General features: G+C 40.9%; 11 protein-coding genes across 23 annotated transcripts; 5 read left to right on the top strand and 6 right to left on the bottom strand.

Moving 5' to 3' along the window:
- The first annotated feature begins 23456 nt into the window (after positions 1-23456).
- On the top strand, positions 23457-61248 carry LOC107218440. Of its 2 annotated transcripts, none has more exons than XM_015656317.2 (10): positions 23457-23914; positions 44858-45094; positions 45216-45331; positions 46004-46113; positions 46582-46660; positions 47386-47525; positions 48429-48578; positions 56087-56309; positions 59430-59624; positions 60292-61248. In XM_015656317.2, the coding sequence occupies exons 1-10, from the start codon at positions 23825-23827 to the stop codon at positions 60293-60295; spliced, it is 1344 nt and encodes a 447-aa protein (XP_015511803.1). In that variant the 5' UTR covers positions 23457-23824; the 3' UTR covers positions 60296-61248. The 2 variants fall into 2 exon arrangements, with proteins under 2 accessions (XP_015511803.1, XP_046593412.1); XM_046737456.1 differs by lacking the exon at positions 23457-23914 and adding an exon at positions 44579-44747.
- Positions 61249-65903: 4655 nt separating this feature from the next.
- Positions 65904-75650, bottom strand: LOC107218438. 4 transcript variants are annotated; one of them, XM_046737453.1, is made up of 21 exons: positions 75516-75650; positions 75265-75430; positions 73509-73977; positions 72854-73314; positions 72513-72697; positions 72022-72422; positions 71716-71893; positions 71422-71633; positions 71124-71317; positions 70921-71048; positions 70705-70839; positions 70399-70536; positions 70206-70332; positions 69499-70064; positions 68977-69375; positions 68505-68877; positions 68098-68432; positions 66985-67931; positions 66682-66815; positions 66386-66564; positions 65904-66221 (listed from the first exon to the last, which is right to left on the bottom strand). In XM_046737453.1, exons 3-21 carry the CDS (start codon positions 73931-73933, stop codon positions 65955-65957), a joined length of 5784 nt encoding a protein of 1927 aa, XP_046593409.1. In that variant the 5' UTR covers positions 73934-73977; positions 75265-75430; positions 75516-75650; the 3' UTR covers positions 65904-65954. The 4 variants fall into 4 exon arrangements, with proteins under 4 accessions (XP_046593409.1, XP_046593407.1, XP_015511801.2 ...); XM_046737451.1 differs by lacking the exons at positions 75265-75430; positions 75516-75650 and adding an exon at positions 74483-74705; XM_015656315.2 differs by lacking the exons at positions 75265-75430; positions 75516-75650 and adding an exon at positions 74487-74705.
- Positions 75651-76366: 716 nt separating this feature from the next.
- Positions 76367-80596, top strand: LOC107218441 (transmembrane protein 115). Its single transcript, XM_015656319.2, has 5 exons — positions 76367-77012; positions 77150-77735; positions 77987-78242; positions 78408-78584; positions 78777-80596. The coding sequence occupies exons 2-5, from the start codon at positions 77195-77197 to the stop codon at positions 78979-78981; spliced, it is 1179 nt and encodes a 392-aa protein (XP_015511805.1). The 5' UTR covers positions 76367-77012; positions 77150-77194; the 3' UTR covers positions 78982-80596.
- On the bottom strand, positions 80390-82979 carry LOC107218431 (E3 ubiquitin-protein ligase Hakai). 3 transcript variants are annotated; one of them, XM_015656304.2, is made up of 5 exons: positions 82726-82979; positions 82538-82641; positions 82149-82460; positions 81836-82024; positions 80390-81740 (listed from the first exon to the last, which is right to left on the bottom strand). In XM_015656304.2, exons 2-5 carry the CDS (start codon positions 82637-82639, stop codon positions 81057-81059), a joined length of 1287 nt encoding a protein of 428 aa, XP_015511790.1. In that variant the 5' UTR covers positions 82640-82641; positions 82726-82979; the 3' UTR covers positions 80390-81056. The 3 variants fall into 3 exon arrangements, with proteins under 3 accessions (XP_015511790.1, XP_015511791.1, XP_015511792.1); XM_015656305.2 differs by having other exon boundaries at positions 82844-82979; XM_015656306.2 differs by having other exon boundaries at positions 82936-82960.
- Positions 82980-83156: 177 nt separating this feature from the next.
- LOC107218439 (choline transporter-like 1) lies at positions 83157-90086 on the top strand. 2 transcript variants are annotated; one of them, XM_015656316.2, is made up of 12 exons: positions 83157-83428; positions 84045-84190; positions 84826-85217; positions 85317-85406; positions 85625-85764; positions 86163-86349; positions 86476-86580; positions 86724-86868; positions 87061-87201; positions 87278-87437; positions 87588-87809; positions 87925-90086. In XM_015656316.2, the coding sequence occupies exons 1-12, from the start codon at positions 83318-83320 to the stop codon at positions 88078-88080; spliced, it is 1995 nt and encodes a 664-aa protein (XP_015511802.1). In that variant the 5' UTR covers positions 83157-83317; the 3' UTR covers positions 88081-90086. The 2 variants fall into 2 exon arrangements, with proteins under 2 accessions (XP_015511802.1, XP_046593410.1); XM_046737454.1 differs by having other exon boundaries at positions 86685-86868.
- LOC107218429 (ribosome biogenesis protein BRX1 homolog) lies at positions 90014-92181 on the bottom strand. Its single transcript, XM_015656301.2, has 4 exons — positions 91916-92181; positions 91018-91294; positions 90471-90826; positions 90014-90387 (listed from the first exon to the last, which is right to left on the bottom strand). Exons 1-4 carry the CDS (start codon positions 92036-92038, stop codon positions 90076-90078), a joined length of 1068 nt encoding a protein of 355 aa, XP_015511787.2. The 5' UTR covers positions 92039-92181; the 3' UTR covers positions 90014-90075.
- Positions 92182-92963: 782 nt separating this feature from the next.
- On the top strand, positions 92964-96505 carry LOC107218442 (succinate--CoA ligase [ADP/GDP-forming] subunit alpha, mitochondrial). Of its 3 annotated transcripts, none has more exons than XM_015656320.2 (7): positions 92970-93127; positions 94138-94373; positions 94620-94841; positions 94952-95056; positions 95190-95369; positions 95731-95865; positions 96218-96505. In XM_015656320.2, exons 1-7 carry the CDS (start codon positions 93091-93093, stop codon positions 96302-96304), a joined length of 1002 nt encoding a protein of 333 aa, XP_015511806.1. In that variant the 5' UTR covers positions 92970-93090; the 3' UTR covers positions 96305-96505. The 3 variants fall into 3 exon arrangements, with proteins under 3 accessions (XP_046593414.1, XP_015511806.1, XP_046593413.1); XM_046737457.1 differs by having other exon boundaries at positions 92979-93127; positions 95190-95393; XM_046737458.1 differs by lacking the exon at positions 96218-96505 and having other exon boundaries at positions 92964-93127; positions 95190-95393; positions 95710-95838.
- A 177-nt stretch (positions 96506-96682) lies between these two features.
- LOC107218436 (UDP-N-acetylglucosamine transferase subunit ALG13 homolog) lies at positions 96683-98198 on the bottom strand. The gene is made up of 2 exons (XM_015656312.2): positions 98058-98198; positions 96683-97863 (listed from the first exon to the last, which is right to left on the bottom strand). Exons 1-2 carry the CDS (start codon positions 98142-98144, stop codon positions 97450-97452), a joined length of 501 nt encoding a protein of 166 aa, XP_015511798.1. The 5' UTR covers positions 98145-98198; the 3' UTR covers positions 96683-97449.
- Positions 98199-98339: 141 nt separating this feature from the next.
- Positions 98340-107333, top strand: LOC107218433 (exocyst complex component 6). Of its 4 annotated transcripts, none has more exons than XR_001525569.2 (14): positions 98613-98794; positions 99007-99172; positions 99242-99528; positions 99852-99954; positions 100044-100295; positions 100400-100567; positions 100708-100779; positions 100845-100979; positions 101075-101445; positions 101551-101785; positions 101866-102007; positions 102092-102278; positions 102354-102577; positions 106631-107333. XR_001525569.2 is itself a non-coding variant. In XM_015656310.2 (13 exons), the coding sequence occupies exons 1-13, from the start codon at positions 98411-98413 to the stop codon at positions 102475-102477; spliced, it is 2310 nt and encodes a 769-aa protein (XP_015511796.1). In that variant the 5' UTR covers positions 98340-98410; the 3' UTR covers positions 102478-103423. The 4 variants fall into 4 exon arrangements, 2 of the variants coding, with proteins under 2 accessions (XP_015511796.1, XP_015511795.1); XR_006903909.1 differs by lacking the exon at positions 106631-107333 and adding an exon at positions 103505-104822 and having other exon boundaries at positions 98676-98794; XM_015656310.2 differs by lacking the exons at positions 98613-98794; positions 106631-107333 and adding an exon at positions 98340-98478 and having other exon boundaries at positions 102354-103423.
- LOC107218435 (N-acetylneuraminate lyase) lies at positions 102897-105669 on the bottom strand. The gene is made up of 8 exons (XM_015656311.2): positions 105531-105669; positions 105010-105071; positions 104849-104925; positions 104456-104601; positions 104109-104277; positions 103600-103745; positions 103246-103417; positions 102897-103163 (listed from the first exon to the last, which is right to left on the bottom strand). Exons 1-8 carry the CDS (start codon positions 105534-105536, stop codon positions 103012-103014), a joined length of 930 nt encoding a protein of 309 aa, XP_015511797.1. The 5' UTR covers positions 105537-105669; the 3' UTR covers positions 102897-103011.
- Positions 107334-108130: 797 nt separating the features above from the next.
- On the bottom strand, positions 108131-136180 carry LOC107218437 (1-phosphatidylinositol 4,5-bisphosphate phosphodiesterase epsilon-1). Its single transcript, XM_015656313.2, has 13 exons — positions 135862-136180; positions 134647-134792; positions 129595-129790; positions 126478-126930; positions 124562-125016; positions 122935-123220; positions 118976-119184; positions 116936-117234; positions 115401-115627; positions 114098-114325; positions 112795-113019; positions 111938-112244; positions 108131-111807 (listed from the first exon to the last, which is right to left on the bottom strand). Exons 2-13 carry the CDS (start codon positions 134667-134669, stop codon positions 109628-109630), a joined length of 5088 nt encoding a protein of 1695 aa, XP_015511799.1. The 5' UTR covers positions 134670-134792; positions 135862-136180; the 3' UTR covers positions 108131-109627.
- Positions 136181-142191: the final 6011 nt, after the last annotated feature.

Raw genomic sequence — 142191 nt, 5'->3', positions numbered from 1 at the left:
TAGGACGAGACAAAACTTGAGCCTTATTCCTCTGGCGAAAAATAGAGAAATTTCAGATCTCAGAAGACGACTTCCCCATCCGTTTGAACATCGAAACGCTGCGTGGGCAATGACGTCGAAATTTAACAACGACCCGGATCTAAGTTTGCGATAAAATCCCTCGCAGAGTTTACGGCGCTTGATCAGCATTGAGGATGGTGTTCGAAGGCGTGTAGGTATCCCCATTGCATATCGTTGGTTCGTTATGGGTAACGCAACGCGGGCGATAAAGTTCCGAATCGTATAAGTTCCAGAGTGACGAGACCCATCAGCCCGAATTATACAACGGTGTAAACCTAGTTCGAAAAGTTTCGCAGTCACAGAACCGAAATAACACGCAGGGACATAAACTTGATATTGCTAATGTAGTCGACACCGACCTAGATTCGTAGATAAATGTGAACGAAGACACCGGCGTGCACGAATTGTCGGTCATAAGGCCATGCGTCAACGTACGAAATTCCGTTAAGTTATTCCTGCAGCTGCAGCGAGCAACGAGCTTTGTCGAACACGCGCGACTGTCCGCGTTTCTGATAACGCACGGCACAAGTTTCCGAAACTTTTTATTCACGGAACGGGGTGAAATGACGAGGCAGCGGATAACATAGATGAATGAGGAAAAAGCGAGCGATAAAAAGTTCCCTGCAGGAGTCGTCGATCGCTTAACGGCTCCCTGAATAAGTTATACGTCATCTCCGCAGGGTGGCCGAAAACGACGGGATATGGATTCCACTAAGCGAATCTATTAGGGGTTTCACCCCCCGCATCAAACCGGGAATGCGATTAGCAATACCTGCCGGACAGCTGCGCGGGGGTTACAAATTCTGTTACGATATTCGGGGCGACGCTACTCGGTGTATGATACATGGATGCAAGTGTCGGATTGCGATGCGTCTCGTGGAAAACGGTGAACTTCATTAACGCGACCTGCGCCGAATAATCCCATCACAAGAATAATCGCGTTCACGCTGTGAGGACGCCACGCATGGTTTTGAGGCGAGGCGACACGAGCTTTGAATAATGTGGGGCTTTGGACACCGTTGATTGCTTTCAAGCTTTCCAGACATTGATCGCTGATTGATTATCCACGGCGTAATCCCGCCGAGGCGTTTTTCATCCTTCTTCCAGAGTCAAATACGTCCTCTGAAGGAATAAAAATTATTACATAACCGACGGTTCAGCTAATTAGTCGTAATTAGTCGTAATTAGCCGTCAGACCACGTATATAGCAGGAGCCACAATACCAGTAACAATTCATCGAATTGCACGTGTCGTTTGATGGCGCAGTGAAGCCGGTCTCAAAGTGTATCGAACTATAGCGTGCCCTGTGATGTATAAGGCCAATTGTCTCGGAGAGAATTTTCTATCTACCCACATCACATCCTTATTTTACTAATATTCTATCAGAGTGAGACGTATTCACTCCTCGTTGTACTTTCCTAACTCGACGCTGATTGTCCCGACCGCAAGTTGATTGCAGGAATTTTATTGAACTATTTCGAAAGTAGAGCGAGCTGCGATAGCTAGAAATAATGAGGTATATTCTTTGGGAATTTGCGAAGGGATGAATAATTGGCAATTCCAGCTGGCGTTCGAAAGAAAGCTCAGCGTTTACACTCGTATACCGCTGTTCGACGATTCGACGCGGTAAGAATGCTCCCAAATCGGCTGGAATACGCAATACGCGTGTTTCTGCGTGAAATAACAGGTGGCTTTGACAAATTAAACGCGCAGCATTCGCTCCAGAATATTCGAGCACTTCGAAATATTTGAAAAAATGTGTAAATTACTTTCGGAGAAGAATTCGTTCGTCGAGAATGACAGTTGAACCGCAAGACTGCGTAATATTTGGAATATTTGAATACGCGAAATTGCCGAGATGAAATTGAATTCCAGCGAAAAGAAAGATATGTGCTCGGATGCGAAAAAAACTTAGCCGAGATCAATATTGGCCCTGAAAATATCCTGTTCAGACGGCTGTGCGAGAGAGCGTGAATATAGTATGCAGGTGTCGATATAAATTAGATTCTAAGGAACAGCTTTATCTTGAAGACGTAAAGGAGTCGTGGGTAGGTAAAAAGCCCATAATAGGATACATTCGGTCTATTCGATATGGCTTTGAGGTGTGACTCGATCAAAGAAGACGCAAGAAACCGGTCTTGGATGAAATTCGGTTTCATCAATCCCCCGCAGTTTGTTGACCGGCACAATCGGTTTATCGTTAGAAATAACGGCCGCTCGTGAGAGCAAACGAAGTCAGGGTGCAGCTTACGACGCAATTTCTTAAAATTTCCCCCCCTTAATGTATATAGCTAGAATTGTTAGCTTCGATTTTGGCTCGTGTTCAAGACTCGATGGCAAGCAAACCGCCGGGACGAAATTTAGGCGCTTTCTCTCCGCCTCTTTCCTCTTTCTCCCTCTCTCAGCTGCAGGCAGCTACTTTGGGTGGAGGCGCGTTGTTTGGCAGGTAAGTCAGTCCTAAGCAGAAATTGAAGTGTGAAACTGCACCGCGCAGGGAGATTCAATTTAAGCAAACAATTCGCAGAATTCAATTCTGCCAAAGTTTGCGCCACTTTTCTCGTTAACTGGTAATAGGATTTTCCAGTTGGTTTCTTATATTATCCGTTCATCGGCACGCTGCTAGGGCAATTCGAGGGGCAAGTAATCCCATTACCGCGAATTTAGGAACCACATCGAGAAGCCGCTTTGCTCGTCTGGCTCATCCTCGAACACCCGATTTTCCTATTTCTCACTCGTTTACTCTGGCGCCAACCTTAGAAATAAAAAAAAAAAAAAAAAAAAAAAAAAAAACGACGGTTTTTGTGGAGCCGGACGGAATCCAGAGAGCGATCCTTTTGTCAACATTACATCAACGCAACGCTGCGGCTGACCGAGAAAATGTAAATATTTTCTGCACAATCTATAACGCAAATTCGATATAATGTTATACTGGAGGTGAGTTAAACTAACGAATAAAAAAACAGGACGGCTCATCGAGGAAAATCCGTTACTTTATTTATCCGTATCGCGAAAAATGTCAAAAAAAACATATCATTCAAATATCGTTATATACCACGCATCGTCGATACGCCGATAAATGTAATGTCCGCCCTGCACACGCTGGATGTGATGGACGATTGTGAGGCTAGAAAAACGGGCAGTCATTTGACGACCGTGACCGTATCCTCTGACCTTTTCCATTTTCGGGTCACTACCAATTCGTACATTATTCCCGAGAAACGACGATCTTAAATTTTGAACGACACCTTAACTCAACCGATTGACACCGATTTGCCTATAACCGATATACCTACACACCCAACAGAGTATTGGAATAAAAAAATAATAGACGGTTGAAAGCGAACCGAAGCGATAGAGTTTTCGAATAAAAGAGAGTAAGAGTGGAGAGGCTTAGCATGAAAAAGGCGAAATATCAGTGAACCGGCACGATTCCCTAATTTGTCTTTTGACCTCTGCATCACCTGCTCGGGGGATAGCAAGTTAAATCGAATTTGCGAATGGTTGGGCGTAATGCCGAGTTCTGCGAATACTGTCGCTGCTTCGGAAAAGCGGGACGTTCGTAAATCGCCGCTAATTGGATTAATCCTGAACAAACTCTTTCGTAATGCTATTTACTTATTACGCAAGTATGAACCTCGCGTAAACACGCGGTGCGTTTTGCAGATAGATATCGCTGTTTCGAGCAGGCGGAGAGGTTCTAATTGAATGGCGTAAGTAACGATGTACAATATCATATTTATACGACAAAAATTTGCAACCGTCGGGAAATCTCTGTTAAAAATAAAAAAATTCCCAGGTTCTTAAAATTTTGACCGTCTTCGCAGAGCCTTCACCTCCCCCGAGAAGACGCTCCGCAACAACTTCACCGGCAGACTGAAAATTCCGTGCAAAAGTCGAGACCTGTTTGTTATTCGCCTCGCGAACGGCGTGGGGAAAGCTCCGGGCTTTTCGGTTAACCCGACGGCGGTTGATTATGCGAAAAAGCCAATACAGCGACAAGCGCGGTTGAAAAGTACAGAAATACGAGTGAGAAATGCATTTAATATCAGAGAAGGTAGCGGATCGAAGCAACTGCAGAAGAAAGAACACCGCATACTTTTTCGTCGAGTAAGACGAGACGAGATAATACAATCTGCAAATTATTGTACAGGGGAGGAACTGATTCTCGCACGAGGTACGGAATTTTTTTCCTTCACGGGTCACGTAATTCCCATAAATATAATAAGACAGGAAAAAAATATTGGAAGCAAGGAGGAACCGCGAGTAGCGAATTGCGGGGAGTAAAGGAAGGGAAAAAAGAGTTACGAGGAAGACAAGATGGACGCAGCTAGGGCAGGCAGGTAGTTGTATAGCCAACGTGGCCCCGTATAATAACGGCGCGATCTGAAAATTGAATTCCTGATAGCGAAACGGAGTTATTTGCCCCGTATATCCTATGCAAATTTTAACGAGATAAGACGGATTTTCGAATACAAAATCCCCCGAGCGCATGCACAGAGTTGACTCCGTCGGGGAGAAACGACTATTGCGCCGATCATATGCATCGCATATAGGCACTCACGATATATGACGTAAAATACGGCTTATCCAAAATGCGGGGAATGTAAATATTCGCACCCCCAGATCATACGTCTATATACTATTTCGCGAAGAGCGAACGAGACGATAATGTACGCATACCGGGGTCTCCGGATCGCTACGAAACATTCCCTGATTCGGACACCCAAAATCGCTAATACCGCGTGACGCGGCGATCCGAATTTGATTGCGAGTCTTCGACCGGGGGCCGGAAAAGGTGTTGATAAAATACTCGTTAGTCACCTTCGCGTTATACGTGTAGAACGGAAACTTTGCAGCCGGCAGCCGCGGGAGTGGAATCGGGGTTGAGTTACATAGAAACAGCGGAAGACAACCGGTGTTAGAAATTGGATAAAGGGACTCATGATTCATTGCCACTACCGCACCAAACTTTCCCATATTATACGGGTTCTAACTGCGAATCAAGTAGCGAATCACGCGTCGTCGATGATTTTCCGCTCGTGTCCGTATGTGGATTATGTGTGTTTTTTCTCTTCCGCATGATTCGAAGACTCCGGTTTCAAGAATTACGTCACCGACAATCAGCTTGCACGCTCAATTTTCAATCAGCAGGGTGAAGTGTACATCACTGGTAGATGAAAACTTTCCCCCGATATTAATTACATTCAATTAGAAAGTTCCGACCTGGTTCGAATCACCTTCCTATACCACCTGCAAAGATCTTATCGTAATAGATGAATTTAATTTGCGAACATATAATTGCTCGTCCCGGAAAATTCGATCAGAATTGTCGTAAAAATATGCTGTTAGCAAATTGTAAGATCTTCGTAACGCGCGAACGATCGTAACTAAACTAAGAGCTTTTGAATCTACGAGAACGATGGAACTTGAATTTTTTTTTTTTTTTTTTTTTTTTTGCAGGAAGAAAGGATTCACTCACCGATCAAAGCTTTTCGTCACGCGTATTCATCGGAAAAGCAATATCCGCTTTCCCTTCCAGCTGGAAATGAAAATAACGGCGTATTCTGCGAAGCTGAAAGCTAAGGGAGAAATGATCCCAAGATATTCACACGTAGTCACGCATCTTCAACCTGTTACCCATCGTGAGAGATCAGCGACGAAATTTAATCACGATCATTACCGGGTTCTCTGGCCCGCGAAAAGAGCGACGATCTTATGTAACGATCTGACGCAGCCTCGAGTGGTCCTCGTATTCTAATCGTTATTGCATGTTAGTCGTATTACGGCTGGTGGAATATTGCACGCCGAGACGCGCGGATATTACGCCGGCTAGATTTCGCGGGAGGCAAATATATATATTGCTACGCGACGAAGAACGTACGGTATAACGTTGACGTAACGTTGGCAATTTGGCAAATAAATTGTCAAGGATAGCCTGCGTGCGTTCTACGACGAAGCTTTCGTATGTCTGAGGTAGCAGCTACCTATTACGGGATATGTGCGAGAGGCAATGCTTTATTTCCTGCCACGGAACGTTAAATTTTCCACCTTTATCACCCCGAGGCCAAATGTTCGTGGAAATCTTGTAGCTGACAAATGTTTCCATTTCGTACGAGTTTTGCACGCGAAGAAAGGCACTGGAAAAATTGCCTTGCTCCGTTTCTCGACGTTCTCCACTTTTCGATTAAACTGCAAAATTCATGGCGCCGCGTGAAGAGAAAAATTATGCGAGCCATGATTTGCAGCTTGTTTCTACACTGAAATTTTCGAAAACAAGAAGCGAACCGATTCCGTCTCACTTCCTTATTCATCGATTTCATTTACCGTTGTAACATGCATTTTCATTTCTCGATGCAAGCCCTGCTTTCCTACATACGTCACAATTTTTGAATTGTCAGATGAAATTTTCGTTCCTATGAATTTATCTTTTCCAGCAATTCACGATAGTGAAGCATGTGAATAATAATATTCACAAGTTCTTAGGTTGCAGTGACGACAAACGGAAGATACGAATAAGCCGCTTTACAGATAATCTAGTTTGAGCGAAACTTTTCATACCTATCACGATGATCCGCAAACTTGAAACACGATAGAATCTGGAGTATGGAGATAGAATCGTGCATCTCGTGCACAGGATATTAACCGCTAAACACATCTTACGCGGACCCTTTAGGACGAGTTGATAACCTCGTGCACACAGAGAAAGAATTTATCGGATTTACCGGAGATGGCAATAGAAATGTTCCCTCGGTTGAAAGAAATGTTATTTGATTTGAAAAAGTGGTCAGAATAATAAGTTGTGTCACCAAGTGAAACTGCTGAAAAGTTTATTTGAATTAACAAAACATTTCGTTCAACGTATTTCATCGTCATACTTGGCGAAGCCCACAAATTTTTATCTCGTGTTTAAAAGCTGTAAATTTAATTCTGAACTTCCGACGGATTTTCATACAATATAATGCAGAAAACTGAGAACAAAAAAGCCGGTGTCGCTCAGTTTCTTTCTAGCCATTTCAATTTTCAAACGTACCTCGATTAATCAAAGGAAACTTATAATCCTTATATCTCCCAAATGATACAACCTGTAGACTTTTAAGTGATTTGTTGTGCGTATTTTTTAAGGCTTCTTTGATAACAGTGATTTAATTTGGAGACAAATTCAAGACTTTGATAGTTCCGTGTAAATAGATCTATACAGCTTTCGCCGCCTCCCAATGTTTTTTGAAAAAACTGGGGATCTAAAAAATTGATTAAAAAAAATCGATTCTACTTTTTTCCCCTTTGACCTCCAGTTTTGCTGCACGCACTGGAACCTGACTCAGACTAACGAAATAGCGTTCTAGCTACTTTCAGAAAACCGTAGAACCCAGAAATTTGCCTGAATACTGAATTACTAAATATTTTGCAAACCGTCTTAAGCTGTACGTACATTAAATTATGTAGTTAATCGTAAGTGATCGACACTAATGGATCTAAATATTATGAGACGATTATTCAAAATATTATGAAATTGTATCAACCGTTATTTGAGATACATACGTGTAGAAATGGAGTGAGTATCGTATCACAGAAAATAAATATTAGTACAACCATGCTGAGATGACTTGAATGGATAAGTGTAACGTGATTATAATTGCAGTGAAATTATTCTTAGAACTAGTTTACACTGTATAATAAAAGTTTGAGAAAAACTTGATGCGAAACATCGTGAGACCGGTATAAGTGGAATATGAGGTTGTCAATTATATAATTTTTCAAATTTTGTTTGTAAAAATCTTTACAACGTCTGACGGTAAGGTGTGGGAGCTTAACTTTGTTGAAAACTCACTTGATTCCATAGAGTATAAACCGGAAAGTGCAAATGGTCTCACGAGTTTCACACAGAGAAGAGGACACCCTGAGAGCTATTTGCCGTTCGTTTCCATGCTCGAGAAGTGACCAAATCCACGATAATTCCAAATCTCGCGAAAGGAAAACTGATTTGACACGTGGGAATTGTTTCTTTTTGTTTTTTTTTTTTTTTTCTCAATAATACCGATGACAAGGAGTAACGTGCTCAGTGATATTGTCGTTTTGGCGAGATCGAACTTCGATTATCCACCATACGAGCCACAAGTAAAGGCGTATCACCGAGCTTCGTGATACAGAAAATACGAAAAAATTGTCGAATTATCGACGGATAAAAATTTGACCAGACACTCGACCGGAGCGTGTTTTGAATTGAGACTTGAAGCGTATATCGGGCCGAGTTCAATCTCGGTCTTAGGATTGGATTCGGTGCCAGAATCGGCCATTTCTCAGAAAGGTCGCCGTGGCGAAACTGCAGACGGTGTATTTGGACACTTTTCACTGTTTCGACAATGCACGGAGGGTTGAAAAGACCGCGTAGACCGAGTCACGTTTTACTTACGTATCGAAGGTCGCACACTTGGCAATTCTTTGCGGTCAATATTCGCCGGTTATAAATTTTTCAAAAATACTCGGCTTGCAGATCGAAGAAAAGACGGCGTTGCCCCGAGGATAAGATCACGTGAATTCGTTCGTCCAGCGTGCCACGGCTGCGTAGTGACGGCGGCGGTCGCCTGCGCACTCGAAACACTGTTTTGTGCGGCCGCCGCCGCCGCCACCGTTGAACAAGACCTGCACCCTCGGACTTACACCGTCAAATATCCGTCCCGCAAGCCTCGGTCCGACTTCTCCGTACGTTCAAATAGCCCTCAGGTTCTACCAGGTGCTCCTGGACAGTGGAGAGATGCTTTCGGTTCGACTTACCTATGTCGTGTGTGTGTACTACCCACTAGTCGCACGGTGAAGCAGTGAGCTACGGCCAAGAACCGTGAGGGAGTCGCCCCGGGCCCCAGGTCGATACCCCCGCGCCTGCGCCGCCCCCGGAACATCCCCGTCGGCCCTCCTCCGCCGCTCCCTCGTCCGAGTCGGGAGGTGGAGGCGGCGATCTACGGGGTGGGCCGAAAAAGGGATCCGAACCGATGCGTCCGCGGACTGCGTCGTTGAATACCGGTTAGCGATGAAATTTTGCAGAATATCGACGATTCTGATCATCGATTGACAATCGTTATCGTAACACTGGTCGACATCGATTTTGTTGCCTTTGGTATTTGAGCGGTCTTAGGAAGATTTCAAGTCAGCGACCTCACAAGTAAGCGTAGTTTTTCGAAATTGGCTCCAGTTATTTATTTTATGAACATTTTCATACCTGACTCAAAACAGCGTTATTTAATTAATACTTCAAGTTTATCGAAAACTGACTCGGTAAAATTTTCCGAACCCTCTCCTCCTCCTCCTCCCCCCACCCCTCCCTTACAATAATATATTTTTGAACTATGTAATGGGTTTAAACGATGTTTGAACCCTTGTTCATGTTTTTCGCAAAGTAATGAGAGAACGGTAGACAAAAGAACAAATTTTGTGTAAACTTTTGTAGAGTACCGGTTACTCGATGCCCTTAGGAGGTTACGTTATTATTATAGACATTTGGTTATACTTTTTCCTGGTGAATACACCGAGTCAATAATTGACCGTTGAAAATTCCCGATAGGGTTATTTGCTATCGGCTGACTAGAAGCTGTTAACATTCTGTATGTAATCTGTTTCAACTTTATTTTGCAGTAAATATTTTGTAACTATAATACTTTAGCAAATGTTTTTGCAGTACTAACGAAGCGATGAAATCGTGATTGACGTTAAACTAAACGAAGAATTTCAAGGATTCCGGTGACAGGGTCAAAGTAACTATAATCAAGCAACGTATTTTACAATTTAAAAATTCATCGATATAACAAAGTGGTGAATTTGCCAGTTTGATCCATTGATTGACTCGCTGAAAGTTTGATGATAGTTGAAATTTAGTCTCACGATTGGCATGGGGATAGAAAATCGCACTCGGTAATGTCGACGGCTTCTGAAGAGTGAAACTGAATAAATAAACATTGGATTACACAAATTCCACAACAATCGGATTCCGCAAGCTGATGTGCAAATTGACAATTTTCCGTTTCTACAGCCGCGCGCCAACGATGAAAAAGGAAAATATATCCGATGTAAGATGTACAAAAAAGTTCTTCTCTCACAGCTTTCGTTTACTCTGGTGAAAGTTCTCAAGATCTTGTCGAAATGTTGGGCCAGGATCGGTAATTTATCTGAATTAAATATAATTTTATTTTTGGTAATTTGCAACAGTAATATTCCGCGTGGAAAATTTTTCGACTACGAATGTGTCAAAAGTACAACAATAGACAAATTTCAGTTATCGTTATTATATACCCTGACAATTGTCTGTAGACTCTCATCCATTCGCACGCGACGTCCGGCACGAAACTTACCGGTCTGTAATTGGCAAGATAAAAAATAAATAAAGACACAAAGACCCTGACGAAATTAGACCGTCCGGAGGTCGAGATGACCGCGACAGGATCGCCGCTCCGAAGCTTTTCCCAGGGTTCATACGCGTGTCAGTGGACTCTCAGGAACTCGGTACGAGGGTCTTGCCGAGGTACAAGGCAACATAGTTTCCGGGTCTGGCTGTTTCCCGCTAATTCCGGTGGTCTGCGTCCTCGAAATCCTCCGCAGGAAACGTGCGCACGTGAACGTCGCTGTGGCTCGAGATAAAATATTTCAAGTGCAGGCAATTAATTCGCCGAAGGAGCGACGATTCCACCTTCTTGAAAATTCCCCGTTATAGCTGTGACTCGGGGAGCAGCGGAGAATGTAATGATCTGTGTTCGGTAATTCTCTGTTTGAGGGAGGCGAACCGTGTGCGGAGCTACGAGATATAAATCAGAAGGTGCTAGAAAAATACGGTTCCCTTTTAATCAAGATTTTTCATCGTAAAAGTTAGAGTTTCGAGGCGATGGTTGCGGGAATGGGGAGGAGGGAAAGAATCGGGGCACGGAGAGGTTCTCCGCAAGTTTTCTTCCTCTCTTTCATCTCTTTGGGAAGCAGCTGCTGCCCTCCACCGCGAAACTTTTCATCGTCAGTCAACAGAGGGCTTCGGTTATATACGCGTGTTGAATTTTTGGGTCTTCCCGCGGCATCCAGCCCCGGTATTTCGGTCAGTATATCAAAACCCCTGAGTGCGTAACCGCCAGGCTGCAAGAGATGGACGCCGCCCGAAACTTTGCTCAAAGTACTTCTTCGAATTCCGTACGGTGTACAAATAGCGATGTACACACGCACCGGGAATCGCGACTTATACAAGTACTGCGAATTTGAATAAATTTGCATTAGAAACGCGGGCGTAACACCGCCGGAGAAATCTTTCCAGCTCAATTTCGCCTCCAGTTCCGGAAATTGTTATACCGACGCTTCGGTGTTCCGGGCGTAAATATACCTTCGTGTTATAGATATTCGGCAGTTTCGCGAGTCGTATCTATATCAGCGATAGGCTGCAGCTGTTCGATAAAGCACAAACTTCGCTCTCTTTCCGCTCCTTCCCTCTCTTCACCTACTAAAGTAAAGGAAAACTGCGGAAAGAGGCGGAGAAAAACGTATATAAGCCAAAGAACCAAAACAGCGCTTTTTTCCTTGCTGCGGCGTATTCCTAACGGGAATTCGATGCAGGGATCTCAGAAAGAATACCCCTAAAGGACCGCAAGCCAGGGTTCGAGATAACCGTAAACGACGCCCCGGTATAGACGAGTAGTAGTTTATTTCTTTCGTCGAGCCGTCGAGGAGCGAAGACAACACGTCGGCCTGGTTATTTGCGGGGAGGGGGGGGGACGGTGGAAACTCATATTATATATACGTAGGTATACTGGACAGTATAAAAAAATGGACGATTTTTTTTCGAAACTCAAGTTGAAAATATTGTTCCGAATGACGACAGAAGGATGCTGTCAAAGTTCGAGCTCTTAATGTGAATGTTTAGAGGTGCTTCATCGCGATTTTCTATTTCCCATTTAAATAATAGGGGAAAATTGTTTTTTGAACTTTGGAATTTAATAATTCGACAACCCATTAGTGTATTGATAAGACCAGAACGTATTTTTGTGGGGAATTAAACTCTCTGGAAAAAAGGTCTGTTCTCATTTTATCATCTTTCAATCTAGTCTTTCAAAAGTTATTTAAGATTGACCTTTGACTTTAAATTACTTTTGAAAGAGTAGGCTCATCATTATGAAATGATAAGAGACCTTTTTGCAAAGAGCTCAATTCCCTACAAAAATACATTCTAGTCTTATCAATACCCTGATGCGTTGATGAGCTATATAATTCCAAAATTAAAAAAAAAATTCCCCGTGTTATTTAAATGAGAAATAGAAAGTCACGATGATGGACAACTAAATATTAATATTAAGAGGTCAAACTTTGACATCATTCTTTCTTCGTCATTTGGAACAATATTTTCAACGTGAATTTTGAAAAAACAACAGTCTAACATACACATATACGCATATATATACATACCTGCAGAAGAAAAAGCGAGGCCTGTTTATTCCTATCGTCTTTCCATATCCATCCACCCGAGGAGTTCAAGTGTACTTCAAAAGTTGAGTCCATTCCCTCGGCAGGTCCTTCGAGGGTCAGATACGCGCGAGGATTCACATCAAGGTTCGAATTCCCAACCCTCTCGACCGGCAGGACGAGGCTCACTCTTTCTTCGTCCGTCCATCCCTCCGTCTGCGAAATGTCCGTCCGAATGATTCGCCATAGAACAACCGACACCGACCTGCAGCATCCTGTTAACTGTCCGTTGCAAGCCTTCTCCGTCAGACCATGGTGATACATATCTCTGGCAGGACACCGCCGAATTCTGGCTGCGGCTTTTCAATCCTAGATCCATTGTCCCGGAAACGACGCTCTGCGCCTGGAAATTTCCACATTTTATACATTTCCATTCATCGTATTCTGAGGCATGCTGCTTGTGTACGCCGTTCGGCTTCTCCGGACTTTAATCTGTTCCCAGATACTTTCATTGCGAAGTTATAGAAATTCATTATATCAATGTTTTTTACAGCTTTTCGGCCTCAACAGTCTCTAGACTTAATGACGCACAATTTATTCGAATCGTTTATTTGTGAACTTAAGAAAGTAAAACTTTCGCACACACCTTGCACTCGTGTATGTGCAGCTTTCGAAATTGGCGATATTCACAATTTTCCTTACTTAGGTACTCGTAACGACAAATCGATGTTGTTCAAATTTCGTGCAATTTTTTTAATTCAAAACACAAAAGAATTTAAAGGTTTCTTCTCACTCTTGTGAAGACTAAATTATGATAAAAATGACCGTACACCGTTTAATTATAAGCCGAAACCTAAGAAAATGTCACACGATTCCCCCACGCAGTGACGCGAGTCAACGTGGGAGCCGACGCACAGCAAGTAGTAATTTCGCGGATAGTCAGACGGGTGGAACGATTTGGCGTCCGACTAAACGCGGGAGAAATTCCCTGCCGGCAAGTCCGACGCGTTGGTTGTTCTACTGCGAAACGTTTAACATTAAGCGATTTCTTTTTTTCCCTTTTATCGCTCTTGCTTTACACACGTACCGTGTTAGTGAATCTAGCTAATTGAGATCTCAAATTTTATGACACAGGCGAATGCGAATAAATCGTTCAGCAACTCCAGTCGCCGTTTCATTTGATTTGAATTAGCTAACGAGCGCTAAAATGATATTACAAATTTTGTCTCAGAGTTGGAATTTGTTCGTTGAATATTTTTAAGATAATGTTTTCCCTGAATTCATCCAAGCCTGAAAGATTTCTGTAAAAGTTTCTGAATACATACATTTTCATTTTCAAATATCCAATTCGTTGGATTCAGTTGTACAACCGCGACCTAACATGCGTAGTTACATTTACTCTAGTTAAAACGACGGGGCAATTTCATGGAGAAATTGTTGCGTGATGAAACGTCAAACGTAACGACTCGTCTCTGCTTTTGCTCGACGAATATGGTATATCAAATTACGGCTGAAAACAACCGTGCAGACAGGAAACAAAGGCACGTTTCAGCGGCAGAGAAAAGCTTATGAATTGTTGGAAATTATAAATCGTAAAACAGAGCCGAAATGTAAATGCTCGCAAGTATAAGTGAATAAACAAGAGTTCGCGCCAGCTTTCCAAATCTCCCTCCTCACTTTATCCTGAAATTTCCATTTCTCCCTCGATCCAACAAATCTCCTCTGGTCCGTAACGACGATCACGAAAAATGAACTGAAGGTTCTCTTTCACCGTTCGCCTTCTATAAAAAAAAAAAGAAGAAACTCTACGACCTTGAAAGAGATTTGAACCGACCCAACTTTGATATAAATTGAAAGAACAGAAGAAAAGAACGTTTTCAAACATTTTCCTACACGCAGTCCGTAGTTGGCAGTCAGCTTAAGCCAGTCAGAGTTTCGAGATATTTTATTGAATTATATAAAATTATTCCGCAAGAGTACAAAAGCTTGCTGAAAGCCGTAAAACCCCTAAGGTTTAATCAACTTTTAATTATCAAGAAGAACCGAAACGATCGCTGAGCCGTAGATTAACCACGGAAGGCAATATAGAAAAACCGTTTCCATCCGAATCGTGTTACATGAGCAGGTCGGTTTCCTGCATGTGCAAGGTGAATAATTTCAAGGAAAAACCCGAGGGGTAGGTGTTTCGTATGAAGTATTTCCAGCGCAGGATAAGAGGTGATTTATTTCATTCTCAACAATGACTATACCCCAATTTTAAATTACATTTTACACGAACTCAAGCTAATTCGAGTACGAATTTTTTGTCCATTTAATAAGTCTGTATAATTGAACGAGAAATTAATTATTATTCGTCCCACGGTGAAGCTATTCCACAACGTATAATTTTTTAAATAAGTCCTAGGGAATGCGCCGGATGAAAATAGCTTCCTCTTGTGTTAATTTACGAGACGAGTAAACTTTCGCAGTGACCGACACGAGCGCGGAGGATAATGCTAACGAAGGTAGGTGGATGAACGCCGCGAGAAAAGCTGGAGCGAATTAGAAACGATGCCGTATTTGTTCGAAGCAAGTTGGTCGAGTCGTCGCAGCAGCCCGGCAGCGAGTGTAAAAAATGCAGCCAAGTAAGACGGCGTTTAGGTCGGCGGGTTGAAAATTTTTGATTTATTATCTGTTAAGTTAAGGTGTAGGTGCTGCCCGATCGTACGAAGCAATCAATAACACTCGGTTAGCTGCCTCGAGGGCCGAGCTTTTGCCTCTCGGTGAAAACTTGGGTGACTTAACGACGCCCGGCGGAACGGCGAATGCCGCGGTTTAAATCTAATTAATCTTATACGGTCGCACTTCGTGGCGGCTATTTTTCTTTGCAAATTCTTAAAACTCGAGACCCACTGAGAATTCCAAAGTAACCAGCTACTCGATTACTCAACAATCTCGCCAGCCACATTTTAATTCAGGTCGAGGAATTCAAAAATACATCTTGCAAAAGAAAAAATCGTATTGAATTTATCAAATCAGGCTAAAGAAACGTTTCGTTGATTTAAATTAATGTGATTTTACTCATTAACCCGAGTTATTTTTCTCATCACTTTTCCGTTAAACCGAAATCTTTTCGAAATTTTTAGTCTGTTAAACGAATCTTTTCGTAATCATGCACTGTATAGTATTGCCGAATTATCGTATGTATAAGCTCAATAATTTGAAAACCAAAGTTAAGTATGATCTACTTATTCTCCCTCTCTTTTTATATACAATACAGATGTCGAATATATAAGAAGAAGTGCACATTTGTATACACGAAATTTTCGACGTTTTAGGTTTCCATATCAGCAGTGCGTGTATATAATATACAGAATTCGCTGAATTTTCTTTCGGGGAGTGGAAAATATGCGGGGAGTGTGAAAATGTACTACATTGCGTCCAAATAGTATGCCGGATATTTCTGCGAAGGTTCTCGGGAGCTGCGGAGGGTGTAAAAATGGAGAATAATGTTTACCGCGAAGTGACAGCGGGCCGGAAATCGACGTAGGTGTGATTGGGGTGGGCGATCGATCAGGGCGTCTCTTAAGTTCAGACTCCACTGCGAGATCACCAGGCCAAAAACCATGCCCGCGAGCTTCCGTTTAGCGCCACGCTTTCTCACGATATAAGTTGAACGTGGCGAAATTGCTTTGGGTGGAGCTGTATATCAACAGGTTTGATAAAAAATCCCGATTCGAGGGAAATTGAGCGTCGGCTGTGTGACCTTTGAAAAATCGAGACGATGTATCTCTTGTTATATTCTCATAAAAGCACAACTCATCTTTTCAGAAATTGAAAAATCCTGCTGCCGACAAGCTTTTCGTCTAAATTTCCGACGGTTCGTGAGATGATTCGGAGAAATTATATAATCATAATTCCTTCAATTCTACACGAAAGTGTGATCGATAAAAATAATAAAATTGAAAAAAATTTGCATTCTCCCTCGTAACGATGATGATTGCCTTGGCTCAATCAGGTCGAAAAACGGACCTTGACCCGGACGCGGAGAAGCTCCGAAGACTCGCCTTCGCCGGTATAAAATTACGCGAGGTATAAATAAAGACTTCGGAGGATCTAGCCAGCCAATAAGCGATGAGGACGTCTCTGGCTCCCGGACGACGCGCTTCATATTTCCCCTCGGAGAAAAGGTCGAAAGGCTTTCTAGTCGGGGTGAGAAGGTAATCAATCAACTATGCGCGTAAGCGTATGAATATTTTATTCCACCATGAAGCAGAGCTTCGAACCAGAAAGCTACTCCACGGACAGTTATCCGTAGTGTAATATCGAATCGACATACATCGCTCGACACGTACAGCGTGTAAAGCGTGAAATAAAATATCATGTAAATACCGGGAGATAATAATCCGGTAGTCAATAATCATTTGCCTTAAATCAACGATTAATAACGTACATGCTTCCGGAACAAAAACGTACCAATCGTTTATCATTCTGACCTTCCTGATCTATATCACTCTGTAATTATCATTATATACGATAGCGATAATCAAATGATGATGGATACCATTTGCTACGCTCATATCAACGAATATAGTTCCGTAGCGATGGATCGCTGATAAAAAAATAGAAAAATAATAAGAAAAATGCTACAGCTGGGACAAAAACTTGCTCGTATAATGATTCGTAAAGAAATTATATGTGTATGTGTAACAGGCGTGCTTTTAGGCACTTCGTATCATGCGATACGCTGTTTAATCAATTACCCCGTTGGGGCGCGAAAGAATCTTTCCCGAATTCTGGGTCCGTGTTTTTCACTCTCGTGACGGATGACGTGATAATCTGTCCTACGAGAGCCTCTGAAAAGAAATGCTGGTTGTATGAATATCACTCCATTATTCATACGGCGGGCTCTCCCTGGCTGTTGCCGCTGTGTACCAAGTTTAATTTCAATATTCAATTTGTCACATCGATTATCGAAGCTCGACCTTAGCTCGTCAAACATTCGTTTATGACGTGTGAAAAATTCTATTTTCAAGCTGCGTATAAGCTGTAGATTGGCGGTGGTTTGTGTAAAATTGAAATTATAGAGCTGCAAACTTTCGCACAGATATTTTCGAAATCGCATACTCGTGGACGTGAAAGAAAAAGACAATGAAAAAAAAAAAAAAATGCCCGAATGAATTTTGGTGAAAGCTCTTTAAATCTGACGTGGATACCGCCTGTACATTATACCCGTACGTTAGGGCGTGAAGGACGTTGTACGGTCTTCACGACTCGTCGAATATCAAGTGTGTTTGTACAAACGGATGATCGCTACATGTACCTACCTATGTAGATTCAGACGGAATAATTCCGCAAACTCCGCGTTATTACAAAATCCCGGGACGTATTTTGCATATTCATTGTTGACCTATGAATTATTATGACACGTCCCTGCGGCCCTCACTCGAATTTGTAATACGATATGGGAAATCGATAGTTTGGACCACCGTCGAAATTATACAACGTAACATCAGCTCCTTGAAATTCGACCCTCTTATGCTCCCCGGACTATAAAGACGGAATTTCACTCGCGACTTCTCGCCACTTCTAATGCCTGCACGTGTTTCATCGGAACGGCTACCGACGTAATTGGAACATTAATGCGACGCGTGGAGCTGCCGCGCCAGACAAACTTTCAAACGAGCTTGCGGCTCGGAAAAACGGAAAAAATTCGGGATATTCGTAATCCCCGCAGCACTTTCACGGTTGTATGCATAACGCCGTACATGCTCGGGAACGGATCGCGTCAAACGTTGGTAACGCTTACGGCAAAAGTGGCGGACTAACGAGCTTCTAACTCGACACAGCGACGGAATCCGCGAGTGCGTTGGTCTGAATGACGGACCAGCGATATGCGATCCGATCCGTTGTTTCAATATCGTTTAAAATCTTGTTTCCTGCACGCGGGAAATATCTCGGAGACTCGCCTACCACCCTCGCTCTCAGCCTCATCTTTTTTCCATAATCCGATCCATCTTAGCTCATCCTAATTGGATTCCAAGCGGCAAGCGCTCCACGCCATCGAGGATTTACCAGTTTCCGCAACTTTGTATTTTACAAGGTTGGCAAAGCTCCCTTGTACCTTCGGACCCACGAAGCTCTGTCGTTCGACGCTTACGCTCAAACTGTACACTCTTTCAACGGCAGAGATACGGGAAGATTTTCCGTTTTCTCATATCGTCTAAATTCTCCGCTGAAGGAAATCCGCGGATTTATTTTTACATATATATGTATCCAACGAGATGAAGGAGGGATCCGCTTCTATAATATCAACGAGATGTAAAAATCCACAAAAACAATTCATGTACCGATCATTGTCGATTGCGGAACGGATCGAGGTCGGCTATACTTTTTGATCACACGAAGACGTATATAAAGGTGGAAAAGCGGCATCGCCGCGAGCGATATCCTATCTCGTTGAAAAATAACGCCGTTTACATACGGAAAAGGGGTAACAAATCTGTTTCATAAGGGTGAGAATCAATTTCGGTTACATTGTCGTGCGGATGACATCCTTCCGTCCCTGCAGCACAGCTTTCTCTTCGAATGAAAGCTGCCTCGCAAGGCTTACCCTCGGCTAGCCTGCAGATATAACGTGGAACTTGCAGAATCTTGAGACATACACGAGCCCGAAACACCCGGAACAACCACCCGGAAAAGTTCATCCCAGAGTTCAGCGCGTTCTCGTTCTAGCGTGTAAGTAAGCCAACTTTAGAGATATGATACCCACGTATACGTCGAACGGAATAAAAAAAGCTAACAATATATCTACCGCGGATATGTATTCGCGAAGGAAACAAATCCGGGATCCGACAGAGAGTTCGCTTTGCGCAAAAATTGGAAAATTTTATTCGGTAATTTGTACACTCTGTGGGTATTCAACTATGACTCCATAACACGGTAAGCTGCTTTTAGGCTTGTTTAATATTTTTATGATATATTTCATCGTGCAAAGATTATAGTATTAAAGAATTGCACAAACATTGTTAAAAGTAAACCGGATAAACTTCGCTTTGAAGTATGAGTGTTTTCGAAACTGAATAAATTCATTATTCCTATAAGCGTAAAATAGACACATATTTTCCTTTAATTATTTTGCTGGTACAGTTATATAGAATTTTAGTTATCGTTGCTGGAGGTAATTTTGTACCTAACATAGCGGAATAACTATGTTGCATTTCGGCACGTTCGTGAAATTCTATTCCGTAAATATTTCACGTGTAACGAACGATCATGGTACATTCTCGTAATAAAGCGTTACAACATTAATTCGGTCGGGTGTTCCCACACAATATTACAAGCTTATTCCCAATGTGAATTTCCAAGTCTATTATTACGATATTTTAAAGTTGATAGCAGCATTGAACAACGAGAGGAACGATCGTAAATATTCAACATCAGGAAAATTTTTTTCATTTCATTTTTGTTTTTAGTTCTGTTTTCGGCTTTTGTTTTATACATTTTTTGGAATAAACACGTTTCGTCGGACCTAAACTATTCCAACCCTTTCGCTCCGGTCAAATTCATCAGAGAGGACTTCGATTGAACGACCTACGTACATTCATGGGGATGGAAAGGCTATACAAATGTATGCGGATGAACTTTTACCAAAGCCGGTCGTGACGAGGTAAATTTAATTCACGTCTCCGCACTCCTTGCAAATAATTCAATTGGCTGTGCTGTTTCCGACTAAAGGTGTTGTTTTAAGAATATAATTACACGAAGAAAATAGAATGATATTGAGAATTACGACCATAGAAAAAAGACGGAGGTAATTTTTTGGGAAGCTAAAAGTGAATATCATGAATTTAAAAATGGAGAACCTGGGTAGGGATAAAAACCTAGAATTGCTGATTGAGAGAAGACCAGAATATCGAATTTTCGAAGACGCAAAAATCTTATTCGTAGAATTTGAAAATGTGGAAAGTTCAAGTACAGAAAATTGAACACATAGCAAGTCGAAATACAGAAAAACAAAATATAGAAAGATCAAAACATGGTACAGAAAAATCGAGAATCTGTATACGATTCTATATTTATTGAAAGGAATTCCGACGATTCTACAGTTTGGCATTCCATGTTCCGATCTTTCTAATCTTTGACTTCGCGACACATCGAATTTCACCATTTTTAAATGCCCTTCGATTTTTTGACCTTTCTATATTTTCACTCTCACCCGGGAACCTTACCTCAAGATTATAGATCCTACAAATTACGGACATCCGGTATTCATGCAGCATTCTACGGCTGAAGTTGTACGGCAAATGAGATAAGCCTTCGTCTTTTCCGCGTATCGCATTGATATCAAGCGAGCTTTGCATGAAGAAAGCAGCGTTGACGAGGGAAGGACAATTTGCGGTGGATATGGCGCGCAGTGTTTCGTTGTCATGACAACGTTTTCGAAAGCTGTGAGTCATCTCCCGGTAGTCTCGAATTCTCTAAAAACAAGCTCCTCGAAGAAAACGTAACAATATAGGCGTAACGAAGAGACCAAACGCGGCCGAATGGGACCGTTGAATCACACAGCGATGAGAGAAAAATAGATGGTGTAAAAATTTGGCAAATTCTGTCCCTCGACATCTGCCGTTCCACAAATAAATACTCGTTAATTAATCGCAGCCCTCGAAGCGTTCACCCTTCGTCACGGCGCGGTTCAAACGCGTTTGTATCAAAGTGATAAATTCATCTGCAGGGATATTGAGTGACGGTATTTTATACAAACGTCCTTCATAAATGAAAGCTTGGACACTGACGCGGGTACTAACGTCCAAAAATTTCGTCTTCGTCCCACTTTCCTTCACCCCTCTTCCATTCCTGTCATTCTCTATCAAGCTCAAAGGGGCCACGCACCCTTCTGCTCGTCTTCTTTTTTCCTTTCTCTTATTTTTTTTCTCCTCCACCGTCCTTGAACAGAACGCGGATACTGATATTACTTCGTCATGTTACACCCGACGAAGACTTTTCTCTCTTGGCTTTTTAATTGTACCTCCTTCTTCGCCGAGAGCTTTTCAAATACGATCTTTTTCTGCGGGATCATTTAGCTCCGAACAGGGATTTCGTTAGCTTCGTATGATGAATGTCTACATTGTGATCCGTGGTTCTGAACTGATTCTTGAAACAATTTGTGATAAAATTCCATGGTTGTGGAATTGAGTGAGACCCTGTATTTTTTTTTTTTTTTTTTTTATTTGCACATTTTTGCACAAACACAATTTGGCTTCGAATCGCGGCTAAACGCGGAAAGTTCACGTTAGTTCGGAGGTTCAAATAGTGACATCACGTAGAAACTTTGAGAAGACTTAAAATCGAATTTTAAACTTGTTTCGAATAAACATAACACGCTGCTACGAAGTAACAAAGTTTCGACTGCAATTTCTAACGCATGCGTATACGTTTATTACTCGGGGACACGAGCTTGATTTCAAATTGTCGAATACGATCACGCAACCTCTCAGGACAAAGAAACTTTACCCATAAGTCCCCATCGCGTAGCCTTGGAGAGTGAAAATTGGTCAATTATTTTAAGAGTTTGTTTTCAGCAAATTTACTCTTCAAGTAATCCATGGTTGAATGTAAAACAATTCCAAATGATAAGTAGACACGTGAATTTATTATCCAACGACAAAAGGTGTGCATGCATTGCATAATATTAGGAGAAAAAAACTTCGTTCACTCTTTATTTACTGAATAATTCTCAATCCCGCAGTCGGCTGAATCAATGAATCAAATTCATCAATACCTATTTTTGTTGAAAATATAAAAAATTGTATATCGATACCTTCTATAGCGCGCAGATGTATACCTAGCGATGCAAATATTGAAATAAAGAACCTGTAACCGATGTCAGCGAATACGTTTAATCAAATCCTTTGATAACGGGGGTAACTAATGCAAACAGGATTGAAAATATTCAACGACATTGATGCGTAGGTTTCACATAACTCATATTACAGCCTGATCCAATACTCCCGCATTGTATATATTGCTCTGACAAAGTACGCTATGAATTTGATAGGTAATACGGATATAAAATTCACGGAATGTGATTTTTCAGTGGTCATGGATATTTTTTTTTTTTGTTCGATTTATTAGGCAAAAAAATTCATTTCGTACTTGAAACATTGAAATATGTAGATAAACATTCGCTACAATATTTAACTTATACTCCATTGCAATTTTCGCATATTTTTGCTCTCGCATTCCCCGCCATAAGTGCATGGCTATGTCACACCGTTAAAATTAATTATGTATTTGCTAAACATTTACTGTACAAAATAGTTATCAATACACGAAATCAGGTCGCAACTTACAAATTCCGTGTAGCGACGTGGGATACTATATATCTGTTAAAAATTTGCAATTGAAATTTTTGATTTTGCCAAAATTTATAAGAATAACACAAAACAGTAATTTGAATTTACTGAACTGTGGTGGTAAATTTATTGTATTTGTAAATCGAATAAACAGGAAATGTATGGTAAATTCACTGTTCCATATCCGAATAAAACTTCTAATACCGTGTAGAAAGTTCCGTATAGAAATTCTTAACAGCGCACGTCAAAAAAATCTTTCAAAAAGTCGTTTTGATTTTATTACAAGACTCTCGTCACTTTCCCTTGCAATGCATCTAATGCACAAATAATTTTCTCTGTAAAAAAAATACGACTCTCTCCCTGACGTCGCTCCGAAAAATTGTGCCTTCGCTCCAGCGTTTAAGAACGACGATGACGAAGACGCTAAGGAATCCCTACCTTACCGACGTCGCCGTTCGCGCACTGCTGGCATCTGTCGACGAGGATGAGGGACATCCGACGTCGAGTCGAAGTCTTCGAGGCCGGAGACTTGAACGCGTGGGGCGGCGAACGGCAAGCGTGATAGGAAAAAGAGAAATGGCGTCGGAAATCGGAATGCCCCACCAAAAGCTGAGCGAAGGTGCCGAGGCTGCTCTCGGTGTCTCGGTGCCATTCAGTTTATCGCCGTCCCTCGTCAAGCCTCGTGCAAGAGCCTCGCCTGCGCTCCGAGCCAAGAGCCACGCGCCTTTTTCGCGGCAAATCAGTCGGTCTGTAAATAAATCGGATGCGGATCGAGGCTGCGGACACGGAAGGCATCGAAGAAACGGCGCGGTTAATTAATTTCCCAATAAAAATGAGGAGGAACAGCGAGTCGACAACCGCGGAGAAAATGTGACCCGTGTTTTTTTTCAAACTGTTTGCCTTACTTCGAGCTGCATCGTTTCACCGCGACTATTTATTACTGTTATTGTTCAACGTGCCGCAGAAGTGCGCATAACGCGGAAAGGTTCTCCCTCTATCACGTTCGCGCAATGTCAGTGAAAAGGACAGAGTTTCACGGTGCAAGCATCGGGATGACAGCCGTTTGGTGGCTCGTCGCGATGCTCGCTGTCGGTGCAGAGGTGAGTTGATCAATTAGTTCGAAGCCACGCCATCGCTGATTATGATACCTGGCGGCTGCATGCTTGTTTACAACTTAAGATCGTTCGATTCGGAATGCGCCTTATTCCGTCATTGTTTTTTCCTGGAGAACCCGAAGGCTAGTCGTGACTCGATTCACCGCGAACCAACATGTAACTCCAGGTTTCTCAGAGGCGATTATAATTGTGGACACCTCGTCACTCGACGTGCCGATGAATATTAATAATCCCATCCACCGTCTTGCAATTCTATATTTACAGTGGTCAAGGTCGATAATTCCAGCCGCTTCGTAGCCTCATTTGAATATGAAGAACTCGTTCGTCGAGAATACCTACGCGCGTCATTCCCTCCGCGAAACGCGGAACTTATTTTCCTCCCAGTTTCGCCTTCGAACGATTTTCACCAATCGACTTCTCCAAGGCGATCCGACAAACGCGGCCCAGTCATCGCCTGCAATGCGCGGGTTCTTTGAACCGATTTATACGCTCTGACCACGTGCGCTGCACCTGCGCCTCTCTCATCCACCGCAGCTGGAGAATGCAGCGCAGAAAATTTTCATTCTTTCGATAAGTTCGCGTCGTCGGTACGATTCTGTGACGGAGTAATGATGGTACTATACTGCATATTTGTACAAGGCTGAAGTTAGTATCGTTAACGTGACGAAACATCGTTAAATAAATCGTTGTACAATTTTAGAACGATTTTCAAAACGTTGGCTTTTCAAAATATGGACACGTTTTTTTTTCTTATGATTTACCTACTAGCTAAATTTCAAACAATTCTAAGGGTGCGAAGTAACAATTTTCCCAAACATGCATCGTTAAAGCGTGCACTGAGATAAATTTATGGTTCCGGTTACCTCTCAGTCCTTAACTATTTTGATTTTTTACCATAATCGAAAAATATAGTTCTAGGTAGAAAATGAAAATTAGTTTTCTAGCTGTTACCGGAAAGTCTAGTATACGTTGGTATTCTTTCTCATTACGATCACTGTTGCTATATTTTCCTGTAACCGTTGCGAAAATTTAATGCTTGTGCAGCAATAAATTGACGTTAAAGCCTTGATTAACTAAAAAAGTAGAGTAAACCCCACAGACTGATTATGCGTTGCAATTACCGAAAAAGGATCGACAATAGCGCAAAATGGTTACGCGTACCTCGTTTTTCGTAATTCCAACAATATTCAAACAGTTTTTTTAACGATACCCGTTTTACTGAATTTTTCTAGTTACTGTAACAATTGAAATTCTTGTCAGTGTAAACGTTATTAACTTGAACCTCATAGATTTATTGCATCCTTACGGAATTGTTGTCTAAAAAAAGGGACCAATTTTGAAGCTGAACTTACCGGATCGACGCCGATCATCGTGCATCGTTGCATGCCCATTTTGAGCGGCGGAACAAATCTTATTAGCTAAGACACTCGGCCCACGGATATAGGTATATATAGAACATAGTCGACGGCGAACCGCCTACGCAACGGATCCGGAGGTTGCGAAAGTGTGGCTAAAGTCTGGGACTATAAATTTGATTGTGAGCTGACACTTCTCTACACCGAGTACAAATATATTATACAGCCTAGACATCGAGGTGATTCGACGTGGGTGTCGCCTCGTTCGATGATTTGCGCGTATCGCGATGCGGGAGTCGAATTCTATCGAGCCACGGTGTAGATATTCTAAATGCTAATGCCGGGGTAAAAAGTAAACGATGCACAACTCAAGCCACAACGCGCCGTCGCTGCACAGGCTCATTTTCTTACGAAATCCTGATCCGGTTATCTTCGAACAACGCGCATGGTAATAAGCTGCATACGTGTAAGCCGGTCTTCAAGGTTGATGAACAATATATCTATATACTGCAAATGAGAAATCGATTGTCATTTTTTACTTTTCGACTTTCTATCATTGCCACCTCGTTGCGACACGTTCAATTGATTCTCGCTTTATGTATTGTTGCACCATATGCAGGAAAAATCGAAGCACAAATATTCCAGCCAATTTATATTAGATACGCGTGATTATTGGTGTTCAATGTTCGTACTAACATCGAACGAGAACTGAGACTTCACTATCGCTGTAAAAAATTGGCAGTATTAAAATTGACCAATAGTGACCGGTGTGGGCTACTATAGAACAATTTTTGTAGTATATTCAGAACTTGAACGTCAGCCAGTGTTAGGTTTAAACCAAAAAATATTCCATAGAAGTCCACGCCACATTTTTTTTTACGGTGTAAATGCTCGAAACGATGTATAAATAATGAAACTTGAAGTTCCCAAACACCGTGATAGAACAATCAATGACTGGTTGCATATATCTAATCTTCGTTTGAGTATATTTCAAAAATTCTCAACACTATTAAGCTGTGTCAGTTTATATTCGACTTCTTTTCACCAGTTTCCTCCGTTAATACAGTTGTTTTACGGGAATAAGGTGAGATAGAACCCGGGATGAGTGTACTAAATCATTTAAAACTTTCGTTTTTCCTTATTTGACGCAGCTACATATATTTATAGCTATATATGTATATTGCACTTAGCAGCGTTGCTTAATATTGTACGTTGGAATGAATACGCCGCGACGTGATCAAGAGTTATTAACTCTGTAAATAAGAACGTGTATTTTGGGGGGGGGATCGCCGCGGTGTACATCGTGCACGCATAATATATTTCAGACCCTGTCAAAAACCGAGGAAAAAAATACGAGAAGATTTTATCCCAGGCAACACCTCGCTGTGTACTGTAAACGTACAAGTTTTATACACTGCGATTTATTTATCGTACAGTTATAGTCAGTGATTCTTATATGCCTTCTAATTTGATTACAAATGCCTGCATAAGCAGATCCTAACGCCTGTTTGTTACGCATATACGCAATACGCGTCTTCTCTTGCATTATAATTTACGGCGCGACTTGCACTCTAACGACTTTTATGCAGTCGCGCAGATGGTTCCTATTAATTCTTTCACTTTCCTGATAACTGAACGCTCTTTACGACGCGATGGCAAAAAATAGAAGAAAGTAAGAAGGCTGAGACATAAAATCGAGGTTTTATTTTCTTTGTTAACTTCAGTAACAGCGGTGATTGGCAAATCGAGTAATGATAATTCTTCCGTAATCATTATCGACTTACGATCAAATTTCTGTGAAAAGAAAAAGCTTGTATTAAATTTACACGGAAATTTAAGCGACTATAAATAATTTCGACGAAATCGTTGAGGAAAACATAACCGATAATCCGACGTCCGTATAGCTAATTTATTCTGTGCCTGCAAGGATTGGTCAAGCATATAATTACGCGTAACGCATACACGCCTTGTTTAAATGGTAGTACGAAATTCCAACGCGCGACGGTATTATTTCATCGAAACAACGCATTAATGCCTTAATTTCTTGAAAATTGATTTTCTTCGTTATTCGACTGAACGCGACAGAATCACAACGATTTTAAACGGAAACGCATTACAATCGAGTGCCTACCAGTGACTAAATCTAAAATAATGCATAAATATAACTCAGAATCGCGTCTCGCAGCAGCAGTTCTTAACCCGAATAAATATTCGATGGATGTGTAGTAAAGTAATCTATTCCAAGTTGGCCAGGTTCGACGAAGCACCGAGGAACATTTGAATAAATATTGGCGCATGTTTTCATTCGAGGTTGAACTCTAATTTTCAGCCAAGCTGTCTTGTACGCGATAAGTATTCGGGAAATACTGAACGCAGGGTACGTTATAATAAGATAATAAAATAATAACTTATATATACGTAAGTAGGCAATATACGCATACCTCGCGGTATTACGCAGAGATCGTGGCAAATTATTTTCCAATCAGCTTAAAACCGCAGATATATAATCTCCGACGAGCAATCGTTATTCATATTTATATAGGCAGGTATAACGTGAAACAGCCGCGCGCTCTGCACGAAGGGGAAAATATAAAAATTGGGTAAAAATAAAAAAAAAAAAAGAAAAGAAAAAAAATAAAGAAATGAGAGAACAACGTCTCTTGAAGACGCTCCATTCAACCGCCGATGAATCGTGACAGGCGAAGGTCCGATAGGGCGCAATATCTATACCCGGCACGTTATATCGAGATATCCTCATATTCGCGTGATGCTCTTAGGCACCTATTGCGGTATCTCGAACACTGCGGACAACCCGAAGTGCGGAACGTGTCAGCGAGGATGATTTAAGTGAATGCGTGTTCCCGCCGGGCTTCCCTCGCCTCTCGTCTCAAATGTCGTAAACTCAGAACCGGCGGAGCCCAATCCATTTGACTGGATCAGCGATGCACCAGAGTCCTTGGAGCAGACAAATTTTATGGAGAACGGATCAATGAATCTCGGACCCTGACGGCGCGCTGCCGTGCAGTTATGTTAGGTAACTACACGAGATAAACGATGCGTGGCTTTCGATTTTCCTCCTCTTTGCACCCTGATTCGCTCTATCTTGGCGTCCGATGTATTATGGGTGTAGTCGGGTCGGCGAATGCTTGCAAAAACTGGTTTTCAAAATGAGATGTAACGTGAAAGTTGCGGCATGACGTGGATTGTTATTTTACACGAGACGAATACAATCGGACGTTTTTCTCACATGATTTAGAGAAGCAAATTGTAATTTTTCTTATCAAGATCGGTTTACCTGACATAACTTCTCAACGGCGGACAACCTGCTCGTACATGCTGATGATTCGGTGGAGACTGCAGTCATTCCTGATATCGTAAAGGCGGAATTGAGTTCATTGGAATCATTGAAAGTCGAGCTACAACGTCAATTACAGCGTTCAGCGTATACCTCAACCTATATCATTTTCACTTTCTCGCGTTGATCTGCGGCTGATTGTGAGTAGACTTTCATGAATAAACATTCCTGCTCTCGCGATAATATAAAAACACGATTAATCCATACAGTTTTTCACGGTGGAAAGTTCCGGTTTCTTCATACAAACCAAACTCGATTTCTACTCACGATTATACGGTAATATGTATATGAGAACGAAGAACAGCGAATTAGCATGATTATTCGTCAAGGCTAAGCGGTGTGAGAAACTTATCCAGAAATCTATGTAAAATTCTATCGAATTGTATTCACTAGGTACTTTAAGACGCATCGTGAAATTCAAACGGAGGTACTCATTTTCTTCGTTTATCTTTTCAATTAAGCCCAATACAGTCAAGAACAAGCTTACCAATAACAGAACCCTTAAGGTTAGGTGATCCTACATAAAGATGAAAAAAATAAAACCAACACACTAAAATAGAATAATTTCAGAAGCTAAGAATATTAAAATACAAATCATAAAAGTGACAAAAGGAACCAGTAACATCGGCTAAGAAAATGAAATTTTTATACGTTACACGATATTTGAAATGCGGCGAAAAGAGAAGTGAAAATTTAAAGAGACTACTCGACTAGTAAAAACGACCGTTATTCGAACAAGTTTAAGAAAATTCTTACCTAACTCGCATCCTGTTGAATCCTACAAGCACAAAAACGTTTAAAAAAATCGTGGATGCAGGTTTTGTGTGAATTGTTGAAATGAGCATTAAACAGGAAACGCGTACCGCGTATACATATATCAGGCGTAATGTCCGTCCGTCTGTTGAAAACAAGCTTTATGGTGTAACATGAAACAGCTGTCGTTGTATAAAGCGACGATGAATACCAAAACCCTGTGATTATTACACATAGATAGCAAATTGGCGCGTACATCACCACCCCTTTCACACAATGATGCGCATGGATACAGATACGATCGTTTCTTCCGGCTTGCAACTGCACCAACAGCCAAGTCGTAAAAAAATAATGGTCGTTGTTGTGTGCGTATCGTACGGTTTAATTGACCCACAACACCGACGGAGCCAATGATCCACCTCAAACGGTGTTTACTTGATCATATTCCACGAGGATCTGCCTGAATGGAGGTAGTGCTTGTCGTTTCCTTATTACACCCAGGGAATGAAATTGAAGCCGCGACTTACGCGTTATCTTCTTTGTCAACGACGCTGCTTGGATATCATTCCTATGTGATTTTTCATTCATTTCCGTTGCATAAGAAAGTATTGCGTCAAGTATTAGGTATAATATACCTACCGACTGCATTGCGCTGTGTAAATAGAAGCAGAAAAAAAATTGGAAATTTTCTAGGAAGAAGACGATTCAGTAATGGTTAATTGCCGGTGATTCCGTAACGCCGTAACGAGTGCTTTCCTCGTTACGTAACTCGTCACGTGTCATATTTCATTTGACAGAGTCGAGAAAGACCTGCGATACGTTACATGGCGAGTAAAAGAAACAAGTAAGAGAAAATATATGTTGTGTGTGCGTATATTTGAAGGATTATCAATCAGTGTTATAGCTGTCGGATCAATCACTTCAAATCGTTTCATCGCAACAAATTCTATCTAACGGGTGTCCGATGAGTCAAGACTTAGGTGTGTGTAATTCAAAGCTGGAAGTCCTAAACTGTTTGAGATATGCTCGGTTCATTACGGCGCGTTTATCACAATTTTGATACAGCGCTTGAACGAAGACAGAAAAAAGTAGTGAGTACAAACTTTTTACAACGCAACGCGTCAACGTAACAAATAAATTCCACCGCAAGTTCCTAAGTGAATTTCACTTTTTACCAGTATAGACGAGCACAAGAAGTGGATTTTCACTGAAATATTTAACGGGAAATTGGGTACGTAACAATTTCTTGAAACCTGGGTACCTGCCGCTGATCCGGCTTCTCCGTCTCTGCGTGGACCACTTTTCCGAGGCATTGACGTACGGCAAAAACTAGGTGCCCTTTTCTTTTCTCCCGTGTGTATCGTGCCGATAACTGTAAAGGTACTCCGTTACTCCACCCGTAACCACGGACTTGTTTTACCCGAGGATCCAATTAGCTGCCGTCTTATCGGTTACGCCGCATCTCGGCTCGCACCGTACACTGACCAATGACTGAAATAAAAATCCGGCTAATTATCCAGCCGGAGGCTGAGTGAGGCTGAGAGTCGGGTCGTTATTAAATATGGACTCCGGAATGCGATATTTGCGGTTTTTCATCAAACGTGCCAAGCCTCGCAATAACCGTTAATAAGATTCACTTTCATCCGTTATCGTTACGCGTGCTCGCCTCGTGTAATGTTAACCCCTTCAAGCCTCTCCGCAGCAGCGACAGAAGAGACTGACTTTGTTTAGAAACCCGCGAAGCGCTCGGAATGATTCCGCTCCACTTTTCGCTTCCTCTCTCTACCCGCGTGTAACGATACAACGCGACCGAGTTCATGCACCTCTCGGATCATTGTCAGCCTGGCGCACAATGCGATAATATAACACTTTCCTATCGTTACAATGTGTACCCGCACGCTCGTTAAATGCGCTTGTTGCACCGTCGAAACACGCCCGAAACTTTACTCACACTGTTATCAACATCGTCGTTTACGTAATTCAGCCCCGCCTGCGGCCTCTCATTCTTATAAATCGCGTCTCTTGACTTTGACGAAAATGTCAAGCTGAATTGCGCAATTGTCCGAACTTTTTTTTCCATGCATGATCGATTACCTCGGATCAAGAACAACCAAAGATGACTCGGACATTCGTGTCCCGTAGAGATACCGACTGATCGTGAACATTGTATAGATCGGTATTAAAATCTCCGTGACGAATGAAACATCGATTGATTTGGCGAGGTGCTCATCTCGAGCTCCGGTAGTTCCATGACGTTGAAAATTTTTGCGAGGATACAGTATACCATTGACGGTATATAATCTTATCGGGTGACTCTCTCGAACAGCGTTCAACGTCATTTGACGCGAAAATCCAAAAAAGCCGACATTCTCCTATCATGCGAAGTCCGAACGATGATGATTACGGTGAATGTGCCTAGAATGTAACGATAATCCAAGCGTTTCTATCATGTTATTCGTGTATTCAGTCACGGGTACCGCTGCATTACGGAGTTGAGATCATCACTGGCCTTTGGTGATAATTCTTCGGAATATTCTAGATTGGGATATGAATTAATCCCCTTTCTACAAGCCTCCTCCGAATGAGACGTATGACGTGAGTATCAAGAAAATATTATTCTCAGACGGAGCCAGCCAGCTGGTTCAATGAAAGTAAAATGAAATACTCCGAACACGTCATCCTCCCGAGGAGAAAGCGACCCAAGGCGATGACCGTATACTCGGTAATGGACCCGAGTGACCCTTGATCGGTTGAACAGAAAGTGTTGCGTGAGCGTAGGTAAGCCGTACAGCCTTGCGTATTACGTTATGTACCTATACATGTAGCGAAGAGTGTGTGGGGAACCTACGGGAGAAAAATGATTACTCCCACGTCACCTTGCAAGGAAAAAGTCAAAGTGTTTATTCACAAAGTTGACACTGACCGATCTCTGGTATTCCGGGATCAATCCGCGAGAGATTACAGATATCTCGATTTCGAATTCTTGTTCCCAACCACTCGTCGCTCGATGTCGTGCAGACGTGACGTAAAAAATTGCTGTTTTTATAAAAAACCACGTGAGATCCGATGCTGTAAGGTATGAATCCCCTGCCCTCGGTTTAACACTGTCACGATACGGTTTAATCTTTCACCTCATCGCTTACCACGTGCCCACGTGTTTCGTATTCGAACTATCGAGCACTTCCTGCCCCATACGGTCCGTAGTACGCTAACCGACCGAGTGCGGTGTTTTGTTTCAACGAACGTGAGAACAAAATATGCATGAATAGCACAGAGATTTCTCAAGGCCCTGATTTTACGAAGCGTCGTTTTTTGCTCGTATAGTTGATCGTTTTCTTCAGGTGAATATATGCATTTCCAGCGCGAAGCGGAATTGCACGCGGGCCGCAAAACGGAGTATTTGGAAAAATTTCTAGAAATGAAGGAAATTTATGGTCTTTTCCTCTCTCTCTCTCTCTCCCGCTCTCTCTCGTTCTCTCTATTTCATCACGATTTACACTCGTTGCAGCAGTTTACCGGGCTTACAATGTATAATCAGTATGAAGTTCAGGTCTTCGAGACCTCGACTCTCGTAGTTAAATGCACTCAAGGTAAAAACAGTAATTACGTACCGTAAAGTAGAGGCCGAGCGCATCGTTCGCTGAGAGACCTTTGAAATTTGGCCAGAGTATTGCGCACTGATTGAATTTAAATTCTGTTTTATTATACGATCACAGCGGCTAACGTTTTCTTTTTCTTTTTTTTTTTACGTGTACCCGCATGAAAGTATGTTGAGCCCCACCTCCTATGCGGCGTAAAATATTATAAGAGTGTTTGGCATCTGTAAAATACGATCCGATACCATCGATAAATATTCTCAATGGCCATTCTCTTTTCGATTTTCATCGCATCGCCCACCGATCGGCTGGCAGAGTAGCGCGCGGAGCAATATTATCCGATTTTATCTAAAATCCGATCGATCAATATGGCCGCAGCAGCACCGTATCAAAAATACTTCAAGTACATAATGGGCTTCTGCAAAGTGCGAGCTGAATGATCCTGTGAATAGAAATAGGCGGTGGGATTTGCAAGTCAGGTTTTGTTGACAGGAACAAAAATTAAATGATGATCGAATGCCTGTCACATTAATACATACGTATGGTGTAATAAGGAATAAAAAATAATAACGCAACGCAAAAGCTTTACTTATGTTCTTAGCTGTGATAGAAACAATTAGTTTTGATATTACAGAGTGAAGTGTGTGAATTGAAAAATGTATTTTGGCAAGTCGAGTGTCTAAATCAAACATTCGATTACTAGGCTGGAGTAATCGATCCAGCTATTACAAGCACGCAACGGCTTTTTACAGCTCATGGTGCCAAAGCTATTAATTCCTATCACGCAGAGGACGTCACGTAACATTCACAACCCAGTGAACATGTGAGGAAATTTTTATTTTCCTCTCCATTTCTATACTTGCTTTTTTTGGCTTTCAAAACGATTTGGGTTTTACCGCGTCTCAAAGATTTCGAAGCTGATAATCTAGCCGCAGTTAGAAAGATTCAACCCGATGAACCTTCCATCCAACCTGCAAGACGTGCTTCGCACTCTTATTGCTTTTATCCTCCCAGATAAGCTCCGAGAACTTGGTGTAGCACCCGACTCTTTGTTTTTTCTATTTTTCTTCTTTTTTTTTTTTTTTTTTTGCCCTACGGGGGTGCCCTGGTCGATTTCGACGTTGTCGTATATATCTCTGAATATCGAAGTCCACATATCTCAAATGCGAAAAAGGGCTTATTAGCCCCATTCTAAATACAATTCTGAACAAAAACACTCAAAAACATTTACATTCGACGCAGAAACAACGAAATGGACCGATTCCTACGAATTTACTATTACCATTTCGTAGAATTCGAGCCATTTTTATATTTCTACCTCAAATGAAAATGTCTTGGAATGTCTTTGTTCAGAATTGTGTATAGAATGGGTCTGTTAAGCCCGTTTCAGCTTTTGAGATACGTGGAATTCGGTATTTGGAGATGTATACGTCAACGTCGAAATCGACCAAGACAGCCCCTTAACACCAGGTAGCACAGATCAGACAAATCGATGCTCGACGAAACGAAAACTTCGCAAAATACGAAGGTCGTTGATCTCGAAGTGAAAATCTAACGACTAATTCCGCGCGTCGTACAAAACGGTTGAACTTGCCTCTTACAACGATTCAGTGCACGGCATTCACAGTCGTATAAACACACCGCAGGCGCGTTGCAGACAATAGAATAGCAAACTAGATATAACGTTACGTAGCTAAAACGTTGGTACATACGGAGCAGGCGTATACGAATGCTTGGGCCACATTGTCTACCCGGTTTCCTACGATTTTCATACCGATGTAAACTAGGCCATTGTCATTCCGCTTACGAGGTCACTGTTACGCTCTGCACGCACCGGATGAAACCAAGTAGATAACATTCTGGAGATCAAGCAAGGGCTGCGATGCTGCCACTGAGACGATAAATTTTTGCTCGAAACGTTAGCAAGCAAACGAGGATCAGCCGATGGCTATGTATTATGAAACGATAGCATCGCCTGTATAACCGTCTAATTACTTAATGGCCCCCCAGTTAACGGATTAAACCGGCGAGCTTTCTCCGCCGAATACAAAATCCGGCTAACATCCGACTAAATCTCGTCCTCGCAACAGCATTGAATCACGAAGAGAGCACAGAACTTGTACGTATATAACGAATTGTCCAAAGGGATCAGCTCCGAGGGATAACCATTGTTAGGTACCGAAGGTGCCGTTCAACGTTTCCAACACGTGTAGACCTGCCGGTTTTGTTTTAAAAGACAATAGCTCTGCGGCAAGCTGAACCTTCGCTAACGTACCCTTACACCAAGCACACGAGCAACTGGCGCCCCCAAGCTCTGTTCGCACCTCCGTGTCAAACACTATCTCATCAGCGTTGGTGGAATCATATAATAGCGTTGCTCGAATGTTCGTCAATTGAATGTCTCAATGCTGGACTTGGAAGTGTCCAAGAAGCCTCTCGCAATTTGAATCACGCAACAAACTCGCTTCCTGCAAAAGCTCTATCGCTTCGCTCTGACGACCCTCGTGAGTTTAAACGCAGCACTGCCCGAGTACTTTCCAAGATTTCCCGAGAAGACGGCTTAAAATGGGGAAAAACGTCTTTTAGGCGGCCTCCGGAAGATCGTCGGAGAGTCGGAGGTACTGTTGCAGTGTAATCCGGAGTCATGAACGCTGACTTACAAGATTGGTAAATGGTACCTCGAAGCAATCGACCGAGTGTTTAGGTATACGCCCGACAACGTCGGGGGATACGCATGCCATTGAAATGAGTTACTCGTGCAAGGCTTGAACGAGAAGAAGGATGTTATTCAAGCACATCGCAGCCAAGCGTGCGAGGAGTTAACAAGTATGATGTTACCACCGCATCGCCGGCATCTCGTCACCTCACTCTCGGAGGCATACTAATTTTCAGAAGCATGCGTTGTTCACGGTTCACGATGAGACGCCGACGATGTCGCGTCGCGTCGGTGGCGGACAAATCAGCACGATGTGCGACAGCGGTATGGACATACACGTACGTAGAACACCTATCGAGGTTGTAAGCCTCCAGTTATGAGGTGGCGCGGAAGTTGCCGTGCCTAAACTCACACTTACACACACGTGCACGCGGCCATGCAGGTATGTTGAATGTTCTTGCAAACTGGGAAGCCGCGTCGTCTGGCTCAAGGAACGTTGAAACAATGCGCTGCCGCTGTCACCTCTCCGAGCTAAGAGCACCACCGCGAGAGAAGTGAAACGCTTCGCCGCGGCTGCAACCTGCGTGCTTTTAAAGCTGATACTACCGAGTGACAGCTAGGGCTGCTTAACATCCCGCAAGCCTTCCTCCTTCCGCATTATTTTCTATTAATGTACCCGTATAATCCTGCATCGAATTTACGAGGATTCTTACATGCGGCCTGGCTATACCTGCGCACAGGGGGCATTCCACGTCAATTCGACTACGGTCTGACCATCAGTCGCTGATTGGACTTAGTCCGCGATTATTATATTGTTGTTCCAACAATGAAAAGTATTACAGATTTTTCCAACCCCCCTGACGCCCCCAGAGGTCTTAAAATGATAATATTTTAATTGTTACTGCGACATTTCTCAATATTATAAAGAAAATTACACGATTCTTGTAGAGGAAATCAAAAATACCCCAACCAAAATCAAGGTGGGCAGGCAATGCAGTAACTTTATTATAATTTTTCATCTAATTAATAATTTGATTTTTTTATTTGTATTTTTCAGGTTTCAACATATGTATCCTAATATAACAATTATCTATAAATTTTTAATAAAATTACAAAGCTATTCTCAATTCTAAATTATGTGTTTGAGTTATGTGGATCTCAAATTTTTGAATTTTGATTAAAATTCCGTGATAGTTGTTGTATCAGGAATGATATGTTGAATGCTGAAAATTCAAAACAATATTAAAACGACTTGAAAAAAATTATTAATTGGCTGAAAAATGAATCAAAAATTAGCGTTTTACTTGCCCGCTTTGATTTTTATTTAGGACATTTTTGATTTTGGCTACAGAAATTATGTAATTTTCTTCATAATATTCAGAAATGTCGCAATAACTGTTGAAATATCATTATTTGAAGAGCTCGGGGGGTGTTAGGTAGGGTAAAAAACATCTGAAAACAATCTGGAACGCTTCTCAACGTTCGAAAAACAAAGTATGCGAAATCTTTTGATTAGTCTTGGAGTCTTTTGAAATTCGTTGAAATTTTTTGTTAAAATTTTGTCGCGTATGGAAATCGTGTTTACAATTTTTTTAAATTTCCATATGTCTATTAAACTCTTATTTACATTACATCCGAATCTCTGAAATCTTGAATTTCGGCTAACGCCTCGATTTCTCTAGGCAACACGCTTCGGAAACGGACGTATGTGACAATCCATCGACAAATTGATTGAACGCTACGCGGTTTTTCTATTTTCGTGTGATCGAACTGACCGCGGCGTCATTGCAGAAGATGGGCCGAGAAGATTGTGAGTAATTCATCTCCTCACCTGCCCCCATATAAATATATCAATCAAATACCCGAGTTACGATTTATGAGGTATTGCCTTTCGAATAAAAAGATTGCTTAATCCCGCATATCCTCAGAACCAACAGCTGAGCTCTTCGATGTTTGACGATGGCGGTGGTTCAAAAGTCGAATCAAACCTTTTACTCGTGATTGAACGACTATAACGATACATTATCGATGCTCGTTTGAAACGAGCTCTAAGAGCAAATAAAACATCCAAAGAAGAAAGCTTATAGCATCCCAGTATGCAGACACTCGTTTCTTCAACACCGCGCCGTAATGTACAAGGCAGCTACGAGGTGTGCGTGAAATGCGTTATACGAGTCCGGCTTTTATAATCTCACGCTCTCGGATCTCGTCTCAACCAACGAGAGAGCTGTTTAAATTACGCAGAGGACATTTCGCTGGCTCGTGAATTTTCAGTCCCGCATCGAAACCCGGTATCGCCATTCCTGGAGAGCCGGTCGAAAGTTGTTAAATATAAAAATCGCCGAGTCGATGACCATCTCCGAAGAATGGGACGCATTACTCGGACACGACGTGAGCTTGCATCACTAATCAAATGCAATCGGTCGGTTTTCGGAAACTCCGATCATCTGCAGATTTCATCCCGCGCCTCTGCGGAGATAATTATCGAACACGAACCTTCGACGCGGTTGATACCTACTTAATGTAAACGGTGAAACAATCGGGGGTCCGGGAACCGGCGGCGGAGTGATCGGTGGCTGAAAATTGGCTTAAATTTAATCTCGGTTAGTTATTGGTCGAAAGGAGATCCGGGCGCTTATCTCGTTACAGCCGCAAGTTATCTCGACTACGGGATTGCAACAGGCTGTTACCCGATCGACGAGTACCTGCTGCTGCACCGAACTTCTCCGAGAAAGCATTCGAAGCCCGAGGGCACCAAGATCCCCGAATCGCCGACCACCGTGTTGTTGACCCTTCCTGTCTGCGGCCTTTGGTTCTTTTCCCCCGTTACATACGAGCCGCCATTCGTATCCTCTCTTTTTTACGATCCGCCAAATCTGAAACCGCGCGTTTCGTCCGCGTCTTTTACCCACGAACAAGAATATAACCTCCACGACGCCCTTAAATGCATCCTATGTGTTACCCGTTTATTATACAACCTCGAATCCGGCGCTCTCTCTTCGCGAACGGCGGTTTTCTCGACCTCTCCGCGCCCCAAACAGTTTAACAACCCTGTACCGACGATCCTCGACCGAAACGACGCTTTCTTCGTTTTCTTTCCAAAATTAAAGTGAAGGATCAAGTCTGTTTGCGGTTCCTTTAGCAAGAGTAAAGGCGAGAGCAGACTGAGCGTAAAATTATCCTCAATCTCTGTATGCTTGAGGTACGTGGATAATATTAGCACAGCCCTGTCGAGAACCCAACCACGAGTATTGACATAATTATAGGGCTCTCAGCATTTAGGTGCTGAGTTCTTTTAATCAGAAAACTTCTTATTCGTACTCATCTGTGGACGGGAAATAAATGTGATAGCAGAACACTGGAAAAAAGTACCGAGACAAGAAACATTTCGGAAATTAATCAAGACGCAAATGAATTAGGTATCGTGCTCAGCTTTTTTGTAAAAAAAAAAGAAAATTCATTACATTCATTCCTGTCCTGGCTCGATCTTATAAATTTATAAGAAATATTAACTGAATTTGACAAACGCCATAATCAATAAGTGCTTTATACGCTCTCCGTGAAATAGTGCCAAGTCGATCGGACAACGCGTTCAAAAATTACACCGACAAAATCCAAGGAATCCGCATACTTTTTTCAAGCAAGAAATATTCAGTTCGTGTTCGTGAATTGGGGTGCAAATATACACATTATACAAAGAATTGTTCAGTAACCCCCATTAGCACCTAAGCCCTAATATGTCTCTGCTAACATTACGTACAGACTTGGGGTTAGAATGTAGCCGTTAAATATTTCTTCGTGAACATAAAAATGGTTTCAAACCAGACAGAATCTAGCATTACAACTTCGACGTAGATTATTCATATGCATGAATTACAGGCTTTCAAGCCACTGGCAGATAACTAATTGCAAGTGACATTGGAATATTTGATAAGAAGCTGCTTACGTCTAGAGTACTGAACATTCTGGCAGGAGCTACGCGAGTATAAATGATCAACGAGCACCGCGTCGCGCGCCGTATTATAACCAGAGGGAATAGGATTTGCCTGTACAAGTTGGTACGTGAACGGTGATACCCACATACGTGTACGATGCATGGATCATGCGCGGTACGTTGTCCAATAATTTTACACGCATGTCAAATTAAATCGCACGAATTTATCAGCGTGACCTATATAAATAAAAAGTTTCGCGCGTTCGATCGCTAGCTGCAACTGCTTCAGCGGTTGCCAATGTCGCGCATTGTATATAAGGTATTTGCCTGGCAGCGTTTCATCGTTTATACACGCATACCGACTCGTACATTAGGTACCCGATACGATCGAACAAGTTGTGCAAAAAACAAAGCGATATCGGCGAAAGCGATTAAAGTCGAACAGGCATATAACGCATGCGCCCGAGATACAGTTAACCGAGCGATGGACGTTGCGGATAGACCCGGGCTCTATCCTCCGCACATTACTCTTCTCGGACTGGCCCAATCAGAATCATCCTTGGCGAGTTATGATCCCTACACCGTGACAAATGCGCGAGCCGCTATGTCGGATTGAGCGAACCGGTCGGTCCCTAAGTATCTCTGTGCATACCCATGTATGCATCCGATGCCAGTGGTACCTGATGTTCTCCTCAACGTCTGCGCCGAGATGCACCGTGAAGCACAACTCAATGCCACGGGACTTTCCTCCGGGACAAATAAGTCCGTGAATTATGTCAGCCCATTAACTAATCCGTTTGTCAACGGAGGAAAAGAAGCTGATTTAATTCCTGAAAACTTGACGGCTCGCACGCCTTGGGGCTAAAGAATCATCTTCTACGGGCTGCCGCTGATGCTGCTTGGATAACCCGGATGCAGTTATCCCCTGTAGGCCTTTTCGTAGTGACGTGATGAAGCTGCTTGTTCTATTAGTTTGTATTAATGATTGCAAATGAGGCAAACGCGAACTACCTGAATCCACGAAAACCAAGCGAAATAAGGTGCTTTGGACTGGAAATATATAATCCGTACGAACTTCTTAGGAGATCGTGTTTAAGGGTTACTAAATTTCACAGAACGTTGTACGGAACAACGACTATTCATGGTTAAATTTTTGACTTAAAGAAAAAATAAAAACATAAATGCTCCGACGATTTTAAATCCTATCCTTCATAGCGACCTTGGGAAAGCAGGGTTTCGTGTTACCCTGACATGGTTGTGAAATGTTGCACCGCGCTGGAACGACATTCTCTGCAAAATAGCAAAAGAAAAAATTGTCGACGAATATCTACCCAGCCCGCGATAATTCCGCGAAACTTTTCCCTAGTTCAGATATTCCGCACCTTTGTATCTGAAACAAAGTAAAAATGGTGGAGTGAACCGGAACCAGGGCTCGATGTAGGATACCGGCTCTCCTGAGTTCGGAATCCAGCAGGGTTACGTGGTCAATTGTCGAACGAGTCCGTGGTTTATGTCGATGGTGAGGTAGAGGCGCGGTGTCCATGGGCTGCTCAGCAAGATCAGCAATCGTTGGTCGGTGCACGCATTCCTGAAATACATGCCTACACACGGCCCGAGTTGTGCATGATGCAGGCGACCCACGCGATCGGTAGTTGGGCTATCGGAGAATTTGCCGGAAAGGTAATAGCGGCGTCCTCTTGTGCTTCTCTTTGGCCGATCATTACGCCGAGGAATTCGAAGCCTCAAGCTAATCCTTACGTCAATCGAATTCACCACGCTCCGATGCATTATCGCTGGGGCTCCGTTGTATGCACCTACCCGTTCGACTGGTACAAATTTATTGGAGTTGGTTCGAAAGAATGAGTCAACCTGGGCGTACGCGTTCTACTCCTGCATGTGCGTGCAAGGACTCACCGCCCATTTATTTTATCACCAGACAGTTTTGTCCCAACTCGCCAAGTCTCCGAGTGCATTGTTTCCGTTTCATAACCACTGCAGTAAATTCTGTACACAGTTATGCAGTGTGCATGTAGTGTAACAATTTTCCTTATCAGTTTCTGCCTGATTCTGCGCTTGGGTGATTCTTTAAGTTGGAAGTTATCAGCTTTAGGACCTTCTCGGTCTGTACCGGTTTTAGTATGCCTGTATACTCGCATTTAGGAAATAAAACGAAGGGACGGTAAACCTTTCGAGGAATCTTCAATGCACGGAGACGATAAGCCGAAGAGAAGATGGTACGGGTACACCCAGAGCCTCGGAGAATTCGAGGCTTCACGAAACACGGCAGCTCGTTCCTCGAAAGATCATTCGATCCGCTGCAGTTCAAGATCCTCTTTTTTCAGTTAAGAGGAAACGGTTGGGGAGTCTGCGCTCTCAGACATCGGGCAAAACCCGAGCCGAAGACCAGCCCAGCGACGGAGAAGGCTCGGTGTGTTCTGTTCTGGGACAGAAAACATTCCTGATAAATTGCCAAGGAGAAAGAGTGGGCCCGGAACGCCTGAAACTGAAAGTTCGCGTGGGTTGACAGCTGCCGCTCGGACCGGTCTGCCCGAGAATCGAGCCAAGTAAAGCCGGCCGTGCTTCAGACGGATACTCTGACAGTACTGAATTGCGTGAGCATATACTGGGTGTTCACACATCACTCTGTGCGGTCCAAGAACGCGTAAACCGACGTGCAAGTTACGCACATGCAAGTGTCAGGCTGCTGCCGACGACATTTCGATAACGAAAGTTCTTCCTATTTTTATGAGTTTTCATAAGTAACTGATCGATCGAAAGATACGCGGAAATATGACCGCCGCGGCCTAACTGGGGGGCCAAATATAGGCACATTTAGTTTGCACATGATTCAGCCGGATATTATTTACCAAAGGCTGCAACCTTGGCATCGTATATTCATGGGACCGCTTGGTATCGGCTTTCAGGAACTTGAATCGCCTTTATACGAACACGGCATATCGTGCAGAGGCACGGTTTATGATTTCACCTTCTGAGAAACTAAACTTTTGGTGTAGGTACTTTTCTGTGTTGAAAATTTATCGACCTCGAGAATGTCTGCAGACATCTTACAGTTCGATATCGTTCCTTTTTTCATATTCTATGCTAAGTTTGTGCGTTGAATCATTCAATTTTATCGATATTTCTGCTTCGATGAAGGTATTTCCAAGTCCCTCAGGGTTGAGTTACTCCAGCAGCCTTTCAGTGCATCCATAAATCTAAAAGATACGGTATCTGGGACGAAGGATTAAGAATGCGACCAAAGACGCGTTAAGTGCAGCCCTGCAGCGTACTTAACGACGATCCCGTGACTTGTTCTCTAAAAGAAGACCCGCCCAAGTCCAGCAGTTCAGGAACACCCTTTGTGTAGGCAGGGTAATTTTGTCTCATTTGCGAGTCGAGTGAGAATTGAGCTCACCTGTAGAATCAGCCGCGATAATTGTGCCTGTGGTCAAGGCAGCCGCATGTCCGAGACGAGACCTGAGCGCTTCTTTGTTTACAAAAATGTCTCGTAAAAAAAAAAAAAAAACGTCGACTTCCATACAAGGCGTGAAAAATCGTATTTGCAGTATCATCTGGGATTGTTCAAGGTGCAGCCCACGCCAACACCGCAACCCTTTGTGTACGCGTGCCCGCGTGGATGCAATTTGCTTTAAGCGTCTGCCCACCTATTTGCGAGTTATATATTATACAGCGGTTGATTGTGGGCGATATTATACGGGGAACGTAAACCGCTTCGCGGGGACAAATTATATCCGCTGACCACGGGCTTCTGCCGGCCGAACGAGATAAACAGGAACACCGGATGCTGGTATAAAAAAAAATTATACCGCGCGTGTAAAAGACCGCCAAATCACAGCGCTGCCGGATGTACAGGACGGCTAAATTATGAGCAAGAATCGAATTATCTCGGTAAATGAACCCCGCACAATCGTAATGCCCGTTCATTTGCCCGGTAGTGAATAATTCAGCGAAACAACCATGGAAACCCTAACCCACTCAACCTAACCTAACGCATCCTAAATCATTCTAATCTAGCTGTAAACTAATTTAACACCCCTAAATCCAACATTGCTTATCCCCTGGCGAGAGAGGCCACGTGTCCCTTTGTTGCAAGGGCCTTAGATAGTCGAGCTGAACACAGCGATCGTCGCGATGTTCGGACGCCCAGGGCTCCGAACGACGAGCTATGGGAGGCGAAAGATACGGAGGGTGCGGACCGGGAGCGCGCAGATAATCAATCAGAGAACAGGGATTAGGAGTAGCCGAACCCCGTCCGAGCAATAAAAACTTGGTTAATTATCCGCGGTGCCAAACTCGACGGACATGACGCTATCGGTGCGGGAATCAAAATTGAACGGGCTTCAGGTACCCGAAACCGGTTTTACCCGCGACGCCGAGATGCGCGAAGATATCCGTAGAGATAACGTCTTCGCGCCGAGAGCACTTGTGGGTTTACATCTGACGCTGCACGCGACTGACCGGTAGCACCAGCTCCAGTTTATCATCCCCGAGGCACGCGGTACATGTGCGGACGTTTAACGCTGCAGACCACGAGGATATCGACGAAATCGGATGCCGCGAGCGTCGCGAGACGCCGCGTTTCTCTTCGTTGGGGCTCAAGATCGTCATCGTCGTCATCGTCGTCTTTTCACGCGACATCTTCGATGAGGAGCTTTCGTGAGGAGAGTCCTATCCAGCGACGAGGGTCCCAAGGAATCCACACTCGAACAGGCCCTTGGAAAGACGCGTAAGGAGGGCGTAATATGCATGGATCGCAGGTGATCTGCATCCAAATGGAGGTCTCCGCCTGTACGGACGGCCAAGGGTCCGCAGGACACAAATAGCCATCCTTTCGACGTTTTGTGACCAATCTTTCATGCATAACCGTCGTATAGTGGCTATTTGTCATGCAAATAGACACCGTTGCAGACGGTCCTGTAATGAATAACAGGAGGGTACTCGGTGGTCGCAGCAACAGCAGCTTCTTATTGTCGATGGACGTTTCATTCGTTCCAGAATACTCGATTCCCGTCGATTTATCGCGACTGGTTCTAATAAATTAACCTGGCATACTCGTCTATCGATACTTCAGACGAGGCGGAAACTATCATCTGCCACCATCCGCACGGTGCCTCGGAATTTTTTGAAAACAATTTTACGCGAAGAACGGTAATGGCTAACTGTAGTTCAGTACAAAAGCCCGCTTCACACACTGCCAATAGTCGGGCGTAATTTGACAGAGGGTAATTACAGCAATGGCTTTGTTTACTCGGTTCCAGGTCAGTGGTCAGCTGGTTGATACGGAGTTTCAGCCGACGGTGACGGCGACATGCAAGGACGGCTACATGACGATCCGGATGAACGTCAACCAGAGTTTCATCGGGGCGTTGCACGCCAAGGACCACCGGACACCCCAATGCATGGTCCTCGGCAACGGGACCAACCACGTCACCCTGGGAATCAATCTTCTTGCACCTCCAGGTGCTCCCGATTATTGCGGGGTCCTCGTCAACAACGTGAGATACTTTTTATAAGAGTGTCGTATACGGTTGAAAGACTTTTGCCAGTGAAAGCGAAAGGTACCGATGAATCGAAGACTAGCAATATGATTATTCTCCTTCTGTTTCATTTTGCCAGAAAACCGAAGAAGAGAGATCGGTGCCAATTGCCGTCCGGATTCATAAAACGCTTGAACTCGCCAACGACAAGTTCTACGTCATTACCTGCGGCAAAGCGGGTTTTAAGAACGCAAAGTGAGTCAACGGACATATAATTTATTCCAACGTGCTCTCTTATCTGCGGCATTCATGTCATTGCTGATTAATTACTCGATATCGTCCACTTTCTCGCATACCGCCGACGTTCACAATATTCCATTTACTCTTTCGGACGGTGAACGTCGGTGAAATAAACACACTGTTCTTACATCGTTGTGATGTCAGAGAAGCGCAAGCGGAGAATGCGCTTTGCAGCCTTCAAAGTCTCCTTAATGATTCACGTCGAATAAACTTACGTCACGGAGGTGAGCCGCTTCGTTAGAAATTCCCTTTCGCGCCACTAATGGATCTTCTCGGAGCAGATCATTTCGTCTTACCCAATGCACGCCACGATGAAAAGTCGAGAATACGAGACGACCTTACTCGCTGCTCTAGTTCGCTGATAATGTTTTCGAGAACTGTTTAGGGACACAAATTTCACATTGAGTCATTCCACCACAAGAAAGACACAAATGTTACCATGAACAAGTGTGCAAAATGTGGTCGAAATCGGTAAGGTCATGGTAACATTTTTATCTTTCCGGACGTGGAATGACTCCATTGTTAATAAGTACTGCAAAGAGCGATCAACGTTAAGGATTATTCGAAGAACAATGCTAAGTTTACTCTGAGACTGCGCCACGTGTAACTATAAGCCTTTTTGTCTAGGAATGAAACTTCCCTGGTTTCTCTCCGGATCCTTGACAGAGGACACCGTGTGCAGGAGACGATCTATAGTCACAACTACACGCTGAGAGCAGAGATATCACGACCAGACGGTTTGTATGGCACTGTTCAAGTTTATTGCAATTTCAAATTTACACCTTGGTTCGCTAAGCACGAGTTGTAGATCTACCAAAACAACTTTTTAACATGTGCTCTTTTGTATATAGCCAGGGCTCTGCTGGCACGACCTTGCAAATTTACACGTACATTACACATGAAACGATTTGATAGATTATGTAACACCTTCTATGGGTCATACTCGTGCGCATACACATGCGGGCGGCAAAACACATCCTGTAACGTAATTTTTTGTCAAATAATTACCATACTTGGTCAGCGAGCGTGCTGATTACGTCACTGTACCCACACATACGTAACTACACTTTGCATAACTCATGTGCAAGCTAGGGACCATCGCGACGTGTGCAGATTGTTAAAACTTGGTCAAACCTACGAACGCTGTACGTCTCTGAAAGTACACAGAAAACGTATAACGTCTGCCTCTTCTTTCTCTGTTTCAGGAATGTACGGTATCCGGGTCAAGTCGTGTTTCGCATTCAACAAACGTAACAGCAGCGTGCCTCTGATCGACGAAAAGGGGTAAGTGCACGGAGGAATCGATTGTCTCTTAGAATAGGCGTTCGAAATTTGAATCGTCACTCCACTACCGATCGTCGCGTTTAGTTCCCTCTAAACGCCTGCGAACAACAACTATCCAAACAGAGAAGCAAACAGGCATTGCGGCGCGATCCACGCGTGGGCTCAGACAACACATGACGCGACACTCGACGCGTGTGCGTATAATACGATATGTATGTAGAGAACACTATGCCTACACGGTTGAATGCATGCGTGTCAAGGCAGCTTCCTACGGCTCCGCCCTGCGTGCCAAGAATCGTTTAACGCTCCGCGGCGTAGAAAGTCACCTACGAACGGGTCTGATTTAGATTTTAGATTCACTTTTTCACCATCGGTATAGAAGGAAACAGATACGGCAACGCGATATTTTCAATCCTTATTAGCAGTCCGAGGCCTTCTTCCATGTGTTTTTTTTTCCTCTCTTTCCTTGTTCCAGTAAACGTAAAACCGCCAGGGCTGTAAAACGGATAGAAATTTTAATGCCTGTAGATCAGCATCGCAGTAAACGCATTGAGTGAAACACAACTGCATTGAACAATGAATTATTGTGTCTCAAGTACACGCGTCCTCTATCTGGAACCCTAACTCTTTCCCGCGGGAAGATTTACTTTCCAGAGTAGTTTGCACTTGCACCTACAATTGTGTCGGTACTACTCACTGCACCTTTTTCCTCTGTCTGTTTACAGATGCCCGGTGAACGGTCAAGTCATGACGAAATTCGTCTACGATCCCAGCACGGGATTCGCCGACGCCACTCTTTTCTCCATGTTCCGGTTCCTCGACAGTCCGCAGGTTCACTTTCAGTGCAGTATATCCGTCTGCAAGGGTAAGTTTAATTCGTATAACGCGATCCACGTCTTCAGTAACCTCAAAAACCTGCACAACAGGATTCGAAAAACGCGGTGATTCGTCGAAATGGGCAACAAATTGCACAGAGGAATGTCACCCCCCGAAAATTAACGTACGATATACACTGTTTGCGAACGCTCTGAACAATCGTCAGGTTCATTTCACCAGGCACCATCTCCTCCAGATCCCCTCGTGTTTTCTGCCTCTCCTGAAAAACGCTCTGACCCATGAACTTCCGGTACATCAAGCTCGAGTCGATCGTCGATCGTGACCCAAGCTCGGGCAGAGCCGCAGAATCGCTGTTCGTGAAATGATAATCCGTATAACATCTCGAGAGCCAATAGGCGAGAGTAAAATATTTTTATTCATCGCCAGCCGTAAGGTGGCTGCAACGACGGGAGCGCTAGGCATTGTATTCAGAATAGCAGATAGCGAGCCGGGGGGCAGCTTGACAACGCTATCCCATAAACCCGTATTTACGGCGACTGGTACACCGGGTGATATTACCTGGAGCCGGAGGGCAAGACATTCATAGACGCATTAATTTCTATTTATCAGGATTTAGACACGCTAGTTTCGCCCGTTAGCCGACTGCTATTCCGATTTTAGATCCGTTTGCTCCCGAGGCTTACAAGGGACCGTACTAAACGTATATACGCATACGTGTTTACGTATATGTAACTAGGATCTCCCTCCCCGAGGAAACGAACGATTGTGATAGCCGAGACTCGCGTATTACTTTCGCACGTAATACTTTGTCGAATGAAACTAGACTATGGGAATACAGTGTCAATTTTTCCTTCGGTGTGGGAGCCTGAACGACGCCTATGCGTATCAACGGCTTGAATGAAAAAAGAAAAACATCGTCTCGCTGTTACAGGTAGTTGCGGAATTCCGGTCTGCGATGGAGATCCACCGGACTCTGTCAAGGGTGGCCTACAGCCCAATGCTGGACAAAGTGTCGCCGGTGAAGAGGGCGTCCTTCTCGCCGGAACCAGCGTCTTTGTCCTGGACCCTGGAGTTTCGCCTGGTGAGTATTAAGCCCCTCATATTATTCCCGACATTAATTTTCCTCGCCTCTAAACTTTTCGGCAACGGTAGTTTAACCTCAGATAAAACACCGATATAAACTAGATGTGCTGCCGTATTGAGAATAAAAATTCACTCGCTCCCGGACTTGGAATATCATTTCGTCAATATTCTAAATCGTATTTTTGCACTGAATCGCTGACTGATAAAGGTATGTTTGTTTACTTATGCTAACGATGTTATTCCGTGTTCGTTAACAAATATATTCGTTTTCAAATCGGTCTAAAACAGTTGTACGGAAATTTATTTCAGTGTCAGTGAACGATGCTTAGAGTTGCGTAAGCTTGTTCGAAATATACATTAATGAATTCACTTCAATTTTTAAAGATTTATCACTCCGGCGGAATAGTGAAAGTTAATGCGGTATACTTGGATAGCTATCTCGATTCGTTCGTGTTTGGTCGGTAAATTGTTTAGAGAGTATCTTTTCGTCTTAGACAGTAAAATATGTTTCAGTAACATTTCTCCCGTGGGAAAGAAATTTATTGAAAATAGGAAGTATTCAGATGAACGTAAAATTGGGTAACAGCTACGTTTGATGATAGATTTTAGTAACTATTAATCCATTTATTCTTCCTGATCGTAAAACTGGTATTACCTACACTCACAATGACGTCGTAAATTTCAACGCTTAAAACAATGGAAAGTGTAATAAGAAAACTGGAACGAGCGCGGACTCGTTTATGCTTAATTAATATTCATTTGTATTTATTTCATTTCGTCTGCAAAGTTGGAAATCGAGCCTGGTTCATAGTTGATAAACTTTTGATCCCGCATGCCTGCACATTCTACCATTATCTTTGTAACGGTCCGGGTTTCCTACTTCATGACTTCACTACCTTTGCCCTATTTGGAGCCCATGAGCGCAGCTCTCTCGCATTTTAAGTCTACGATACACATTTTATACTCGGTCGAAGAAACGTGTCTTAGCAAATAGCGTACAGGTATAACAGGTATCAGTCAGACGTTCAATACTCGTGCAGAATCGTGTATGAAGCTCGCTTTCATACAGTTAGGATAGACAGACCATTAGGCGGGACTGCCGAGAAACAGCATGCTGCCGGTTTCGTAAGTACATAAACATACCGGAGGAATGCCCTTTCATTACGCATTCGCAAAAATCGCGTATTTGACTTTCGAAATTTCGTGAAATCATCACGAGGATCTTTCATCAAAGTAAAAATAAAAAGTCTGTCTGTCAAAGTTTCGTGACATAACGTAAAACGATGTGGACTTAGCGGAAATCGTCTGAAACCATCAAAGAGAAAGAAGTTCTTCGCAGAAGAAGTGGGCTTGATTTATCGACAGTATTTCCGGTTTAAGAATGGAGACAATTTTTCCATCTCACCTTGAAAACTAGTTGTGTGTATGCCACTGGTACCGCCTTTCATCTAATCGAAATGAAATAACGAAGAGGCGGTGCGATCTGGATCCGCAATGCGTTACATCACCATGCTGATGTTGCTACACCCCATTACCGTATCACCGTGATAGCGATTTCGATAGAATTGGCTGTATCGAGATGACGCGCATGCAGCTAACTCACACGCACAACTCACCTTGCAATTATTCACGCAACCGGATTGATACAACTCTGCAAACCATGGGGCAATTTACACAGGTACCTAAAGCATATGTGTAGGCACCTAGACTTTCGCAACTGGTCATCCATGCGCTTCTGCACGCGTGCTTCGAAGCCCTACGCACGTTTGTGCAAACCGGCAATATAATATAACTGGAGTATCTATAGGTACGCATTTCCAGTGCCTGCCAGTGATGCGAACTTAGCGACCCATTATCTTCAAAATGATCAGGGCAATGAGGCGTGTATGCGTGTACGCACTTTCGTACACACGTAGAAAGTTAATAGCTTCGCATTACATTCCCGTATAAATAACTGCAATGAAGTACCTTTGAGCCGTTCCTGCACCGCAATAAGATTTGTATGCATCTTGCTTCGACGAACCACTTACACTTGAATATACTCATTTTCAATTTATCGATGTATAGGTACGATTTGGTCACTGTGGATGGTAAACGTTCAAGCTTCTTCAAATTGTACCTACTTTAACCATAAATAAAAATACAGCTGGATAGACTAATAGAAATGAAATTCATTCGTGTAACGTAATAACCTGAAATAGACAATTTATCTGCTTATACATACACGCGAATGTTCATTCAGCTCACTGACTCTCGTATTGACATAAATTTATAATATTTCATTGCGCAAAACGAGATTTTTTCCCGCGGTAAAGAAAACGTTTCTTCAAGTTCTAATCAATAATAATCTATTGTATATTTCTGTTATTGTACATACGTGACTAATGAAATTTACTTCACGAACAGATCAATCGCTTAAAACGTTGTATGTTATAAAGAAATTTAAAAAAAGTATACATGCTGTAAGAAGCATCAATTGAGGCGGAGAAAGGATTGCAAAGAAAAAAAAAAAGAAAAAGAAACGTCCGACAATTATAAATGATCCTCGTTGACGTCGAGGCGAAACGGGGAGCATGTTGAAGAAACAATCGATCATATCGATCGTGAGACGCGGTATATTATACGCCTTAATATATCCCTCCAACTCCGGGTGCCACGTTATGCCCATATGCCGGTGTATAACCCGTGACATAAAGAATAAGTCTAGAATAAAGCAATAAATAAAAGTGCTCCGCATTCCCGAGGCTTCGGGAATGAGAAGGTGAAAGTTAATTAACTGGCGTAACGTATGAGGATTATGGGTAAGGTGTCTCCCTCTTGTCCCATCGCCCGTCATACCCTGCGTTTGTATTATAACTTGTCTGGTGACCACAGCGGCCAGCTCTGCAGCTTCACGCTCTTCCTCTTCTTCCTGCGGGCTTCACTTCAGGGCCCGATGCCCATCGCTGCCAGGCTTAATTACGCCCAGAGCTTGTCCACTCGCGACAGTAACGAGAAACGCTTTGATATCTCGCAGTTTGCCGCGAGGACGGAAGTATACAACTCGGGATGCGATATTAGGGTGGTCCTTATTTAGGGTGTTGACGAATTTTTTCCGGACCACCCCCCAAATCAACTTCAAATAATTAAAAAACAGCTGCCTAATTTTTTCAGATTTCTAAAGTACACGCGTTTGCGATGCTTTGTCAGTACATATTTTATTGTAAGAGTAATAATGTTCCAAAAAATCTGTATCCACGAGCTTTTAACAGCTATTTTAAATGGAGGGACTCACTCTGTTGGCGAGAAGGGTTACAGTTGATATAAAAATCTGAAAAAATTAGGCGATTGTTTTTTTAATTATTTCAGGTCGATTTAGGGAGCGGCCTGGAAAAAGTTTGTCAATACTCTAAATAAGGAATACCCTAGTATCATCGATATTCTCACTTTCGCAATTCCGAAGCCTGGGCTGCGAATTCAATGCACTTGATCACTTGCCAAAATTTTGATTTCTTACCAATTCTCACCCCTCGTACGTGGATGGAATTGAATTCGGATGATTTGCCAAGTCTTAAAGCTTTGCTCCGGTTACGAAATTTAAGTCGATTCACGTTTTATTTGTGGTATAATTCTTATTGCTAGAAAATACATTGCAAACGACCAAGTATGCCTGTCATTTAAGTAAGTAAGCCAAGTAAGCTTGTCATTTATGACCTACCATGTAAATTCTGAAAATGTAAATGTGTTTATCTTATTTTATAATACGGCCAGGAATTTTCTTTTTCATGCTACTGGACAAATGTGCAAATTATCAGCACCGCGACCATAAGGAGATACAATTAAAGCAACGGTATCGTTACCGAAAAAGATGCTCAACAATATTGTATTTTCTAGCAAAGGGAACGCTTTCAGCATCGTTAAATATACGCACCCCGCACAGCAGCAAAAACCAATATTTTTTTCGTCACTGCGTAACGATATAAAATAAATTAAATCTAAACGAAACTACGCTGGAAGTTTGGAACAAGAGGCATCATTTCTTTCCCTTAGACGTTTAAAAGGGGGTGAAAAATCGAGATTGCGAAGATAAGATCCGTCCGTTGGGATAACGATCGAATGGAAATTTAATTTTCAAGAGGCTTACTGCACAGGGTAAAAAAAAAGTCAACAAGGGACGAGTAAGAAACAGGATAGGGTGCATGGAGGGGGCAGGATGCTGCGGCTGAGAAGAAGGGAAGAGACGAGATGAGACGAAAAAACGGCAACGACCCTATACGCGACTCTTTATGCGCGGTTTACGATTATTCGAATAGAGATAAAAACGGCATCGCTCAACCAGGCAGTAAATAATATCCACCGGTCGCGTTTACAGCCGAAGTCTATGCCCTGCCACGCATCCATACGATATCGGCATTGCCTGCTCTGCTCGCCGCCAGTTTACTCCGGGTGGGAAAAGGGTGCATGAGGCAAACAGCCCAGCGTTAACAATTTGCATAAAATATCTACCTGCAATTGGGTGTACACGCAATCGTGTACGACGATGCCGACGCTGCAGCTGCAAGCCACAAACGTCCGATATGCGTCTCTTGTAGATATATTATACCTACGTACATATACGTATACAAGTACCGATGAGAATGGAAAGAACGATGGAAAGAGGCACGGCGAGCAGGGGCGAGGAGCTCTCCTCGAGTACCGAAGACAAATACTTGTACTCATCGCTTTCTCACGTATCATTTTTCCCCCTTCAGGCAATTATCGACCTCGGATTCTGGAGCTCAGTTGCGTCATCTCCTTGCTCAAGATTACGCAGAGAACCAATTTGCTCCGGACAAAAAGGCCGGGAGATGACGGCCGAGATTTAAGAGCAATTAAGAAGAACAACGATACCGTAGAGACCGAGTAAAAGTCGGTGTCGTAACTCGCGGGCCTTGAACGTTCGATCGGACCTCTGAAAATTCGGTCCGAGCTTAGGTATACGGGTATAATTTTGTGCTGACAATGTTGCAAAAAGCGCGTTATTACCGCTATATTTACACATACGCAAAACGAATTGCAAAACTTCGATGTTAATTGAACTCATCATAATACCAGATTGAATTGAACGCAAAAAGTACCTCGGCACGATCCTTTATCAAATTAATAATTCAATAGATCCCGATAGTATAATTTATATCGAGCTGCCCTAGCAACTCGGCGCCTCATTACACCTCAATAATCCTATTAAATTGCTGTAATAAAACGAAGCCGTTAAGAAATTCCCTCCAAGCATCCACCCATCATTTGAAAATGTCACATTGCGAAGCTCTTCGTGGAGTTTTCTCAACAAATGAATGCACCCCGCAACCTCTGCCCTGAAAGGCAAATGGCTCCTCTCTATTGAAAATTTCTATAGTAAGTCCACAGAATCCATCCAAAACTATTCCAAATTCCTATGGATTTGCCGGATTCTTGTAGGATCCCATCGGAAATTCGATCTAATCAGATTCGTTTCATGGGACATTTTTACTAGGGCTGCATAAAAGTCTATCGTTCGCCACAGATTCATTGGAATCCGCATTGTACGATCTGTGTGTGCGTTGTGAGGTGAATAGACAAAAATGAACTTCTTTCTAAGTGTGTTACGCCCATGTCTGTACGTGCGCAGAGTTTCGAGTCGATTGCGACTAGTCTGCACAAGTGCCAAAAACTGTTTTTACCCGGTCGGCGGGTTGCAAAGGTTTAAGGTATGACACAAACTCGGCATTCGGCGAACTTTCAGATTACAATCTGTAATCTACGCCAACAGAGGAGCGAATGGAATTGGGCAAAACCACCGCAGACAGGTTTACTATCTGCAAGAAGTGGTCTAAGTTAATTGCTCCGAGTAGTCATTAGCACTCCGAAGTAATTAGCAAGCAGGGATGTTTCGCAGCTCGATCACGAGGTCATGAGTCACTGAGGCGACGATGCCTGATATTTTCACAAACGCGATCTTGGGTTTCGTTCAGTGTCCAGAAAATTGTAGGGCGTGATCCTCCTCAATCAACGATCTATGCATCGCTGATGGATCGCGAAACGGTATGGGATCGATTCTGGCACGCTGTGAATATTAATTCGTGAACAGTTGATTCTTCCGTTACATAGTGGCCTGTTCCATGGTTATGGTGTATGGATGCATACGCGAGGTATAAACACGGTATTGAAAATCTGAATGGGAAATTGAACGTTGTGCAAAGGTCGTCACGTCCGAGGCACCAATCTACTCGGTTTTCCAAATGAGTACTGTACGCACAACGAATGGGTGCAGGCAAAGCTGCACGAACGGTTATAACTGTTGTTACACGCATGGTAAATTGTTATTATACCTCTTCAGACAGTCGGGACGAGGTGTCCCTATCCATTTCTCAAATTGATTATAATTCCCACGTGTATACATATACAATGTACGTATAAAGGCATGATAAGACGGAGGTGTGTGTGCTCCTGTTACCCCGAACGAATTAAGTACACGTATACGTAAGTGCAGGGTGAATAATTGCCCGGCAGCGTATTAATTATTTGTACTTTGTTACGCGCGGGGAGATGATTATCTGAGTTTAATAAAGCGGAATGCCAGTTGACACTGGCGCGGTGAGAGTGAATTATTAAACGCGTGAAGATTGTTATCTTAAATGTAGCATGCTCGATGGAAGATGGGAAAGCCAGTCCTCTTCAGCGTTTCCAAAGATTAAGTATGATTAGCGTGAATTATTCAATTATCGACAGTCTCAATTATTATCGTTCCCGGCGTTTTGTTATGGCGGCCTGACTCGGCAAAACTAAATTGCAGTCCCTTCTAGTTGGGATATTCCTGCGGCTGAGGTGTTTTTTATTCCATACACCTATGTACACACACAGTCGGTACGATACTTGACCCTCTTCTGCTCCTCGACCGACCCCACCTACGTGCCAGGCATCCACCTATACCTGCGGCCTGCGGAGATCCGGCATGCGATGAACGCGTTATTGGATAAATCAATCGCGATATGAATAACCATTGAGTAGTCGAGGAGATAATGGAGGAGATGAAACGAACCCTCCATAATTCTAACCAACCATTCCACCTTACCCGCGAGTATCGGCAGTGGTGGTGGTGATGGGCACATGCACTCCTCTTATTACAGCCAATTCTATTCTGCCCATACGCGAACCGGTCTGCAGGGCGTGGTCCGGGGACTGAGGGGCCCCGAAGAAGCCTCACGGCTGCAGAGGGGTCCAGCCAGCGGTTAGTTATTCCGACGCCCACGTCCCCCTTGTCCTCGGATCGTGCCTCCGCATCGATCCCAACACCCCGCAGGGTACGATGCGATTCCCGCGGACGGTTCCAAAAACCTACTAATTTTCACCCCGAAACCTGATGCGTTTTCCGTCACAGCATGTCCAAGTTTCTTTTCAGCTGACGACGAGTGAAGGAATATAATTAGATAGGAAGCTCGGAATTGTTGAATTTCGTATTCTTGTGACAATGGTTATAGTAACGGACCATCTACTTTTCAATTTTTTCAGTCGTCCAGTCCGTGTGCGATGACGGATCTGTTCATCCTTCCTGGCTCTTGTGGTTGGCCATCGCTTTGGGTGTCCTTTTCCTCATAATGCTTATCATGAACATCTTTCTTTGCTCTGCGATGTCCTGCAGTTGCGCTCGAACCGAGATAATTGAAAAGGAACCATCCATAATCGAGGATTACGACCCTTACCGAAGCTGGCATGGATCGCAATACGGCTCAAGGTAAGATTGCCATGTGTTTTACGATCTTGAGATGATCTTTTAATTTCTCAACAATTTGTAATATCAGATAAAAATCGAAAATTCCCAAACCCATGTGCTGATGTAACGTAACGTCCATTCCTAAAATCAACGAATTCAATCTTTGCACTGTTTTTACAACTCCCATAACACATGCCCACGATTCCCTGAGAATCGGTAAAGAACTACGAGCACGGATTATATCCATTACACTTCCGTTAAAATTCCTTAAGAAGCTAACCTTCGGGCATGCCGAGATTCTATACCGCGATACGCAACCCCCCTGGTGGTTGGTACTTCCTTTACACAATCATTCTTTTATATGTATACGTACATGCGAACATTCCTCGAACGGTGAGGACGGTATGCACGCTAGGATATCTTATATCCGGCAAAGCATGCTATTGCCGACCTACCTCAACAGCTTGACTTGGCTCGGCTGACCTTCTGAGCCGGTGTAACCGATACTTCCACCTGATACGACGCAAACGTGTCGGGTCAAGGGGTCGGCCTCGCCATGCCCATATGTTGGTCCACGTGACCGCATCAATGCAAAAATATCACCTGCACATACGATATGTATAAACCAATACCGAGCGAAACAAAGCGTTCGATTCAATTGGGAATAATACCTAGAAGTTACGTCCTTTGACTACAGTAATCAGCTGGAACGTTGTGGTAGTGGATCATCTTTACATTTCGTGCAGTTCCTGGGATATTTAAGGAATGTCGATTTTCGTTGTCTTGTTTCTTTTCTGCTAGTTTTTGCGCGTGGGAGAAAATTGATCGCTCACGCTTCTTGCTGTAGTACGGTAGTATTTCGACGTCATTAACGGGATAACTTACGCTTCACGTATCAACGGAGTTACTGTACCATTACGAGTAACAGTTGTGCAATGTCCATATACCTATAACACTGTACCTTTAGTATTTTGTACTTTTAGTATTTTTATGTCGATGACATAATCGATGAGGCAAATTATGAGTACAGTGCGGTAAGTTCGTGGTGTATAATACCTACTGATCGTAAACGAGATTTTTCAGAGGTAGAGGATAATTGACAATCACGGTATACCGTAAATCACTTGAAGTTGGGCAAAAACAAAAGCCGAGGCTTTTAACAGGAAGTGTCACTTTTTCAATACCTCCTGAATACGTATAGTGCAGTGTGTACGTATGTAGTATATTCTGTACGCATACCAGCTGGAGTTATAATGAGAAATTGTGTGAATCGTAAAAGTTTGCCGCGTGAACTGGCTATAAGTGCCGGTTTAAAGCTGCAGTGCCTGTGCACCGGGGAAATGAATTCTGCAGGTTATTTGTACCCGCGCGGGTACTTGTTCCAAACTGATTTCCGCAACTCCATATCCGCGCCAGAATTCACCCATATTTGTATGCTAACAACGCGGAAGCGCGGCGGCAGCGTATTGTTTTAATTGCATTAATTAAAAGAAAGATGGCGATTTAGAGTTCTGTAACAATGCCCACGACTCCCCGACAATGCTACTGCACTGTCGATGTATAATTCATGCGGATGCCTCCGAAGCAATCGTTTATCTCTGAACGCTGTCTGGCATATTTGTGCGGACCATAACGGATCACGATCTACTCGGCTCGGTGTGTGCCATTCTAGTTATAGGTACCGTACGTTATTGCCGCTTTGCGATGGGACTCCGGATTAATAAATTGATATCGTTGCAATCTTTACAGCTGTCCCACATTTTTCGCACATATACGTAATCAGCAGAATTTCTGCAGGCTTCGCGAAGGACGAGGAAAACTCCAGAGACACTGCATAAATGTTGGCAATTTTAATTGCTTCCTAGGCATGGTTTGCCCTCGACTTCTATTCGTGTTACGATTTACAGACCAGATTATATACTACAATCGAAAAATTGAAAGATATAATAACGTAGTGTTAATTTAAATTGAACAAACGTAGGTGAGTTTTTCTTTCAAATGGGGCAAATTTTTAATGGGTAAAGAATTTTGGCAATTATATAAATTTGAACAAACAAACAACGTGGATTTCGATAATAGATGTGCATACGAAAGGAAATACGTAAAGTTAAAGCATGAGGCTTCGTTAGTTACTTCTCAAATATCATCACAAACAGGTTAATTTATCCTGACACCACTTGCTACAAAACTATGCCGCAAAGGAATGTATCAAATATGAATAACAACTTGTAAATCAATTCAGTTCACGACATCATATCTTAATCGTCTGGGAAATTAGACAGATCGTTCAAGTCTATAACCCTATTTCAACATAATTCTTTTATGTATAGCGGTCTATGTGTTCCGCAACCACGTCATTCAATGTATATATGTATATATTATATTAGGGCGGTTCTTAAAAAGGTCATTTTTGAATTCTGAATGCCTCCAAATAACTCCAAAATAATTCATTCATTTTTTCAGATTTTTATCTCAACTCTAAGCGTGCCGCTACAGTTTGTTTCGTCGGTGATCACGAATCTGGACTGGAAATTTTGAAATTAAAAATAGCGCATGTAGTAGAATAGTTTGTCCGCGGACGAACATCTCAAACGTGAAAGTCACTTGATGTCACCATATTGAATCCGCTATTTTTGATTTCACAATTTCTAATCCAGATTCATTATCAGTGACCTAAGACACCCCCCTGTGTCAAATTTCATCGAAATCCGTTTGATAAATTTACAGTAAAATGAGGAAAGGGGAGTTGACATAAAAATCTGTAAAAAGTTAGAGAGCTATTTTTGATTTGGAGCCAATTTAGGGGGTGAGACGGTCGAGATTCAAAAATGAACTTTTCAAGAACCACCCTATCATATATGTATATGCACCTAACTTGATAACAATATATATATAATATAATTTATAAAACTTCGTACTTTGTATACAGCTAATAAACGTCATTCGATCAATAAAACTGTCGGGAAAGCCACATAATACTTTATTTGTACTCACTCTAAGAACAGCATAGTACATATAGGGAACCGCTCAGCGTCGAGATTACAGTGTGATGTTGCTCGACCATTGAGACGTTTAAGAATTCGGAAGAACTCACTCGCGAATCAATGAAATTAATCCTGAAATTTATCTTTATGCTTGCAGGTATTCTCTGAACGGAAAACCGGGCTACACGTCTGGAGGTTCAACGATGAATTCGACCAGATCGATATCTACGAACAGCGATCACTACGCGATCGTCCATTCTCGGCCGGGAAGCAGATATTCTGGACCCGGTCACAAGCACCACCACCATCATCGAGGTCCACCGTCGAACATCGGCTCCCATTACTCGGCAAAGTAAATAAATAACACGCACACATATATATTTCAAGTATACGCCGCGAGTTGCCCGACTCTCACCTAAATCTGACAAATCTCAACCGCCTAGCGGTGAAACAAGCGAGAATCACGCTGTTCAAATTATAGAAATTCAACAGTGTTACCAGCCGTATAATTACCAACTCGATGATGTCTTTCGTTACATTTGCTAGTTTTGCATGATAGTAAAATTTATCTATTTAGAGTGCGTTCCGATATTAGCTCCCTGTGTTGTCAATAATCGCTTATCTCTTTTGCGTTGCCAAGTTCGCGAATGGCTCCAAGTAGCTCTGCCTCTTTTCTAGGGAGTTTTCAGCGCTGCCAGGTAATTTCGGAACACACTCTGAAGTAATGCATTAGCGTTATTCTTTTTTTTTTACGCGGGGCATTATTGAAATCATGGGTTATCGCCCGAACGTTTAAACTACGAGGGTGGCGATTTCGACTAATCATTTCTAATTTAGGGCTAATCATTATGAAATTCAGGTCTGAAACAGTAGTATTGATTCCGTGAACACGGCTTTTAAATATATCAAACAGTTTATGCACAATCCCCTAGTTTGTATATAATCATTCGGATTTCAAGTTATAGGTTTTGACAATATAATTACATAATATTTGATTTTTCACTAACGTAATTTTTCAGGTGATCACAGCAGGCCTTCTACTTTGCAAGAGAAACGCCAAATGCTGCCAATCATGAAAAGAGAGGGAAAAACAAGTTCACCTATCTGCATTCTACATTGAAGTGTCCGGAATAGGTGCAACTCCTGTCAAAAAAAATTACTAACAAAACCTCCGAAATCACATTCTACGTGCATTAATCGTACTACCCGTATCAAGATTTCAGACTGCAGCTAATTAAATAATAGTCAGAATGACAGAAAATTATACAGGATCCAAAAATTATCCTAAAATTGCTTATTATATATTATACATACATATTAAGTATATACGTACTGGAAAAATGTAACACGTGGCCATTTGAAAATGAAGTAAACGTTATCAAATACCTTCTCTAATTTCAAATTTAGAAAAGTAGGTTACTGTAAGCGATTATACATACATGAATAACTTTAATCATAAGCTTAGAAACGATAAAATATAGAACTTCTTGTATATAATTTCATTAATAATTTAGATAGCTTACGGCTGTTAAATTTATTTACGGTATAAAATACCTTCGTGTTCTTTTTTAGGTATACATATATATCGACATCGTTCTCTTCTTTGATCCATGCAGGCAATATATTGCTATAGTAATTATCCTAAGGCCGAGTAATCGATAATCATAGCTATTAAATGCGCGCCTTGTACGTTAGAATCAAAATTATAATATACGTAACATTTCCAGCGCATATAGTATATTCATTTTCAGTGAAATAACTAATTATCATATACTATCACATGGTGAGATTAGGATCGGTGCTAATATGTCTAAGTCAAATAATTGTCTTCCATTCTGATACACAATGACTCACGTCTCGACGGCGGAAGATACTTCAGAATTAACGTATATATGTACGAAGAAAACTGGAACATTCCGAAGAAAATTGTAATGTTTGTAAAATGCCTACAAATAATATATTCCGATCTATGTCTAGCCCATATGTTTTTAAAAGTAAAATTTGAAACATTTTATTGTGAAAAAACAATTGAACCCTGCTATTTTCCTGTCAACATGACTTTTACGCACAGTCCGATAATGTCAGAAATATGACATTGAAACTTTTTTTCAAATATGATTTTTGGCAGGTGCAGCTCTGCTTTCTCTTCTTCAAAGAACCGATGCATGTATTATAGATAATTATAAACAATTAAATTCTTACAATGAACGCATATGAGTTGCTGGAATATACAAGATATATCGTATGCCCAAAATCAAACTGTAACAACTCAAAAATTCTCTCTTCAAAACTGCCATAAAACCTAACGTAGTAACCATTTATACTTTAATTTAAACACAAATTCATAAGAAAACTTCTTCCCAGATGTTACGGTTTTGTTTCAGGCATGCAATAGCTTCCCCTCCTTTATTTATTCCTTTAAAAATCTGTCGTATGTAGAACAAGAATTTTTTTAAATCTGATTACAGGAGTTTTATTAAATGGCTTGTTTATCACATGATTGAAGCCCGTGCTTCTCTTCTGCAACATAGATTTAGTTGAACAAGGCTATACACTCCATTTTTTTTTTCTTTTTGTTCCAAGCCTGCGGAAATTCAACATCAATAGACAGAAAAAGCAAGTTAATTAACTGTTATAACATTTTCGGTTTATTTTCATCATTATATATTTCTCTCAATAAATATTTACTAACATTTCGTCAATTAAAATTGAAAACAGATACAGGATAAAAAATATGTAGGGTAGATTATATTAATGTATCGTTCAGTACAATCTACGTAATGCCTCTTAAATTATACGTACATTCTCAATTATAATACTTTTTTTCGTCTAAAATTCGTCTTGTATCCTATTTTTACTTGTTTCTTGTTTCGTGCATTGTTTATTAAGCTTTCTGCTTTAACAGACAGAGGAATTGAATTCCGTACTTTCCAATCTAGTTTGGTTTCAAAGTATAGAGTGATGTGGCTCAATTCGAATAATGTCTAAAAAATTCTTGAATTAATGTACTATTATTCGTAAATCCAGTATTGCTGATAAAATATCTTCAATATATTCAACTAATAATAAGTATTCATTATGCCTATGAACGTGTCGTTTATTCGATTAAGTCTAACTGTAAGTTCGAAAAAGGAAAGTACAGAATATTAGTGGTACTACACTGTCCTTTCATAACATTATTTGAAAAAATAGTTTCAATATAGAGAAATAGAGATTTGGGGGTGCAAGCGAAGATTTCAAGATTTCAATGTGATAATTAATAATAGCGTCCCATTCGAATTCGGTATTTTAGTCGTATAATTGAGATACTCCATTTGGAACTAATCGCATTTATCGTAAAAATAATTTCTGCAAGAACCCGATTCAATTACCATACTTATAAAACCGATTTTCCTTCACGGGAACTACTAGTAATATTCACACAATAAAATATCAATTTGGTCTATGAAGGTTCAGTGCATTGTAAATGTTACTATTTTTGAGAAAAATAATCAATAAACTAAGAAATGATACATTATTTCGTATTGTTTACTATACTTGTGCTACTAGAAATGACAAATTCAAAATAACTTTCTAATGAACCATAACGAAATCTAATGGTAATCAGACTTTGATGTCCATTTAAATTGTGGATTAACACAATTGACTAGTATACTGATACAAAGATGAAGGCTAATTCAAATTTGATAACTTCGTGAAGACGTCTCTATAACGGAAAAGGCATGACTTTTAGATGTAGCATAGGGGTTTTATACGTTTTATATACATTTGTATATACTCAGCAGCACATAATATATGTTTGCGTGTGTTGTTAATATTAGGGTGATCCTTAAAAAAGTCATTTTTAAATTTCGACCGTCTCACCTCCCAAATTGACTCTATATAATTTAAAAATAATTCCCTAATTTTTTTAGATTCTTTCCTCAACTCTGACCCCTCTCGCCAACAGGATTGATTTCTCCATTCAAAATATGTACACGTGTTTCGGACTGCTTCTCAGTATATATTTTATTGGAGTAATAATGTTCCAAAGAATCTGTATCTTCAAAGTTTTAGTGGGTGTTGGTGCTATTATTTAAACAAAAAATACACATAATCAAACCAGACAATCTAAACGAATTGCACACCCTCGAAATCTGACTTTTTTTTCATTCAGAAGAAGTGCAATTCGTCTAAATTACCTGGTATGATGATGTGCTAATGCGTACTAAACATTCGCAGTTAAAAATTTTTTCTGACATTATTACTCTTACAATAAAATATATGCTGAGAATGTGTCCGAAACACGTGCATTTTAAATGGAGAAATTCATCCAGTTGGCAGGAGGAATTCGAGTTGAGGTGAATATCTGAAAAAATTAAGGAATTGTTTTCGAATTATTTGGGGGATGAGACGGTCGAAGTTCAAAAACGACCTTTTTAAGGACCACCCAAGTGTGTGTGTGTATATATATATGTATATATATACATATACATATACATAATCATCATACACTAGCAGTTGTGACGAAACAATTTCTCTGTCCAAATACTACATAATGCTAGATGGATGAGGTTGCATATGAAATTTGGATCTTCTTTTTAGAAAAAATTAACAATAACCATTTGTTTCACTTCAATTCATCTTAAACTTTCTATTTCGAATATATACTACTCTATCGCACAACGTGAATAATCAACTACTGTTTATTCCCCTATACTATATATATATATATGCACAGACTTATTCAGTGTAATAATGGAAGATCTAAGTACAGACCCTGAAATTTCCTACTATACGATAATTTTCATATTAAAAGTGAACCGTAGGTATTTCTATTCAATGACTGAATATGGCCACATGATACACATAAATGTGACTTTTGTGGGTTTAGATGAATCTAAAATCGTATGTCAGCAAATCTGGCTATTATTTTGTTTGGCTTGAAACATTACCAATTGGCTACAGAGTACCGAAAATGATTATTGAATCGAAGTGAAATAACATCTGAACAGCGCTCATCTTAGTTTTGCGTCAGCTTTCAAATTTGCATGTTGAATATTTGTAGAATATTTTTTTTCTGAATTTCTATCGAGTCTCAAACTCTTCAGAGATTCCAGAAATACCTTATCGTTCACAACCATCTAGGCTGCGAAATTCACGTATATGTGTGCTCATGTGCTGGCTAAAACCAACAAACAAATTGCCTATAGTTCACTTTTACGTATTTTGCGTCTGAAAAACTAAGTATTTAAACTTCAAAAACAAAGATCATAAAGTTATAATAATTATTTGACAACTTATTAATACGTAGCTATGATGTTCAATAATTTACTTTCATATTTGAATATTAAAATTGTCAAGAGTTTCCAGTACCTATTACCCGCTAATTGTAAGTTATCGAATATTCCAATGTCTAATTATAGTACAGTCATTATTAGCGGATATTAAGCATTTTTTTCCGCCAAGTAGAATAAGTCAGCACTATGCTCAAATATGAGTTATTCTACCGAAATAAGTTCCCAATGACGAAATCTACTGGTATATGCTATAGAATAATTAAATAGTAAATAAAAATTACACAAGTTTGTGGTGACAACTTTAACCTGGTCTGCAGGACATCAATGTAGTAATTTTTTTTCTCTGCTGTCTCGAAATTTCTTTAACGATCAGGGATTCAATCTACATTTGCATATTTACAGAATCGCGTAATTTTCATAGATTAAAAATATCCTAATGACAAGATTTGCTCGTAATAATTACTTGCATTATTGAAAATCGCGTAAATCAAAACAAATATTAATGTGCCAAAAGTGCTGGACAAAAAAATTTTAATAACTATGGACATTACTACCATTTTCATTTGACTGAAAATTTGGATCTATCTTCAAGTGTGTCAACTTCACACACACACACGCGCGCACACACACACACACATGCGCCAAAAACTGTTACATGTATATATTGTACAACACCGCTGATTGAAGTGTAAAGTATTTTTTTAGAATTATGTTTACTCACCTCTGACACAATTTAATTTGTATGCTTTATATGTAGCAGTTCATTATAAAATATGCAAATTCACTTATATACGAAACTATTGCGACCAGCATGTGATTCAATGGATATTACACAATAAGAGGTGAATCTTTGTCTTCCGAAATAATTACTGTGCTTGATCACCTAACATCATATACTTAATTATTACAAATACAGTAATAGATCATTTTTCTAGCTATCATCACAACATCGCAGACGTGTCGTGCTCCAAGTAACTCTGGAGATTAGTGGGATGACAAAGCTGAGAATTATAAAAGAAATAAACTGCTTTCTAAACTGTGTAATATTTAATGATACTTAAGTGAGAATAACAAAATCTAACGACCGAAATGACCCGAAACTTGAATAAATTATACGAGTTTTTTTTTTTTGTGGGTTGAGTTTCACGGGCCCATAGCGATACAAAATCTAATAGCAAATTGTAGTTCTCTTACAGCAAAATAAATTTCAACTTTTTCATTCATATGGCCACACGAATTGGCGTATTAATTTGTGTAAGTATCACCAAAGCTGGAAATTTTCCAAGCAGTGTACCTTTTTATCAACGTCTGGCTAAAGTCATATCCTCCCAAAAGAAAATTCCAATCCTTCAATGTTGTACTATTTTTTTTTTTTTTGAATAGCATGTAAATAAACTACTTACTTAATTTTTAGGTACAGTTTTTACCACGTTTTGAAGAGCAGGTGGTATACATACTGGACAGATAGTATCTACTTTGCCAGGCCGTCGTAGTAGATCACTCAAGAACTGAACAGTGTGTGGCAGCGGCGAAATTTCAGACGTCAAAAGTTCTGCCTCCATCCTTGGAATAATTTCTGAGTGATACGTAGATACAGGAAAATGATGACCACAAGTGAATACCATCATATCTTCATCAGCTTCAAGAAAACTAGAAACGTCGTCTGGAGCCTAATTGTTGCAAAAATAATTGAAAAAAATATGTAATTGACCTTAGATCTTCAATACAGAAAGACAATACATTAATCTAATTACTTTTGTCAAAAAAAACGGACACAGGTACCAAATCACTCAACATTTTACAGCCATCATTCAATTATATCGGAACACTTTACCTGGACCTGTATAAACGGCCTAGAATCACATTCTTCCGAAGATATTGTGCTGATGACTCCATCGATCATCTGTTCTGGAGTTTTGTTACCATTTGAACCTGGATATCCAGTGAAGGGAGGACCGTAATGTTTAGCCGAAAGCTGTGACAATAATTCTACATATTCTGGTGTAGGTTTACCTGCAAGAAATCACATTTCTATAACTTTTCTCTACCTCAGGCAAAGAAAAATCCACAATGAAATTATATCAACCAGTGCGCCAATTTCAAAACTGAAAAAATTTCAAACCTATTTACCCTGATCTATGTGCCTCAGTAGAGTGGAACAGACCTGTAGACAGAATTTTGTCGACAAAGAGTTCATCATGGTCAAACTATTCGCTTCTGTTTCGCCTTGGTTTTGAACAGCGGCTTCATCCATATTGTGCTGACTAGAACAGAACAGAGTACCAGATATAGAGGGATTTGATTCAGTAGAAAGTTTTAATATTACAAGCCACTGCTCGGTAAACTTTTCAGAACTTTGCAAAAATCGAACATTCGACAATCTCAAACTGATATTACAGGTAAAAAGCTCTGTCAATTGACACATTTGCTTACCAAAACAATAATAGGCCGAGGGGGTAAAAAAACTTGCTCATATGCCGCAGTAATATATTTTCTAAATTTTCTATCGGCAAATTGTGTTTGATCCAGAACTCAATGGCTATCTGTAGAACCTCTCGCATTGTAGCATGAGATTCGTCTTCAATTTCACTGACATAAAACTCTACAATGCTTGTAGCTTCAGATACTATGGCGTTTTCTTGATTACCTTTAGCCTCATTCCCTAAAATATTTCTATTAATAACATTAATCTTTTTTTGGGCTAAAAATTGTTCATCTTCTGAAACAGTAGCACAGTTCGCATTCTTCTGATGATTTAAATTTCTCGTTATAGAATCGAGCTCTTCCGACATTCTTGGAGCAGAAGTCAAATCAGACAGATTTGGTAAAGAATTTTCCCCAGCCTGAGCAGCATTCTTCACAAATGCTGGAACATTTTCTGAAAAAGTATTCTTTTTCTGCTCGTCATATAGACTGTCAAGAGCATCTTCAGTAATGTCTAATGAAATATCCTCGCTTTTAGAATCTTCGCACAATTCTTCTGAGCCTCCTTGACAATCAAACGTGTATAACTCTTGTTCCAGTGACTGAAAGCTGTCTAAAGATCTGCTAGCAGACATTTTCATTTTTTTCTTCTCTTCAGATTCTTCTAAAGTATCGACTAAATTTTGTTCCATGTGTTTATCAAACAGTTCGGTATTTTCCTTGATATGTCGAGTCTGCGCATCAGATGTTAGCGAATTTTCTACTGCTTTTGCCATGTCGTTCAAGTCGACAGAAGAATCAGTTTCGACTTGGTTTCGATCACACTTGTATGAAAACTTGTACAATTTTAGGTGAGACGTGTTCAACATTTTCAATTGATGTGAGAGAGCATCCGTAAAATTATGCTCCAGTAGAGAAATCTTTGAAGCGGCTTGATAATTTCCCAGTTGAATACACTGTAAAACAATCACAGAATACAAATTTACTATCAGAAAACATTTAACATCTACGACCGAAATCTTTAATAAGTATTTAGCACTTTGTAAAATTACAAAAGACACACTACAATTCAAAGTACATCTTGGGCTGTAGAATGTATAAAAATGTGTATGTAAAGTTCACCTTATCCATTATTTTGGCACTATCATATAATCCGTTCAGCCTTTCCAGTATATAATGTAAAGTCGTTTCTCCTAATGACTTTTCCACAACAGTCAATGGTTGCACAAGCCCAGCCAACGGTGTGACGTCATAACTTCGATAAGAAATAACAGGAGTAGGAATATTAGGAACTTGACTAGGAGTATCTAGAGTTGAGTGAGCAGCATGTGGCAATCGAACAATTCGTCTTGACGATTTGAGCAAAACCAGTTTTCTCTCAACACCTCGCGAATCTTCTACTGGAGGACGACCCAATTGCGCGGTATTATTACTTCCCCATGCAAGAACAGTCCCTCCTTGAACAAGAATGGCAACGAAATTACAAACTTCTACGACATAATTATTCATGACTTTTGATAATGTTTTACCTGGTTGCATGGCGACAGTATAATCACAACCACAACAAAGGCTAACTGCTTTGATGGCTCGATTAGCTTCATCTCTTCTGGCATCTTCATTCCCATTTGTCGGCACATAGTTTGATCTGCCATCATTATGATTTCCTCCACCATTGGCATTCCCATTATCTGTATCTGGACTCTGCCTTTTTTCATTTGCTTTGTAGCCGTTATGTCGTGGTGGAACCTTAGGTGTGGAAGAAATAGGATTATAGCTGAGGGGCATGGGAATCGTTACTTCACGCCGACTACCATTGCCTATCTGTCCATCCAAATTTCGTCCCCATACGTAAACTGACCCATCCTTTGTTAAAAGACAAGAATGATGGCATCCAGTTGATATCTAAAAATGTAACGCATGTCTTACAGGACTGACTAAAGAAGCTGACCCTCATAAAGCGTCAGAATACTCGTGCTCTAAATGTCCACGAGTAGGCATTACCTGTACTATCTGCCCGCAAACTGAGCTCGTGTCAACTAACGAAGGTTGCAAATGAGTTTGTGCTTCTTCAACGGCCCCGACGTTGATGCCTCGCAATCGTGGACTAGTTGGCAACTTGATGCTGGCAGTCTGTTTTGACTGCTCTGTGGTATTAGTTGAATCTTCATTTGAATTTTCTGTTTCATTAATTTGTGCATTGTTTTGCTCGGATTGTGCAATTGAGTCACTGTCTTGTGCAATTTCATTATACTTATCAAGAGTTTCAATATACTGAGTAACTTTATCTGAAGCTACCCGTTGCTGAAGTATTCTAGCCTTCTTTTGTGCCTGTGCTTGCAGCCGCAAGACCTGGGGACTAGCTCCCCATGTGTACAATTTATTTGTAGCAGTAACAGCCAGCTGTGAAACAATATGTGCTGGTAAAATTTACGTGATGTTTTGTAATACTACATATATAAACTGTTTAAAAGTATTTGTTCTCGAATCTCAATCAATGGCATTATGATACAATGAAAAACTTACATTTTGAAAATATCCAGTTGTGATCAACCAAATTTTTTCTGGCAACAATGTAACTTTTACGGGAAGTGAAGACTTAATATTAGTTCCATTCCCAAGTTGACCAAACACGTTGCTACCAAACGAGTAGACATCACCATCGGCAGTTAGTACCAAAGTGTGCGCATGGCCAGCGCTTATTTGCCTTACAATAGTCCCGAGGAGCGAGGTAACCAAGGTTGGAATATTTTTTTCAATGGTATTTCCATGACCTAATTGACCATGCACGCCCCAGCCCCAGGTGAATACTCTTCCATCTTTAGTCAATGCAACTGAGTGATACTGACCAGCTACTGCATCGACAATAATTTCGTGTGCCAAGGTAACAATCAATTCTGGATTTGGACATTGAAGCTTTTTCTCAAGCCCAAGTTGACCAAACTGACTAGCGCCCCAAGCATATATACCATTATTAGTCACGGCCAAAGAGTGACAACGACCACACGATACACTAAGTACTTCTACCTTCATACTTTGAAAAGTGGGAATTATCTGAGGAGATCCATATCTAGACATCGTTGGACCAGTTCCTGCCGGAAATTTATAATTGTCCAAGTTAGGTAGTCAGAATGTGCATGAACTTTTTTTCTCGGGTTACAGTAAATAATTTTTCGTTACTGTTCTATTTAGCAGACAGCAGGTGCCTCGTGGATGTACAGTGATAAAGTTACCTAAACATCCTTGCGCAGCATTTCCCCAAGTATAAACATTGTTATTTCTGATGAGGGCTACATGAGAGAATCCAGCACTCAAAGCTCTCCGTTTGAAGTCTGCATTAGAGTTTACGTCATCGATATCCTGATGAAATAAGCGAAAAGTATTTATTTTGGTTCAATCTTTTCAATATCAATGTAAGAATCTTACTCTTTCTGTATTAGACACTGGTATACGATGCATCAGTTTTGGTTCATAGTTCAACGCGGGAGACTTTTTATGAATGAGAGTTAGGAGAATAAGAAGAAATGTCTCGATAAATTCCTCTACTGGTGCACCAATTTCATCCTGAAATAAGAATAATTTCATATGTGAAATTTTCATGAAAAATTGATGCAAAATCGCTATTTTCAAGCATCACGTTAATCATGTAATAGTTATTTTAAAAAATGAAAAATTAATAATAAACTTTCAAGAATTTTCTGGGCAGAAAATTTGCACGTAAAATCTACTCACTAAAGTTTCTGTTAGATCTAAAGAATCAAATTGACTGGATTGAGAGCTGTGAGATGTAGTTCGATGTCGAGCTCTGCACCGGATTAACAACGGTCGTAATACTGGACTAGTTGGATCATACAATGCAGTCAACCTCTGGAAAAACCGAAGTTACAGAATTATATTTATTGCAGCACCAATCTTGATAACAAGTGTCAATTGAATTAATAAACGTACCTGAAGGGCGAACAATTGTAATGTGGCAAGATTAGCAAGAACAAAGGCTGTATGATGTTTGGCCAGATTTGGACATACTAGCATTGCTTGAATTAATCCTGATTCACTTAGACACATTAATAATCCAGCTGAAAGTAATAAAACAATGAGAAAAAACATTTTCTCAGCCACAAGATATGTCGATTTAATTTCTTTAAACATACAGTCGAGTTGATGATGTGCAGGCTGAGAGGAACTCAAATTCAATGAACGGACAACCTTCATAAGAACTTCCAGAACTTGATGATAAAGGCCCCTCTGAGTAGCTAACTGCTGTAAAACCTCCCACAGCCCAGTTTGTCCTGCGACATTGACTGCTAGAACTTCGTCATAAAAAGTATTTGAAGCTAAAAAATTTCTATGAAGAGAGATATATTGCATTAGAAATGTGACAGTGATTCAAAATAAATAAGCAATAATTTTGAATAAGAAACAGATTAGAGAAATTTTCTTGACACTCACGAAAATTGTTTGTGAGTTTGATTGGATTGTTGCGCTGAGGCTCGTAGAGTCAGTTCTGTAAATGCCATGACACTCAAATTAGACAAATGTATTCTGGTTGTCACTGATAACTCTATGACCGATGGTGGAACTAAGCAACCAGTAACATAACTTAGTAATTCTGTTGTATGTCCAGCCGATGCAAACTTGAGAACACTTTTCAACAATCGACACTGCAACCCAATGATAGATGGTGTGTCAGGTCAAAATATATATGTAAATCATTTTTATATTTATTACTGGCAGTACGCTTACTCTTGATAATTTATACAAAACAATAGCTCTCGAAAATTCCTTATTGGACAAAAGTATATCTCCCGCATTTTCCAATAGATGTTGCAGATTCATTCCGAAAACTAAGGCCAATCTTTCAGCTTTTTCCAATTCCTTGTGTTTTAAAACTAGATCCATGAAAACTGATAGCAATGGTCTCCTGTTGAATAAATTGTACAAAATAGTTTAGCTGTGACGAGTACATCGAGACAAGATCAACGTATTCAACTGGATCTGAACAATGTCAAAATTGCCATGTAACAAATCACTTATGTGAAATGCACAAACCTGACTTCGATTTTGTATACAGCAAAATTGGTAACAATTATGCAAGTATCGACAAGGGGAATATCTGCTTTGATGTCCTCCACCTTCTTGGGAATGCCGTACTGATTCTCACTATTCCCACTGGTATCCTTTGTTGTTGTAACTTTAAAATCGGTTACTCTGTACACTTTGTCTATGATTTCATTATTTCTCGCAAAAGAAAATCGTCCTATCACTGACTCAGGATTAAACTCTGTATCACCACCAATCCGTGTTTCAGATAAAGGGCACGAAATAATAAGGAGAGATTTTTGATGAACGTCGGTTACATAAAATAGACGCTGAGTGAGTAATATGTTGTGGCAGAACGATGGCATCTTATGCACATATAGAGGCACCATAGAAGCTTCGGTCTCATGGATCTGTGTAAAATTATTCAGAAATAATTATAGCACAAATATTACTTCAGATTTTTCGATTAATAGAAGTAAAAGAAATAGACTTTCTCTTACAGTGAGATGGTTAGTTGGTGGATGATAACCGGTATACAGATGCTGACCCTGACGAGTGTACTGAGGTGTAAGAAACATATCTCGAGGTACCAATTCTGGATTAAGCAAATCTTCTCTTCTCTCCGAAAAATGTCTACTTAGGCCAACCGTAATTGTCTCATCAGTTCCACTACTACTGCTGCTGTCTAAAATCAAATGTAACCCATGATACAATCGTAAATACTGGTGTTAAATTGCTGAATGATTTTTAGATGGAATACAAAATTCCGAAGCATCACTTACTAACTAAAAGCACCAAATATCTTTGGTAATGTTCAATCTTTCGATATTTTACCACCTACCACGTCGTGCCGAGGATCCCGTTAAACTGCGACTTCTAGTCTCAGCCAATTTTTGTTTTAGTATAGCGAGTTTCTCAACAGAAAGTTGTTTGAGTCCTTGAAGTCGAGATCTAGTGGTGGGAAAGTTTTTCAATTCGTCACTTAGGCCTCCACTTGAATGTAATAGAGGATTGGATCTGTGGAAAGGTTTGCCACCTTCCAAAGGATACACGTAACCGTTCGTACGCTGTTCCAAGATCAATCTCCACTGTTGGTGGGTTTGGTTCGTTATTAAAAGTGACACTACATCAAGACTGCTATCCTGACAAATGTGAAGATTGGCTACATTCCCTTTGACATTCGTCAGTCCAACTTGACAACCATTCTCTAGATTAACGAGCACAATTTCACCATGTTCTGTTCCTATAATACCAACATGGCTGCAATCCACAACTCCTTGCCACCACACCAATGCACTAGGTCTGCAAATTGGTTATTGGCTTGATTAATTTGATGCAAAGCTTATCGTTTATACAAAAGTAACGTGACAAATGTGTCAATTTTTATATACTAATTAGAAGTGTTAAGGATACATGTCAAGTCTCAAATGTAATAAGTGAATAAAAAATACTAGACTTCAACAATTATGTAATATTGACTAAATTGTTAATATTACCTGGCATATGAAGACTGAGTATTTAGTGAAGAGAATGATGTAACATCGTTCGTAGCCCATCTGTGATCTAGGCTCGTGTTCTCATCAACCAAAGCTAAAGCGGGTACAATATACAAAGAGCCATCGATACTAGCGGTAAGGAGCCAAGATCCAGAAGGATCGAAACAAAGGGCTGAGATTCGTTTGTAGGATCCTTGAAACCACGGAATTCTCTTGACGATTGGTGGGCAGTCAACATCTGGTTGATAATGAAGTACTAAGTCGGCATTCCCCGTTGTGAACGCCAAAAGCTGCTTTCTGCCAATCTCAGAACGGGCACTGTGAGAAATTTCACCAGCTTTGAGTAGACAGCGCAATTCAAACAGATTTTCATCGAGAAGGTTTATGGTTGACTGTGAGCCTTCCGCAGCTCCTATCTCAGCCATTACAGTATTCAATGTTGATGAACGTCAGGTTAATAGCATCGTATCTGTAGAATGATAATAATGTCTATTCATTGAAAATTTTTAAACTGATGAGCTGAAGAAATTGGAACATAACAGATTCCAATGACTAACTTGTCTACAGAGATGTAGCAACAATTAGTTTGTATTAAATGTGTTGTCCAAAGTCATTAGTATATTGCTTATTTCGCCGCAGTCATTAGTGGCAACTAAATGACTCTTTACCCTTGTAATGCTAATGGCGCATAAGCTCAGAATTAAACAAGCCACAACTCTTGTTTATGACATTAAGATCTTTTTCTATAAAATTATCTGTAAAACTAGCTAAGCCTTCTTTAAGCCATTCAAGTTAATAACACACTGCTTATTTATTTTTCAGAAAGTTATCAGTGAATAATAATAAAATGCCTGGTGAAGCCAAATGACAGAATGAAAGAGTGCTAAAATATTGAATGTTTAATCAGGGTATGTATTTAGCCAAAGTTGTGACAAAATTACGCATTGCAAAATCATGTTATTTATAAATTTTACCTACTACACAAGAAGGATCTTATTTCCGGAGATATTCGTTCCTTAAATCCGTTTTTTGTCTTCATTAATAACGAAACAGCACTATTAATATATAACAAACTTACAATGAAAAATGAAGAAAATATACTGTCTTGATAAACTGCAAATAAAAACCAGTGTACGATTTTGATCTACACTCATCACGAACTAAACGCCATTGCGACCTTTCCTATTTTCTATACGTCAAAATTTGAAGGTTAGGGAGGACAAGTACCTCCCATACACGGACTTATGGACGGAGCGTAAGCTAGGCTTGTTGGCGAGGGGTATGCGCCTTGGGGAGAATACATGTGGTAGCACGTCGGCCATATTGATGAGCTATTGTAAGTTTTCGGGCGCCACGTTTAAACGATTCACTTTGGGCAGTATTAGTTTTTCGGACAGATCGTTGCGACAAACTATTTCATCAAACTGTCTAAGTATGTACGAACACAGCTTCAATTCTTTTTGTATAAAAAACTGTGCAGGTAAGCACATTTTTTTTAAATCCAATTTTAATTCCGGCGAACATTCTATGGAGGTGCAAAGCACCTGTACATAGAACCAGAATAATACTGGGTATAAATATAAACAAAGAAAAAACCAAAAAAAAATAAAAAATACATATAATACAATGACAGAATGAACAGAAAACATCGCGTTGAATGATTCGTAAATTATTGTATATAGAACCTACATAAATAAATGATTTATGTTCACATGCTGAAATATATTTGTATTCAAAAACTATGGATTAAACTCACATTTGGAATAGCATCGTCTTTCAGCCTAACTTTGAAGGCAGATGTTCGATCGAATTATTCTTGTGAAAAATGACATGAACATAAATAAGCACACTTTGGCACACTTGTGTTCGTCAACACTATCGTATCAAGCCATGTCCTACGCCTCTCAAAATTTTTCGGAAAACTTGAATGAATATAGATACAAATACATTAGTTGGAATCACAGCATTCACATTATTTACAGTTCCAGAAGCGTTACTTATACTCACAGGTGAAATGTAGCCTTATTCTCTACTTCGACCTCACATTGTTTTTGTGATTTTGAGAAAGATCTGTTTTTGCAGTTAGGCGCTACCACGGTCTTACATACAGGTTCGGAAACTAGTAGGGTGGGGGAATGACTCAGATAATGAGGCAAAACCGTGATTCTCGTCTTCGCCGTCTGCAGCGCTGCCCCCTCGGGGTGAGCCAATCATAAATCAGATCCGAACAGTTGATTTTTCGGAATCAACAATCCTGAATAACACTCAAAAATGAAGAAAGATGCGAGTAAAAAATGATTGAGATGCTTACTAGCATTCCATGGCGGGCGTGATAATTTTTTTATTTTAACGGAATCCTCAAATGTTTGAGTCAATAAAATCCATAAACATCAAGCGAGGGCTCACAACTTTTGAGACAGTTTGAGATCTTCTGTAGATGATCCATCGTTTACACACTTTACACTGAGTTATGAACAGTCAAAAACTTCGATGAGCAGGTTATCTTATCGGTATATATCTATATCTATCATACCCCGGGCCAATGGCGCCCCTAGCGGATAGATAGGAAACAAGACCGTGTGCCTCACTAACGGTGACACCCCCTACCACTCAAAAGTGCCGGAGTTACCGGACCTGTATGTAAGACCGTGGGCGCTACACAATAGGGCTTGTATTATTCTGAATTCTCAGTCCGTGATCGGCCAACTTCTGACCTAACCTATGCAACAATACAAAAAACTGCACGTGCGCACACATCCGTGTGCGTCCGTGGCCGTGGTATACGTATATCTATTTAGCTCATCAAGATGGCTGACGGCTCTGATTCCCCTTCCGTCTTTCAGCGCAATTCAGCAGGAAAAGGCTCCGTCCATAAGTCCGTGCTCCCATATAAAGTACTTCGAGTAGGCAGCCATCAGTTTTATGACTTCGAGCGTTCTTCGAGCATGGAGTACTTCGAGATTAACAGTGGTGCATTTTCGCTACCATCCATATTTGAGCGGCATTAACACACAGATATGATTCGACATGTTTAATTTGCGGCGTAATTGATTAATAAGAAGTGATTCAATCGACTTTAGTACGTTCAGCTTAATTGAAAGACTTAAGTCAAGGACAATGTTATCCAACAATTACACATCGAAAAAAGTAATAAATTAGTATTACCAAAAATACTTGCATCGATTGAATGTACATCAGAGCAAATAAAACTACGACCTTCGCTGCACCTGAATGTACATGTATTTTTGTTAGAACATACAAATTGCAAAGTTCCGAAATTACGGACGTGATCAGGATTCTAGGCCCCTTTTATCCTGTAATTTTATTGGCGCGCCAGCCATGCTTTTTTGACCAAGAAAACCACGAGATTGAAGTAAAAAAGGGAAATTTATCTTTAATATTATAATTAATAACTCCTATTAATTTAGCTAGTTCCAATCTTAAATCGTGAATATCTTGAGAACGGTGATAGATACGGCAAAAATAGCAATAATTCGGGGTCAGGTGGTTGGGAGAAATAATTTTTAATATTATAATTAATAACTCCTTTCAATTAGCCGAATTTCAATTAAAAATCGCGAATATCTCGAGAACGGTGATAGATACGGCAAAAATAGCAATAATTCGGGGTCATACGTCAGGTCAGGAGCACACCGATTACAACAGGCACGCAAAGCACTTTGTGGATGCAGCGCCAGTTGGCGCAAGTTGGCGCAAACGTCAGATCAGAGGGGAAGTTGGCTCCTGGATTTGAAGAGGTTAAAAGTGTTCAAGAAATGGCAACAATAAAGGGATTAGGGAGGAATATTCCTTACTTAAGGCAACAGTTCGCAGCCTTACTAGGAAACACGAGTGCTAGTGTTAAATTCATATGCGTAGTCGTGTTGTTTTCATACTGTCTGTCTTACTCTGAGGAGGCTGTACGGATACTGAGTGTAACACCAGGTTATCTTTTACCACCTGCATTCTGGATCTGGACAGCTTTTACGTTCTGCTTTCTTGAAATACATTTCTGGGAAGTATGCGTCGACATAATCACCGTAGGTCTTTGCGGAAAGCTAATAGAACCCCTGTGGGGCGCTATGGAAATGATGACATTCTTTGCTATCGTCAATTTTGGTGTTGCCGTTCAATCTGCTCTTTTCTATCTCTTCCTCTACATGTGCACCAACGACACCGATCTACTATTTGACATACACATTCACGGATTAACAGGATATATTGCAGGTATTTTAAATATAAAAAATTTAAGATTGTATTCAAACTACCATCCAAAGTCTACCTCTAGCTCTCAAAACAAATGCTTAATCTTATCGTAAAATAAACCTCATTAACCGCCTTTTATGTTCCAACGCATCATTGATTTGTGCCAATGGCTATTTGTTTGGATGCATAGAAACATGACTTTATTCAGAAAGAAAATTGGTATTACAAATCAGTTGGTATAATTTATTCAAATACCATGTATCTTATTTCAGGTGTCAGCGTAGCTGTGAAACAGATAATGCCAGATCACATCCTGGTAAAAACTCCGATAGGGAAAATATCAAACAGGAATATTCCTCTGATGGTTTGGGTCGTTGCGCTACTTCTCTGGCTTCTTGGTTTACTGGAAGGAACGCATCCAACAATGTTTCTGAGCGGTCTTCTCATCTCATGGATTTATTTACGCTTTTATCAAAGACACAATAATGGAACAAGAGGCGATATGGCTGATAACTTCACTTTTGCAAGGTGGAAATCAATAATAAGCTATTTCTATTCTGGAATACACTTTCATTTATGTTTGGCAAATGGAATGCTATTGAAACATAACTGCTCTCTAATACCACCTTGAAAATATTACGTAGATACATAATATCAAATCTTATAACAACTACAATCGCAATTTTCTTTCAGTTTCTTTCCCAATGTATTACAGCCACCCATAGCAGTTGTCGGAAATACAGTACATGGATTTCTAGTCCGATTTGGTGTCTGCAAAAAAGTTGTTCGCAGATTTGACATGTCCAATGCACCTCCAGGCTTGGTAATTAGCTTACCAGGAATCGATCCTCACGATAGCGAAAGACGTAGGTATGTATTAGAAAAAAAGACACTTGAATTAATAGTACTAAGTTGACATTGCCTTGTCATGCATTTCTTTAAACCAAACTATACTATAAAATTTTATTAAAAATTCGAAATTGTACATAAATATGAATTAGTTAGAAATTATACGTTAGAAATGTTACTCTCAACATTTATTGTTTCTATGTTTGTTTTCAGACAAATAGCATTAAAAGCTCTTAGTGAGAGGTTAAGTAAGGATCACGCCAAACCTTGGCAACCAGATAGAAGTAAGAAGCATTCACCTGTTCCGCCAGCTGTATCAATCCCAATACCCGAATCAACGACACCAAAGCCACTGGCGTCTCCGCTAATCCCTCAGACCAGTGTAAACATACACAATCACCCGTCCACAAGCACGTGATCATCCAGAATTGACTGATTTCAATAATATTGTAAAAATTGGCAAAGGTTTTGCAAAATGATCTCATATGCGCAAGATTTGGTATACAAAGTGAAAAGTTTGTAGTCAAAGTTATTCTTTTTATGTGTATCCTAAAATCCCATTGAGAAGATTGAATCTCGTAAACTGAATAATTGCACAGTCAAAATATAGCGTGACCTCTACTTGTCACAATAATTCGAAAATCACAGAATTTACAAAGAAATTAATCAAACCTGATGAAAACCTTAATAATGTCAGAGAATTTTTCATGTCTGGACTTCCATTGAAAACTTAAACTCTTATTATTGTAGATGTCGATGAATTTCGAAGATCTACATTAAAATCAAAAGCGTGTTCTAATACGAGTTGGAAAACACAAGCTTAGAAAGTTTAACGTTCCTGCTATACTTTGTAGTATCGCTGCTCTTCTATTACAAAGTTCATATGAGAAAACGATCGATTTTGCGATTAACGTGGCTTTATTATAAAATGTTGCTGTAAGTTTTAACGGACTGTTTGACAGAAAATTATACTTCAACCGTGTTATATAGTCTCTCAATTCTCTTACAGTTAGAATTGCACTTCAAGCATTTCAGTAACCTCACACTCCAATTATCAGTACAAGATCGTTTCAATGCACAGTAACACAGAAATGCATCTGGTTACCGTAACTCATAGTAAGTGAGGATGGACAAATACATTGAGATCAGCCTATTCTTTTACATCAATCGAGGATAATAATTATGAAACCCAAATGATTCATTTCATCACTTTTCTTTTCAGCCTTTTAAAGATTATATCTGTCTTCCTGCAAAAGAATTATCATGTAATAAGTTATACGTGTGTATAATAATACAAGAACTTTTGTTGGGAGTTCTTACACAAGCTATCGCTGCACAAGAGACAACTTTTGAATTCTACAAGTTGTAGTTCTGTGACTTGCCTGTATGTAGGAAAACGGGTGACCTGATTCGTTCGGACTCTGAAGTGCACTGTTATGTCCAGCTTATGTGTCCAAGAGAATGATTTAGATAAAACCAAAGCATAAGCACGTGAAAATAAATACGATGGGATCAAGGTGCAAGAAACCCGGACATGTTATATATAACACGAAATAATTTTGTGATGGATTCAAATTGAAAAACTATTTTTATGCATAGTATAAATGAGTTCTTCAGAAACTATTAAAGTTTTAAAATGAAGTATCTTGACCTGATACTTATGCAGCGCTGGAATGTACTTCTAAAGAATTTTTATGTTTGGAATCAACAAAGATTCGTGTGGAGGCTGAGTGAGAATACAATTCAATGCGTTGCAAAGTATATGGCTGGGGTAACACTACATGAATAAATGAACATTCGCTAGGTAAAATGATGAGAAACTTAAGTAATATTATATAATATATTTAAATGTTAAATATAATTGATTTTGTAAATACATTGCATCCTGTCATTCTGTACAATATTATATCTCTCTGATTACAATTTCTTTACTTTTTTGCAAAGTAGGTACAAATTATTACTCTTAGGCTAGAGATTACTCAATATAAACTCGAACTATAAGAGAATGTGTATGTAGTGCAGGAGTTTTTGTTCGATTTGACTAAAAAACATATTCAGCTCCCAATATAATTAAAACAAAAATATCGTAATTTACCTGAAAACAAACTATCAAAAAAACTGCGCCATTCTGTACAGGTGCTCTTAAATAACATTTAAAAATAGAATACAACCAATTCTTATACAGATAGTTTTTTCACTAGTAGCCTATTAAAATACTTGTAAAAATATGAAAGTGTAAACGTAGTCAATCTATAGTGTACTCGATTTTGATATACTAGAAGTAATGTACGTATATAGAAACGTCATTTTTTGATATTAATACAAGTACACACATTCGCAAAGCAAAGGAAAAATGCATCTATAAGATTGAACAGTGGATAGCGGTAGGTCACTCAAACTTTATTAACACATATTTTTTCTAAACGGTAAACCTTGTCGCGGTAATTTTGACTATGTGCCGTACATGAGCAGAAAAGAAAAAAGACTCAATTCCTATCTATAAAACTGCTGTTGATGTTGGGTCCACTGAGGTTGCGGCGGAGGTGCCTGTTGCTGCGGAGGTGGAGGACCGTACTGTTGTTCTTGCATGTATGAGGTTGCAGGTGGTCTTATTGCAGTCGAACTTGAAGGACCATACTGCTGCTGCGAAGGTGGTGGGGCGTAGGTGACTTGCGACGGATGCTGCGGCTGAGGATAGTACTGTTGCGTTTGTGAAACAGGAGGAGGTACGTTGTAGCCTCCGTAATTCACTTGCGGCGGAGGAGGAGGAGGTTGATAATAATGATGATTTTGCTGATTATGCATGTCATGTGTAGTTATAGTGGTATCTTGGATGGGTACAGTTATTAGGTTCGTCCTCATCGGCGTATTGGTAGGAGGTGGGGCAGAGCTTTGTTGATAGTTTTGCATAGGGATAATAGGCTGCGGTCTGTGTTGCTGTTGCCGATGTTCAACCTGCTGTTGATTCACCATAGAATTAACTCTTGGATCATTTCCCATTATTGGCTGAACCATGTGAGATTGAACCTGTTTCATTCTACTAGTTTGCATTGAAACTGGTGGAATTTTTGTCATTTGTGTATCCATTTCTGGTTTAGAATGCAAGTACTGCTGGTCAACTTGCAATCCTTGAACCGGCGCAGAAGGAGCTGATATATGTCGATGATTGATGTGAGCCTGAGAAAGAAAATATATATCCTACTTGGTATTTCTTAAATATTTGGAAAAGAACATTTTGAGTCCTGCCTTCGCATCACTGTAAACAAACAAACCTGTAAATCTCTTTGACTTAGGTAGGTTCTTCTACATCCGGCATTTCCGTACCTAGTTCCACCATGAGTACACATAAACACTGTACCAAGCCCAGTCTGCTCTACTCTGGAAACCTTTTCCATACACCTTGGGCAGACTTTATCCTCTCTTTTAGCACAGGACAAGCAAAACACATGCTTGCAAGGTATCTAATCCAAATGAGACAACAAACGAATGAGTCAAATTTTGGTCTGATTATTATAAGGATACCCATCACTTCCTTAAATGAGTAAAAAAAAATACTGTCAAATTCGCTCATAATCAAACCCTTACCATACGTCCGTAAATAAGGATCGGTTTAAGACACTTGTCGCAGCAATGAATCATCGGATTTAAGACCTTTTCTCCAATAAGATTTACTCTATGGTCCCAACGAAGACGTAACATTGGTTCGGGAGGTCCTCGGTTTATAGTTGTAAAGGTCGGAGCTTCTAGCTGTGATATATCAGCTTCCAGATCAAATTGTTGCTCGATTGGTGGTTGCTGAGCTTGTTGAGGCTCCTGTTGTTCAGGTTCCACCCCGCTTGTTTCCATAGGAGTTTCTTCAGCCGCTTGTGGCACATCATCTTCATCACTTTCTATAATCTGGGGATTATGAGTTATAATGAAGGTGATTATGCGTATACCAGTTTTTTCAGTCATCTTTTATTCATAATAAACACCTTGACAGCTTTTTTCCCACGGCCCCTAGCTCGTCCCCTAGGACGGCCACGGGCTCTCCCTCGTGCTCTGCCCCTCATTCTTTTGGCACCATCTTCCTCCATAACTAAAACAACACGAATGAAGTATCAATGCACTATCAGTTCGGTTGCCCATAATTCTGAACATCAACTAGTGATAACCTGCTTACATGTGTTAGGTTAGGTTCGAAATGGAAGACATAAGTGAGACAGTACGATGTGAAATGAAGTTCAAAGCGAATCCTATCATCCACAATCCGTCTAATACAATATTTTTTAAAAACAGACCTTAAAATACTGGACGAAATGTTTACAAAGGTTGGATTTTGTAACAGAAAATATTTTATAACATCATGTTACGTTCATGTCGCTTAACCAACCTCGCGTATGCTACACTCCGTACGCACACGAGTTCGAAATGAAACTGACAATGATTGAACACCAACACAGCCAGTCGGCGAAGTGCGAACGACTTCACTGATCCCGCCGGATGCGATTTGTTTTCGTTGCCACGGCAACGATATAACGCGCAAATGGAATGTGATTCGATATAACACACACAACAAGTGATATAACAAGAATAGTTCAGGAACGCGTCCGGGCGGAGTGACGATCTTCATTCGTCAACAACAAAGGCAAGCGGCTGCCACTAGCTGGCAGTTAGTTTACTAGCCGAAGGCGAGCTCGGGATTAAAGTCAAGAGGCGTCAAAGCCGGATGGGCGTTGTAATTTTCTGGTGCACGATACAGAGGTTGTGAAAAAATGTCTTGCTGTTGTGGGGACGACGAAGACGAACGCCCTGAACCTACCCGGGTCCGCGGCTGTACGGATATTTTCTGGTTATGTCTTTTTATTCTGTTTTGGTTTTTAATGGTATGTATAACCTGCCGAGAGTAAGTCATTTTTCTCATTGTACAAGAGTAATTAGCACGTGACTCAGAATCTAATCAGACGTTTGACAAGCTAATTAAATTAATTCTGTTTAGTATTACAATACGTAAATCGATGTTGTAAACATTTTTCATGCTGGCTAAATGTCGTCTTCAAATTTTAAGAGTAATCCAGGTCCATTTGCAATTTTATTAACATTACTCCTTAATGAGTATTTCATTGAAAGTAGGTATTAATTGCCTAGTTGCAAAATTGTGCTCCCCTTTAATTTTATGTCATCTTCGTGATTGCCTTATTCTACGTAAATTTACAAGTGAACTCTACTTGTACAACGGCATTCACCATAACTTCTTTTTGTGTGTCGAATCACACAGAAATTTTATGCTACGAAAATTTCAGCTGTAGGAAATAATCCATTAATGAAAAAACGCAACACAAAATTGAATTGAGAGTAAAAAATTAACGTATTACTTGTATCACAGATGTCTTTTTCTTGCGGTTTAAATTATTTGGAAAATCATATTTGCTTAAGGGTTATAAATTAAATTAGAGTAAAGTTAATACGAAACTATATGCAATATGTATTTAATTTTTCTAGATATTGATAGCTGCATTTGCATTGGTTTATGGTAATCCAATTCGTTTGATAAATGGGTTTGATAGCTTTGACAATACATGTGGTGTAAAAAACAACAAGAAGTTTGGGAACATGGAACTGTCCGGGCAAGACACCAGTGATAAACCGTGAGTACTATATTTTTTAATTATTACAAAAGAAAGTTCTAAAACTATTGTTTAATTTGAATATTGCCAGTTCTACAGGAAAACTTATGGGGTAAATTATAAAAAATTGTCTTCAACCTTGGAAAATTTCAGCATTGAGATGTAAAGGGTTAGGAGTACGGATGCTAAATTTTAAAAGACTGTTAACTAACGATTGATCCTTCTTTTTGGCCACCTCTCAAAAATTTAACACAAAATAAAAAGAAAGATTGAATCATTGTTTGTTGCATTAGTTATTCTCACTTGCTGACTCTTTCACTGCTAAAATAGTATTGTTCTTGGAATCCCACGAGTAATTTTTGCACCCGTTTCCCATGCCTTGCAATGAGCTTCCGCGGATGTTGCTCAACCACATAATAGTTGCCTACTACTGAAGTACTATTTGGCCACAGTTATCTTATCATGGGAATCCATTACATGTTCACTCATTAAAAATGTAATCGCATCACACAAGTATAAATATAAAACAACTAATCGTACGTAACTATGTTAGACGATATGTGGTATATAAAAAATGCTTAATAAAGGTGATATTTTTGAAGTGTCATTGAGGTAAAATGAAATACATGTATAATAACATGAAATCGATATTATAGATACTTGTTCTTCTTGGATGTGGCAAATTTGAAGGACTCGTTGAAAATCTGTGTTAAAGAATGCCCGGATCGTAACATGGAAACAATGGAACAGGTTTGCCAGTTCTATAAAGATACAGGATCACAGCTGTGTCATGATAGACCAGGAAGTAAATTCAGCGCATGCACCAGTCAGAATTCAAAAGATAAGACCGGAGCGTGCCCAGTGCTTCCTGTTTATAATAGTACTGTCATACTGAATCGCTGCATTCCAAGAGCTATAGGGAAAGTTGCAGAGACTATAGCTTCCAACGTTTATGGATTAATCAATTCATGGGATGCAATTGAACAAATTTTAGGAGATTTATATAAAACTTGGAGAGAAATTGTTGCTTTATCTTTTCTTGCTTTTGGTAAATAATTACTTTTTTTACTACAAAATAATCCATAGGGTCGATATAAAATTCTCAATTAACAAAAATTCTTCTTACAAAAGTTTTCTTCTATTTCAGTGTTGTCCTTGTTCATGATCGCTATATTCCATTTATTGGCAAGCATCGTGAGCTGGATAGTAATGATCCTAGTCACAGTATCCTGTATCGGTGAGTTTTCTAACATGTCGAAAAATATATAGAATGCAAGCATAGAATAATCTAAATACTTGATGGTTTGCTTATGATATGAAGTTTGCAATTTAATATTATTATGCGAAATAACAGTGTGAATCATTTTTCCAAATGCTAAAGAAAACAGCGAACGAATTATATTGCATAGTTAAACATCTTTATCTAATACTTATCATTATATTCCTCAAAATTAGGTGGTACCGGTTTGCTGTGGTGGACATACATACGTATCAAAATTAGATTGGATGAAACAAATCCTAATGAGCTATTAGAAGAGTCCGTACGCAATGGAAAAGCATTTCTGATTTATTCAATTGTAGCAACTATTCTAACTGTACGTTTTTAACCTTCCTTATCAATTTTTTGTCAACGAGATCAGAATTTCATATTTTAGAGAAATTATCTAGTCTGGAGTAGTTGGTTAGAGAAATTTACCCTTTCATTCCCAGACGATACATAAGATATACATGAGATGTAGAATCCTTTTCTGGTAATATTTGTACACTGAATTCTTTTGTGCATTACTTTTCTACATGTGTATAATCTTTGCACCAAAACGACGTAGAATAGCGTTAAATTATTTATGTTATACAAAGATAATTTTTATTTGGATAAAGTTTACGAATGAATTGGAAAACAACAAAAAAAGAAACCCAATTTACCACCAGAATATAGAAATGAAATGGTGAACATTGTTATCTGCCTACTCAAAATATTGTATTAAAATTACAGATCATTTTACTGTTTCTGCTCTGTTTTCTACGCCATCGCATCAGTATTATGGCTCAACTGTTTAAGGAAAGTGCAAAATGTCTAGCAGAACTTCCTGGCTTATTTTTCCAGCCATTACTAACATTTCTATCACTACTAGTGTTTTTTGCATTCTGGATAACTATAGTTCTCTGCCTCGCTACTGCCAGTAAGTAATTAAGAAAGTTTGTATGCAAACGCAGTGAAATGATTTTTGTTCCTTTTTCAATGATACACTCTATTTTCGAATACTGAGAAAAAAAATTATAATTTCTTAAAATAATAACTATTGTAGATTATCCTGGAATAAAAAAAGTGCCAATGTTAATGAAGGATCAAGTGACTGATGAAGTGACATTGACGACATCATCGGGTCGAAACGATTCTATTAATTACAAAAGTATACTTTCATCAACTAAATAAAGTAGAGTAGAATGTGATCGTCCACCTATGTAAACTACTGAAATCATGAAACTATGAAATTAATCTGTGTTCAAAAATTAGGTCCACAAGGGATTCTACTAACTGTGAGAACATTTTTAGCTTTTACCCTTGTAGAATATGTTGATTCTACCTGGGTCAAGTACATGTGGTGGGTTTACATTATCGGATTAATATGGATTTCCGAATTCATAATTGCTTGCCAGAATATGGTAATTGCTGGAGCTGTTGCTCATTGGTATTTCAGGTATTTACTTGTTACCTTATATTGCTTTACATGTTCTAATTGAAATTTTTTTATTACTCATCTTTTTACCACTCATACAAGTCCTGTCACAAAGTTGAGTTTATTCCTTTTCAATTTTTTAATAATAAAGTCCAGCATCTTGGAAGCAATATAATACTGATTTGATTAATTTTTTCAAATTTCTATTTGCAGAGGAAAAGATGCCAGTCTTTCCCCGGTCTGTTCATCCATGGGTAAACTGGTCAGCTACCATCTAGGCTCTGTAGCATGTGGTTCACTATTGATCACTATTTTTAAAGTGCCTCGACTCATTCTTACTTACCTCCATGCAAAGTAATTTACTGACACTAACGCATCTCCTCCTATAAATGCATTTGGAATTTCAACTATGTATTAATTTTTATTATAGGTTTGAAAAAACCAAGGAAACATCCCCATGTGCCCAATGTGGATTAAAATGTTGCATATGCTGCTTTTATTGTTTAGAAAAATTCATACGGTACATGAACCACAATGCATACACAGTAATAGCAATTGAAGGGACACATTTCTGCAATGCTGCTAGGATTGTAAGTGATAAGCTTATTCTGTGTTTTAAGTAGTAGAAATTAGGATGTGACGTAAGTAAAGTGGTATGATGTCATGCAATTCATACTCGACAAATGAGAGTTGTAACTCATATAATCAACTGAATCAACAGCAGTTTATTCTGATTACAGGCCTTTACAACGCTGGTCAGCAATGCTTTGCAGATAGCAGTAATAAACGGTATAGGAGATTTTATTCTCTTCTTGGGTAAATGTTTTGTAACTGCAGCTACTGGAAGTGTCGGATTGTTATTCCTAAGGCAGGATCCAACGTTACATTTTTATGCAGCACCAATATTTGTCATTTGCGTATTTGCGTTCTTCATTGCACACAGTGTCATCTCACTTTATGAGGTGAATTGAATTACACATAAGCATTGTTCCAATACTACGTATTCCGTATTTCTTCGGTAGATGATACTTCACAATAATTTTTTACTATTTACACGTTGTCTTCTCTCTTTTTCAGACTGTAATCGACACCTTATTTTTGTGCATTTGCGAAGACAAAAATCTACATGGAGAAAATGGTAAATGGCGACAATCTGCTCTGGCTAACGTAGGATCAGCTAATCCTAGCACCAACGGTCAACAGTCACTCGAGTTGTCTCCAATCAACCAATAAGTATTAAAAAGTCTTTTCTCGTCTGTTCTATTCTACTGTTTTATTAAGGTAGGTATTTACTTCCCCAATACGAGCTGAGATATACTATAGTTAAACAATATTCTTATTTATGTTTTTTGAGAATTTTATATCATTCTTTACGAATTTCATAAACAAACTTTGGTTACCTATTTTTCACGCAATTTACGGAACAGTTTTTTTTTTAAATACTTTTTATGAAACATTATCTATAGATATCATAAGCCTGGTTTAGTTATGAATATTACATATACGAATCAGTAGATACATTTGGAAATTCAATGCTGGCCATTCTCTGGCTAAGCATTTTTTTAACGTGAGTTACTTGCAAAAAAATAAATTTGCTCACTTTTTTCGAGCTTCTTAGCATTATAAATTTTCTGACTACATCTAACGTAAATATTATGAGAATAACGTATCATCGATATCATCAGTGCAATCATAGCATATACACATCTTTTTAGTAATTTTACAATCACGCACAGTTCACTTTAAGACAGTTTGAACTCTGGTTTTTTTCCATCCGTTAAAGTCTTTCTAATAATAAATACTTCCTCAATAATATTCAAATTTGCTATGCACATCAGTTATCTTGAATAACATAAAATTTTTGTCAAGTTTTACTTCACGTACCTTAAACGTTCAAAATATTAGAGCTAACAGGAAATATTGATTGTCGTAAATACAGCATATACTAGAATTACGAACACCGATTAGTGATAATAAAAATATAGTGATACACAAAAACATTGTGCACAATTTGTGAATAGAATTAACTGCATATAACATTATCCTGTTTAAGTGCCTCTAATTTCGCATGCATTCCAAAATATCTGGACACGATTTCGAATAGCTGATCGAGGCTTTCGAGAAAACAATCAATACTTTCACAATTGTGATATAGATGTTAACCATACCATCTACAGAAAAATATTGTCTATTGATAGAAGTACAAAATTCAACATATTTTTTTTTCTTCTCAAATTACATGATTCTCAAACGAAAATTAAATGAAAGACTTTTCCATATCATGACTCTCAATTTATTTCCTTAAAGAGACAACTATTCGGTGGTTCTTAACTCTTGTTAAATAATTCACAATTTTTTCTGTTCCTAAATATGTAACAAATAATCCAATGTTAATAATTTGCAAAAATCATTCATGTTGGTTAACATTTTGAAGATTAAGACTTTTATGAACAAGGTTGTATTTTCTATTTGTACCGTCCAGGAATATTGTACAACACACGTCTGAACCATTTACTCGCAGTTTCATTCAGATACATTGTCTACTGTCTAGATTAAATGGAATTACTTTGTACATACATACGTAGGTATAAGCAAACACGCTTTTCGCGATTTGTTATGATCATAAAATATATATTTGTGGTAATAGAATATTTTTTACAAGAACTGTTATTAAGTTTATCACACAAAATTTGTAGCAATTATACGATTGCGTTGATTATGAAGAAAGTTATTGGCTTACCATATGATAGTACTAATATTTCTATTTCGAATGATTTTGGCAGGCTGTTGTAGAAACGTACATAAGAAGAAATAATACATTTTGTCGGGAGAGATATATACATATATAGGCATGAATATATTTCTGCGTGTGATATTTAATAAATTGTTATAGGTTTTTTATAACGTTCTAATCCTCAATAAGATTTTTATGAAGAAAATAATGGATTTTGATACTTTTTAAGGCATCGTGAGCTATCCTATGGCATTTACTCACTGCTGTTTGAAGATGCTTCTAACTTTAATGTAATACCTGAATCTAAATTAAGGAACCAATATTATACACTGAAGTTTACATTTGAAAGTGAACATAATTTTAAATAAAACAACTACTAACATTCACACGAAGGATTTGGCATTCGTAATTGACAGTAATTGTATACGATAATATTTTATATGCATGTATTTTATTACAACAGAGTGCGTCAGAAGTTCGTACAATAAATTCGTTCAATTTTTAATTTTTTTGGCAACTATTGATTTTTTCTTCTTATTCTGCTTACCCACTAAATGCTTTTTCGGTTTTTTCTTAACGAACTTTACTCTGAGGGATTTTTTCTTTTCAACTTTGGCAGATTCGTCAATTCCTTGCTCTTGTAACTCTTCCATTTTTTCTGCCGCAGCCAGGGGATCCCCTTTGAATATCTCATCTAATGGGTTCAAAGCATAAGATTCCGCCGGCTTATTAGATTCTGCATTCAATTTCTGTTCTATCCTGTTCATGTATTTACCAGCTGCTTTTTTCGTCAATGACTGACGGTACTGAAAAAAAAAGATTAAAATATCACTGAATTAATAAGTCTCAAAAGCGTACTGTAACCCTGAGTTGTAAGTACTGAAAATACCTTAGCTGGAGAAATATAATACGGATTATTCCAAAGCGTTTCACCACCAAAACTGCTGGTAAAAATTTTCACAGGATTAAGAACAAATCTGGGGCCTATTTCAGCTAGTGCTCCATCCTCCGTTAAAATTTGGAAATTTCTAAACCATATTCGATTATCTAAAACACTAAATGTGTAAATATGGTCGAAAAACGGTTGACTTTTTGGATGGTGGTTTGGTACTCCAAATATTTGTGTCAATAATTCTTTCAGGACACCATACTGAGGTTTCTCATTGAAATTCTCATCAAAAGATAGCAATGGTCTTGACCCTTTGAGACAATTTCCAGTCATTTTCAACTCTGCCATTGTATAAACTAGAACCAAAAATATGTATTATTCAGGCAATTATTTTTATTCTTTCAAAGTTTTAGGTTGAGGAAATTCTTTTTTTAAAAAACAACCCACTGTTTAATAATAAATATTGAGATGGCAGCATTAGCTACTTCGAGCAAAAACATCAAAAATGTACGTCAAATTAATTGTACATAATTGGTTAAATACTTACCATTTTCAACAAGAAATTTCGCACATGGTCCAGTTGGAACATTAGACAACCACATGTACAGATCTCTTTTTTTTCGGCCCTCGAAAAGCATGGCTTTGTTGCAATTTTTCATTTCACACATCTCATTAATAACTTGCAAATTTTTGGATCGCTCCATTTTACTCTCTGGGCGATGGTGTGGCATAAGTCGTTTAATATCTTCCATTAGGTGACGATCTCTGTGGTTAATTCCCCGTGATGCGAATACTAGCACCCGTTGTTTGTTTATCCATCTCGTCTATCGAAACAAAAATGACTATTTAAAATAAATATTCTTCAAAGTATCTATTCACTCTAGAGTTAATCTTCACGAGGCACTCCAATTATTCCATAAGCCAAATGTTTATTTGTCCCGATTGTTTTGCAAAAAATTGAAATATCCAAAGTATTATTTCAGGCACGCTAAAGTTGTGTGGCAAAGGTTAGATTAAGTTCAGTTTCTGTTATACCGTTGCTAGAGTTTTAATAAATGATTATACTCTAGCACTGTCCAAAACTGAAACACACACACGAAAGATGCGAAGTATGTTGTCGGTGTCTGTCACCCTCAGTGAATGTTTTTAAACAAATCATACTCACGTAAAAAATGGTATGGCTTGAAAACTTGTTCGGACACTCTAATTCATTCCAAAAAATTCAAGAGATCCGAACATTTGGCATATTTGGAGTGTCCTGTGTAGGTTCACTTTGTAGTGCGAATAGACGCGGCGACTATTCTTTCCGTGAAAAAGGTGTAAATTAGCAATAAGGTGGACTGGGAATGGAGAATTTCTGTCTTGAGAGAAATGTGAGCTGCGTGATTGCAGTTTGTCTGTACACCTGTAATACAGTAACTGACGAGGTTAGAATATAAAATAACCTTTTTCGGCGCAGGTTCATCGGACGATCGTTTCGATGGCGGGAACTTCACCACTTCTTCGGTTTCAACATTTTTAGCCTTCTCACTCTCCTTACGCTTCCTTTTTACACTTTTCTTTACCATTTTTGCTATGAAACCAGTTCACTCAGGAAACCGTGTTACCAAAATGTGAGGTTAACACGTGCGGCACGCGGCGAGCCTTCACCACCAAAATATATTATAGGCATGTGTAACTGAACGTGCATCACCCATAGGCTTACAGAGAGATTGACCAGGAGCAGCCCTCTGACACTCACCACTGCTCGTATACTAAAAAAATTGTACGCGTCTTGTCCCCGTTTTTTAGTTCCTCTACGTGGCGCTAGTAGTAGACTTCTGACACGCTCGCTGCCCTCGCTGACCGCGCGCAAGCTCGTCAGGTAACTACTAGCGCCACTATTGGTGGAAATTAACAGCAGAATCGAGGAACATTTTGCGAACCCCTTTTAGCACCGTGTGTCAGGGGACCGACCAGGAGGTAGACTGCGGGTTTGCATATGGTTTGTGTGCCTATAGAATTGCGTGAACGGCTCCCACTGATAGACGCTACCGAATCGCTAACACGGCTTGTTGTGACTCTCAGCCGTGAAGTGCTAGCCATAAAAATTTGCGCCGAGGGATATAAGCCGTCTTTAAATCCTTCCGTCACCATTCAACGTCTTATCGTATGCATTAAAATTGTTCAATATTAATTATCGACGTCTGGTAGGATTAGAAGATCTGTTGCGGTTGTATCTCTGTGAATATGAGCAAAGTACGCTCATATCGTGCTATGAAAGTATAAAATTTTCATATTCGATACGCGCATGTGGTTCACCATTAAAAATCCAAAAACTGCTAAAATTGTGTTGGTTAAAACGACTAACTAGTACGTACTAGTATTATAGTTAGCCAATTTACCTATATATAGCTTATAGTTGGCGGATAAAGGCAGCGCCTCTACATCGTAGCAAGCAGCACTGCTTCGCGTTGAACGCTTTTAACCGTGTGTTGAGTCGCTTCATTCGGTTTGTTCACCAAGGATATATCATGGTAGTAGGAATCGTAGATATTAAGGAGTAGGCTGTCTGTCCCCGTCCATGGTGTCAAGTCCGTAGTTCGTTCTGAAATTAATTTTTCTCGACAAATTTATTAAAATGGCTGCGGCTGTTAGGAATCTATCAAAAATCACAGGTCGGTAATTTAAACATTGATACAATGAAAATATCACAAGTCGTACCGCAAGCAAAATGTATTCCGGAATAAATTAAGCCCCGTATATCGTTATGCAGTCGCACCTGCATAGACCCCGTTTTATTTTAACCCTACGAATGCTGTTCGCTCTTGACCCAGATGGCTCAAATCAAAAGAGACAATTGTCTCGTGTACATTATGTAATCTAACCCACATTTTTGCTTCTATCAAATTGCTCAATAATCCTTTCAATTGCTTGACAATCTCCTAAGATCGAATCACTAATTAATAAGTCAAGTGCCATTGGCAGATAAGTCAGATTCATGCTTTCGTGACCGGACTGTGGATAATTTCATGATATACATTAATCCTTTCGGTATTTCTTCCCTCAAGAGGTCGACATCCAATTACCCTATTAATACTTGTTTCGTCCTACTGCGTCCGTTGTATGCTTAACATGTCAACTTAAATAATGATAAATTTTCTGTAGAACGCAAAAAATTCATCATTTTAAGCAACAATTTGTAATGTTGTTTCATAGAGTGAACCAATAGTCATTTATTCTTGTGGTATAAGATACTGTTCATAGAAATAACAAATTCAAATATTTCTGATTCCCAGGAATGAGTATTTATATGACATTGATTTTATTGATACCATTGTAATTGCATCTAAGAATGTGTTAATCATTGTAATTAAACTACATGAAAAAAAAATTTCCATTTTATTTTACCTATTTTTAAACTTTATTATGTCTATCTATTCTATTCCGGCCTATAATCTTTGGAACAAGTATACTTGAATCGTGAGAAGCATAACCTTTAAGGTAGTTGAGTAAATTTCATTATCTTCTGTTTGCATTGACGGTGCTATTTGTGACATATGGCTCTTAGAATTAGAGCTTATTAGCGTTACAGAGAATTTGGATTAGATATTTCAAGGAATGGTCCAATATTGATACAGCATTGCATAGTAGAAATATAACTAATTTTGAATGATTTTTGCTTTAGTGGGAGGTCGAAGCAGCTTGCTCCGTGCCCAAGTAAGATTCAACTACACGGACACGAGGAAAAACCTGAAAATAAACTCAAATACCAAAGTCATATGCCAGGGATTTACAGGCAAACAAGGAACATTTCATTGTCAACAAGCACTTGATTATGGGACCAAAATTGTGGGTGGTGTCAATCCCAAAAAACCTGGAACAGAGCACTTGGGCAAGCCTGTATTTAAAACTGTCAAAGAGGTTCGTTCTATTTTTTTTTTTTTTTTTTTATTCCCACATCGATAAAAATATGGATAAACTCAAGCGACAATCTCAAGAATGAAACCTTTCAACACCAAAGTTCCTGTCTTAATTTTGAACATATTCTCATTCTATATATCCTAGCATACCCAGAGTGAGATTGAAAATCAAAAAATTCCCTTTGAAATTTGACATTTAATCTTGAAGCATGTTATTATATATTTATTTAGTTTATGTATTTTATAGGCCAAAGAAGCTACAGGCGCAACGGCTTCGGTGATTTATGTTCCACCACCCGGCGCAGCAGCAGCAGTTATGGAAGCCTTGGATGCAGAAATGCCTCTAATTGTCTGTATCACTGAAGGTGTGCCTCAGCACGATATGGTAAAAGTGAAGAGGCGTCTTCTTGAACAGAACAAGTCTCGCCTTATAGGACCCAACTGTCCAGGAATCATTGCTCCAGAACAGGTAAATTTTTATGTTTCTTTCATTATCTTCAGTGACAAATGTATTGCTCTAGTATCTTCATACGTAAAAACCGTAAAGAGCTTAATTACCTATTTCTTTTCCAATATCAGTGTAAAATTGGGATCATGCCTGGACATATCCATCAAAAAGGAAAGATTGGTATTGTCTCGAGATCCGGGACTCTGACTTACGAAGCTGTAAATCAGACAACTCTGGTGAGTCACATGAATCAAAAGTATTTTAGTAATTCTGCTTGAGAAAAAACGTACATGGTGACACATGAATAATTCTGAGATACTTTGGCCATAAATCAGGTTTTAATGAATCAATTTTCTTCGCATTATTAAGGCTGGGCTAGGGCAAACTCTGTGCGTTGGTATCGGCGGAGATCCCTTCAATGGTACAGACTTCATTGACTGTTTAGAAGTATTCTTACAAGATCCAGAATGCGAAGGCATAGTGATGATCGGAGAAATCGGGGGTAGCGCTGAAGAGTTGGCTGCTGAATACCTCATGGAACATAACACTGTCGGTTGCTGTTCTGAATTATTGGTATCCATGACCCGCCATTATGCCTAATCCATCCTTATCCTATTCCAGACCTAATCATGAAGTGATACCCATATATCCCGCATGGTTTTTTCTATAAGTTACGATCCTACCTTGCTGAATTCAAAAAGTTTTAAGATATGTTGATGCTGACTTTCCATACTTAATTGATTTATTTATTAAAGATTAGACTTTAGACAAAACAATGTTCACTAACGTTGCACTTTGCAATCAATACTTTTCACTTTTAGAACGGAAAAAAAGAATCTTACACCCTAATCGCAGCTAAATGTAGAGAATAATTTTTGTAATTTCATAGATTCAATTTGTTCCACTGTAGGGTGGAAAGGCTAAGCCGGTTGTATCTTTTATTGCCGGATTGACGGCTCCTCCTGGTCGTCGAATGGGTCATGCTGGTGCCATTATCTCAGGCGGTAAAGGTGGCGCTCAAGACAAAATTAACGCTCTTGAAAAGGTAATGTAGATTGTTTTAGTACATTTTCATTGCAATTGGTTTTGCTGAGATTATTCATTACACATGATTCCCAAGTACAGAATTAATCCTTAGGCCGCAGTATACTGACGAAACTATAGTCAAATAATATAAATGTGGGTTATTTGAATATACATTAAAATCACTGGCGGTCTAAAGGTTAAATTCAGAATCAGAACTTACTGCACTGATATTACATATCTTAGAAATACATATCAGTAATACTTTTACTAAAAATTTCCTTGAGAGGCAGATATCACTTCTTACTTTTTTTTTTTACACCAGATAACAGTAGAGAGAAAAACAAAGGGGTCATTTATCGTATTATTTCCAGGCCGGAGTGATTGTAACGAGAAGCCCCGCCCAAATGGGTAATGAACTGCTGAAGGAGATGACTCGTCTTGGTCTTGTCTGTAACTAAACGGAAAATGTCATGTGTGTTATACGTACCTATCGTAGCCTCTGGTATACATGTGTCATATGGAAGTTACATACTACAGACGAAAACTACACCGAGTTGTGGGTGGTACACATTAGATGAAAAATTACTGTAGAAATTATGGAAAAACAAAACAAAGAGAGAAAAAAAACAGATAATAATAAACTTTCTTGATCGGTTTGACCTTGTGGTATTCATCATATTAACTCAATTTATCCATCGAATTCAAAGCCGCATACATAATAACCTTCTTTAAATACGCACGTTAAATTTCATTCGATATTATTATTCCATGGCCAAAATGGAACAATATTTTTGTTTTAACGTTATGAATAATTGCGTAATTTTTTCTATGTGTGCCGATTGGTTTAAGGAATTCTATACATTTGTATAAGTTTTCGAAAGCAGATTAATGATTGCGATATAACGTCTACTTATGTACAGACACATTGCCATTTTGTCTTGTAATGACGGGATTAGTGTACGTTTATATTTGTTAACTTGTCCCTATAAGTAAAAAACAAGTTACATGTATAAGCTTGCGAGACATGACTATTCTCTATTGATCGATAATTATTTATGTACAGAGAAGTCACTGCTGTAAATTATGTTAATTAAAAATTCAATTGTATCTGTTTTATCAAATTTAAGTATTTATTGATATACATGCTATATACATACGTTACTTCATCCAATCAATAAAAAATGATTCGCTTTTTTTAAACACTCATCACAAATTGGTACAAGCAATCCCATACTTTTGTAACTTTAATTTATTCAAAGAGATTTTTGGATGAGCCAAACAAAAGTACTCTTGGTTCTTGGAAATCAGAAAAATGTGAGAAAGGAATGAAATAATACAATATTAGACTGTTTATTACAATGATTTTGAGCGACAAGCAAGATGAGTACAACTACGTAACAAAGGATATTTTTTCCGTTAAATTTACGAATTGTACACAATTTTTATTACCAAAAAAAAACCAAATTACTTAGAAAATGTTAGAAACTTGCTATGGTTCAATGTTTTTTACACACGGTAATGTAAAAGTATCTTATCTATCCAGTAAGCATTGGCAATATTTACTGAATTTAAGTTAATGGAGCCTAAAGATTATGCTAATGGGTCAAAATCCCATTACTCGATCAATGAACGCAACTATTTTATCGCTTTTGTTACCTTCAAATAATTTTAATTTTGACAAATCCATATTTTGTATCAGCTCTAGCAAAGTGTTAGGATTGCAATAATATAAATGCCCGTCCTCATAGAGCTGCTCAGCAAGCTCTAGTTGATGATTATCCATTAGCAATTCATTGGTGACAACTATTAGGGGTTTCTTGGCCTCCAGAGCTTCGAGGCAACTTCCAGCGCCTGCATGACTTATCACAAGATCAGCGGATGTCATTTGCTCCTGTATCGAAGGGCTCAGATTGAAATATTCTATTCGGCGAAAACCGTGACGAGGTGAGCAGTCTGGATCCAATGAACTTTTACCAATTTGAAGGATCAAATGGTTATAGCCTCGATTACTCAATGCCTGAAATAAAACTCAGTCGCTAGCGTCTCGCAACATTGTTACACGAATAAAACAAGGTATTCGGAACATTTGGCACAGATACAGCAGTATCGTGGTACTTGATTCTACACAAGTTACGACACCGAATCCAAGAAAAGTGTACCAAAACAATGGCTTATAATAATGGAAAGATAGATTTGACATTTGTTTCATACCTGCAACACTTCGGGTGCCGTTACAGCATTTATTAATTCGTCAAATTTTGTTGTTCCTACAGTAACGAATACTTTTTTACTCGACATTTTCACTCCAGTCCAATTTTAGTATATGAGATATGTTGTTGAGCACGATTAATAACGTGGCACTTTTTCAGCTAACTGAAGTATTGCTTTCATGCATCGACGAGAGAGACTTCATCAGCCAATATCCATGAGTTAGTCATCACCCATGTCATCACCTGATTTCAAACGAGGGCGGTGCGTCAAGTCAGTCGATCCTTCTAACAACCTGTCAAAGTGTTTAATAAGTTCGAAAAAAGTGTTGGGCCGAAGTCTGTTGGAGGGAAAAAATGCAGCAATATGATTTACTTATTCAAGAAATCGAGGGAATCGACGATTACTTGGGCCCGACATTCAAGTGAGAAACTTTATTTGTCTGACTTTCCAAACGAACGAGGTTATGTTCCACCGTCAAAATACGCGGCATTGCAAAACAACCCCTGATCACGCAGATGCATACCTACCTCCCTTATGCATTTGCGCAAACCAGGGGTAGTTTACCCCGAAGATTCACAAATTATAACGAGCCTCGAAAATATTCATTATTTCTATTATTGCTAACCTTCACTGATGTCCCAAAATTCAATGTCTGTTGTCAACGTTGCATCCAAGCACGAACTTTTATTGTTTGAACTAGAGTCTACAGATGCAGGCAATATCGGTCTGGTCATCAGGTACTAACAGCCACTTGGTATCATTATTATGATTTTCATCTCAAGATACAAATTCGATCACATAATAAAACTTGAACAGGGTTTCAAATTCTTATTGCCGTCTCATTTTAATTACCTGATTATTTAGACTACTTATTTAGATGTTAACGCATACAAAATTTTCAAATAAGGTTGCAAATCCAGTGATGAATATTTTTCAACAATGCTTACAGAGCCATTTATGATGGACAGGAACATCAGCAGTTCATGGAAAAGCTTGATGACAGGGTAAAGAGCCATGACAAAGATATCGAGCGCATGTGCAACCATCATTACCAGGGGTTTATTGACTCTATTAGGGAATTACTGCAAGTTCGGTCCCAAGCGCAGCAGTTGAATGTTAGTATTAACTTGGGTATAAATTTTCAAGCTATCGAATTGACTAATTAATTGATTTCATTTGAATAGAATGAAGTACTGGAACTTGATAAACGGATTATGGATACAGCAGCTGGAGTTATAGCAAAAGGGGAGGAATTGGTAAAAGCTAGAAAAGTAGAAAATAATATGGCTGCTGCAGTTGACAGTCTTACCATGTGCCTTCCTGTCCTCGCTGCTTATGCAAAACTCCAAAGACAGATGAAAGATAAACGATATTATCCAGCACTTAAGACTCTGGAACAACTCGAGCATCACGATCTACCTAAAATTACCAATTATCGATTCTCTTCCCAAATTACTCAACAAATATCAGTGTATGTTGGTCAAATTTGATGAATTTTGAATTTTTACCATCTCATGGCATCAAGTCAATATGGAAATTATCGAACCATGTAATGATTGTAGAATTTCACATTGCAATTTGTTTAACTTTTTTTCAACTGTTTCTTTGTAATCACGTTTTTACTTACAAAGTTATAGAGGGCCATAGCAAAATAACTTATAATATTCTTTGATCAACAAATATCGAATTAGGTCTAATTGAAACAGTATACACAAGTTGAATTAATAAGTTTCGCTCAAATGCAAGTGTTGGGCAAAATAACCAATTCATGTCCTGTGGCACTTTATTTTATAGGCTGCGCGAAAATATAAAAGATGCATCTATGTCAGATTTGCGAGACTTCCTGGAAAATATAAGAAAATATTCTCCTAAAATTGGAGAAGTTGCCATGAAACACGTGAGTGTAATTCAAATACAATATATCGAGTTATTGAAATTTAATAAAATTGTATTGGATTTTCACAGTATATGCTACTAACTTTTTAGACAGCTGAACAGCTTGTCAATGAAGCTGAAATTATTGGACGCAAAAAGAAACGGCAAGCTACTCCACAGTCAAATATTTTAGCAGGTGATACAGAGGAGGAACTCAGCGCTCAAGATCTCATGGACTTTAGCCCAGTCTATCGTTGTATGCATATTTATACGGTACTGCGTGAAAGCGATACCTTTAAGGCTTATTACAGGCAGCAACGAAAGCAACAAGCCAGACTTGTTCTGCAGCCTCCAAATAACATGGTAACAAAAAAAATGATAACATAGTGAATCGAGCTCAAAGTTTTGTACGAATCTTTTCTCAATATTAAGCATGTGTTACACCTGAGGAAAATATTTGTTTTCAGCACGAGAGTATAGTTGGTTATCAATCGTATATTCATGGTATTCTGGGATTTTTTGTTGTTGAAGATCATATTCTGAATACAGGAAATGGATTGGCAACCCGATCTTATCTGGAAGAAGTTTGGTCCATGGCAATCTCCAAGATCGTAAACGCTTTAAGGACAAATTCTGTAAGTCAACCTTACCTGAAATCGATTTGGATGTTAAAAAAGTTTCCATAAACGTAAAGAAATTTTTTGACACCGATTTTGGAATATCAGTATATATCTGAGCTTGGACAAACTGATAACATGAATTGTATTTGTTTTAGGCGTATTGCACAGATGCCACACTCATTTTGAAAATTAAAAATTTATTGATGTTGTTTAACACTACGTTGAGGGTGAGTAAAAGTAAAACAGTTTAATCCCGGTGTACAGACGTAATGTTTATATCTGTTAAAATTAGAACTACGGTTACCCTGTCAGTCAACTTTGGGAATTACTGCAAGAGATAAGAGTTCATTACAATGAAGTTCTGATGCAGCACTGGGTTCAAGTGTTCAGGGATATTTTGGATGAAGATAGTTTCCTACCAATTCAAGTGAGACCACATTTTGAATTATTTTTAACTAAATACATCATTTTTAATACGTGATCGAAATCAAATATTTACCTAATGAAAAATTGACCTTCTAGGTTTCGTCGCAAGCAGAATATGACCATGTACTGGGATCGTTCCCGTATCATGACGAGGCGCTGCAAAAAGCCGAGTTTCCAAAGAGATTCCCATTTTCCGCAATGGTACCGAAAGTATATCAACAAGTCAAGGAATTTATATACGCCTGTCTAAAATTCTCCGAGGATTTAAATCTCACCCAAACCGAAGTTGACGAAATGATTCGCAAATCAACCAATCTATTACTCACCCGAACCTTCAGTGGTTGCCTTTCTTCACTGTTCCGAAAACCATCGTTAGCTTTGCTTCAAGTGGTACAGATTATAATAAATACTGGCTATCTTGAAAACTCCACCAAATACCTGGAGGAATTTGTTTCCAACATAACAGGGTAATTGTTTATCTATTCATTATTCAATTAGTGTTTTACCATGGTAAACTTTTATAAAAACTTATTTGTTATTGACTGTTTCTAATAATTTCACTTGATATTCAGAACGCCTCATGAAGGTCAATTAAGCTGTGGCGGGGTTCAGTCAGCGATGTTTAGAGTTGCGAGAGAGGATGCAGAGCGACAAATATGTGACAAACTGAAGCGAAAGCTGGACGAATTTTTAGAGTTGGAAAATTACGATTGGAATCTAGCCGAGCCTCAAGGACATGCGTCGAGTTTTATAACAGATCTCATAGCATTTTTGCAGAGTATTTTCATGTGCTTCACGAATCTGCCTGTAAGTTAGTTCGAAAACCAAGTGGACTGCAATCACTGATTTATTCATTTACTGTTCATTATTATATATTTGATTTTCAGGAAGAGGTTGCGCAAGTTGCGTGTAAATCAGCATGCTCGCATATAGCTAAATCGATTCAAGGAATTCTGATTAGCGACGACGTAAAACAAATCTCCATGGGTGCACTGCAGCAAGTTAATCTAGATACCATCCAATGCGAACGTACGTTTGGCACAGTGTGGGGCTAGTCAAATACTTGGACATTCTTGTTTCTGATGCTTGCGATTTCTTTTTGTTTTTTAATAGAATTTGCAGCATCCGAGCCAGTTGTGGGATTACCAGAAGGAGTATTGCTCCAGTATTTCGCCGAGTTGAGACAATTGTTGGATCTGTTCATGAGCTTGGATTGGCCTACTTATTTTCATGATTACGGTCACGAGTCTAGTAAATACAACTTGGTTACGCCAAACACAGCCTTGATACTGCTCGAAAAGTGAGATCAATCATGTTTCTTACACGCAGTAACAGAAATGAAAATTTCATCATTTAATTTTTTTTTTTTTTTCAGATTGAGGGAATCTGATAAAAAAACGGTATTCTCTGTTTTAAAGAAAAGTGAACGTGATAAGAAGAAGCTTTTGGAAACAGTGTTGAAGCAGTTGAGACAGCTGGCACAGACCACGCAACAGTAAAAAATTACACCCATTTTTTGTTGCGTAAAATAGGCCATGCTAAAGGTTGATTTGTGACTCGCATTGGTTTTATGCTACTGAATCGAGCAATAATTATCAGGTAAATACTATTCCTAAGTAGCCAGGATTACATTCTCCAAGTTCTTTTATGGCAAAACAACAGGATTTATCACTTTATACGTTCAATATTCATTTAGACTCGTTGTAAGCAATTTTAGCCAGAAGTTTGATTGAAATGATTTAATTTTGCTTCATGTATTATCTCCTGACATGTTCAGTGAGTGATAGCGTAAGATTGAATATATTTTTTTGCTGATCCACTCACAATTTAACGCAATTCGTCCCGTTCATATCTATTTAATATAAATTCTCTGATGCGACAGTACGCCTAAAATCTCACGGAAAAATTCACAAAGTAATTAAGAGAATATACAATCTGTTTTATTGTATCTTGCAATTACAAAAGTTGAACTTCCTCAAACAATCACGCGTTAGACGTAATCAAGTTTACGAAGGTGGCGAAACAATCCTCATTCAATTAGAAAGCTGGTAACCCAAAGCTTTCAAACTTTCTTTTATCGCGGCAGCTTTTTCGGCAGAAGCGGGGCACAATGGGGCTCTAGGAGGTCCCATATCGAACGGTGTTAGAAGTGCCATTGCGACTTTCATGGTCTCGACAAAGTGACCTGAAATCATTGAACAATTTCAGTTATTTACACAGTTACGTCATCATTAGTTGCCACTATGTAATTTTGTTCCGTCAATTACCATGTTGGATAACGGCAGCTATGGATTTTGCTACAGTTTTCTGTATTTCTTGGGCTTTTTTCCACTCCCCTGATTTACTGGCTTTTTGTATATCGACTAATTGATCACCAAAAACATTCAGCGTCCCCGCTATTGCGGAATCGTGTCCTAGAACAAAGGCACCTGCTAACGTCTGAAATTCATTCAAAAATGTTTCCCCGTTATTTTATTTAAAATCTTAATTCAGCGCAATGAAAAAAATGTGTGAAATTTATTTCAGCGTGGTTTCAATCATTCGCGTCTTATCAATAATGTGACAATGCTGTGATGATGGTAAAAGTCGAGAGAAGAGAAAGAATCATCATTTTATTTTACCTGATCAGTGGCCACAAAAATGGCGAACTCCTTATCGTTAACGTGCATGGCATCCGTTGCCTCGGAAAGGTTTGGGCTGGTGAATTTCATGCCGACAAAAGATGGAATCCGATTACCGACTGCCTCCAAGAACTCAACCATGTTTACTAAATATGAAACGAATACATTTATTTGACTGAAAGGCAAGAAGAATTCTACTTCTACGTCCTTTCTTCAGAATTCGTTTATCAAAAGTGCAAAGAAATTTCTTTTGAAAAGTAATTCCAAAGATTGTTATGTACACTACCGCTGATAACAGCGTGATAAAGATGTTAGGCTAAGTTGTAATATACGCGAAACTGTAATAATTTCATCAAAGTTTTCAAGTTTGTTATCACTCCCTTGAATTTCGTGATAATATTTCAATGGCTGATCCCCAATAGATAAGTAAATATTTCCATTTGCTGAACACGATTGTTTGCTTTTGAATTTATGAAATCAATTAATGAAATCAATAAATCTTTACTTACTATCAACATTCGAGAACATCGGTACGTGGTAGTAAAGCAACGGTGTTCTGGGGGCGGCTTGACCGACGATTCGCAAGTACTCTACTAATTGTTTGGGCGTCTTAGGCTTGAAATAAAGTTCCGGAAGACAGAGGATAGAATCGACGCCAAGCTTTTCAGCATGCTTTGCCTGCAATATTGTGAGAAATTAATTCCTTTACACAATAGTTGATTATTCGAATCCATTATTATTATGAGAATGAATAATATAATCTTCTACAAATTCGAGCCGCATCTATCTTTTACACCAATATTTACCCATGTCTTGCATAGAATCTTGTGTATAAGGGTATAAAATGCGAACGCACCAATTCGAGGACGTCGGGTAGGGAGCCTCCCCCAATTTGCACCATCAAGTGTTGTTTCGTTGATTTAACAGCGCGTACCCAAGCTTCGAGTACGGATTTTCTTTCTTCAACATTCATCGAGGGTCCCTCGCCCAGCGACCCGTTGACTGTTGAGAAATAAATATGAATATGGTGTCGATAAAATGATCCGAACGATCGACAATTTTCGAGAAACAAAGATATTAGAAGAAACGGGCTCTGAGCCCCGATCGCGAGTTTAGCACTAATTAGGTATAACTTACATGGTCCGAAAACAACGAACCTATATTGTAAATGGTCTTTTGAAGCACTCCGAAGTTTGTAATAAAATATTCTAAATTACACTCTACATATAGTATGAGACATATTACTCACCGAGCACTCCGGGGATTCCGCGTTCCAGAAGAAATTGGGCATATTGCGGTATGAAGGATAGGTTCAAGCTCCTTGTACTGAAAATGAAATTGCGGTCTTTTTGAAGCTCGACGACAATCGTGCTTTTAGGGTGAAATCACAAGGCGTGTAACGTGATTTACCTGTCGTTTAGAAACGGCGTGAATACCGGAGCGACGTATCCTCTGAAAGTGAACGGTAGGCGCTGTAACGAAAGGTTGATACAGTATACTATACACAAAGTAATTCAGTTCTAAATTATGGACGAGGCTGGCTTTTAATTGGTCCGCCTGTGTGAAAATAAATTCAACAATTTATCACATCTTAAATTCCTGTATTACGATACATGCACGTATTGCATAAAATATACCAGCGAGCCTCTCCAACGCTTCGAAAATTTTCCCGTTTGAATTTCTTATCTCGTTCGTAACATAAATATTTCCCCTTTTGACGTAGAAGACAAATGTTTCGAGCCACAGTTTGCGTTCTTCGCCCATATATATTTCATTCGCGCGTCGGTCTTGTGTGTCTTACGGCAATACATAAATCTCAAGAATTTCTCCAAACTTTCGGAAGTCACCTGCAAGCTCTTAAAGCCGAACCGTCCCGATTCACGAAAACAGGCATATCTATCTCGATACGTAGTTTGCAAACGTCTTCTTACCGGCATTTTTATTCTGGATTCGATCCACCGGGCACTGAAACCTCACTGCGACTATCAACTGCTCAACTGATGTACTCGGGTTTATCAGCGGTCGTATATGCGTAGATAGCGCGACTACGCGTTCATTCGCTTCTCATTTGCTGATAACCCCGGAGCTAGGACTCTTCGAGCCAATATCCATGTGCCTTATCACGGATTTTCACTACACTCAATTTAAATACAAGCATTACATGTACGATCGCTCGCTGGTATTTATTTTGTGAAAATTAGAGTGACTCTACTGAGAAACGGATTTGTATACGGAACACGGTCTGTGCAGTGAAATGTACGACGTCCCTGACTGGAGTTATTTTTGCCAAAAGAAAAAAAAAGCCCAGAGTGACTCGTCGATCCGAACATATGTTCTCGTGCATTTATACAGTATAGTGAACAGCTTTTATCGCGCTCTCCATCAGTATCCGTGCTGTTTACTAAACGTGCTCTTATCTGTGAACTGTTACGACACCGATAATAATTGAAAATGTAAACAAGCCCGTCTTCATCTGCAGAATCTGACTCTTGAACACGAAATAATAAATTCTTTTTCGCTACAGATTATTTACCGAATGTTTGAATAAAATTCTACAAACTGGGATCCAATTGGCTTACCGCCAATTTTCTTTTCGTTTGAAGCGAAGGAAAAAAGATGCCAAAACATAAAAGCCTGGCTCAAATAATTCCGTTTTTTTTTCTTCCAAATCTTCTACATGCTAAAAAGCAACACCGCCAATGCCTTCCAACAATTTTCTCCTCAATTATATCCTGAATAAATACGGTGAAACCAACACGTATTACGAGCATCGTTAAAAAAAGGGGAAACTGTAAATTGGATCATTAAAAAGGGATAAGCGCGGCCTAAAAAGAAATTAGGAAGCAGCTAGAGAGCGCAAAAGCTTTACTCCTCAAGTCGATTAAACATCCCGATAACGATTATTATTTCAGAATTAACGCAAAATAGAGTGAAACTAAAACGCTGTGTAATCTGGGGTGCAGTAAATTTCTATGTATATAGATATTGACTTTGATGCGGTAATATGAACCCAACTTATCGATTCAAACAGGCATGCCTTGTCAATCTGGGACACACCGCAGTACATGGAAAATACCGTGCAGGTAGCTGGTGGAATGAAACTTCATCTAGGCAAGAAAATGACGTCTCAAATGATTATTCATTTTCTAAGGTTGATTTATATACACTATGTATGATCAAGGATAAGTTAATGATAATTATTATTTATAAAAAATGCTTTATGTTTATTTACAAGTACATATTTCAACAATGTTAATATCATTATTATTATGACTATTAATATTAATATTATTATTATTATTATTTTTAATAATGTCTATGTGGCCGCATGCTGTGTGAATAGAAATGTTGAATGAACGAAAATTAGATATTTCATATATATTATGTATACGCCAAAAAGTTTCTATAGTATATATATATATATATACCAGTATAATTAACGATGCTTTTTCCCTTGAAATATATACACATATATAAGTATATACGCTCTATGGTTGGATATTTTTGTAATAAGCAATTTACCTGATTCAACTATGTATATAGTATGTATAGGTATATGTATGTATAATGTGTATAATGACAAATGGGTGATTCGAACTTCGCATCAGCACTTGAATTAATAAGTGTCACTCACGTGCAATCCCGCTGTCATTCGGGGTATCTAGGTGTGATTTATTCGAAGTGAGACAAATTGCACCGTTAGAAAAGTGGGCAGATAATTATGTTCTTCGGGGGTTAATTGATAAAAATTCTCAGCCGCAATCAGCTTGATAAATATACATATGTATTATGTAAGTATAATATGTGTGCATGATATGTACAGATGGGAAGATGATAACAATCAACATGTTGGGTGTCGACGGTTCAATTGGTACGTTTAACTAGTGTTTTTGCGGGGAGTCGTAAGTACGTTATTACGGTGACGCGTTTAATGCGAAGTTCAAGTCGCGCCTGTTAGTTGCGAATACAGAGCCTGGCCAGCCTGGCTTCCGACAGAAACTTTTTGACTGTCATCTTTCTGTATATCATATAAAATCACGCCTGTGGTATATGTATACGTATACGCTAAAGGTCTCGGATATGTACACAAGAGATATGCACGTACGGAGACGGATGCCTCGAATTAAAACTTAATACTGCTTGTGGTTTTTCATTTTCTCTCAAGAAGTTTGGTTATTCTTATGACAATGGTCCCAAATGTTAAAAGTAGTCGTTATTTTTATTTTCCTTTCTTCTCTCTTTTTCTTTTTTTTCTTTTTTTTTTTTTTTTTTGTCATTTTGCTTTTTTTTTCTTAACGTATCAATTATGGCGAAAGCTAAGATTTTCAATTTCTATAATGCAAGGAAACAATACAACATCTGTTATGTATATGTATAAAGCTGGATGGTGTATGAATATTTATATAAGTATGTATATGTATAATGTATATGTTTATATGCAGGTATATATATCCGTATTTACAAACGCAAATAATATGCAGCGGAAACCCTCGCGTCTGATCAATGTCACGTTATGTTTTAACAGTCCGTAATTTAGTAGGGAATATAATGAGTTTTCGGGCTTAGCAGAGTTCAATTGTATCACGCGGTTAATATTTTTTTTTTTTTTGTTTTTGTCAGAAACATCTGAACTAAACAGAGACAACCAATGTATTCACTTTATCTGCGCTATTATGTAACTATATAATCATGAACTATCGGCAAATGTAATGAAAGATTAATTATTTAGGTACTTATTCTTACACGTATTGTTAAGTGTACAATTTTCAATTCGGTACGTCTGGATATCCGTTGAATTATTTTAACTCCTTTTCCCTTTTTCAATCTCTTTTCTTAAGTTTGGATTATCAGACGCCCGGTCCTAATTATTAATTTAAGTGAATTATTAACGGATTCTATATATGTATGCGATGGAAAATGCCGCATATTTTAAATAATTGTTTTTTATATTCAAACATTTCAGTATCAGGGTATTCGCTCTCTCACTCTCGAACTCGGATGTTTGTAAATTACTTCAAGCGTCGTGATTATTCAATAGCACATTAAATTATCAAAATTTTTGATGCTCTGTTCATTTACGTTGTAACCATCATAGAAAAAAAATTTCACAGTTATTAGACGGTGAATATTCGTTCAAAAATGTAATACGTTAATTTTTAAGAAATTGAAAATGCATTTGCACACTTTTATTGCGTATTAATTAACACTTAGACTTTGAGTTTGGTCCAAAGTGGCAAACGAAACATTGTTTCTGTGTTCTCTGGAGATTTTCCGGTACCCTGAAGACGGTGGAAAACTTTATAGTACAAGTAAGAAAAATTCTCAAGTGATCTAACAATAGACTCTTATGTCTAACAGTAGTTCGTTTTACCGCAATTCATAAATCACGATATTTGACTAATATTCTTTTAACTGCCTTATTCGTTACGTATATAAATGAGAAACCAAAGCGTCTTTTCTGGGGGGTTGATGGGAAAGATGAGGTTTGCGAAATCTCTGCTTAATTGCTTTTTCTTTTTTACTCCCTAATTTTTTTTTGTTTTATTTTTTTCACTCTATCTTCCACTTTCCCGAGTCCGTCACCAGCGGTAAAGGAAAAGGGATACGTTATATTTATTGCTTGTATCTTGGACTTTCTTTTTTTTTTTTGCTCGAAATATGCACATCTATTTAAGCCACTGTCGCAGTATTGTATTTAATATGTCGTGAGTACATATATATATATATATATTTTTTTGTTTTTTAAAACACATATGGTATGTACAGAAAAATGTCTGGTCGGTTGTACACACGTTGTTTTTTTCTTATTCTCTGTTTCCCTTTAGCTCGGAATTAGGTTCCTACAAACGCAATGTGTACAGACTGTGTAAAGATGACTCGAAGAAAGAAGAAGAACAAGAAGACGACGACGAGGCACTTTTGCCGATTCGTCGTTGTATATAATATTATATTATGCGTATATAAATTTTGTTTCCAATTTTCATTATAACGACATATCGAGGAATACGTTCCTCGTGTAACTTGTTAGCTAGGATTTCCAAACGCGAAACTTCCTCAGCGAGACCTTCTTCAGATGCAACGCGGCGTTGAGTATGTCGGATTCGCGCGATTCCTCGCCGTCGGAGTGAACCTCCCTTCTGCGGCCCGACAGCAGAAGCCGATGCCGAAGACCCCTCGATGTCGGATCGGACAGGGCCTCTGCGACGGGGACCTTCTCCTTTCCGGATCCCGGAAGAGACACCGACCTACCGACCGAAAACCCCTTGCTCAACCTGTCGAGGGTCGCCGGAAGCAGGTGCCGTCTCGGCAGGACCTGTTCTCGTTCCCGAAGAATGAACCTACCCAGGGTCTTCCAAAGAGCCTGGGTGCTGTAGACGTTCTCATCGTCGCGGAGGACCCGCTGCTGCCGATTTCCGCTCCCCACCGCGCCAACCCCGCCCCACTCTAACTCCTCGACGAGGGCGAACTTGATCGGGTCCTCCATCCGCCTCGCCTTGACCAAGGCCTGGGCCAGGACGTCCTGGGCCGAGCTGCTAACCGGGACCCGAAGTATGGCGTAAGGAATCTCCGGGGATACGTTGTAGATGCAGACGAGGAAGGTGTCCGCCTCGTCCCAGATGTGGGTGCTCTTCTCCCTCGGCGAAGTGTCGTTCAGCCTCGAGTGCGCCGCCGTGCTTCTTATCGAGGCCAGCCACGCCCGGCTGCTCGGATCGTCACCGACGCGTTTCAGGAGGAACCTACCCTGGCCCTTCCAGAGGCCCTGAGCCTGCAGCGGGTGCTCCGAGGGGTCGAGGACCCTCTGCGTCGGCAGCTCCTCCCTCTCCCGCTTCTCCCAACCCCTGGATACCTCCTCGACCAGAATGTACTCGTCGACGTGCTCGGCCGATATGCCGGCCCTCTGCAGCGCCTGCAGCATCACTTCCTGAGTCGTGCTCTCCTGCGTCACCTTAAGAATGGTGTAAGGCTCTTCGGGTATGACGTGGTACACCATGAGGAAGAACATCCGTCGCTTCAGGGTGACCCCACCCAATACGGGGTCCACGCTGACCAGCTTCTCCGTCTCTTTGCCAGAGGTCGACGGGCCCCTCTTCGGCTCCTTGTGCTCGCGGCAGCAGGTGTCGTCGTAGTCCAGGCTCTCCTCCTCCAGCCGGGAGTATATGAAGAGGGTCGAGAGGGCGAGGGGCTTGTTCTTGCAGGATCGGAGTCTGACGTGCCTGTAGCCCGGCCTGAGGCACTTGAGAGGTAGGACCCGCTGAGCAATGAGATGGTGCGAGCTCGCGTCGACGATGCTGAACCTGAGGAAGGCCAGGTCCTTGAACATGACTTGGTAGCAGAACTTCTCGTTCCATATCGGGTTCAGGGCGTTGTTCTGTATCGCCTTTGTCTTGTGCTTGGCGCAGTCTATCGGTATACCGACGAGTTCTATCTCTACGAAGGTGCTGGAAAGGAGATTAGTCGGCGAGACGTACTGTCCGGACACTATCGAGAGGGTCAAGTGCGCCGAGTGAAGACCGTCGAACTCCTTGTCCCAGGGGTTGAATCGCCTGTACATCATGTGCCCCTTGTCCCACATGACCGACGGCTTCCTGACGTACCCGCACTGCCCGTTCTGCTCGAACATCGTGGCGTTGAGGTGAAGCGCGGCGTCGTCCGTCTGGTAGTTCAGGGCCACCATCTGGATACCGAACGCCCAGAATATCACCGGATTGAAGTTCGACGAGTCGATCCTCATGCCCGCCGGGTAGGTTCGAATCAGCTGGGTCTCGGCGTGCGCCACAACGCCCAGAGGCTGTTTCCGGCATATCTTCTTCGCCGCGCTCTCGTTGAGCGACGAACACTGAAAGCAGGCCGGAACGCCGCGGGTCGACCGAAACAGCGTTTCGATGTTGTTCCCGCCGCTGGCCAGCGAGGCCGAGGTCGACAGGGACTGCGGGGATCCGGAAGAAGCCGGGGTCCCGCTGGTCCCGATTCCCGCTATGCTGTGACGCTGGATCGGGCCCGTTTGACCCGGGTGACGCACTCGCACCGGCACTCCTGGTCCCGGGTTCGTGTTAAGGCCCCGGAATTTGATCGCCTGGAGGTACACCACCAGGTCCGAGAGTTCTTTTGCTATCTGACTGCTCTGCTTCTGCGATTTGTCATCCACCGCCGTGTCCGACTTGAGACGAACGTGATCTGACTTCTGACTGCCTCCTGAGATCGAATTGTCTGAAACACGGATACGGGCGTTCAGCCTTTTGGAAGACCGTAATTGTGTGTTGGGAAAGTAAAGCAGAATGAGAATGATGTTGAGCAGAGCATGGATCTACGCTTGCGTGATGAGACTCGGATTCCTTACCGTCGACGTTGTCGTCGTCGTCCTCGTCGTCCTCGTCGTCCTCGTCTTCGCTGTAGTAATCGGCTTCGGGATGAGTGACGTTGTTGTCGGTTCGCATCTGCTTCATGGACGAGGCTCTGTCGGACATGAGCATTTTACCGCGATGGCCGAGAGGCACGTGAGGCAGAGGCCCGCCGGGATCGACGACAAGCTTTTTGTTCTTTATTAGAATCCTGTAGCGAAGCTGGGAGGGCGACGGCAGCTGAGGATCCTCGCCGAAATCCGAATCGTACAGAAATTTCGTCACGAGTTTGTCCCCGAATACCGACTATACGTGTGGGAATAAATTAGAATGAGATATTATAACATCGAGGACACGTGTGGCGTACGTGGGTGTGGGAATTCTGAAGGAAATCAGATCCACTTCCCGTGAGCGGAAGATCGTCCTTGGAAGAAAAAATAAGGAAGGGGAAAGAGTTCATTTTCGTGTTCGGTTCAGCGTGCAAGTGTAATAACGTACCTGAACGCAAGATCGATAAACGGGGTAAAAGTCTTGCGTCAAGACTGTCTACCGATATAATACAGTACCTTTTTAGATGAGAAATTATTGCAAATATTATGGCTAACCGCGGGTAGCCGATGACGGGGAAATTCAGATTGTTGGAAAACTTTCGGAGGAAGTGGTTTGCGCGTAGAGGTGTAACGTGTTTTATACATATTGTATACCTATGTGTATATAATATACACCGAGGTATATGCACACGGCAAATTTATAAAGGCGGATGAATCGGGAAAGTTAAGCTTTCGGGATGAAAAAACTGGCAAAAGGCAGGAGGGACAGGGGTGGCGGATTTATGGGAAGGTTTACGAAATCCTACCTGGAAGATTTGAGCCATCCGAGCCTGTTGACTCTGGGAACAATGATTCTCCAAGGAGAGAATGACCGGGTAAGGAGAGCTGACGAAGGCACTTCTGTCGATCGCTTCAACGACCAGCCGAAAAGGGATTTTCGTGGTGAATGTGTGCCCGTGGTAAATTAACGGGGAACCGTCATCTCCGTCCCAGCAGTCCAGCTCGACGCAACGACATCCGGTCAGCAGGACCTGAACGTCGGTAAGTAATATTAGTGCCCTGTTTAAGTAGCCCGAGATATTGCTCTGCACTCGTAAAGATTCGCACGGTCGTTGTCTTAGGGACGACTCTGGTAACGTGCCGCCGCTCAACGATATCACCAACGAAATTAGCTCCACTCGCAGAATTTCTATTACCTACTTGCGAATAACCGTCACGTCAGCAGTAGTTCAAGTTTTAATCCGTCCCGTGCTGAATTATAATACTTGACGGTGAAATTCTTTGTCTATGCGCACGTCACTTCCTTGTAATACGGGTGCGTGTTTTTTTCGTCTTCCTTTTTGCAGAAATTCAGTTTGGTCCTCGATAATTTGATATTACTTATTTAAGTTATTTTCTTTTATTTGTTACAATTACCGATGGCTTTGAAAATTTGAGAGACATACGGTATTGTTCGATCCTACCGTTCCCGGACGCTCGTCGTCGGACGGCAGGACGCACTGTTTCATCACTCGAAAATTTATAACCACGGTACGCTCTAAAAAATTAATGATAAGTGTATTCCACGGAGGTGTCGTAATATCGCCCGAAATAAAATGTGACATTTTCTTTTTATGCGTACACATATATTCAAATTACAATACGTAAATTTTTGTACGAGGGACTGGGATTAACGGTGCTCGTTATACGTATCTGCTATACGAGTAATGACGGAAAAATATTTTCTTTACAGCAAGTGAATGAGAATTTCGCGGAGTCTTTTTTTTACTGAAATGTTTAAAGGTTTTTGCGGAGGAAGAAGAGAGAATGCTCATTCGGTTTCGGGATCGTAGAGTTATAATCGCAAAACGTTACGCTCAAGCAGCATATACAAGCTCTGTGCTTGTAAAAACATTTTCTAAAATAAATAGTCTCGGTAAGTTGTAAAAACGTGAAAAATAAGGTATCCAAACATGTGGCAGCGTGGCCAATTTGACCGACGGAACAAGGTCGCCGAATGGCGAAAGTCGAGTTATCCCGCGAGTGGATCGCAAGATTAGAATTCTGTTCTTGTACGCAGTGCACGATTTTCAACGAGGCGGTAAATACGTTTTATCAAATTCTTCTCACCTGTGAGTAAAGCTGCACGGACGACTCGCCTTTGAGTTGGTGACCCGTCAGGTAGGTGTTGTGCGAACTTGCGATGTAGTACTGGGACAAGGGCTGCTGCATTTCGGTTTCAACTGGAGCCGCGTACTCGTTTGCGAAGGCGTAGTTGTCCTTGTCCATCATGTACCGAGCAAATCCCTCAAAGGATAAACACATTTGGGTCCGTAGCGCGGGGTCTGGTTCGTGTCTCTGATTCACAAAGAGCAGAACGGCGAGAGCGACAATTAGAATTATTTTGCATAACAGTTTCGCGCCGCGTCAACCGCCGGGAAAATTACTTCGCAATTAACCAAACCGTGGACGTAGAAATGAAAACCCGGCTAATTGTCTGACACCGTTGTTTAAACCCGCGGTTGTACCGTTGTGTCTATGAGCATTGTTGGAAAACTCTATATCGTTCCCAACTCAAAAACTGAGGTACGTTTCTTTTTAATTATTGAAGTTATACTTCTTTAGGCGCGTTATGAAAAACTGATGAGAGTGAAATTTCAGGATGCGCGCGCATCACTGTAACACAAAATTAACAGGATGAAGTTGCCCACTCAACCGAATTCATTAAGTCTCGAAACAAGATGCGCGCGCATCACTGTAACACAAAATTAACAGGATGAAGTTGCCCACTCAACCGAATTCATTAAGTCTCGAAAAAAAGCTAATGTCGGTACGCTTGGCGCCTCTGATCACTGTTTTCATATTTATTTATAATATTTATCCACATGGTTTTAGTTTTTACAGTCACAACACGTGTTTTATTTTCATACAAGTGCGAATTATATATGTGGCAATAAAATATATTCAGTAGTGATTTAAATTGAATATTTGGATTAATATTATTTACTATTTGTGAATATTAGTGAAAAAATTGTGCTAAAATACTTTTTCAAGTGCTCCAATATAATTGAGGTTAGTTATCCGTATGTATTATTTATTGATATAAATTAAAATATCATTATTGAATTTATACTTCTTTATTTAATATAATTAATACTAAATATTATTAAATTATCAATGTTGAATATTTATTATTTAATGATGCCAAAGAAGTATAACTTCTCACGCGCGTACATAAGTACACGCACCCATTTTTTTCATTTTTATTTTTATCCGCGCGATGTCTGGTCGAATCTCGAGGATAAAAAGGACTGGTCTGACGGTAAAAAGAAAGGGGAATCGGTGGATGAAAATACTGGGAGTTCCTCTTACATATCGTAATGGGGTTTTGAAATATTTAAGAACGCAATTGCGCGGACGTCTCGATTCTTACCTTGACAAGCGCTTTGATTTCGTCGTCGGTGAGCTTCTCCTGTTGGCGTGATTCGAGAAACTTTGTAAAGGTGGTGAGTGTGATGACTTGCGACTTCGACGTATCAACGCCGGAACAATTGTTGACGATACTGGTAGCCGCGATTGCGTCGAATATTTGCTTGTTTTGTAAATTGCTGCTGGTCTTGTACTCGTGGCAATCGATTGAGTTATTTCGCGTTAGCAGGCCTGAGAAACGACAAGTAAAATTACAGAAGGTCACGGCAGGGGATTGATCCAACGGTACAATGCATAATACATCACACAATTCTGTTTGTAAACAGAGCTCGCCCTGCGATGCGCCATCTTGCACAGATCTATACGTGTTATTTCTCTGTATAATTAATTACGTTTCGCCCGCCGAACCGCAAAGTACATCAGACACATTTCTCGTAATTCTAAGTGTTACTCCCGCGTGTTCGCTACATAGGTAAAATACACGTTCGAGCTACATGGAGCCGTCCAGTTGGTAGCCTAGTTCCTCTGGGATCGTGATCCTTACCGGTAATTGGAAGCAATCGAATAACATCGTACAGGTTCGTATGGCGTGCACAGTGATGAAGTTACACGACGTGCGTTATTAGCGTGAAGAAATTCAGCCACGAATTAGTTGCGTGAGTATGTATTAATTCATTTTCTTCTTCTTTTCTCTTTATGTTGTTCCCGGTATTCTTTTTTCTTTCTTACTGTAATATGTTCTTCTTGTATCGCGATCGAAGAGGGAAAATTGCTGGAGAAAAAATTACCTACGTTTCTTTTTCTTTAGCCATTCGTATTCTTTGCCGCGCCTATACATTCATCTCCCGCATATCAACCGATGCGAACCGAGTTTCTAGTTGTTGTTGTTGTTATTATTATTGTTATTATTTTACCCCGCTCGTGACATTTCGTTTGGTTAAGTTTATAATGCTGTGGGAGGGAGACGAGGAACCTGACCTACGTAAAGAAATAATTCACTGTTTTTATTATTTCAAGTATTTTTTTTTTTTTTTCATTCGTTACTTCTTCATACGCATCCAGTTTTTTTTTTTGCTCTTTCTTCTTATTGCCCGCGTTCTCGTTACTTACGACCGAGGTTATTAATAATTCGAGAAAATGTTATGACATTCAAGTCGCGTATACTCCCCCGTTTCTCTTTTCGCCGCCGTATCGCGGTCGTATTTTTTTATTCTTCTAATTTTCTTCTCCCGTTTATTCATATTCTTTGTATCATTATATAAGCTGCGGAAAAAGTGATCTGTACCATCCAAACAGGTCCAATATAAATGAGAGAGGGGGGAAGTTGGGAATATTAAAAAAAAAAAAAAGAAAAGAAAAACAGTAATAAAAAACCAAGCGAGCATGGAGAGGAGATGAAAGAAGTTCTCCTTCATTCGTTCAGCGTGTTTAAAAAGCGAATGAAATTTTCAACCTCATTTACACATCTTGTACATCGTTTCATCGTCCGCTTAAATAAATAATCAAAAGGATAGTTAGCACCTCGGTATTTAAACTTACCGATACGCTGCGGAGTCGAATCGCTTGCCTGCCTCAAAACCGACGGACGAGCGTTAAAGTCGCGAAGAGATCCGTCGCTCTGACTCCGACGAGTGATTGCCAGCTGTCCAAAAAGATCCCGGAGGTCCTTTCGGGCCCGAAGACTGAACGATCGAAACAACGCTACGAATTCAACGAAGTTCAGCTGCGTTTCGTACATTATCGCATTCGCCCTCGCTTTCACGTGGCACGGCGCCTGGGATGCTTCGCTCAGTCCGCTCGATCCGTTCCTGTCTTTGTCTCTGGCAACACACAAAAGACTGCCTCCGCGTTATTCACTGGGACCCTTTATTAAGCGCAGGTTTCTGGGCTTTTTCCATTTTTCTTTTTCCATAAAAAAGGAGAAAGAAAATTTTTTACCTCTAAACGGCGGCACAGCTCGGTAGCTTTTCTGAACTACCAAGGATCAGCTCGGTTAAGTGGCTCGAGAGTCTGATCAGAATTACTGAGAGATTCGACCGGGTTTCTGCGAGTTTTATTTTCCTTTCGTTTCTTTTCTTTTTCTTTTCCATTTTTTTTTTTTTCTTTTTCTTTTTGCTTCTTCCTTTTTTCCTACCCCACGTATTCCCGCAATTAAATCGCGAGCGTGAAGAAGCGGGCTTTTAAATCTCGTCACGTTGAGGGGGTGTCGGAGCTTATTCGGGGCGGTTGACGGGGTCGAGGGTTCGTTAATCCGGTGATTATAAAATGGCGCGTTATATTCTAATCAATTGCCTCTGCATTCGTCAATGCGGTTGAAAATTTTGAAGAAAATCAGTTCGGTATGACGTGCACGTAATCGATTACCTCCGTAGAACTCGTTTCGAAAGCTTCGGTTGTTATGCGACAGGTTTACCTTGGAATTATGAACGGAATCGAGGGGACGTAAAAACCTCAACCGGAAATTATTGGTTCGATTAAAATGCGGCATGTATATTTGTACGAAGCACTTCCGAAGTTCGTGCTTTCTCATCCAGCCCTCAACTGCGGGGCGTGTCTAACTCTTTTCTTATACACCAGCCTCCGGGATGTTCCTTTAACGGTCGTTTACATCCTTGAACGAAAAAAGTATCGTTCGTATACGTAAAAAGTTTACACGCCGTATAAAGAAATAACGATTCAATCTCTTGCGAACACTGTCTGAATTTTTTCAGTATTGGAAATCGCTTGTCCCGTAGAGTTGAGAAGAGAACTAATAATATTGGTTGAACGAAAAAAAAAAAAAAAAAAAAAGATTACAGTCGCGCATTGCGATCGTATCTTCGCAGCAATAAAAAGTTTGCCAATTACAAATTTGCACGGTCGGTTCGTTGCCTGAAATTCTGTCCTGCTGGCAGCTTATTAAGGTACAAAAAAAGGGCAATTACGGAACAGCATCGAATACTTGATTGAAAGATTTTATTCAATCGGAACAATGTTTGAACTCATCATTAATTCACCGACGTTGTTTACCGTTCCATAAATTGATGTAGACACCTAACAAATCTGTGTTTACTCAGTTTCGAACCTGAGCCTTAATCTAGCCGTATCAAAATACGTTTTGTAGTTTACCCTTCACGATAAATTTACAGGAGCTTATAGGAGGTGAGCTATCGAATGTGTCATTGATCACCCCGGGATTGCGTGCAGAGCACGACGATCCCGGAATACAGATCAGTCTACTTGCGGGACAGATTATAGGAATGGAGAGAAAGGTAGTAGGAATTGAATTCAGCAGAGAGAAAAATATCTCCTTTCCAGATATCGGTATAATTTGTGGACAAGGCTCGTGCTCGGGACGGCGTGTCGTCAATTATCCTTCCACTAAGTTACGGCTTTTACGAATGGCGCCAGCATTTCGAAACCTGGACCAAAAATGGCAGCAGGTCGAGTTTGTGAAGTGCAGGAGGTGGGGGGAGGGCTAACGAAATTAAGGCAGCGTTGGCAGTTCCCCACAGATATAGGGGGAGTAAATTTAATTTGGAGTAGCTGTTGCGTTATGCGCTTGGCGCGGCGTGGCGCGAAACGGCCGATGAAACGTACCTTTGCAGGCTGGAATACGGAAGGTTGGAGGTGACGATCCTCTCCGCGGATCCCGGGGGACTACGCGGCGGCATTCTCTCCCTGCTTGACCGTGGGGATGCCGGGATTATCCTTGTCAGGGATTCCCTGCTGCCGGCGATGTGTCGCAACGGCGCCGTGGTTAAACCTCCGTCCGACGACGAGGAATCGTACTGCTTGAAGCTCAGCTCCTGCGTTTCAAGACCAAATTAAACGCCGTCCGTGAACCAGGTCCAAGTATACCGATGGAAAAAATCTGAGCGCCTATACGCCGGAAATTCGTGAAATATCAGTGAAGAGTTACCCAATAGTCGGTGATTTTTTTCCACTGGTAGATATTGGTTTTCACTGGGAATTTGGGAATTTTCACTCATTCAAATTTAGAGTTCCACCGCAGTGTTTCAGAGTTTCTAAGAAAAACATCGCAGGTCGTTGCTTCAAAAATCATCTTAGCAATAATATAGACTGAGAAGATTTTCATTGCCATAACGGTTTAAATATTGTTTGAATTATAAGAAAACGAGTGACAAATCACTATTTAACGTAATTCTAGTTGCCACTGCCATATTTTTTTGGTTATTACAACGTTAAATCTGTAGTTTTTTTTTTGCTACACATAATCACATTCTTTCAATGTTAAAAAAGGTCGTAACTTCAATTCGTTGCTGCAACAATATGAAATTGTCGCAATAAATACGGCAAGAGTGACCATAATCAAAAAGAATAGTGTAATGTGCCAGATTTTCGTGGAATAGCTTATAAAAAAATCATTATTATTTTGTACCTAGAGCTGTATTAATGAACTCTTCCAGTAAAAAATAATGACAGTTAGAAATTTCTCTCATTATAGAAATGTTCAAATTAGGTATAAAAGCTGGAATTTTCGAGACGGATAATCTAGCGACTGAGAGAACGAAATCATTTCGTAGAATAACGTATTTTTTTCCGCGTCGCGTCATCTCAACAAAACTTTCACGCAAGTGCCATCAGTTTCAATTATATGACTCCAGGGTGTGCTGCAAAAGCTTCTACACTCCAAACAACGCACTTCTTCTTGCTTCGAATGCGAAATGAAGAACGCTCGAGATAAGAAGAAAACCTGGTGATAGGTCGACTCTAACATTCACTTCTAAATAATTTGCAAGATACAATTGAAGTTATTCGACCCGTGTAACAAGTAACGTACGAACCAGACGATATGCGATGCGTACATCGTACACTATGGTGCTTATAACATGAATGATGAATTTGGCAAGGGAATAGCGTGTCCGTAACGAATTTTTAACGCTTATCCCTGGCGAAGCAGGCAGTGGGTGGGTACTTTTTAATTAATTTAGGCACTCGGAACGGAAATTTGAAGCTCGTTGGGCTGTAGAGGCATGAACCACTGGGTAGTTGAATAAATGATAAATCTGCAAGTGAAGTAGCAGAGGGAATGGCCGACCTGTACGTACTGCAGCTAGTGAAACAAATCGTGTGTACGTATATAAACTATATCTATTCTGTAAATATATATATATATATATATATATATATATATATATATATATATATATATATATATATATATATATACAATATACATGTATGCAGGTAAATAAGATGTGGCAAGGCAATCGGGTGAAGTGAAAAATAATGTCCAACGAAGGAAAGGAAAATAGAGCGACGAGAAAAGGAATGAAAGAATAAAAGAAAAAGAAATAAGAAGCACGAACAACCATTGGGAGTATGCCGTGGGCTTCTATCGCTTGAAGCCGGATAGAAAAAACAATCGTGCAAAACAGTGGAAAGGCGTAGATGGAAGCCCGAGTATCGTATCGAGTATCCTCTTTAAGTTTTATCGGACCGCCTCGGGGAAACTGCGAAATAGCAATAATCCGTAGAGAATGCAGCATCCGAGGCAATCGCGAAAACTCACGCAATAGAGGAAAAAGTAGTATATCGAAAATCTACCGCCGACAGACGCGCACACGCAAACAAATACACGTTACGCGATCGCATGGTACAAAGCTATTTTTACGTTCTATGGTCAATGATCGATGGAAATAGATCCGAGGCCCGAAATTCAATTACCGATATGTGTACGCGCTAAATCGAAATCGAAGAAATTCCATCAGTCGCGTATATCTAATTCTATTAGCAGTAAAAGACGAGACTCGCTGGATCCGTTCGGATTTTTCAATTCTCTGCTATTCTAATTTTTTCCATTCTGTCGTCGTTCGCGAATAACGCAGGCCGACATATGAAAAAATTTTGAATATTGTTTTCATTCCAATGGCTATTATTCTTTATTTCACGTGTCCTGAATCCAGAAGTGTCTGCGTTTACTTTCCACCACATCTGGTTTCTTTTTTACAAAACTAAAAAAACGTTTATTGTACATTTTTCAAGATAAATTCAATTTATTTAGTTCAAAATATCTTTATTCAAATATTTACAACGAAAGTATCAATCGCAATTGTTACATTACGAGTTTACATTACGTTTATCTATAAATTTACGCCTGGGCGTGATTTTTTTATTGATTTTATTTTCAATGTTACGTTTCAACGACCAATAGTAATCAGCCATCACATTTATATTTCATCGACTTTGGTATCTTGTTTCTATAGTTTTGATGTATTTTGACTCGTGGAAAGAGTGCCAAAACTTATTGGCTTGAATTAGAATTGAAAATAATTATTTTTATGAAAAAACTATAAATTACCGCTATATTCATTTTATTGAAAAGCTGATGTGATACGACAAAACGAGTAGTGAATTCGTAATCAGTGTCACCGAATTAGAAAAACAAAGTTAACGCCATTTCACAAAATAAAAATCGTTTCAGCCTATGTAATTTTCGAAGATGAAAAACCTCAAACAAATTTCATGCTCTTAGTAATTATTGATTGTAATCATTAGAAATTCAGCATTCGTCGACGACTATTGTTCAAATACCTCCACAGTTCGTGTGTTTTGTCACAATCCTGCGAGCTAACCTGCTAATATTAATTTTCTCATTTAATTAATCAGCGCTCGATTCCCGGGTTCGCTGTGGCTGAAAACTACCCTTTCACATCGACTGGAATGGTAACCACAGCCTTTCTTGTTAACTCAGCTTACGAAAGTATACAAGATACCCCAACTTCATTTTCAATTTAAATTCAGAGAGGTTGTTCATCGTGAAAAGCTTCAGACGATACTCCTATATTTTAGTGTTTATTTTTCAATTTTTCATGCGTTAATTCACTTTATCTTCCAATTTATCAGCCGATATGTACTTCGTTGAATTTGATTGGTACTGGTTCAAAAGGTGAATCAAGTGGGTGCTTTCAATTTTCGGTATTTCCGCACCACAGGTGCAAAAATATTCTAACCATAACGATGCTTCACAGTGTCATTGTGTCACGTTCAATCAAAATCGATGCGTCATTACCCGTCGCGTTATTGACTCACGGGCAATTATTCCTGTCTCAAAGACTAAATTCATCCTCGTTATAAAATTTTCAAACTCTGATTACCGAGTAACTCTTACGTAACAAATTTCGATGCATAACGAAGACTAATATGGGAAACTCGGTGAAAATGCATATGATGTTGATAAAATTGCTAGACGGTTACGTGTAGTCGATATTACCTGTAACAGTCTTCGGGAAACTGGTGAAAATTAAAACGTGTAGGTACGGAACACATCACAGTGGCCTCGATGAAAATTCAATCGACCAGCCTGCGGCCACGTTATTATTCACCAGGTACTTGTATGGCTAGTTATACGTATATGCCATATAACTATGCCCAACATAGTTATACGTCGTATACAACATCACGTGAGAGTTATTTTTATAACGGATCCGAAACGGCCAGAAGCGCGGTGAGATAATTTATGAACGACAATTTGGAAACAGACAAATCGGAGGAATTTCACTTCCTCTCGCGAACGTGAAAATCTGAGTTCGTACCTTAGTCAGCGCGTGGATGTTTCCGATGGATTTCGTCTTCTTTCCCTTCACGTTTCGGCGGCGCATCGTGGCACTTCCGGTCGGTGAGAGCGTGCCGATGCTGTCCGTCAAGGCCCAATCACGTCCGCCGAAAACGCGAATCGCGTCAGCAGTGACCGGCATTATTCCCGGCTCCTCGAAATACAGCTGAAGGAATTTCTCCTTCAGCCATCGTGATCTTCGATCGGTGAGTTGTTGCTGACGTTTCAAGCCCCGAAGTATCCAGCACAATCCCATGTACCAAATTCTGTTCGGCAAACGAGGGAACACGAGTGAACGATATGATTATCAACGATCCGGCTGCAGATCGTGCCCGGAGGAACGGGGGCTGCAGAATTTGGTCCTAGCAATTTCGTCTTCCTTTTCCATTCTCTTTTTTTTTGTTTACAAGCTCCCTAAACTTGCGGGTCTCGGTTCGTTGCGCCCTTATATTTTCCCCGCTCGCGAATAAAGGCCGGTAGTAAATCGATAATAAATTGATGTCAAACTTGAAACCGCCCCTTTAGTATCAATTTTCGAATCAATTTTCCCGGAAGCTTCGGAGATCTGGCGAAAGCGTAAATTGATACCCAATTATTACCGTCCGTAGAGAAGTAGGACCAAGATGACGAAGGAGGATTAAAGAGGCTTATAAAAACAAAGGTATAACTTCTTACAAGGCGATCTTGTCAACCACCGTCAGAAAAATACCTGCCCGATTCAATATGCGGGGTAGATTATTCACGGGGTTGAATGACTCATCATTTAGTCATCTGTGCGGCCATTAGAATAATCAGTTACTCAACTCCCCGCTTTAGCGTATAATAGCTATCGAAAGTTTGTACAGTCGTCTTGAAGTTCGAAGCTGCGCCAGCTCTCGACAGGAAGAAGCCTGAAGTGAATTTCAAACAGTGGGAAATACACGACTCAACTCGTCTTCTAACTTACATAAAGGAGTCAGACTGTCTATTTGAACCGTTTCTCTACTAAAATACACCGTATCTCAGGCAACCTATACTCGTATTCAGTCCCCCCGGTCGCACATAAATTATGTACCGACACGTGTGTAGAGTTAGTTGCCTGGAAAATGTTATTTCCACTATTTAACGAAACACCATAAGCAGGAAAAACATTATTTTTGGTATAATCGATCGCACGATGAGTTCGAACAGCGATTAAAAGAAAAAAATTTACCCTCGTATCTAATCCGTGTACGTAACGCTACTTTACGCAACGAAATTTCAATTCCTCTTTAATCGCGAACAAAAAAGGGACTCCCGCACGCGTACCATTTCCTTTAATTTATCTCGTTTATCATTTTCGGATAAAATTGTAATACGTAACGCACCGAGCGAAGCGCGAAGTGAAACACCGCGTAAGCTGATTTCGTATATAAGAAAGAGCGTCACCCTCGTTCCGATCAGCCTCTGAATTATATGTACAAAAAGCCCTTAGGTGTCGGTAAATTCGCATGCAAAATTTTTCCTCCCTTCACCCGGGATTCGGGATAATATTGGAAACCCCCCCCCCACCCGTCTCGGAAACCATTATATTGCCGTTTAAGAGAGCACGCGATAAAAAGCGATAAAAAGAACTTCGAAGAACTCACTTGTTCAGGGCGGGCGGACAGAGCAGAAAGATGAGCCGGTTGTCGGAAAGGCTGGTACCGTACATCAGGCCTATGCAGGAATCGGAACCCGGGAGTCCGTACCTCTTGCAGATGGCCCTGAGGTCGGAGTCGCGGTCGCGGTCGCAGCATCCGATCATAATCTCCTTGACGGAGCTGAGGTCCAGGTATCCGTCCTCGAGGGTGACCGCGGCGCAGTCCGGAAGTCGGGCCGCGTACTTGGTCGTTAGCCCCGCCGGAAGTGACTCCTCGGGATTGACGAAGAGCGAGAACTCGGTGACCGTAGTCCCGAGGGATGCGGTCTTCAGGGGACTCCAGGTCGGTTTTTCCCAGGTGAAAGTGCCACAGGCGCGGTCGACGCGGGCGTAAACCAACGCCGTCCTCGACGTTCCTCCGTCGCAGTCCCAGTGGACCAAGGTCGTTCCGTGGTGCAGGATCTGCCGACCCAACACCCGTATGCTGCTCATTTTTCTCAAGGAAGCATTCGCGTGAGTATTATTTTACGGGGATTCGTGGAGGGGAGAAAATTCCAGTTAAAGCTAGCCAGAAACCCAAGAAGCTACCTATTCCTCGAGCCGCGGACGCTAACGAGAACCGGACACGACCTCGCGGCTTTTTTGCTACCCTGGACGAAGCAGGTTGATCCTTCGTCCAGCCACGGTGTTCGCTGTATTTTTTTGTGCGGTACGAGGGTAGATGTACCGGTTTTAGTCTTGGCCTCGGTATGTGTTTCTTTTGTGGTCGGAAATGGTATGGAGGTACGTATTTTGATTTACGTGAATGTTACGTCTGTGAAGGTTGTCTATTCCCGAGCGGAAAGGAACAGGTTGGTTCGGCTTCCCTTTAACGTTTTCGAACAACCGGAGGTTAGAGTGAGGGTTGAATAACTTTGGGTATACTTGGAATATCAGTTACACGTTTACTGTGAGGAACTTGACGGAACAGTAGAAACGAAGTGTGCAGGTCGGAAGGTAGATGAGGAGTCTGTAATGTGAGGTTGTTCAAAGTTAGAATATGAGTGGGTTTAGAGACAAGGCGTATGGGTGCGGAAAAGGTGTAAGAATACAGAGGGAGAGAAATGGAATTAGCTAATACTAATTTTTTAACAGTAAAGTATATTAATTACCAAGATATCCTGCATTTAAGAATCAAACTTGCTTGAACTCGAATTCTCGTATACATAGGTACCAACTTTTATAAAAATGACCACAAGTGGTGCATCTAATCTACTCCAACTCATTGGACGTCTGAAAAGCGGAAAACCGTGACAATGACTACTTTGCAGTGCTTGAAAACGTACTGCAACTGATAACGAGATCCAAATCACGCAAGTGTAGAGTTTCTGCCATAATTTTAGCTGAACTACACATCGACGCGAATAGGGTGTCCGGAACTATACCCGTATTGACCGTAGTAAAGATTAATACATAACGCGAAAAGGGGGCCTTGAATTTATACGGAACATAGTTTTATTTTTGCATCATTCAATCATGGTACCTACGTATCAGTATAAACGTATAATTATACAGCTCCGACGACGTGGTACGTATAGAATTAGAGACAGATAGATTCATCGAATGTAGGAAACTGAGAGTAGCTCGGCGCGAAGAGAAGTAAAATTTGCTACCGGGCATCGACTATGTTTACAGGGCTTGGGTTCGCGTTGAGAAATGGTGTAGAGACGGGAGTAAGTAAAGGAGAGTAATTCCGTTAGGTTCCGGTAAACTCTTGCAGAGCCCTCGAACAAGATCCTGATCCTCGGTAAACTTGTGCATCTCACTATCTATATTGTCGCACTACTCGAATAGGGTGGCGAAAGAGGAAGAGGAAGAGGAAGCCGCCGGGCCTCGGCTCGTCCTCGAGCCCCGGAGCTTTATCCGAGCGGCCTTGCGTCGTACCTGGAGGACGTGGTGATTCATCCCGGCGTGGGGAGCTCCGACCGGGAAAATCGCCACCCCGTGATCGTTCGCCAGCGGCTGAACCGGCTGGTAGGTGTCCAGGTCCAGGTGGTAGTCGTTCTCGTCGCACTCCTCCGTCATGTAGGCCTGCTCCAGGGCCGTCGTGTGAATGCTCAGGGTCCGGTGGAGCGAGCTCGTCGTCGCGTCCTTTCCCCGGGCGTGATGGTGCTGGTGGAAGAGCCCCACCTTGTCCAGCACTGCCTGGGTGTCGTCGACCACTTCAAGGCGGAACTTTGCCGAACTACTTGTCGAACTCCACCCCGCGGGTGCCTCCGCATTACTCTCCACACTGATCCTCGCGCCAGGCGAGGATGAAGGCACATGTTCAAGGGGCTCACCCTTGTTACTGCTAGCATACAAACTCTCCTCTTTCGGCTCCGACCCAGCCTTGTACTGAAAACAAAGTCGGGCGGTGACCTTTCGTCGCGCTGAATACTCTCTCTCTCTCTCTCTCTCTCTCTCTCTCTCTCTCTCTCTGTTTCTCTCTCTTTCTCGAGGAAAGTTAGACGACGTGAGGATAGGCAATACACGCATCTGGTTTTGTTTAAGCTTTCGAAGGACGTTAGACGTAATTTTCTCATTGAATGAAAAAATGGTGCAAACGAAGGTGAGAGCCGATACTCTGGCAATTTTAAACTTAGATCATCGGGGGTCTCGTTGAGGTGAATGGGAATTTTTGATGGATCGAGACTCAGAAATTAACGATCACGGTTCGGGAGCGGGGAAAGATAAAGAAACGTGACCGTGAAGCGGAACGAAATGATTCACCCTCTGGCAGGAAATACAAGTGCTATCCTGAGGTCGATGATAAAGGTATGAGTAAACGTGACAGCAGTCGTGAAACCCTGCCTGCCGCGATGCAGAGTGATTCTGGGACCACGAAGGCGGTGGTATTGTTCTTATTTCACGAGGTAAATACGCTGTCGTGTGATTCTCGCCTCTACGTTATTCCCACCTTGTGGCATTCTGCGCAGAAATCTCAGCAAGACGCCTTATCCGAATCGGATATCACGCTTGGGTCTACAGCGCGTGGCGAGAAAAGTATGAGTCGTGTTCAAGTATCAAAATCACAAACTACGCCATTTGAATTCGGATCGAAAGGTCGAAGCACTCAAAAATTTACGAGTATCGAATGTTTACGGAAGTTTGAAGCAAAACCGAGTCAGAAAACACCATTCAAAGTTCGAGGCTGCAGCTATAGGTGTGAATCGAAGGAACGGATTACGTTGAAAATTTGTTTCAGAGGTACCGTATACCGCGAAACGAGATTTTCCTCGCTGCCTAATATAAATCAAGCGTATATATGTATATACAAGAGGCTTTTCACGATTTATCGCGTACTGCGTGAAGCTTGCAGAGTGCGTATTAGAGATTGCGGGTGAAAAAACATAGAAAAATAACAAACTGAAGAGTATGGAAAAAGAAGAAAAGTTACCAAGCCAAGTTAAGCCAATCATCCATCTGCCAATTAAACTTCTAATTCCGGAAGCAAGAAATCGTTAGAATCGAGTTGGTTGACAGTTTCATCTGTATAATACAGAAGCTGACGGAGGCTGCGCGACGAGAAAATAGGTCAACGTAGGAAACACCTTGAAAATATATATGCGTGTTATAGATGTACGTATTTATAATGCATGCAGAATATGTGGGAGCTGTCTTGAATAATAATATAACGCGTGACCTGAATATTGTATAATCGTGCGATAATTGCACGTTAAACGGTGTTGCGAAGAGGCAAAAAGAGGAGGAGGAAAAGAAGAAGAACGTCCGAAGGTTGAAAACTGTGCGAGGTAGGTGTAACGTAAATTCGGCGGTGCAATAGCGAACGTGTCTGTTGTAAAGTTGAAAATCGATATTTCCCGTAGTAGGGAGGATCGTCGTCGGGGCGACGAGACGACGCCGTCACGACGAGTTACAGAATCGTTTTCACATTTTAATAATTCCCAATGAATTCGGGACTCGCGACAGGCACTCGCTCGGAGAACAAAGCCTCGGATTAACTCGTCGGCTCTGTGTATTGTTTTAGCCAATTTCCTCCGCTCTTCCGGCCGCGGCGACCAGAATTTCAACCACAACGAGAGTGCGAGAGGGAGAGAGGGAGAGAGAGAGAGAGAGAGAGAGAGAGAGAGAGAGAGAGAGAGAGACGGATGCCAGCCGCGTATCGCCGTCTTCTGAGAACAAACTCGATTAATCTCAGATTATACCCATACGAGCGTCGCGACGCCCTCGGGACAGCCGAAAAAGGGGGGCAGACTTTCGATCAGACGTGTGTTAACCACCTACGCAGATCGGGGCGAACCGCCTCGACTAGAAACGGGGGTGTAACTGAGAAATTCCCGAGTGGCAAAGCTGATGCCTGTACTCGGAATGCAACCGTGGATATGCAAAGAGCAGAGAGACTCGCTTGCATTTCCGCACGTCCCGCAGAGCGCCAGCTTTCCTTTGACGGTTCCGTTCCTCTGCCGATGCTGCACGGCGGTAGGATAAATTTACGGCATAAAATGCTCACCGAGGATCGTGCAGAAAGCACAACGCCGCGGTGCAATATTCGCGGCGATTCAACGCCGACAAAGGTGAACCCAGGTGCCACTTGAAACGCGATCTTCTTCGAAGTTCACAGGTATGTGTGCACGCACGTATACGGATAAGAGGCTCGGTCAACCCCTGTGAAATCCCTCCCGAGTCGCCGTCGCAGAAAATTCACAACGAGGCGGGGGTCGTGCACCTATTGCGTGCATTTTAACCCTCGGACTCGATCCGACACGGATCATGAAACTGTTTTAACGACGAGGAGCCGGGACGGAGGCAAGTAGTTTCCGCCGGCCTACAACCATCGTAGCTGCTGGAGGCCGATAGAAACCCCTGCCCCGCACCCCGGTAGCCGTTGGTGCGCTTCGACTTGCGGAAGAGCCCTGTTTCCGGCGGCGGGTGGCTGGACGTGAGTGCCTGAAAACGTCTGACGAAACAGTTTCATCCTACCACCACCGCCCCGTGGAGGAACTCGAGGGTGCCGATATTGCGGTATAACCGTAACGGTTTTCATATCTTTTATTATACCTTCGTCTCGGCGGCCAGAGCCTCGCGCAGCTCCCTGAGGAACGCTCCGAAAAATGGCACCACCGGACACTCCGGCATCGCCAGGGCTCGGGCCAGAGCTTCTTCATACTTGGAAGAGAGGAGAGCGGTGGAGAGATCTTCCAAGATTGGCAACGGCTCGTTCACGCTCTGCCAGAATGGTTTTAACTTGTTTGATCTGCAACGGAAGTTTGTTCCAAAAATTAAAACGTAAAAGAAGATCCGTATCAGTCTTATGAAAATGTTGGTGAGATAAAAAATCTTCTTTTCAAATTAAATACGGACGTTTAGAGTAGGTGAATTCGTCGTACGTCGGGCTGATCCATATTTTTTGGTGCCTCGAAACTCCCATTATACAAAGTGCGTGTCTGTTTTATCAACAATTATTGTCAAGTTTCGAATTATAATTTTCGGTCAAGTTATTTACTCGTGTAACGAACTTTGACGAGAACTTCTTCTTATCACTGGTGACGGAAAACTTGACTAAAGCCTTTAATCTAGATTACATCGTAATCTGGTTATTCTCAAAAATTCTTGTTCGTATTGTCGATGCGGCCCAATGATTCGCTGCGAGATATTAACTATCACAGTCTTTTGGAATAATTGCTTGTTTTTTTTTCCAACAAATATCGCGGTTCAGAATAATATGATGACTTGGCAGACAAGGGTTTTCGAGATCATTTCTCCCGTGAGACTCTGTGCTGAAAATTCGGGTTGAGCATTTCTCTCTCTCTCTCTCTCTCTCTCTCTCTCTCTCTCTCTCTGTCTTTCTCTGACTAGGTCAATAACCGGGTTTGAAATTTTGCGCGCGTAACGACAAACCTATTAACTTTGATAGACCGAAGTGTGCATTTTTCCTGCCGCAATTGAGCTACCCTATGCACGACGAAAGGCGTACGATGAGCATCCATGCAATTATTTCCAACGATCGATGGCGGATCGAGCCGTTCTGGTAATAAGTCAACTCAGCCACAAGTTCGTTTCGTCCCATCCCATCCAATCTCTGGGACCCTCGAAGGAGATCGTGTATCGTGAAATACGAACCGAAGTATCGCGTAAAATTCTGATTCCATGCAGGTATAGCATTGTGAGGCTGGTTTCGTCGGGTTACGAGGTCGCGTCGTCGCGTCAAAAGGGGCAAGCGATGATTCACGAGAAACGCGAGACTCGCGTCCCGAGGGTTCGAGAAGCACTGTAGCCCCGATATTTTTCTGTATTTATCGCAGTAATTTTATCCCGGCGTTCATAGTTACTTCAAGAATGATTTCGTCGCCGCGGCAGAATCTCGGGCTATTCCCCAAAGTGGCTTTGTACGCTCGGGAAGAAGCAGACAGACGAGTTTTTGCCCGTACTGCGAGTACGGCCCTCCACTCGAGGCGCAAAGTATCTTTCGTCGTTTGCCGCCGGTTTTTATTTACCCTTCGACGACGTCATCCGGCCCCGTTATCATCCCACCGAAAAGCAAGCTCGAAATTTCGAAGACACCCGCTTCACCCCGTGGCAATAGGCCAATCGAGGTCAATAAGCCGAGCATTCGTGCGCTGTAAGGGTGCGCGAACATCGGCGTGAATTCTACGTCGAATTCGAACCCTCCCCAGGAAACGTCTTTCGCCAAAGAGCCTCTCCTTGCGGTTGTTATTTGAATTCGAAATGGGAATGTAAAGATATGGAACGCGATTCTTCGGCGCGGACCGAAACCGGCAACAGCGCTCCGCCGGAAATTGACTTGGCTCGTAAAGGTTTACGGATGCAGGCCGACCTTAGAACCTAAGGCTAATGGACGCGCACCGGAAACTGTTCCGACCTCCGGGATGCAGCATGTGCATGGAGAAGCTTGCGAGCCTCGCCGTGTCCGCGCAGGTGAATGTCGCTTTATCACCGGCACTCGGACAGTCGGAAGCTTCGTAACTTTCGCAGGGTAACGCCACCAGGAATCGTTTCGTAAAAAGCACATAAAATATTAAGAGTTTACCGTTCCCGCACCCTAGCCGAAACTCGATTCTGTATCCGCGGCAAGCGATCGTGATTAAACTTGGAAAACAACTATCTTGCGCCTAACCCTCGCTGAGCTATTTCTTCTCTTCAACGTTAGAGGTAAATATTTGATCCGAATCATTATCGCGATCTCCTTCCAACTCCGGTCCCTCTGTTCCTTCTCCTCTACTTTTTTACCCATCTTATATATAATTTAACAAAGCTTTTCATCCCGCGGAATGCTGCTGTGCAGGTGCCAACGCCATTCGGTTACTTCGTTCACCATAATTCTATCGTTTCTCATTCTCTTCAACGTTTGAACAGGAACGGATGAAAAGCAGCGCATTCGAGTTAACAGAGGAAAAAGTTGGATGCAGTTTATTTTTTATTAATATTTCTTTTTTTCTTTTTTTTTTTGTGCAAGCTGCAGCTGTCCGCTTCAGATAAGAAATGCGAGCTGTTACTGTTCCGAATAAAATCCTCGTTGGACATTCTGTGGAAAAGAAAACTGTAGGGATTACTTGTCCGCGAACGTTACCGAGTCAAGTTCACTTTTGTAGGTGTAATGTATTTAAAATCCAATTCATCGTACTGCTAAATTTTTTTATACGACAAACGCAAGGAATTCGAATTTTTAAACAATGATAACTTGTACAAATTGTTTCTAAGAGACGCAATATACCCTCGATGATACGGATTAGCAGTTTACAGGTACACGGTCAGAAAAAAAAATGCCCCACAAGTCCACTATAATCTTAGGGTTTATTTGACTATTTTTTTATATTTTACCAAGTGAAAAATAAAGTAAAAATTACAAATTAAATGGGCATATATGACAATTTAAGCGTTAAAATTACAAAACTGTGCGTCATATTCGCTAACCGAAATGTAACGAATAACACAATCATAAAGTGGATCTGCTCGGACATTATGTTCGCTTAAATTTTTCCAACAGTGATAATGGATGGACTGTTTAATTTCTTTTCGCTCCCCCGCTGCTTTCAAGCCCGATTATTTTATCAAGTCCAATATGCGTTCAACGTACATTACGACCCTCGGATAAAAAAAATCATACTTGAGAAAACTCGAACGTAACAGGCATTATGCAAACGCGAGGATTGAAGGGTCGCGGCAATACTGGCCGAATTCGCTTTGTTATAGCATATCTGCCTCGATCGCCGAACGCAATCTTCTCACCTCTCACGTGCGTGTGTTCCTGAAAACGTTAGAGAGGAGTAAAATAGACAGAGTGAAGAAAAAAATGCGTAGACAACAACAGCTCAGAATTTTTCCTTCTTGTATCTCCCCTCTAATATTTCAGAAACATGACAGGCATCATTTACCGCCCGATAATCCGAGGATTCGAATTTCTTCCACCCTTTGAGCCTTGCCGAAGACAGGTTCTATCAGGGCGGTCGTCAAATCGCGCGGCTCGCTTGTAACGGATGTTGAAGGCCACTTTATTTCCGTCGAGTTAACCGACGCCAAAAAATCTGAGTGACACGTGAAAAGAACACTCAACAAGTTTCGACGCAGTCAGTTAGCGTTGTCAAATTTCGTCTAAGTCGAAGAAAAATTCACTTCTTATACGATTAGAAACGAGTCTTAACAAGGAATTATTTCGAGTTATCCGTTGGAAAATCTGTGCTGCAGAAATGACCGCGCGCTAATTGTTATCCGAAGAAGATCGAATTAACGGAGACTTTGCATGCGGTACGTACGAGTCGTTTAAACCCATTATTATATGAATACAACGTGAGCCGATGAGCGCTGTACAACAAGTGGAAATTGCACCGCGATCCAATAACCCCGCAAAACTGATTACAGAATAATTATACCGGTTTTCACGGGAGATGCGATAATTATGAGTGCATTAGAGTGCATGCATTACGAAGTCCGAGCTTTTCTGCGAAATCCGCGCTAACTAATAGACCTCAGGATAAGGGAGTCACATCCCACCGCTGAATGGATAATCTCCGATCGACTGCACCCGCGGATTTTAAACTTTACAGTTGCGAACTGTTTCGCGCTCGTGTTTCCCCGAATACTTCTTCCGCGGGTTATCCGCTAGAAAGTCACGTGACTAGGATGTCTATTCCGCATATGTGTGGGTGGGACGTGTACGTCTATGCGGTACATTAACACCGCGGTACTTTGCTCGTTGGATCCGATGGCTGGTTCTGCAGCGCGAAACTTTCCGAGGTAGACGTACACCAGGGTCTCTTCGTCCGGAAGATAAACCGAAGACAATTCGCCGAACAGCGCGCGGCTGCGAAACACATGCGGCACATACGTATAAAGTGTATATCTCGAGGAAAACTTTTGTCGTCTAAAGCGTGTATCCTTTTGCTAGGAAAAAAAATGTCTACGTATGGGGTTAATCTTTGCGCATTACTGCCGTTCCGGTATTCGATCCTCGAGGAGAGGTTCAGCAGAGTTTCTCGACATGCATCCTCGAGCAGCGCCGTATCCTACGGAAGTTTCTCAGCCCGGCCATCTTATCACTGCGGTGACGTTATAACAGAAGTTTCCAGCGCACGTTTCGACAATCTATTCAACCGTAGACGGATACCTGTATGTTAAGGCTCTGTCTTATATCTCATATACCTATACCCAGTGCGGCGAACTCGCTGAAATATATTTTTGAATGGGGAAATACGATGGGTTTCTCGGGTAACGACCGCAATTGTCGTCTCACGTTTCCCCGCTACTTTTACAAGGTGCAATGCCCGGGTAATGTAAGTAAAATATCGGTGCTCGTTTCACCTTTTACATCGGCATTACTGCGGTACGGAAATGGAGTTTAAGATTTTTCTGAAAATCTAGCTTGTACGGCTGGTGTCGACTGATATTCGAAAAATCCGTTTCCTTTTCTCAAATGATCGCCTGCACCGACACACAGCGGTAGAGCGATTCACCTCTCTAAGTCGGTAATGGGAGAACTGCGGAATTTATTCTGGCGTAAATTAAAAGTTTTACAATCGATTAATCGATTAGAAAATGGTTATAACAGGAAAACAATTAGCCTAGCATGCGAAGAGACGTTGGTGTCGTTCTTACTTGAGTCCGGCTATGATTTCCATCGCCGAGTTAAAGTTTCCCGTATTCCAGCATGTCTGAGCGACCCGTAGAAGGCAGGACAGTACCGCCTGTCTTTCTTCGACGGTGACGCCATTCGTTACAGCGTTGGTTACCCATGAGCTCACCTGAAGCGTGGAAAGAAACTCGGTATGTTTATCGTTCCTGGTCACCGTCCAGGACTCCGGGCGACGGGAATGGAGGGGAAAAAATTACGAGATAACAGGCTCGTGCCGAGGCGATAAAGACGAACGACCGTCAGCCGCGAGACGGTCACATTTCACGAATTGCCTGTTGCTTCGCGAGGCCGAGTTTCGAGGGCAACACTTTTCCCGAATGGGCTGATTACAGCTCGTGATTAAGACTCGCAGTCGAATTTTATTGCCCTGGTGTTATTTCCCCGTTTTACCACGGCGAACTATATTATACCTATCGATCCGAACTACGTGACCGAGATGTTATCTCACCTGGTGCGGAGTTCGAGCCGGACGGGGGTCACTCCGTCAGTTTGAAGAGAATTGGTCAGACCTCGTAAATTACCGAATGGTCTAATTTCTCACAGCCGTTTGTGCGACACGCGAAAGTCGAAAAGTCGGTCAATGCAGGCAGCGGTTATTTCGAATTACGGGCACTATTATACGCGAGAGTCGAAACAATTTGACGGTGACGATGGTTTCAGCGTTTTCAGCAATTAACCGTGGTTCAAATGCCGTTCAAAAATATAAATCTATGCTCAAATCGGACGCGTTTCATCGGCTGTCTGCGACGCGATACTTTACACACGTTAAACCGTGCCCACGGTAAAACCGAGCGATTTTGCAAATTGCAATCACAATTTCATACCCGCGTTTGCAGGGCGCGGCATTGTAGCGAAATTCATAAATCCCCCTCGATCGCGTAACGGATTACAGGTAAACAGAACCCCCGGTTCTTCCGTTTTTATAAATCCACCGTCGTAACGTGGCGCGCGAGAGCTAGTAATTCGTCGAATTTTCAAATTTTCTAGCATGCCGCCAGATCACAGAACCCACCCGCTTCGTCAACGGCTGCGGAGAAGAAAGTGAGAATGTTTCGGGAGAAAGCGAAAGGAGACGGGGAGGAGGAGCGGGATCTTCTTCGAGAAGCCGCTCCGTCGAGGTGCTCGAAGAACCTTGTTAGGGTCGGGCAAGGGCGGCGGCGTACTCGCCGAGTGGCTACCTCATTAAAGCGGTTGATGAGGGTCTGCACAGACGAGAAGACGGGTGCCAGTCCCCCACACTCCCCACCCTCGGTTTGCGTCGCAGTGTTGGCGGTGCTCGGGGTGCAGCCAGGTGACGCGGGGGGTCGTGGGCTTTTGCGAGGTGTGCTCACGTCCTGGGCTACGTGTCGGAGGTACTCGCTCGGCGGGACCTGGTAGAACAACTGGTACTCGGACTCGGACAACCTGATCGCCACCTCCTCGGGGAAGTGTAGCAGCTTGTGCAAATCCTCCAGCTCCTCGGAGCTCTGAGGCGGCTGCGGCTGCGGCCGCTTCTCCAGTTCTGCAACGATATAATAAAATATGCGTGCCTGCTGTACCTGACCTCGCTACCTCTACGTTATTGCATATTTCAACGTCTCATGCAAACATGTATACCCACGCCGGGTGTCTCTGCTCGCTCGCTCGCTCGTTTCGCAAATATCCTTAAACTCGTGTCAGGGACGAGTGGGAGGGTTGGGCTTCGCATTCCGTGTACGAGTCGAGGCTCGGGGTCGCGTGATATTATCCACGGTTCGTTTTGTAAATTACCTACTGTTATTTCGTTATCTTCATCCTATACGTTTTAACAATACTGTTCTTGAACTGTATTCCTTCCGCCATTATGTGGGGGTCTCGATCCCGGAGCATTAACGAATACCATCCGTCCATCCGTCTATCTGTCATCGCTCCGAATCCCAGTTGGCTAATTCGGTATCCTTTCGATACTCTGACGGAATTGTCAATGGGATTTGGAGTACAGGTTTTTTTTTTCAAGGACCGTTACTTGAGGCTTTTGAAATTAGTCATACGGTGCACCATCGCTATGTAAGTGCTAATATTTAACTGTGTACCATGTGATATAACGCATCGATTGGCATCAGAGTACGTCGAGTATTCGAGTGCGGATAATATTTGTTATAGAAGTGTAGGTAATTCTTAGGGAACTTCGGAGCTTTTAACGGTTAATCGACGCTTAGAAGCAGCTTATACGTAAACGTCGGGGTAAGTCGTCCCGCCCGCGGGATAAACTTGCGTGAAAACCGGATTACGGGCTAGCATGAAACGGTGGGAAATGAAAGAATAAAAAAGGGATCCCTCGAGGTGAGAATAATACAGCTCAAGTTGTACCGCGGTTTTTATTACTTTTGCACGTAATGTGAGATGAAAAGTTTTCGCAGAATCGTGCAAAGTATCGTCGGGTGATCGCGAAGCAACTCGTTCGTCTGTAACACGCCTTGTTTCCGAGATGTAGAGATTCCGCTGGCGGTGTACAGGAACTCGAGAAATTCGGTCACCGAGAGAACTCTGTTCTATGATATATATCATCTTGCCCGTCGTGTAATCACCAATGTGCGTGTACGAAGATAATTTTTTACCCAGAATTCCGGACAACTTTATCATGCATACCTATAGCCTCCAATAACGGAACAATTTATTTCTAAAGTTCCATAATTTGAACGGGCGGTCATTCGCTGGCGATGAAGAGATTGGAAAACTAATTGTATCCGTAATTGGAAGGCGCCAGAAAATTAAGTTGTGTTTTTTTTTTTTTTATCATTAGGGTGTATACTTTTTCTAAGCGTAAAATTAAACCACGTGAAAAATTTCACCGGCGATTGTGAATCGTGGGCAAACAACCGCTGTGCAGCCATAAAGAGGCGATATCGCGTCCTGCATGCATGTACAAATTGTGGACGATTTTGCGGTCGAAGAGATTCTTTCTCGGTTCTCTTGTATTTCATTCCTTTCCAAGGTTCGAACAACCCACGCTTCGCTTTAAACTTTTTTCCGGGCAAGCAAGATGTTTCCCTTCTTTTTTTTATCTTCAACTTTCTCCGTTTATTCGCTTTTCTCATACCGCGGCTAACAAGCCTGTTCAGTGAAAAATAAACCTGAATTAAAACGTCCGAGATTCAAAATATAAAGTTGTTTAAACTCCTCGGGTATGTCAGAAATGCCGTGGAGCGAGGAAAGAACGCGCCAAATTCACCGCGCGGCGGCATTGTGTTGAAACTGTTTCGTCAAGATCTCCGTTTGATGAAATTCCGACTTTTGAAACGTTATACGCGACTTTGATTAATTTGCCGAAAGTTAGCCGGGTCCAATTCGAACCCGAACCCCTCTTCACGGTTGTATAACTAATTTGCCTACGCAACCTACATACGCGTATACCTATATATTTACATGATATTTTATTGTTTTTCCTTTCTCTCACTTTCCTTACTTCTGCCGTATCGTGTCCAACTTGTGTTACAACAGATTATAAATATTCGTCGCGAAACTTGAAGCCCACCGTCTGCATTTGTCACGTATATCATAAATATATAATTGCAAAATTCAAAGATAGAAGGTAAAGAGACCGCTATCGATGGCGTGAAATTGAATCATTTTCACCTCGATCAGCACACGGAACGTGAATATATAAAACTGTAATATGTTTCGAGTCGAAGTCTCGTGAATCTCGGCGTCAAATTAAATTTCCAGCTATGTATATATATTCTCAGCGTGCAGAAATGGGGAATACGTGCGTAGATAGCTGCGGTAGTTCGATGAATATTTTCTCTCCGAATTCCGTCAAATGATGAAAGAAAAAAAAAAAGACTCTTCGAGACGAGTGAATATTTTATTCGTGGATCGGGAATGCGAGCGAGCTGAGTGCACGTTCGGGTGCATCAGGGCGTGGGTATCATCGTGCCGACGCACGCCCGTGCCTTACAGATATGCAGAGGTAGTATGATTGGAAAGGCAACCTTATCAGGTAATGGTGCGGCCACGTGAAGTGGAGGACGCAGGACCGCTTCGACGGCTTCGACGGCTTCGACGGGGTGGTGGTTGGCAGATCGCCACTGCTCGTCGGGCGATGCACGCCACACTATTGGGCATCAAGAGGGCCCCATCGACGGGAAAGCCTTCGGCGCCGAGCTCGATGACGAGGGTCGGCGGCGCCCCACGGCGCCCCACGGCGCCCCTCGGAACACCCTTCTGTCCAGTTCTCAGGTCCACCGGGCCCCGGGCATCGGGACGTCACTGGAATGCAGAGAAACAGCTGCAGCAGGTAGATTCGGTCAGAGAATAAGAGATATCAGATTTCGGAGCCACCGGCGTCGGCACGGTTTTTGGATAATGTTTTTGTCATGTCGTTGTGGACCTATGTGCATGGAACGCATGTGTCTATATTGTTCGTGCTTCGTTGGAAATAGGTAATCCCGGACGAAGGGTTGAAAGCTTCGTTTGTACTTTGGGCTGTTGAGCTACTCGTAATTGGCAATAAGTTTCTCCGAAAGCTCTTTAAAGTTTTACTCTCATTCTAGCCAACTGCGTTCGGTATTACGTCGGGGGACTTGGGGGAGAAATATTCTTTCGGCTATCCAATTCCATTAGTGGGTTTTGCTTCGGTGTACCCACGTTTAATCTTCTTTCGCCTCGCTATGATGTCAATCACTCATTGTCAATCGATTTTACGAACGAATCAGCTTCGCGTATACCCTACGTATATACCCGGTATATATGGCCGCTACGTACACATATCTACAATACCTATATACGTAATATAATGCGTAAACGTTTCTCGTGCCTTTCTAACCACTTACAGACCCTTCGTGATTATACCGCTGAGTTATACGTCACGGTTTTCGTTTCGTGGCATAAGCCTTTCGGTAATTACACTCGATTTTACCCCAAACTTTCCCATTTCGCAACAATTATGATCAGCTGAGTATTGCTTGACCGGAACTCGTTGGATAAATACATTTTTCTATCCTGCATAGGCACCGCTAATTCCCGATCGGTTTCTTGCATCATACTTGCCGACCTATATACCTCGAAATATACATATAATATTGTCTATGCACGTCTATTCCGATGTCAACCGATGCGTTATTGAGAGATCAAATTATCCTAGAAGCCTCGCTATTCACATTGAAATACAGAGAGAAAAGCAAACCGGGGGGGAAAAAAACGAAAGAAAAAAGTGGCATGGATCACAGATAAATTTGGCTGCAGGTCGGGTGATTGAGCACGTGTTCGTCCGGCTCACGTTTCAATGTGACGTTTTAACGAACAGCGCTGAATCATGTCCAGACGAAAAAAGTAAACCAAAAAAGAAACAAGCAAAAACAAAAAAAAAAACAAAAAAAAACACTATCGAATACCCGACAAATTGAAAACTGTGTCGACGAAAAGAAGTGAAATCATTTGGAACAGCCAATTATCGTTTGTGTTGATCTATAAGCTTTGGCGCTGCTGGGGCGAAAAAAACGAAACCATACCTGTAATAGTTTTTTCACAATTGTTTGTATTTGAAACACGGCTGGAATCACATGAATAAGTACAGCGATACTTCCCAGTATTGAGGAGTGTCCGCGATTCGGAACAATATTAAGAGGAATCCGTTGTTGGGAGGTGTGTCCGTTAAGGGAAGTTTCACTGTATAACACTTTGATATATAGCGGCGGGTTTTGATGGCGAGAGATTATCGCGGTTATACAAGCTCGCCTGCATTTACCACGACAAAGAAATGAGCGCAGAAGCTTTGCGGCGAAGTATCGCGGGGTGTCTGCTTGAGCTTACGGTGAATAAATTATACGCATTGTCCTGTCACAGTTTGAAAGAAAAACGTTCTTATGGTAGTTCTTACGCTTGAATAGTACTTTTCTAATCAATTCCATACGCGATAATCGCAAATTAGACGTCGATAACATTTATCTACTCGTGAGGTGAGAGAACTTTCTTTGATTCTCGCACGAAAAATCTGGAAAACATATAAGCAACAGCTTAGATATGAATTTTACATTTCAATGTGTTTTACAATTAAGAAAAATCCATCAAATTCGATCGATTCCACTGCACCTTGGCTTAGTTCGTTTAGCCAACTATTTTTTACTACATCATCGTAACAATTAATTTTTTCTTCCAATGCTCAGTTGAATACTGCTATTCGTTGATCCAAATTGATGTCCATGTAATTTTAGAAAATTGAATATTGGACAGCAAAACATTATAAACAAATTGTGTCTCAGTAAAGTTTTGGAAAATAGTTGACTGAACAAAATGAGTCAAACGGTAGAATGAAGTCGATCGAATCTCCTGAAATTTCTTTAGCTTTAAAATACTTTGAAATGAAAAATTCATATATAAGCTATTGCTAATAATTTTAAGATTTTTTTACGGGATATTGAAAGGAAATTCTCTTAGCTCACGAGTAGGTAAATGTCATTAATATTCAATACGCGATTGTAGCGTATAAAATTAATTGGAAAAGTACTGATTCAAGTTTATGAACCACCTTAACCCCTGAGAGGCGAATCGTATGTATACCTCTCGTGGCAATGAGTGTAAAAAATACCCAGTGAAAATTAATTTCAAGTATCTCAGCTTACAATAAAGCTAGCGAGCGTTTTTTTTTTTTTTTTTTTACTTGTTAAAGTGCAAACAATTACTTATAAAATAAGTTGAACTAAATAAATAAAAATTAACGTTGACTGGGTTCAATCCTTACGGTTTGCTCCAAGAGAACAAGAATTTTTGGGGGGAAATTTTACCCTCATTGCCTGTCAGGGGTTAACTGTCGCACGTGTATATCGCCACTGGTTATTGATCTGCATCAGCATTCACCTGTGGGGAAAATTCATGGTGTAGCGTGGCTATATAATATAACTCGTATACCTGTGACATAAGGCTATAACGGTATTGGCCCGTCGCGCAAACAACTCGACTCTGATTGATACGGGGGACATTAAGATCGCAAAGACTGTATCAGATGTCCGTAATATAACGAAAGCTCTGCACACCGTGAAAGCTGGAAAGCTCCCTGCATGCGCGCCCCTGACGCATCGCCTTATATCCATCGTCATCCGCGGCGTGGGTGAGCGATGTGTAAAGTGCTTTTTTTTATTCTCGCCAACGAGCAGATACCGCAACGGAAACGAAGAGGCGAAATCGGTCGAGCTTAAAACGAAGAAAAACGAAAACTCTTACTCAGAAGTATTTTTCAGAGGTCTGTCCACGCAAGTCGCTACCAAGTCTTATTAGTCTCCTTTTTTTCATCTCCCTTCCATTAATGTGTCAAAATACTGCTCGACCTTCATTTCCCAGCTGCACATCGAGGGCACTCCTTCGACTAGAGATTAACCGAAGTACACGTTATGCCAACAAGGCCGTGTTAAATAATCAATAATCAAGAACTGTCAATGTTAAACCGCAGGCATAGTTTTATCAATCCACGATGCGATTTCCACGCCCGATAGTTGTTGTTTACAACCAAAATTTACCGGAGTGATCTGTTTTTCCAGCTGCGGTTGATTTCGTCA

Source organism: Neodiprion lecontei, chromosome 4 (assembly GCF_021901455.1).
Source record: "Neodiprion lecontei isolate iyNeoLeco1 chromosome 4, iyNeoLeco1.1, whole genome shotgun sequence".
In the NCBI taxonomy this organism is placed as follows: domain Eukaryota; kingdom Metazoa; phylum Arthropoda; class Insecta; order Hymenoptera; family Diprionidae; genus Neodiprion; species Neodiprion lecontei.
This window is presented reverse-complemented; position numbering and strand designations above follow the sequence as displayed.

Bases quoted from the DNA above. Each gene is read 5' to 3' on its own strand.
- LOC107218440 (XM_015656317.2), top strand. From the start codon at position 23,825: ATGTCAGTGAAAAGGACAGAGTTTCACGGTGCAAGCATCGGGATGACA. The intron at 23,915-44,857 runs GTGAGTTGATCA...ACTCGGTTCCAG, and splicing joins TGCTCGCTGTCGGTGCAGAG to GTCAGTGGTCAGCTGGTTGA. The intron at 56,310-59,429 runs GTAAGATTGCCA...TTATGCTTGCAG, and splicing joins GGATCGCAATACGGCTCAAG to GTATTCTCTGAACGGAAAAC.
- LOC107218438 (XM_046737453.1), bottom strand. From the start codon at position 73,933: ATGGCTGAGATAGGAGCTGCGGAAGGCTCACAGTCAACCATAAACCTT. The intron at 73,315-73,508 runs GTAATATTAACA...ACCAATTTGCAG, and splicing joins ACTCAGTCTTCATATGCCAG to ACCTAGTGCATTGGTGTGGT. The intron at 71,318-71,421 runs GTGAGTGTCAAG...CTCTCTTCATAG, and splicing joins CAAACTCACAAACAATTTTC to AAATTTTTTAGCTTCAAATA.
- LOC107218441 (XM_015656319.2), top strand. From the start codon at position 77,195: ATGCAGCGCCAGTTGGCGCAAGTTGGCGCAAACGTCAGATCAGAGGGG. The intron at 78,243-78,407 runs GTGGAAATCAAT...ATTTTCTTTCAG, and splicing joins GATAACTTCACTTTTGCAAG to TTTCTTTCCCAATGTATTAC. The intron at 78,585-78,776 runs GTATGTATTAGA...GTTTGTTTTCAG, and splicing joins CACGATAGCGAAAGACGTAG to ACAAATAGCATTAAAAGCTC.
- LOC107218431 (XM_015656304.2), bottom strand. From the start codon at position 82,639: ATGGAGGAAGATGGTGCCAAAAGAATGAGGGGCAGAGCACGAGGGAGA. The intron at 82,025-82,148 runs GTAAGGGTTTGA...CATTTGGATTAG, and splicing joins TCCTTATTTACGGACGTATG to ATACCTTGCAAGCATGTGTT. The intron at 81,741-81,835 runs GTTTGTTTGTTT...TTTCTTTCTCAG, and splicing joins TAAGTCAAAGAGATTTACAG to GCTCACATCAATCATCGACA.
- LOC107218439 (XM_046737454.1), top strand. From the start codon at position 83,318: ATGTCTTGCTGTTGTGGGGACGACGAAGACGAACGCCCTGAACCTACC. The intron at 84,191-84,825 runs GTGAGTACTATA...TCGATATTATAG, and splicing joins CAAGACACCAGTGATAAACC to ATACTTGTTCTTCTTGGATG. The intron at 87,438-87,587 runs GTAAGTGATAAG...TTCTGATTACAG, and splicing joins TCTGCAATGCTGCTAGGATT to GCCTTTACAACGCTGGTCAG.
- LOC107218429 (XM_015656301.2), bottom strand. From the start codon at position 92,038: ATGGTAAAGAAAAGTGTAAAAAGGAAGCGTAAGGAGAGTGAGAAGGCT. The intron at 91,295-91,915 runs GTTATTTTATAT...TTGTTTCGATAG, and splicing joins ATGAACCTGCGCCGAAAAAG to ACGAGATGGATAAACAAACA. The intron at 90,388-90,470 runs GTATTTTCAGTA...TTTTTTTTTCAG, and splicing joins ATTATATTTCTCCAGCTAAG to TACCGTCAGTCATTGACGAA.
- LOC107218442 (XM_046737457.1), top strand. From the start codon at position 93,091: ATGGCTGCGGCTGTTAGGAATCTATCAAAAATCACAG. The intron at 94,374-94,619 runs GTTCGTTCTATT...TGTATTTTATAG, and splicing joins TATTTAAAACTGTCAAAGAG to GCCAAAGAAGCTACAGGCGC. The intron at 95,057-95,189 runs GTGAGTCACATG...CGCATTATTAAG, and splicing joins CTGTAAATCAGACAACTCTG to GCTGGGCTAGGGCAAACTCT.
- LOC107218436 (XM_015656312.2), bottom strand. From the start codon at position 98,144: ATGTCGAGTAAAAAAGTATTCGTTACTGTAGGAACAACAAAATTTGAC. The intron at 97,864-98,057 runs GTATGAAACAAA...GTTTTATTTCAG, and splicing joins CGGCACCCGAAGTGTTGCAG to GCATTGAGTAATCGAGGCTA.
- LOC107218433 (XM_015656309.2), top strand. From the start codon at position 98,691: ATGTCCCAAAATTCAATGTCTGTTGTCAACGTTGCATCCAAGCACGAA. The intron at 100,568-100,707 runs GTAAGTCAACCT...TATTTGTTTTAG, and splicing joins ACGCTTTAAGGACAAATTCT to GCGTATTGCACAGATGCCAC. The intron at 102,008-102,091 runs GTACGTTTGGCA...GTTTTTTAATAG, and splicing joins AGATACCATCCAATGCGAAC to AATTTGCAGCATCCGAGCCA.
- LOC107218435 (XM_015656311.2), bottom strand. The intron at 103,746-104,108 runs GTAAGTAAAGAT...TTTCATATTTAG, and splicing joins GATGTTCTCGAATGTTGATA to TAAACATGGTTGAGTTCTTG. The intron at 103,164-103,245 runs GTAATTGACGGA...CAATGATTTCAG, and splicing joins AGCTGCCGTTATCCAACATG to GTCACTTTGTCGAGACCATG.
- LOC107218437 (XM_015656313.2), bottom strand. From the start codon at position 134,669: ATGGAAATCATAGCCGGACTCAA. The intron at 129,791-134,646 runs GTAAGAACGACA...CTTCCGTTGCAG, and splicing joins GAAATCATAGCCGGACTCAA to ATCAAACAAGTTAAAACCAT. The intron at 113,020-114,097 runs GTGAGAAGAATT...ACCGACGTTCAG, and splicing joins CCGTGCAGCTTTACTCACAG to GTCCTGCTGACCGGATGTCG.